Source organism: Microchirus variegatus, assembly GCF_963457635.1.
Source record: "Microchirus variegatus genome assembly, chromosome: 17".
Lineage (NCBI taxonomy): Eukaryota > Metazoa > Chordata > Actinopteri > Pleuronectiformes > Soleidae > Microchirus > Microchirus variegatus.
The window spans coordinates 12,303,492-12,419,109 of NC_139818.1; the positions used below are offsets into that span (position 1 = coordinate 12,303,492).

Below are 115,618 nucleotides of genomic sequence, written 5' to 3' on the forward strand. Positions count from 1 at the left end.
CCAGTTGCTGTGCTTCTGGTTGGAATGCCTTTTTAAGTGTATATTATCCTGTCCTTGACTGGGGAAGTGCTAGGAGAAATCATTAAAGCAAATTAGACTATTAACATCCTAAAGAGCATTTATCTTGTGGATCAATAGGCTCTCATCTTCTTTAGAGGACCCATCGGTGTCCTAAAGCCATTATGAGTCAGATTATGAGGATAGTCAATTCATTACATGCAGGTAGGCCCATAATTATTGACACCATGATAACAATAATCATTTGAAGTGCATATCTTTTGTAACTTTTAAATTATTTTTCAAGCTAAACAACAAGCAAACACATTACTTTAAATAAATGTCTTCAGCTGAATTCATTAAAGTTTTCACACAATCTCAGGAGAATCCAGCCGTTCACTGAAGAGGCTATTTAAAGCATCCTCTCAGAAAAAAAGAAAAAAACGTCTCTTGGCATTGATACACTTGTCGTAGATCAAGCAACACCTCACCATATGATTTTTCCTGCTTTGCTGACTGTGTGTGAAGATGCCATACACCTAGAATGGATTGGATCTGCAGTCTACCATCACAGGATCTGTGATGCTCCAATCAACACACAAGATGTTCAGACATTTATAATTGCATCATTTTGCAGCGCGCTGCATGTGACGTCACGGCTGCCTTGTTTGTTTGCACACGCTCACATTCGTGTCTCTCGGATTTGTCAGCAAGATAAATCGACATATACGTGATTTTTTTTTTTTTTTTCACTCGGATCATTCTTTCAGGTTTCCATTGTATGTCAAAATGTGCATTTAAAGAAGCAGAAAAGAATAGAATAATCAGATATTATGTGGCCCAGGAGTCAACGTACACAAATCAACAGAGCAGCAGCCTTTGACATGATGTTGATTTGATGAACATGATGTGATACTATTATCTCTCCCCGAGCCTCCGTCAGTGTGTTGACTAAGACGAGTATTGTCCTAAAAGCCATAAATCTCACCCCCTTATGTCGTGTCCATAATAGTCCTAAATAGGAATAAAATGACTTTCCCTTTTTTATCAGTTGTTATGCTAAAAACTATAACCTCAAAGTGACCGCTGCCACGCATAATATGCTGCGCCGTTTGTTGTGTGCTGAAAAGGCGAGCGGGAGTTCCTTCTGTTCCCCATATGGCCCTATTGTCTTGGTAATGCCGTGCAATGCTCCCCCCCTCCGGAGCATGCTCCCAGCCCCGCTGATAGAGAATAAACTGTTGGTTTCACAGAGGCGAGCAGGAGGCCTGTGGACACAGAAGTGTGTAAGATGTGGGGCTCCCAAGCGCGTGGCAGGTCGATTCCACCCCACGGCCAGAGACGAGCCAGCTGAAGAAATGGAAAGCGTTCCCTGAGCAGTAGAGGAGGAATTCTGCACCACAGCAGGATGTTTTTGAAAAGTTTGCGAGAGGTATTTTCTCAGATTAGAACAGAGCACTAGTTGTGAATATACATGTTTCTACTCGGCAAGGTATTGTAGCGTATTTCTGCTTTAGTAATAGCCACTCCCTCTATCTTCACTTTAGTTAGCTGCATCATTGTCTGACTGACTCACTGTCAAATCATATCCAGCTCCAAGTTTGAAATTTAACCCGTCAATAAATTGTGGCGGCGATGATTTTTCCTCTTTGGTAACGATGTAAATAATAAAATTGAGCACCGCGTCAACTGTATATTTAGATTAATTTAAAACATCATTTTTGACTTGTATGTTTCGACACACTCCATCAACAAATAATTACAGCAAACTCCATCAACAAATAATTGTAAATATTTTAATTTATTGATTCATTAGCTATTGGCACAGCAGTGGAGCATCACTGGAGCTGCATCCTTTGTGCAGGCTGTGTGAATATTTCCTCTGTCGCTTTCATTGTTTTGTCCCTTGTAGCACTGAAGCTAATCCAATCAGTCAAGGAGCTGCTGAGTAGGTTACAACAGATCAGACCATTTAAACACCAACGTGTCATGTTGTAGTTACGTTTTTTTCAGCATACAATTGTTAAAATGCATATATTTTTGTGTCAGACAGTTATTAGTTAATCATTTGGTCAAAGAAAATGTAAGCATGTGTCGCAGAGTAATAGAATAATTTTACTTAATTAATTGACCGATGCACATTACCTTACATGCATTTGTGTATGTAAGGTACTACTACTCAATTTTTTCACTATTATTTTTCTTTTTTTGACATCCTCCCTTCTTTGCCCCTTTAACAGTTGACCAGAACATTATTAAGAGCACAGTGGAGACATGACTGTGTGCACGGAGCTGGAGGCTTTGGGAATTTAGGGGTCACCTGCTCAATGAATATGAAGGCCCCTCTTATTATGACTTTGTCAATGACAAATAACAAACTGTTGGTATATGAAATGCTCCATTGTATCATTTTGTGGAAGACAAGAGACATTTTCAGCCTGGCTGCCTGTACACTAGCCTTTGAGCTGGCCCTGGAAAAGCTGTTTGTTTGACCCTAAGGAGTGAGAATTGACAAAGCAAGCCGGGAGCATTTGTTTCATCTGCTAAGCCATAGATTGAAAATGATTTCCCAGTGCCCCGTTTGAGATCCCGCTGAAGGGGGTCATCAATTATTTCCTGATACGTGACACAATATTGTACCTATTTTACTGACCACTGCTTTCTGGTTGGTCACATAGCATCTCTTTTATCAGCCTATTATTGATGGTGAATGGAAGCACAGTAAACAGACCTGTGGGTTTATTTCTACTTTCTCTCTGCCAGAGTGCTGCGGTGCTACAGGATGAGGAGTGTATTCCGAAACACAGAGGATGAGTCAGATACCAAAAATCATAGAACACATATTGTTAAACAGGTTAATTAGATTCCCCCGTGTCATAAAATATCCTGAGTTCTGTGAGAGAATACCTCCAAGTGTAGTAATAATGTAATAATGCCTGTTTATTCAACCAGTTTACACACACATACATCACTCAAAAAAAGAAAAAAAAACTACAACAATTGCAAGACATTCACATACAATAAAACTCTTTTAGACAATGCTGTTTAATCTTCATTTTGCTGGGAGAAGTGTGAGTCTGCTGAAAGCAGACTGTTTTTTTTTTTTTTGAGCAAATGGAGTTCTAAATTGCTTTTTTTAAGTACCATGCGCCAGGGTAATGTCTAGAGGTACCGACACAGCATTCCCGTGGCAATGATTTATGGTGTGGGGCAGCCACAAATTGACTTGTATGCAAGAAATGTAAATGGAAGTGGGACATTTGATGGAGAAGCTCATTTCCAGCCTTAAATGTTTTAAATTAACCACACAAACTCACAAGGCAAAATGTTAATGGGCATTTTTCACTTCCCTCCCTCCTTCATTCTTCTCCCCCTTAACTTAATCTACATTACAGGTCAATTTATTATACAAACAGTGATATTGCTCTAGATTTGCAAGGATCAATGCATTTGACAAAGGGGATTCATTTCAGGAAATAAACCTTTGAAATTAGCCAGGGAATGAGGTAAATCTGTGGAATGATATACTGTACAGTGTGTTTAGCACAGGACAGTGTCAGTTACATTAAGATGCAGCCAAAACAAAGGATGTCATGAAACATATCAACAAAGAAAGTAACTAAACTAAACTCATTTCCCATTTATTCTGTTACAGTATACACATAATCTGATTACAGTTTGTCATACTATAGCAAGGGTTCAGTGCAAAGAAAAGTTCTATTGTATTGATAATTACTTATCTGCCTGGAAAATTATTATTTTTTAATTAGTCATTAAAGCTAAAAATCACAACTTTTTAACTTCTAAAAATCATTTATTGATGTTTGGTGAGATTCTAGATGGATAACAGGGTGGAGGAGTGAAACGTGGGGTCGCTGTGCCCTCAGGCTGAAGAAGAAGCGGTGGCCTAGAGGGAGAAATTGTTTTCTAATAACAAGAGCTTCTGGTCCCCCGAGGGACAATTACAGCTTTAGCTCCCTTGTCAGAGTAAAAGCCGCTTTCAAGCTGCTCCTTTCATAATGCTATCATGTTTGCCCCTGAGATATGCCCATGGTCTTCGTGTCTCTCTGTCTTTATTTCTCTCTATCACTATTGATTGAGGGGCTATTTATATTCACAGCAGGGGGTCTTAATTATGAGTGTGAGTGAGGCCAGCCAAATAGGGCTAAGTGGTAACAGGGGGCCAATGCCTCTGCCACGGGGCTCTTTACCTATTTAACATTCTGCGCCTCACACCATAATCATTGGCAGTATACTTATAAAATCAACGCTGCTCAGTGGAATAATAACAGTTTTTGAAGTGGATTCAATTGGATTTGTTAGAACAACAAAAATTGCTATTTTATGTGGTAGTGCTTGACAACAGTATACCTGTTAAATAACATTTCGGTTTCATACATGGGGTTCATTTTAACATGTTCAAGAAAAAAATAGAATATTCTTTCACTGTTCTTTTTGTGTAGTGTAGTCATTATAATGGGCCTGCGCTGGATTATCTACTGCTAAGTGAAAGTATTACAGAATTCACATCCATTTACTCTTTTTCAATATGGCTTCCCTCATGAGAATAGCAGTGTTGAGACTTTGCCTCCTCTTTAATTTAAAATCCCCTTATGCAGTTTGGCAAACTGAGACCATCCAGCCAGTAAATGTTCTGCCTGAGTGTTAAGTCTCTACATTTCAGTCAGTCGTGGAAATGAGCTTAAGCGCAGCTCCTAGTGTTGTGGTGGCTTCAATCTACTGATCACACATACAAAATAAGCCCTTCATTTTACCTTTACAGACTCTTGTTCAAATTCCTCCTTAAATGACAACTGACGGGCAGAATGGCTGAATACTTCTTATTATAGTGTGCATGACATTTACTTGGTCAGTTCAACTGCTCCTGACTTTGATTAAGAAACGTTTTTTTAACTTGTAGCTCCAGTTTGAAATAACCAGACTCCCTCTTTTTGACATATGACCTCAGAGAAGGCAGAGTGCGTTTAGGTTCAAGGCCTCTCTCTGTGTGGTGGTTGTGCTCTGTGCTGTGACCACCATGGTTGAGGCAATGGTCGAAGGGTCACATGCCTGGTGCCTGGCTCATAGGCCTCTGTATCTGCAGTCGCTGACAGGAGGACATTGTGTTCCTCTTTTTTTTTTTTCCTTTTTTTTTTTGCTTTAACCAGTCAGCCATGGCTTATATAGTTTGTTGTGGCCCCAAGATCAGAGGGAGGAAGCTGAATAATGTCTTCCTATTCTTTAAGGGGAGGGCCACGGTTGGTTGATTATAGAATAGCTTTGACAGACCAGAGGAACTATGGCTTTTGTCCAATTCCCCACACAAAGAAAGGTAAGTTCAGAAAGAGCTTGGGTTGGCTTTTTTAAGCAGATGCTGGCTGGCCTTCCCCTCATCATGCCATCATAAACTTATAATACCTTCAGGGACTCCCACCTATGCAGGCTGTCAAAGGACAAGCAGAACCAGTCACACTCTTAAAATAAGCCATGAGTAATTTTAATCCAAGGCCAGCATGAAGTGACAGAACGAGTTTAGAGTTCAGACAAAGTCTTAATTAGATATTGCCTTACATTTACATGTGAAACTCAAACATAATTTTGTTTTAATTGTAACAATTATTTACATTATACAGTAATATAAAACTATCAACCATAAATTAAATAAGTAAATTCTATGACTTCTACATGTCTTTATGCACACATGCCATGTGTGACCACACACACTCACACAAAGACCCGCAATCCAGACAGTCTGTGAGAATTAGCATTTCATTCAATGTAACAAGACCAATATGTTTCCAGAAGTGCTGCCATACTGAAACAAGTCCTTTACAAAACAGAGCCTGAGGGCTTGGGGCCCACCCCTGGGACCCCGGCAGCCTCCACGGCCTATTTGTTCAGCAGAATCTGTTATTCTGTCACAGCAGGCCTGTCACAAGTGAAATCATTTAAATGTCCAATCCTGTATTTAAGCAGACTGTCTCACCACGAACAGATGAGCAGCACTCAGAATTTATAGCCAGACATATCAAAGGGTAAGCAGAGCAGTGTGCGACCTGGTGAAGCAGTTGTCCTGTGGGAGCTGATTTAGTGGCTCGCTCCTGTATGCAACAATAACAAACAGTGTCTCATAATGAATGTCATGGGTATTCCTCATTGTAAATTCAAATTCAGCACTTTTAACAGTATGTGCAGTGAAGTGTTATTAATACCACTCATTATTACATACTGAACAATTTTTTTTTCTTTTAAAGTTGCTCCTACTTCTAATCAGTGGCAGTCATTATTTCTTGTAACAACAAGGGATTAGAAATTCAAACTTCAGTGTTTGCTACAGACAAATTGTTCTGTGTAATATTTCAGCTTGCTTGTAATACTTCAAGTGGGACACAGTGGACAAAAGGGTTCAGGCCACTAAAAGCAGTTTGATGTTGGGGTGTAATGGACCTGTCAACTCTGATGGATTTTCAGCTCTGCCGTATTGTTTGTCCCACTACAGACAATAGAGAAAGCTAAGGAGATAGCCATGCAGGCCTGTCTCTCTATCTCTGTGTGTGCAGCACACACTGATCAATAGTATATTTTTGTCTGTAATCAGGCCTAAATATGTAATTGCATGAACCAAATAAGGGGCAAATATGATGCACACTGCTCTTGTGTGGTTTTCTCATAAACATAAAAGCTGTTTGGATGATTGTAATCAATGGTGCAATGCGATCCACCACGTTGATGATAGACTATCATTACAGATTGTTCCCTGTGAGTAATGGGACCCAAGCAAAAACAGATAATGTGATTCAATAATGTACTTAATTTGTGAAGAGAAAGAAATGGGAAAATCTCCAACTATCCCAGAGGTCTAAGGCCTTGATTAGAACTTGCTCGAGTCGTGACGTATGTCAGAGTCAGCCGTCGTCCATCTGCAGCATGTGAAGTTGTGCTAGATTTGAAACACAGGTGTCTTTCAGCAGCATATAATTTGGTGTAGACTAGGGCTGTCACTTTTTATAAAAATTGTAGGTTCCCACTGAGACATTATTCTATATATTATTACTCTTACCTCACGATGACGTGAAGTTGAACTCTGGTTGCGATACCTTGTCCACCACCTCATTGACGTGCCATTTCCAGCCAAGCCACATTTTTGTGTTTACTTTGCTATCTATGGTCAAGCTGCACTCACAGCACCCTCTGCTGGACCACATCGTAATTAATTCAAATGGTCTGATGTGCTTGTATACACTGCGTTTGGATAAATGTGACAGCCCTGGTATAGAATATTTTTTCTACTTGTTTATTTTAATACAGAATATAATGGCCTTGAAATATTAGCTGCCCCCCTAAACTCCTCTGATGTCTATGCTCTTTTTCTGAGTGTAAACAGACCAGAAAGAGAATTAAAAGAGCTTGTATGTGTGCCATACCACTGTGCAATTCCCGAGAGATGAACATTAAGCAAAACACAGAACGGCTGTGTGTTTTTTTTCCTCTCTTGCAGTCATCAAAACCCCACCCTCTGAGATTGTTATTTGCCAGGATCTCGGGGAATGTCATATTAACAATGAATGTCTGGTAGTGAAGGAGATTGTCCTAAGTATGAGCCCGGCAGGGAGCTCTCTTTAACTCTAATTCACACTGGAATCAGATCGCCCTGCTAAGATCTCATCAGAGTTATTACTCCTGTGCTCAGCCACTTCCTTCTCCACTGTCCATGTGTGTCCTGCTGCGCAATACAGGCGCCTGCATCAACTCATTCCTCAGTCATTACCACGTCTCTCTTTATATCATAGGACCTCAAATATTGTTGCTCTGTCTTATTTTGCTCTCTTCTATTACTTTTCTTTTTGATGTGTTTGATGTGTGTTGTCTGTGTGTTTGTTTTTTTAATTTGGAATAAGTATCCACCAAAATACTGTCACGTATTGAGGATTTAACTTTATAACCAAAAAAAAACTATAATGATTGCTTTGCTCCAAAATATAGACTTCGCAAATGAGGGTTTAAATAGCTATGCAAATAACAAAAATGATTGATTTGCTTTAAATCCATGCCATGGCGATGGTGATGGACACTCGCACTGAAGAATAGATAGTGCCCATGACACTCAAGAAATGTTGGAGCTTTGTGCAAGGAAATATTGTAACATTTTAAGAGATTGTAAGATTAAGATGTTAAGAGTGCCACCTGTAGGCACAATGTCATCATGTGAAACACAGTTTTGCATGAGAGGTCGCGCTAATTAACCCCCACCAACGGGGTACAGTATACAGTGTTTTCGCCGGAGTTTGTTTGTCTGTTAGTGACCAACATAACTCGAAAAGTCACAGACGGATTTGGATGAATTTTTCAGTTAATGTGCGCAATGGGACCAGAAACAAGTGATTTTATTTGGCTGTGATCCGTAGATGCTATCACTGGTTACAACAGGGTGTATTTTGTAGGCACTGAGCTGCATTGGCGGAGTTCTGCGCTCGCCAAGTGCTTTTCTAGTTAGTCCTGAAACAACTTACGGAGTCATTGTGCAAACAAAGAGGCCTAACATTTACTGGTTTCACGCTCTCAAATGTCAGAGTGCACGTGAGTGATGCATGTTAGGGCTGGGCAATATGGACCAAAAGTCAATCCCAATATATTTAGAATATCTATATACGATATATATCCCGCTATTTTTTTTCTGCAAAGTGAGAGCTGTGAAATAAAATATTCAGTCAAAGTCAAAGCCAAATATGACATGTCACAAGTGGTTTTATTGAAACTGGCTATTTCAGTGAACAGTTGGAAAATCAAGTGAATAAATAATAAACACAGGTTTCTTAACCTGGTTCATGAATAAATCCTCAGCTGTTCAAATAATAAAATGTAAACTGTATAACATCAATATTACTACCTGATGATCTAATTCCATATCCCAGTTCAAAAATATATTGATATATTTTTTATATCGATATATCGCCCAGCCCTAGTGCATGTTAAACTACTATAGAATGTGACAGGTATCCACTACTGTTTTGTGAGGTTGCAACACTGTATAGAAATGTCTTGTGTTCACTGTATGCAGTGCTGATATACATATGAAATGTGAATGTCATTCAACCTATATTTTTAATAGAATTTAATGTTTACAGCACTTTAATGGAAAGCTGCTGTATTGTGAACTGGAGACATTGTGGAGAGGCTTCACTGTAGAAACCGATAGTACCGTGGGCAGAGTGTAATGTGTTTGGTATTGGCTGAGAGACTGAGGAGGTCGAGGACTTCACTTGTTTTACTCAGATGAATTGGACAGGCTACTAGAGGCACCGAAGCTTCAGCATCTTGATAGCAAACTTGATAGAGCAATGGGCCGTGGTGGCACTGAACATAGGCTTACATCGATAAAATGCAGCGTACTGTGTATACAGTATATATCCAACGAGATGTGTATTCAGTTGAAACCATTAAAATGCTAAGAGAACCCTATAGCATAAATGAAATTGTTGTACATACTCACTGGGCCCTGACCAACAAAATGGAGTGCAAATGTTAAGTACTGTGAGATGTAAAGTACAAACACATTATGGGCAGGTATTAGCTTATAAAATACCACAAAGCCGAGAAGAATGTGAACCGTCCTTGCACTGCTTTACCTTTACCCAATTTAATAAAACAGAGCAAGGTTTGCTTTCTGACAAAAAGTAGAAAAAAAAAGTGTACAGTATGTCATGTCATGACATTTAAGAGTAAGCAGAGAGTTGTTTCATGCATTGGAAATACATCATCCTGTTTTGAAATGTACAGCATAATACAACCTTTTGAGCCTTGTTTTGTTCGCAAATTTTAGCTTTCAGGAAGACGTGGCAACATTTTGACTTTCACAGTCGGCGTATTGCGTGTGATGCAGTCATGTCATGTGCAGACCATTGAAAGAGAAACTTATACTGTATGTAACTAAGGAACTAACTGTAATATCGGTGATTAAGGACAGCAGCAGATTATAAATATGAGTGTGCCTGCTAGAGGCCTAGGTACTTGGGTAAAAAAAATCCTGTACCGGAATCGGAAGTAAACTGCATCAGAATCTGTGAATTACAACTGACAACATTAATGTTTAATGTGCAAAAAAACGTGCTTTTGTTCATGCCAGCAAAACAATTTTAATCTGACATTTCAACAATGAAAATCAAATTATTCCTGTTGAACACATTCAACATTGTTGCTGACTTTATTTCTCAGTTGCTGCTTGTTATTTACCAAATTCCAAAAATGGCATTAAATATGAGCACTCACTTGACATTTAGACATGAGGTTATTTTAATTTACGTGCAAGAAACGTCTTTTGCCTCAACAAATGCACTTACTGTCTGTGTGACAAGCTCCCTGGCATTAACGCCAAGTCACGTGGTGTCATTTAAAAATACACCCCAAACTTTGTCACACTCTTTACTCTTTAGTCTTGAAGGGGCAATGCTCACTGATTTGTTACCACTCAGCAGTACTTTTCTTCTTAATGAATTTTTAATATCCTTAATGACAGCAGAAGAATGATGTCATTAGGAGTGGATGTTCGGAAAAAATGCTGACTTGAACTCTTTTGGACTACCATTTTTATAATGATTTAATATAGATTAACGCCCCGGAGTAATGAGCAGTTTGACTGTGAGGGGGGCAACCATTTAAAGTAAGACTCTACCATTCATTTAGCCGTACACTTTGAAAACTTTTTTTTCATGATTGATTGCCCATTCACTTGTTTTTTTGTTGAGGGACAGTGCTGTGTCCTGCGAGATGAAATAACTGGTGGAATCTCCTGTGAAAGTAAAGACTGTATAACAGTTAATATTTAACATTAAAAAATAGTATTAAACCCCCCCCTTTTTCAGAAAAATCCAAGGCACGTATTGTCCTACTAGAGTCTACAATCACTAATGCTGTGATCATCCTCGGACAGAGCAGTAATGCCACGGAGGAAGAGAATTAAGATTGTGTCCTCCTGGTAATTTACTTACTGGACCTTGTGCGCTGGTGAAGTGTGAATCAATTTGTAAAGGATAGTTAAATTTCTATAACAACCTCCCCCTTCTTCACACTTGACTATCCCACATCAGCTATTAAAAATGAAAAGAAAAAAAATTCACATGGCGTCTTATGAAGATGATCAAGGGGAAGGCCACTCGCTGGGAATGATAAAACGACTGGCTGCACTTTCACCCCCCTTTTTCTCCTTTTCTTTCTTCCTTTTTTTTGGAGCCGAGTGGACTGAACTCTCCGTCTGTGTACTGAAGGTATGTATGACAAGCACATGCATTAGTCCAAAAGATAAATAAACAAGCCTAGCATTTAAAATGAATAAAACACGAAGGAAGAAGCTGGCTGGCTGGGACACTGATATCCCTTGGCAAAATGTTTTATCATATTCAGCAAAGGAAGAGCCTTTATTTTATTGATTTAAAAAAAAAATCCCACAGGCACTAAAAGGAACAGGCAATGATTAATGTCCCTCTCAGAAAAAGAAATTATATGGAATAAATTAAACTACTGCGGCAGCAAATTGAAAAATAAGGATGTAAATGAGGTTTGAATACTTAATATCTTATAAAGAAAAATAGTCAATGAGGCCCAAAAATTATGAGGGATTGCCAAAGAAACATAATATTAACTCTAATGACTGAGGCTAGATTTTCTGTACTGTCAGAATTTACCTGTCACAACTGATTGTCTGGCGCAGACATGAAAAATGAGCGACAGCGTTTGAAGCAATTGAAGCAAAGTGAACCTGCGCTCGGTGTGGAAATAAGAGCAGATCAGATGAAAATGGCATGGAGGATGTGAAACATTTCCTGCTTGTATTACACAATACATCCATCTGAATAGTCAAAAATACTTACAAAGCCCGGATGCTATAACTGTAGGCATCATGGTAATCACACATCAGCCCATTATGTTTGCATGCAGGTTTATATGTGCATCATTGGAGTGCATTATGTTCATATAAGGAGCTGGTGTTTATCACAGACTTCATCCTCAGGCTCCATCAAACCTGTGAGCACATCTTTATGTTAATGCAAATGATCTGCGCTTGATTTATCCTGCATTATGACGTTTATTTTTCTTGCGCTATCATTGGAAAAGGTCAAGCTGCTGAAACACGGCTCCTGCGATATTTGTCATTCGGACTCTTTAAGATCGTCCTCATCACATTCTAACGTGCTCTCAATTAAGTCACAGCCCAATCTGGAATTAGTCATTCCCCGAGCTATAATTCACATTACAGTACACGCACTGCACAATGGCAGCTAAATGAGAAGAAAGCCAAGAGCAAGAGGGAGAGAGATCTATCAGTCGCAGTGGTTGTAGAGTTGGCCCCGGGTCCTCCCTATCCATCAGAGGTGGGGTAAAGATGAGAGAGTGAGACGGGGCCTGGGGAGTGGCAGTCGGGTGCTTGCATTGCACCCCATTACTTCAGATGGATAGCAGAGGGGTGCTCCACATTAAACACTGTTCCCTCAGTCGGAACCTTTAATTATAACCCCTCAGTATCACTTACAGCAGCCCAGCGCAGATGTTAAAAACCTTTTGCGGCTTGGTTACCCTACCTTACTTAATCTTAAGGAGGGGTGAAGATACAGATGGCATATCAACAGTCTGAGGTTATGCTTGATCTCTGACAACAGAGGTGCTTTCCCTGTTGGGGAGGGTTGATGCTCTGTATTTGTGTGTGTGGGTGGGTGGGTGGTAGAAAAAAAAAATTGCATTTTCTGTGGTGAAATCATATTCAGTCAGAAGTTGAGAAGTTGCCATAAAACCTGGTGAGGGGTAAAATACATCAGGGCCCGTACTGTCACTAAAGCAGTGCAACCAATTCTACAGGGAGCAAGACTTTGTGCTCTTAACATAGGGAGGGACCACTGTAAATCAGTGTGCCTATGAGCTGCTTTGTTTACATATTACACTCTTTACCCGAGTCTGAAGGATTCAACAGCCCTTATATCACCTTGCATTTGTGTATGGCTCATAAAACTAAAGAAGGGATATAACGCTGGTGTGGTTTGCTGCTTCAACAGAGTGTTGTGGCATCACGAACATCAGAGAATATGTTGAATTACATCCCCGTGTAACATGGCAACAAACAAACAAGCGGAAAATAGTTTTGTGCCGCTGCAAATATAGGGCTGGATGTCAAACATGTAAGAATGAGTGTCATATACAAGGTATTCTTGGATGTTGTGTTTATGTTTCAGCATATTGCTACTTCTTCCCCCTGACTTGAAATGACCATTACATATATTACTACCAGCACAGGCAGCTTTGTTTGTGAAATGAAGCTTTGGACCATTTATTCCTCTCTGTCGTGACTCTTACTTGATGCCGGTTCCCAGCAGCACAGACATATTAGTTTGATGTCATTGTTTTTCAATGTGCAACTGTCAGGAAAAGGAATTGATAAGCTCTGAGGCATTTGATTCTGCGTGTTTGGACAATTTGTAGGTGGCTGGAAACGGACTTAAAGGTGGTCTGTGTAGTGTTCAGTTTAAAAAAACCCCCAAGAGACTAGAGGGGGAAAATCTAGAGAGGTTAATATACAGGATCCCTTTTTATTGAACTTTAGCATGTGCTATTGTGCACCAACACACTCATTAAATAGCTTCTACCGGAATTACTTTTCACAGTCACCTGTATTAAACCAAGCAGGTAAACTCATGTGTACGTCCTACCGCTGCTCTTAGATCACTGTGTTTGAATTACACTAGCTCTCTATCTCAATGGGTGACCATTTAAATGTTGTTACTGAGGTGAAATTTAAAGCCGTGCCTCGGTAAATTGCTGTGCTCAGCTGTGAGAACATACTGCTGAAAAATCTAAAATTAGGCTTTGTTTGCTGCCATTACCTCTCCGTCCCTTCATCAAGAGGTCACGCCACACTCGACCTCTTACATTTACGACGGTTTACTCATTTCAACGCGCAATAAATTACATCTGTGTAATCTTGTAAAACACTAATTATTGCTGTCACCTTCAAGTTTGCCTGTGCGAAAAAGTTTGTATTTAGCAATATATGCCCACCCGTTTCACAACACCCGAATCAAAACACTTTTTAAAGGTTTTACTTAATTGCGTGTCCATAATTAATTGTATTTACACTGGCAATGTGGAAGTATATTGGATCAGTATCAAGGTCATAAAACTTGGTTGTTAACTTGGACTTCCAGACGTGTTGCTCACGGCTCTCTCATCCAGCTGATTTTATTGCGCAGGATCTAATTAATTGACCTCTCTTATGCTCTTCTGTAGTCACGGGTCATCTGTGAAACATTGTCTGCTGAGGTTATTTTATATGGGCCAGAGAGTATTTGTGTCAACGTCAAGTCAGGCCAGGATACAAGGTGCCACACTCTAAAGGTTTGGTAAGTGTGATATCCTGACATGGAATCCATTTACCTGAATCTATAAGCTTTGCCTGAGTGAGTATGTATTGTGTGAACAGATAACTCCCGCTCCCCTCGCCCCCCCCCGCTCCCTCTCTTCTATACAAACATTCATTGCTGATGGTGCATGCATGGTACCTGAGCAAACACACCAACAATGTGTTCCAACAACTACATTTCAGTTTTGCCATGTTGCCGCTGTGATGCAGATGAACTGTCAAACTCGTTCACAATTTGGACTTTTACATTAAAGAACTGCGTTATCACTCATGTAAACCCGTACACTGTAGGGCCTCTTCGCCGAAAACTGCCAGTTCAGCATTGACATTTTTGCGTCGCCGCGCGGAAACGCAGTGAGAGAAGATAATAAAGGCGTGACGTTATAGTTATCAAAGTTATCGAAGGCGTGTCAGCGTAATGTGACTCCTCGTACTCTCTACCACAGACCAATGCAATGAAAAAGGCAGTTAAACCGTATCTTTTTGAATTAGTCTCCCCAGCCCTATTATCTCAAGAATCTAGTAAAATGGGATTTAAAATGCAACTGGAACATGTTCTTCTTGAGAATGGGTTGTAAAATAAATGAGGAAGGTAAATGGTCATTTGTATCATCTTGTCTTTCATATGTTTCGATTTAATTCTATGGTTTTGTGTAATTTTCTTTACGGTTGGAGCAATGGAGATGTTGTAAATGTAATATTTATACCCACCGTCACTGATAGAAGTATTTATATTTCCCTCCTGTAAAACAGCAAGTCGGCAAACAGCAGTTTAAAACAACGCAGTAGAAAATCCTGCATCCATAGAAGTTATATCAAATATCAAATTGTACCTTTTCATTATTGTGCACGCTATCAGAGCATTGATGCAATGCATAACTTTGTAAATTAGATTGTAATTTTTGTCAAGGGGAATTTATTTTATACCTGTCACATAGTCAACAATAATAAAACATCATATTAACAAATCAAATATATTAAATGTCCTAATATAAAGCCCATTATAAAGATTAACAATACAATGTCAAATAAAGTGGAATATTCATAAAGTATGTATTCTGAAATAAAAGAGCAGAAAATGGTGTAATTATGAACTGCAGAATAGCTATTTTCAAGGTTACTCTGTGAATCAATCCCCTTATTCATACAAAATATATTAATAATGAATATTAAGGTTATAATTAATATTTATTATTTAGTGATATGAGACAAAAACTATGTTTTTATCACGCTGGAAACAGCAATTTCTTGACACACAAAACATTTTTTTGAGCATAGTTAAAATGTTTATACACATAACTGGCCAACAAAATGACATTTTGATCGTTCTCGGTTCACAGTGACAGTCTACCTTGTGAATATATATATATATATATATATATACAACTTAAGAGAAAATACATGATATTTACAAGATAAAAACCGCCATAATGCAGATATTGAATTATGCATTCTTGTTGTGGTGTTGGTATTATTGTGCACTATAGAGGTGACTCTGCCGCACAGTACTGAAATAGAAAACTTAACTTAACAGACCTATGCATTAAACATATTGTAGAATACAGTGTAACATTCATCACTGTCAAGGAGAGAGTTTGTATAAATTTAAATGCACTGAAGCGTTCAGAGCATTTTTCCCCTCTTCCTTTGTCTGTGGGTGGGAGTAGATGTGTATCATTATCAAACTCCTCCATTTTTTTTTTTGTAACACCACAAGATTAAATATGAAGATTTAAAGAACATAATATTCTTGTTGTATGTAGGGCTCGCACACTTCAGATCTAAATTATTCACAATAAGATGAACTAATAGGGCTGTAACTCTTTGTCTCGATGTGACATAGAGTCAGTTCAGTAAGAGCCCAGCAGAAAAGAATTGCATTGAGATTTCTGGGAATAGCTTGTTCAGAGATGTAGCCTAGTTTAAAACCAATCATGGCCCCAAGTGCAGAATGTACTGGGAACCAAGACATGGCGGTGTAAGTGCTTGACAGTTTTAACATTAGAATAAATTGCCTAACCTTTTCAACATCCAGTGACAAAAACAGGAAAAATGAAAGATAATGGGTTATTATTCACTGAGAGATCCTATACATAATAATGACATCATCAATAATAGTACCCTGGGGATCTTGGCTCTTGTGGCTTAAAATAAATAAATAATGGAATTACTTATTTTGAGTCATTAGTCCGAGCTCAATCATTAGCTCTTCAAATAAAAAAATGGGGATGAATGAAGTGAGGGAGGAAAAATATTTGTCGGGATGAAAGAAAGAATGGAGACAGAAAGAGAAAGACATGACAAAAGAAAGACAAAGAGCAGGAGAATGTAACTGTTTTCAACCTTCAGCCATGAGTCAGTTTGCCAAATAACACAAGCGGAACCACACAAAAGAGGCACATCAGTACCAGCTTAAAGTACGTGGCAGTAAGTGGGCAATAGACTTACAAAGTATTGCAGCGCTCGCCTGACAAATGCAATAAACAGCATTATCCTTCAGAGGCGATGCTAGCGGCGGTGGTGGCGGCTGTGCGCCACGGGCCTGTGCCCACCTCCTCCTCACTGTGGAAGCAAGGGACAACACACAACACTTGGGAGAGCTGGGGGACGGTGGGGGGCAGCCGTGCGTGGGGTGGAAGTGAAGGCAGGGGGGGGGGGGGGTCTTATGGGTGGGGGGGGGCAGCTGGGTGTAGTGGGGTATATGAGTCGCAGGTAGACCGAGACTTTCACCGACATGTGGGGAGGTGTGTGTGAGGCAATCTACAGAACAAATGAGGGCACTATCGCCTGTCATATTTCACATTTTCTCCATTCTAAATAAGACAAAGACCATGTGAGCCGGGCGAGCAGAAAGCTCTTAGGAGGCATAAACAGCTGGAGAATGTTGCACCTCCACTGCACTGTGACCCACGCCGCAATAAATCTGTATAAAAAGTGATTATGATGAGGCAAAGTGATCAAGCAAATGAAATATCAGGGCCTTTAGCATATAACTCGGCGAGGTGGGCTTTATAGCCCTTGCTCGAGGTGAGCCGTACCTTGCATGTCCTGGGCAATTTGCTCCTCTTATTATTGCATGTTCTGTCTTTATTCTGAGAGGTTTTGGCAATGCGAGCGTTACATGTTTGAGAGCCCTGCGATGTTGTTTGGATGCTTAAATATGTTCAAAGTATAAACTGGTTGGATGCACTTATTTTTTATCTTCTGAGACAACTTTTATCACCTGAGTGACAAGTTAGTCGACTAGAAAACAGGAAGTTCATTTCCTCCTCGGTTGCGGCTTTTGCCCCTTTAGTCACCAACGAATGAAAACCCGCATTGACTTTTTTCTAATGGATTTTTGCTTTTGTGCCCTTACAGTGCATGACATTTTTAGAAGTATGGCTTAATAACTAGAATATGCAGGAATATGTTTAATTATGGCTTAACTGAATGCTGAAACAAATTATACTTGTATAATAAAAGTGTCAATAATTTACTTTGATAAGGAACATGGTGATTTGGGGTAAAGCTGAACTATTCAATTTAAAATTGTGGTTTAATTGTTTGATTGTTCTGTTTTAAGCTGGTTAAATGAAATACATAAATGTTAGAAACACTTGATATCTTTATATTTTCATCCCTGGATTTGATATTAATGGTATCTTGGGTATCTTGTTTTAAATGTATAGCATGGTAAAAAAAAATTAAAAACACTAAACTGTAGCTTGACCAAGAACATTCTATTGCAACTGGAATAAAAATGTCATAATTGCATACAGAATTGTTATATTTTACTCAAATGGTTCAGCCCTAGTTTAGAACAGCTTTTACAAAATTGGAAACATTATTACTAATAATATGATTTATGACGATCTATGATGATGATCAACAAACATATTTTAAGGGATTCTGTATCAATGAGGGAGAACTACAACTCAATATTGCAGTGCAATTGTATTTCTTTTATTCTTTTTTGATAGCAGGAGGGCTTAGGGGAGATAACAAGCCCCCCCCCCCCCCCCCCCCCCCCAAAAAAAAAAAAAAACTGGAGCCAGCCCTGGCTTGGATGCTGCTCATGTGTTTTGCTCGTGTTTGTCCAGACCACAGTGTAACAACTTGGATTTCTTCCTCTAGGCAGTCACTCAGTCACTGAGCTTGCCATCAGTTGGGCCAGTCGGCATCCCAGTGTCTCTCTGTGCTGCTGAGTCTATATAGTGATGATCTAGCAATGATAACTGGATCAATACCTCCAGCCATGTGGACAGCCGGCTGGGAGCTGCATCACTACTCTCACAGGCGACCGACTTGCAAACACTTCAAAACCTCCCCACCCCACACACCTGCCCCCCTCCCACCGAGTCGGAGCTTCACAACTCCTCTGATACACTTCATCTTATAATTTGATCAGGAAAAGTGTCACATTAAGCAGATCTCACGGTCATAAATGAGAAATATGTGGATTTTATGAAGTGTAAATGAGTGCCCCTTCATGGATGGTTATTTTAGTGTCAAAATACATTAAATAGATAGGAAGGAGAGGCTGCACCCTGTCACTGACTCCATACACCGCACTCTAGTTAGTTGTTTATCTTCTCACGGACTTATATGAAAGAAATTTCAATTCAAGTATACCCCGCCAAGAAACAATCAAATATACTTATTTTGAAAATAATTTTCTAACAGAATGTATAAGACCACAATGGAGATAAATGTGCGTGAGCTGCAGCCAATGAGATGTAACTTGTAGAGGAATGAAATTGGTTAATACAAAGGCATGTCAGTAATAACAATGTCCTTTCTCCGGTGACAAAGACAAAGTGCCTGCGTTTGGAGCGTACAAGCGCAAGAGACAAGTGATGGCTGAAGGTAGACTTTGGGAGAGCATTTGAATTTCATGTCCAAGAAGGAGGCAGCCCATCATTAAAAAACCCTAATTTCTGTGTCAGGTAGAGTTACAGGTAATCGATCATCTTGTCACACCGATTTTTTTTTTTCCCCTCTGCCCGTTCAAAGTGAATTCTAGTTCTTTCCAATTAAACTTGTTGCTGAAAAAGAAAATGCATCTGGCTATTAGGGCACATTTTGCCATGTTACGTCTTTTTTTTTTTTCCTTTAGAGGTAATCTGTGAACATTTGGAAGAAAGGAGCCCAGGGGAGTCTGTGGCTTCCAGGCAATTCTTCCATGTCGAGCTGATCTGAGAAAACCAGACTTTCTTTTTTTTGAGGTTAGAACTGCATATCCATTAATGAACAAAGGCGTGCTCATTTTTGTACATCTTTTTAAGCTAAAGATCAATAGCATATTCTATTGATTCATAATTAGAGCCGCAAGTTGTAATAATTACCCTTAAATGTCATCATCATCATAACTATTATGTAGTTGTAAAGGTTAAAATGTAAATGTCAATTCAGAATCTAGAGTAAAAACAAGTGCAGTGTTTTAATACTTTGTACTGAATGATACATAACAAGTGTGCAAATACATTTAATTTTATGATTTCAGTATATTTGTCCATATAGAAATATAGGCAACAGTGTGGTTTTACTAAAGGACTTAGAGATGCTTTCGGTCTTGTGAGAGTTTCCTCGTCTCTGTCAGAGTCACTCAACCTGACACTCTGACTCTGACAGTGTGCGCCACCAAGCCACTGGGATATGTCTGCATAAAAGCCATTTATTGGTACACATCTAAATGTTAACGCTTGTCAGGTTCAATTTCTTAAAAGACCCTTGGTTCACCTGGGGGAGGATAAAAATGCCTGCGTGCTTCTGATAGAATCCTCCTCTGTCCTCTGACAGACAGTGACACAAAAACACACCACAGCTTGTGGCCTCTGCCACCAGCGCTGAGGTTTCACATGGGAGCGAGGGCTTCTTTTGCCTGTGTCTAATTTATTTATGTGGCTAATCTTCAGGGGGTGGAGCGGCCGTGCTCAGAGGTGTGTCATTTTACAGGGGAGACCCGCCAGAAGGATCAGTGACCTTGTCGAGACATTGCCATAACTGACTGATTCTTTTCAATTAGCACACATGATTTGTCTGAGCTCGCGGTGACATGACCAGAAATATTTTAGGGACACCTCTTGTCCTAAAAAAAAGTATGTAAAAGTTGTACATGTGATGTTGTACATCACCTGTCACGCCTCATTCCTCCATTCATCATTTACAGTTGCCCTCATTGGATTCTCAGAAAGGAAGTAGGACATTTGATATGTAACTAAAGCCATTCAAGAAAGTGGCCTTGTCTTTTTTTTTTTCTGAAAGTTGAAGTCTGCTTTAACATGGCGTGAGAGCTGAATCACAAGCTCCTGTAAGATTCAGTGTCAGAGCCAAGAGTCCATTCATCCTTACCCAACAGCATTTATTTGGACAGAGGTGCAATGGCAGCAAAAAAAAAAAGAGTGGGGGGAGATGGAGGTTTGATTAGCAGCACCCTTCCCAGCATGCTCTACTATGACAAATGACTGACTTCGAACAATATCTAAGGCGATCAGGATAAAGTACCAACCATTTCAAGGCTCAGCAGAATTCTAATTCTAATTAGACTTTGCACCACACACCAAATAAAAATTGTTCCCTTGGCATTTTGGCCTATCAACTGTTTCTCCGATCGCTGAAACAAAACGAATAAAGAAAATGATTAAAGTGATAACAAAGGCATAAAATTTAAATTATTGAGGCACCACATCTGGGATCTGTACGTCTCTGCACTGCCATTTTTATCCTCTCGTTCAGCACTCCATTCTTTCTGCATGAGAGACACTGCAAAACAGAGGGAATAAAGGAAAAAAGAGAGGAAGACCGAGAAAAAAATGTAACATTAAAAGGTAGAAAGCGAGAACACAAATAGGCCTTCAGCTTTAGCGTTATTAATGACTCCTCAAAAATCTCCGACTTTTTCCAATCTCTCAGAGAAGCGCATGAAGGAGTCTGCAGATGAAGCTGACCTTCAAAATGTTCTTTGGTCTTTAGTTAAGAAATTCACTTGCCATTATGGCATCATTAAGGAAACAAGGATAAAATTACTCCATGGTTAATGGCCTATAGGATCCCCCACCAAAATTTGTTTCAGATCTAATAAAACTGTGCTTAACACACTCGAATGAATTATGAGGACTCCTATGCTGGATATTAAAATGTGGAAAATAGATTTTCAAGAGCTTGGAGGACTAGACTTTTCAAATCAGATAGCAGAATAGGATTTTCTGGAAAATAAAATCCAACATGTCTCAATTTAATTTAGTTTAAACCCCAATATATGATTGATGGTATGATTTTGATCATACTAAAAATACACTTGCTGCCGTCAACTTTGGAACAGCAAAAAAAACCAAAACATTTTTACTCATGAACACATTTGTAAAACAGCTCGTTTTCAGACAATGATTTGTCTAAAGAACTGCTTAAACAAATGCTGTGTAATTACCAAGACCCACTATGTGCGGTAATAACTTATTATCAAGACCTTACATTGAGGTTTGCATTTACATTGGCTTAACACGCTGCAGAGAAAGAGAGAGACAGAGAGAGAGGAGGATGCAGAGCTGGTCATTTGCATATCGCATCAGAAGGTGCAGAACGTAGGCAGGAAAGTGTTATGGAGAAAAATGAAGCTGCAGGCTATTGAGGCTTTTCATTGTCTCATCTACAATCGCACTGCAAACCTGCAGAACTCACTCATTTCCACCACTTATTACCTGCTATTGTAATTCAGACCCCGATGCCATCGTGAAATACAGACTTATTATAAAGAGGGGGAAAAGTTAGCCCAAGATGGTGCCACAGAGAGGTGGTTTGTGCGGTAATGGCATTTGCTCTCTTTAAACTTTAATCTTTCCTATTAATTCCCTGCAACTGGAGAATGTACGAAAGTTAATGTTCCATGAACGTGTTTCTCACTCCGCAATCTCTTCAAGCTAATTACCTTCAGGTGCTAAATGGTGGGAAATTGCCATCCATTTGGATGAGAAAAATTTCACCTCCTGCTCCCTAGTGAAACATTTTTTTGCCAGGCACATTAAGGAGAAAAAAAAAAAAGATGAAAAGAGGCAGGCCTCCACTAAGGTAAACAGTGGTCATAAAAATACCTCTTCCTGGTCTTTTCTGTCCTCCTGCCTGAAATAGGAAACCATAGTCCCCCTCTCCCTCCACACTGCTTACCGATGGAGGTCAGGTAGAGGTCAACAGGTGCTCCTCTTGACATGGGGAATGCTGAACAGATGTTTGATTGGCATGAATCATCTAAACTGCCCATTAGAAACTTATGATGTGAAAGGATAGGACTCCTGGTACTAGGACACTTTTAATTTGTCGTCTAAACAGAAAGGAGTTCTTGAAAAGGCTGCATTTTCAATTAGACTCCAGTGGTCGTACTCCACTGTCGCTGTAGCAGAATTTGACAGATTTGTTGACGTGTTTTTATTCCGTTTTAATTGAAGTTGCATACAATTGTAGTGATTTTCAAGTGAATAAATATTTTTCTTGAATTAATGAACTTCAATTGTTTTAGCATGTTTCTGTTTCACTGAATTTAGGATGAATCTTTTATTGTTATATGTCCCTTGTATTTAAACATTGGTGAACGAATGACTGCATTTGCTCTCATTTAGTTGGAGAAATTGGCCGACAGTTCAGCTGAAACTCAACATCACTTGTTCTAAACATCAGAAACTTTTAACATCTTCTTAATAAATATATATATATATTTTAATATTGTGAAATTAACTTGTAATCAGCATTATGTTGTTCTGTCCAGTGTGTCCACCCCTATGTCTGAACTTCTCTGCGACTGGACAGTCACTCTCTAACCTTTATGACATTTTCACCTGGCTAGGATATCGAGAGAAAACTAGTCTGGACATTTGTTGTATCCTACACTCTCAAGATGGTTGTTGAGGTTCATCAGAGGTCTGGTGGTTCCTTAGTCTGCATCTCCCTCATAGTCACAGCTCCTTGGAAGTGGAAGAAGACCTGCTCTGTCTGAGGAGGGTGGTCATCTGTAGAGTGAGAAATGTGTGTGGATGAGAGAAGAAGTCGTCACCACCGAGCACATCCATCCTCCTCAGGCTTTCAGGAGGAGGTCCAAGTAAAGATCCTCCTTCTTTCATTCTCTCAACTATCCACTGAGGAGGTGAATGGAGGAGTATCCATGTTGATGAGACCCTCCACATTCTCATCACCTGAGGCATTGCCTTAATGTAGTGACCAGTGTTTAGATGGTAAAATCAGGTATAGTTCATAGGTGGACATCCTTCTTTGAGTATTGTATAGTGTCATATTGAAGGTTTGACTGATACGTCATGGCTTTAAGCATGTCTTCCTCTGAAGCAGGTTAGCAGCGTTGACAAGTTTACTGAGTGACAAAGAGAGAGAAGAATCAATGAGACTAGAGGATCCCACCATAGCTGTGTCGGATCGATCTCTGTGGGAACAACCAGCCATGGACTTCCTGCTTCTTAAGTCTGTGCATGTGTGATCTGCAGGTGGCAGTCTGTGGCCTTGAAGTGTCTCCTATACCCAAATTTGTCTTTGAAGCTTGTTGAGGATGATATGCGGCCCATCAAAAGTGTGGTGCACTCTGTGGCCTAGTCCAGTTTGGAAGAAAACTTGAAAACCAGAGGCTAACTCCAGTGACTTTAAAATATAAAAACCTCCGTTTTAGTATGTGCTGAAAGACAGATGACAAAGAAATTAATAAATATGCCTTGTTCCTCTCTTTCCTTTCCTTCTTCTTCTCCTTCTCAATGACTGATGTCGTCTTCTGGTTCGTTGGTTATTACTGGTTTCTTCTGGCAGGTGGCACTAGCTTCATTTATAAGGGATTTGTCCTTGATGATGAAACAGAGGACAATCTGATCATGTGGCATTTTCATGTTGATAATCATTCGAAAATAACAATGAGATATCCATGGTACCACACTGACTACATTTTTTTAATGTTTAATAAATTTAGGGTGTGTTTATTTTTTCAAATTTTATCTCAGAGCATAGTTTTTGAACATGGAAATGTATGACTTAATGTCTAAAAGTTGAATTCTACCCCTCCCTGCCCTGTGGTATTTTTTTATGTCCCATCTTGTGCTATTTCTGCAAACCCAACCACACCAAACTGAGTGTTTATCACTTTATCAATGTTTTAACAGAGGGTGAAGGTCATTTTAGTTTACTTACTTTCTGATTTTTTCATATATATATCTCACTCTCATCCTCGCTGCTGGCAATCATTCTTAAACAGCTCCGACTTTTAATAAACATTATATGAATGCACATTAAATAACCACAAAAATACTAAATAATAACACACTCTCCAACATGACACATGCTGTCAGAAAGTTCTTATGACCTTCATTCATCAAAACTCTTCAGATAATTTACCCTCTGTGTTGAGGTAATCACTGATGTAGGAGATCAGGTTTAATGAGTCCACAACATTTCATAGCCTCACTTGACCTAGAAATGCTAGGATAGTGCCTCATGTGGCTGCCGGCATGTCTCAGCCTCCATCTCCATCTGCTTGAACTGCCTGTATTTGCTTGTCTGCTGTGAAGCTGCTTTACAGTATATTCTGGAAATACCCTGAATAATATACTTCTAAATACTCCTAAACTGAATGCCAGGACCCTTAAATATGAAGCACTGTATCTCATGGTCCTGCAATTAGGAAACCACAAATTTAGAGTGCTTTTACTTTGAAGCCGGAACAGGACGTGTTATGTTTGTGACTAATTTGACAGATATGGATGTTGAAGTACATATTTGCTCTCGTCATGGTTTATATTGTGAATTAGGTCACTCTGGGTTGTCTTCTTCACAATGTGGGCCCCCATATAAAAAGTTGGATTAGACTATTAAATTGTTTGTGTAGTGCTGCAGTTTTTCATTATTCTTCAATAACTTGGTTAGTAATCATAAAAACAATGAGCCTAACTATGACAGTAAGACACACGCTGTTAAATTTAAGTGGCCTCTTGTTAAGTTGTGTTTGTTTAAGTCGTTTCTGTGTTGCTCACGGAGAATCCGAGCACTTTGGAAGCCTTGAACACAGGAGTCTGTCCGACTGCTTTCTCAGCCCCCTGTGAACTCCATAGGAAATCCTCGTGCTGCAGTTCAGCGGCTTCTCAGAAAGAGTCAGGAAGATGCATCATATGAAGGGAGTAAAAAGGCCAGCTGGGATGGGTGGGCCACATTGTGATCACTCACCTTCATCCCTGATTTGTAGTCATTATCCCTACCAGCGTTTGAAGATCAAAAACAAGGACAGGGAGAGTGATGGGGGACAGAGAGAGGCAGCCAGAGACAGAGAATGGGGGAAATGAGTGAAGGAGAGGGGACAAAGAGATGGCTGCATGTGTGTGTGTATGTGTGTGTGTGTATGTGTGTGTCCTTCCCAGTCACTCCCATTTGCCCCTGTTTGGTGGATGTAGGAGTGTAGATGGCTGCGATGTTGGGGAGTGGGTGGGGTTGGGAGGAGGGTGGATAAGGGTGATAGCACCTTAAAACCAACCAAGCTGCAAAAGCAATGAATATTAAATTCATGCCTAAATAGCTGGGGTCTATGTGAAGCATTACTGTATTATAATTTTAGATTTGTCACTGATGGGATGCAGGTTTGAGTTGGAACAACGAGGCACGTCAGAGAAATCTTTACTCCTCTGATAACAGTGGAGCTGTAAATTGACAATCTTATCATGAGCTATTATGAATTTGGCATTTGGTGGTCTTGCAATCGGACAAATGCAAATAAAGTTTGTTTTATTTGTGCTGGTAAGTGTGATAAGGTAAAACTATAAAAATAGGAAGATGTAACAACTGGAGGGAAGCATCTCTTTACCCATCCATGTCCCAGGCAGAGTGTAAATGTTGAAGGACTCCCATCAGGCCTTTGTATAAATTAGCCAAACCCTTACTGTGCTGAAATCTATCCCCAACTGTTTGAGTGAGAAAGCAGAGATTTTTCCCTCCTTTTTTAGATTTAATTATCTTTTGTTGTTCTTTTTATCTACCTTCAAGGATTGTCCTCAGCGGGGGGTTAAAAGAATGGGAAGTGGAAAAGACGAGGGGGGTGTCTGATAGCAAGTGCTGGGTATGTAGGGCTAGTTTGTCCTCTGTTTGATCTGATTCCTTACAATGACACAGCGGGAAATTAAATATGAAACCGATCTTAAGCCTCTGCATAATGAACAACAGGGAAACAAAGTTGGCGGTGCTCCAAATTAAGTGGAGGTCTTTAACTTCTCCTGAGAGCATTATCTATTTAGTTCGGCTTAGTCTGAGGTAATTTTTGCTTCATTTAGACACAACATTTAGGGAAGTGTTTGATGATTTGTAATAAAATCGCAATTTAAATCCATTTATCTTGCAAATGCCTCCCAACAGCAGTGCACAGAACACAAGATCTGCACTGCGTTTTGATGGTTTGAAGCGTAAAATCGAGCAGGTTAATTACTCACTTGTGCTCTGTGTGATGTATTGGAGGTGAGTTATCCACAGTGGCAAGCCTTCCCACATATTGATTTAACAGACCTCCTGAAAGAGCTCAGCTTTTCTCTTTCGAGAGAAACAACACATGTAGAACATTAGCTGAATTGATGTTGTTAAATAATTTAGTATCAGCCAATACAGTATGTGCAGTCATTCAAGTGAAGGCTGGGGTAACAGTACAGAAATAAAACATTATTATTGGCTGTTCCAGTTGTTTCTATTCTCCGCTTCAGTGTTCTGTACTTCTGTGACTCCAAGCTTTAAATTGTGGCATTAACTACATTTTTATTATATTTTTTAACCGTGTTTCCTTACATTTTCAAAACATGTGAGCATGAGCGGAGTACACAAGTTAAAGGACAGATAAAATTACAATTATCGAGTGCTACAGTGCATTTTTGCTTTGAATCACCAGCGGCAGCATCCTTCTATCTGTAAAAACAGATCAACATATTGTTTTACTAGTGACAGGGGGGGATCATTTCAAAATGAAGGCATACAGAATGCAGCAAAACACTGTCAAATGATGCCTTTGGCAGTAGCTGCTACCCTGCCAAACTGTCACCATTTAGGCCCCGATAATGCAGGTAATTGCATTTCCAGAAGAGCAGGAGCAGATGAAACATGCTGTGGACAGATACTGCTGGCACACTGGCCCCCTTCTGTTGGAAAATTTCATTTTTCCACAAGGAAGCCACCAATGCTAAGGTTGAATCCAAATCCGTTTTTCCGCACTTTATCAGTGTGTGGCCCACCAAGTGGGTAGATGGAGGTAATTCATTCAGCTGAGACTCACCACCCTAATCCAATTTCCAGCCTCCCCCAGCAAGAGATAATTACAAGTATTAAAGCTGTTAGGACAGGGGGGAAAGGGCCCTCTCTCTGAAACTCTGCTGCAGGCCCTGGAAATATCGACTGAGCAGGGGGATTTCTGCTGGGAGAACTCAAGCTAAGGTATTGTTCAAAACTAAGAAAGTGTGTTAACTAATGAGGCAAAGGGAATCTCGAGGTATAAAAGGGCACCCATAGCCACATGTCATAACAGACCCCAGGACTTTTTCTTTTACCTCTTGTTCCTCGTGCATGACTTAAACCGGCTCTAACAATTGGTCATTTCATGTGTAAAGACAAGGAGGGCTTCCTACACAGTCAGTATGCATATAATAGTCCTTGAAATGTCCTAACCCCTTACACATCACTTAAATATCATTGCAGCACTTAATACAAAATATCAAATCATCACACACACCCTACGATGTGGTGGAAAATCTCACTTTTCACTGTTTGTCTTTGCCTCAGCTGCTTCATCACTGCAGCCACCTACACCCCAGCCCACTGGTAAACTATATCTTTTCATATCCTGGAGCCCAAAATGGAGGACTGGAGTTTTTTTTTCTCCCACTGCTTAAACTTAAACTCATCAAGAAACAGAAGCTGCAAAAAGCTCTAATTAACGGAAGTGGAGTCGCTCCTGCGCTCTTCCATTCAGTGCTCAACAATAGACAAACCTATGAAGCAGAACCGGGGATACAATATTGAAGGAATGAATGGAAACACACCCAAATAAGAGACCCAGCATCGGCCCCCGTCCACTCTTATTGGTTATCTTTGCCAAAGAGGGTCTGATACAGGAGTCCCTTTCTCTATCAATTACTGAGGATCAAAGAGGCAAAGAGAAGAGACGTGTTGATGTGAGATTTAAACTAAGTCCATGCAAAAAGCAATGTTGTAGCTGTATAAATGGTCAGCAAACTCAAAACTGTCAACTAAAATCAGCACCAGAGCTGTTCAATCCTCTCAATGTCATTTTAATATTTGACAATGCTTCAGATTTGTATTCTTCTATTTTGATCCCTGTATCTGCATGAAAACACAGTCTTTGAAAGGGTTAGTGGATGTTGCAGTGGGCATTGTACATAGAAGCTTTAGTATACAGGGCTTTCATTAATTAATGATATATGAAGTATATATACGTGTTTGCATTCAAACTTTAATTACTAGGCCAAACATATTAAGATGTATAGCATTTCTGGTGTTCCTCATGCATCCCCACACAGACCCTTTTAATTTCAACATAATGCTCTTATGCCAGCATCGGGTTTCAGTAACTGTGGATTTGACTTTCAGTAAACTTATTTAATAAGTTTACTCCAGCACCCTCCATTGGGATGGACTGGTCCAAAGTTAAAAGGTCACATATTGTCTTTCCCTCCAACTACTTAAGTGTTTCTGATGTAGAGTTTTTCTTCTAATGAAGTTAGTAGTTTATGTGCAACATAATGCCCATGTTTGTGTCCAATACTGTCACTTAAACTCTTTGCATGATGTGGTGTAAGCCAGTGCAATCGCTAGGAATGAAAGAAAAATCTGCATTGTTTTCCGTAACTCACACCGAGGAGACTTCCCACAGCTCCATGCATATTCATACCAGCCATTTTAGAGAAGTGCTAATCCAATTAATGAGGCTCAAACTGGTCTTTTTCCCATTACTACTTAGGTGTGTTCATGCTCCAAAATGAGTCCCTGTTTGAATGTTGTGGTAATAAAAGGGGAGAAAAAAAAGCTCCAAAATGCTTCTGCAACAGGCTCTGTCAAAATAGAAGAGAGTGGTAATGCAATGTTTTTCCCCACAACAATGTTCTAATTCTGCTGTGATGTGTTTTTAATGGAAGAAATCACCTTCTTCTGCAATTTAGAGTTTTTGGTCATTTATTCCTAATAGGTGTGATAAGTGATGAATACTAGTGAGTTGATGAGAAATGTTCCAAAAAGACAACAGCTTTTAATAAAATGGCATTTAAAAGTTTTATACATAAAACCAGAAAAAACAATGACTCTATAGTAAACAGTGCTTTGATTTATATAAATAGTTTCTTGCTCATTATCCCATTAAATATTAGTCTATAGTCCAAAAATGGAACATAGCATAAATGGCCTGGATTCTCATGTTATTATTTGAAACACTGACATTTCTATTCTTTACCCAGAATGTTTACTATTGTTTGCCCGCTTTATTTCCTTGAAATATTACACATCCTTGGTGCAGTGGGGGAAACTGCACGGGGGTCTTGTGTGAAGTTTTAATATGTCACAGGCATAGTGCTGTTTGGAAATGCAGTGTATTTTACTCAGCCCCCAATAATCTATTCTGTTCAGCCAGGCGCATACATTGACAAATGTTTCCAGCATTAGGTATTTACCTAGTGGAATGTAATGGATGTAAAGAGTTTGAAAATGCCTGCCGCACTAACAGCATGGGCAGTAGCAAGACTATCTAGACTGAGGAGGAAATACACCATTCAAAACAGAATCAATGGTTCTGAAGGATTGTGCTTGTGTGTGTGTGTTTTGTTCTTTCTGTGTGTTTGTGCTCCAAAGCGCTGACTGTAAACTCCCCATAAGTCACTGTAGACACCGTAATACTTTCACCACACTCCATGCTGTTCGGAAATTTCAAATATATTTTTTTTTCATGCAAATGAGTCTCGGAGACACTGTCACAAAGTGCTTTGTTTCTCAAACAACTAATGTGTAGGCGACTGTAAAGAGACAACACTGTTATTTTACTACTCGGATTACCCGGTAAATAACAGCACAGTACTTTGGATTATTGTGTATTTAATTGCTTAATTTCTTTATTAGCTTTATATACTGCAAATTTAATGCTATAGATCTAAGTTGCACATACAGAGATGGTCAGAATATTGTTTTCAAAGAACCATTGATTGATTTTTTATTTTATTTTTATGGCCTAAAGAAAGATGACGTGGTGTGTTTCTTCCAGTCGATCTCGTACAACTCTAAATATAATTCCTTAGTATCTGCTAAAAACGTTTTTAAAAAGGCAGTTTTAAGCCTGGAAGAATCATACTCAAAGTAGACTTTTTGCATGGACGTACTGTAAAGTTCTACGTCCTTGTTGGAGAGACGAGGGTCTCTGCTGGGATGAAGGTCATTTTTTTTCCGGACCCTTTAAAGAGGCTGATACCAGCTTCAGTTTGGATCGTCTTCGCCTCATCTGTTGACTGATCATTCTCTCTCTCGCTCTCTCTCCCGCTCTCTTTCCCCCTGAATCTACTTTTCAGATCTATAGAAGCCTATAGCAGCCGGCTCATTCATTACATGCACCATGCGTCCTGTCAGACGTACAGATGGGCAGGACACTTTCGCACAAAAGGGGGTAAGATAGTTTAAAGTACAACTTCTACTCCAAGTGTTTTACAGTGTTTAACCCTGTACTTGTGCAAACAGTAGCAATGTTAATGGCTTGCATTGTAAAAGTGGATTAAATGTGAATTGCATGTACAAATAACTTTTGTTGACTTTAGAGCAGTTTTGGGAGTAATGGGATTGTAAATGTCAATTAAAAAAACAAAAAAAAAATCAAGCACATGGTTTAGCTTTTAAAAAAACAAAAAAAAACGAACGACTGAGGCATCAAATGTCCCATATATCATTTAGAAATGGGATTTATAATCTAGCCCACAACATGAGTGCTGCTGTGATGTGCAGTCAATATATGGGTGGCACTCCCCATAAAGGCTTTGGCCTTCTTTCTGTGTTTGATTTATTGTCACTGTATCTTCGCTCAGATGGCACCATGAAGCCTTTGTCATGTCACTAATGACACTGTTTTTGTTATTTGAATCATCATTCTCATCTTCTTTTTGCCTAGTTACTGTCTTAACGTGTGTTTTTCCTATATTACGGCCCCCAAAGAAGTCCCTTTTCTCCTGTTGTATACAGTAAAATAATATCATAATTATAATACTATAAAATCAAGATAAAAGCATAAACATAAGCATGGTGCTTTTTAGTTACCGCTTTACCAGTTTTTCATTTTTATTCCAAGTGACTTATAACTGAGGACCTAAGCCTTTATTTCAGCAAGAAACCTTGAGGAAAGAAGAGCAGAGTATTAAATCTTTTCAAAAAGACAAAGTATAGGAGATCAGGTGAAGAAGGACACCACAACTACACAGTTAATGTGAGTAGGACAGATTAGAGCGCGCATGTAAATGTTTCATTTGTTGGATAAAAAATACTTTTTCTGTTGTTTGGGGGTCTGGGCTGTCATAGTTTCAGACAATTCTATTTTTATTTTAACAATAGAACATAAGCATGCAGTTTTACTTACTATCTCCCATGAGCAGACGTGCAGTACAAAGCACACTCCTCTTCTTTGCTTTGTATTTATAAATGACAAAGTTTTATTCCAGGAAAATAAGCCTGTTTGTCAAGTCAACATAGGAAACAAAATTGAGGTCATGTTCAATATGTTACATTCTTTCTTTTCATTATTCCTTTTCAATAATTATTCTCACTGGAGACTTGTGGGTAAGTTATGGAGTTTGGGTTGAATCGTCAAGACTGAATGAATTTCTCGGGGTCTCATGTTTTCAAAGATTTTTTCCAAGGTCTTTTAATCTTAAAGCCGATTCTATAAATATAATAGTATGTTTTTATTTTTTGTGACAAAAGTGGTCGCTGCATGAAACTGACCTTGACCAAAATCCCCGAGAATAAATTAATTTCAGGTTAATGATTAAGCTTTGAACCTATCAGACACTTGGTATGGGAAAGTTTTAGGGAGGAACGGCTTGGCCGGGTCAACTATCATTAAAACGTGTTGACAGCAACGAGAGAACAAGTTCCCACTTTGATCTGATGACAGATCTGAGTTCAGCCTCACGTCATCCTCCTACTCTGCTTCTGCTATCTCTTCTTTATTAAGTCGAAAGATTCGGGCAACGTTTGCTTCACCAAATCTGGCAAAAGCTCTGTTAAAAAATACTTAAATGGAGGGTATGATATCATTACAGGAGCAGAATCTGTCAGGAAAACACTTAACTTTCCAGTTTGAGTCACAGTTTTGCAACATCAAAGAACTATTACTATGATAATGTACAGGCAGTATTTAAATATTTTGCAGTTATATGTATTTAGAAATTACACATAAAAATTCTGCCTCTTTCTATGTGATGACTAACACCAATCGTTATCATTGTGCAGTATCACACTGATATCCTTTATTATGTGTCAGCTTTTTACAATTAAAAAAAATACAAATTCCGTGGATTCATTGACATTATTGTGCGTATAAACAGATTTTCTTTAGTTATCTACATGAAACAAGCTCTTTGATTTAAGACATGTTATTTCAAGCTTGCTGGTGATTCATCTGCTAAAGACAGAGGGAGAAACAGAAGTTTCTGTCGCTGACATCTTTGATTATTTGATTGCAGAAGCAAACTTTGGTCTGGGAGGATTTATTAGCAGAGTGAATCATGTCCCCTTGGCTTGAGTCTCAGCAGTGTGGGTGGCAGTGGTGTAAGTCAGTCATAAGCAGTCGCTCTGGTGTAGAAATGAAGGTCGTCTGCTGCCCCCCAGGGGTTTGTCGAGCAGATTGCACAAAGCTCTTTGCTTCATGTAGGACTCGTTTGATGTGGTACAGCTTTTGTCTGTCAGATCCTGCTGAGTAAACAGATCTAAGGTCAGCACTGTGACCGTTGTGTGTGCAGTTGTGTGAAAATATATTGTTTTATTATACTGCATTTTGTATTAAGTGTGGATATGTTTTATTTACATTTTATCCGTTTCTTTTTCTTTCTTTTTTTAAATGGAGAAAGCAGTAATTGATCAAATTGGTGTTTAATGCTAATTAGTCCAGAATGCTATTAAAAACAGTCATGGCCAATATGTATTTACTACAGAGGCAGACAACAACAACAAATGCCTTATTGAATTGCAGTGTGGAGCTTTAATTCACTGTAAAAAAAAAAGAAGAAGAAATGCACTTGTGCATTAGGACACACAAATGATTGTAACATCTGTTTCCTTTGTGTTACAGAGGATATCGCTTTGTAGCAAGCACTATGTGCCATCAGTGACTGGTGGAATAATATTTGTGTTCCCCCCCTCAAACAGACACACTGTCAAAGAAGCACTTGTCTACATTTTGTAGTTGCTCGAGGAAAATAATTGCCTTATCTGCAACTGTCAAAATGATGAATGCTCCGGAGAGCACCGAGAATTGACTGATGGAATTGGGGGAAAATCTAATCCCTGATCTGAACACTTTGTATAATACATTAACCCCTCTGGTACAATAGGCTGCACAGAAACAGATTTGTATAGACTTGTAGAAATAAATTCAACAAAGGCTGAAGGATCGATAAACATCAGAGTTATGGCCTCGTCTGTCACACGCGGGGGGGGGCTCTGTGAAAACATTAAACATATTGAAATAATATGCAGGAGTCTAAGGCAAAGAAAAGATGCCAGCAGAAATATGATATTATGCAAACACAAATCTGCATGATCTCATAGAACTATAATTGATGTGAATACATACATACAGTAAAAAGGTACAGGGATCGTTCATGAAGGCCAGATGTGGTTTTAGCTCACACATTACTATGTTCTTGTATTTTATGTACAAGTGAAATAGAATCAGAAAAAAAATAAATACATACAAAATATATAAATACATGTAAACTCAGATTAGCAATGGAAAACTGAGCTATTGTTTTAGGGTTGCTGTATTTTATTTTTTTTAGCTGATCTTGACTTATTTCATGTAATAATAAAGAAAATTAGCATTGCATACCTAATATGACTGACAGATCTACATGTATGGTTATATACAACATACGTAAGCCCACAATGTTTAAAATGAATATCTGTATTTCACACTGTAAATGAAAAATCAAATTTTTATCCAAATGATGGCAAAAGTGTTCCACTCGTTCACAGTACATTGGACAACAGAATTTCAAAATAAAAGAATATATGCAAATGGAGAAAAGACGAGCATCAACTTAATATTAAGACCAAAAGAAAGTTTTTGCTCTTTTTGTCACACTTGGGTGGAATACATTATCCCCACTATTAGGGAGAGAACATACCTGGCACAGGTTAATGACCTCACACTTTCCACACCATTTCACTTAGCGGGCCATAGCCAGGAAAAGCGAAACGCCTCACTCCCACTTCACTGAATTATGAATTAGCCAAAAGGTGAAGCGATTAAAGATTCAACAATTTTGCAGTGTGACCAATAGACGGTCTCCTTGCTGAGCTTGGGCGCGATCTCTGCTCCCATTAGCTGGAAACTGTCTTGATATCCATTTCAGACGGCATAAATATTGTAAGAGGGGGAACAAATAATTCAGAAATTACCAATCAAACCGTTTGCAACCTTAGAGAGAAATTACTTTGCCAAAATCAACGCCACAATCTTCAACTATATACATCAATAAATAAGTAACGCATTGGAAAGCATGGCGGTGTTAAATTATTTGTGTGGTTAAATTATGGAAATATTTCAACTACTAAGTACTTTGCCCAGTATAGAGCTTTTTTTTTTTTCTTTTTTTTACCAATAATTTATTTAAACCACCAATTTTTCTTAACACATCATCTTCAACTTGTTTTTTAACATTAGTGATATCAAGCCATCCGAGTGTCTACATTGGCCTGGACGTGTCAGATCTCCTCAGGCGTCTCCGCCGTGTAACGAGCGCTGACAGGTCACATGGCACAAACTGTGATGTCTGAATAATTTGAACAAATGCTAAATCATTGCAAAGCAGCCAGAGAGATCAGCGACGTGAAAGTGAAGTGTTTGCGCTTCCCCAAGGCTCAGTGGCATCTGTTCTACATGTGTGCAGCAACAACATGCATGCTTCACTATATTAATCCCAATTAATTGTGCTTGTATTGGTGTAAATATTTGACTTTGAAGCGCTAAAGCGTTAATTGGGGGAGGGGGGGATTCCCCCCTTCCTCCAAAGAAATCTATGCGTTAGTATTCCACAACCAAATGGATGTTATTTAATTGGGAATTGATTAAAAGGTCTACACAAACTTCCTCACAGCAGTGACGCCTATATATATATATAGATATATATATATATATATCTATCAGAAGCTCAGTTGTACTTTTTGTCAACAAGAAAAGCCTCAGACCTTTTCTTGTAAAAAAAATGTGTTTGTCTTGAGCACAAATCAGCAGAATAAGACAGGCTGATGTCTCCTTAATTCTGTAAATTGGTAGGTTGTGAGTCCAATTACGGTCTGTTGGTTCAGCCTGGGGCCAGCAGGGAGAGCTACGTCTGTTTCTCAGCGTCAGTGGAACAAACCACTTCAACAGCCTCAGCCCTGCCGTCAGGGAAGTTATCACTAATCACCACTGCACACGTTTTTATTGGCTGTGCAGAAAACAAACAGGCCCAGTAAAAAAAAAAAAAAAGTATATTTTAACACTTTGTTATTATTTGGCATCTTTAACTGTATACAAAAATACATTTTTGATTCTGTATAATATCTGCCACTACTTTGTTCCATTTTTTTCCCACACCTTGTATTCCTGCTTTTTCATATTGTGGAATTACAGTATGAATTAAATAAAACTAGATAAAAACTGTACATACAAAAAACAATAGATCTTTTAAAGATATATAGATATATTTTTTTCTTTTTTTTAAATACACAGTATTGCACTTTTATGTAGTCCTCAGTATCTTATAGTAATATGCTGTGTGGTTTTCATATAATTGTATGTTTCATACTTTTTTTTACTAGATTGTTTAATAGTATTTATTATTCATTCAGTAATCATCATTACAGCTGAAAGTAGTTTTGCTGATGCAGATATTTTTCTTCTTCTTTAATTTAGGCTACCGAATGCTTTTTTAACAAAAAAAAACACTTGGCAAAGGAATTATGGTCATGAGACTTGTGCAGAATGTGAGGTTGTTGGGGTCTGTTGCTTCTGCTGGCCATTAAGTGGGGATTAGTGCTGGTGGGGCGCACATGCCTTTGAAGGTATTCCTCACACTTCCTCGCCAAAGAAAATCAGGGACACAATCATAGAAGACACCATGCAGATTGCTCAGACAGACAGGGGTGAAGCCATGACTACTTTTTAGCAGTCACAATTAAGACTAGGAGTAGCTGCTGCCTTTGTGCAAATGTGGCATATTTGTAACCTATGACGATTAAAAGAAAATTCTTCTGACCCATCATACCACATAATTCCACCTCTAACTTACGAGGGGTCATGGTTTCTTTTTCCTTCGTTGTTTACAAGCTCGTGGGACATCATGATGTGACGGAGAAGTTAAGAATACAAGTTAGTGAGTGTTAAGTCTGCCTGTGAATCAGGGAGGATGACCAGTTTCAGCCAATACTTGTGTATGTTAGAGTACACTGACCTCTACAGGAGCAGCCTGGCCTTTTTCATTTCATACAGAGGAATATGCTGTGTTATCAATGCAAGCAATAACAGTTTTTTTGGAACAGATATGTCATGTCCACACCAGGAGCGGATTTTACACGTTTCACTTCACTTTCCTCTGGTGGTCTGCCTGGAAAAGTGTTAGCATGTTGTCAAAACCAACCCGACAGTGTTGTATATAGCAGTGAGGGAGTTTGTACCAGAGCTTTTCTGTATTTTTGTTTTGAAAAATCACTGACTCTCTAAAAACCAGAGACTGCTCGGTTTGACTTGTAAAGCTAAATTGAAGGTTGGAGATTTCCCCTTGTGTTTAAAGTTTGCACGTCAGCTGAGAGTTTTGAGGGTAGTTTTAAGGGCTGCAGTTGTGCTGCGGTTGTTTACGCTGCTTTTCTGATGGGCGAGTCAAAACATAAACATATGAATTATAATCTTATAATTCGGCCATAACAGAGTTCTCTTCACTTTCCCACAGTGATGTCTAGAAAGCCAAATGTATTATATACTCTTAACAATTTTTGTATTGATCATACCATTTTAAATATAAGTTAAAAAAAAAAAACATGCTCAGCTGCATATTGAACAGATTTACTAGCTTGCTTACAGAAACAACACACATTTTCTTTATATGTGTAAACATAAGTATACATTTCATGTATTATGTTATACCAGTATACAGTAAAAGCGATTTTTGGATCTATTTTTTGGTGTTGCTGCCACTTTCTTGCCCCTTCTTGATTATGGAGATATCATTTACATGAATGCTTCTGCTCAATCTCTTCTCTTTTGTTGGATGCCGTCTATCATGGGGGGGTAAGATTCATTCGTTGTAGGCTTCTCACACACCATTGCACCTTGTACTCTGGTCAGCTGGTCATCATTGTTTGTGTGAAGACATTTATTTACTAATCTATCCTAGGCTTGTTGTCCGCATATTTATCCTCCTACATGTTACGTTCTCAGGTCAGTCATAGCTTACGTTCCCAGGACTTCATGACTTTTAGCAGAAAGGCATTACACTGCCCCCTCAACCTGGAGCGAGCAGATTTTAGACTTGTTTTTGGAGTCACTGAAGAGGGCATCTTTTCTGTCTGTACCTCTGTGTTGTACCATTGTGATTCTCCTTGTCAGGTCTCTCTCGGAAGTTTAAATCAAAATTAGATTGATATGTATATATTATAGCTATTCTAGTGTAATACATAAGCCTGCAGTTTACACATTTATAGCCACATGTTTAAAATGATGACATGCATGTTCTCACATCTACAGTACTGGTGCAGTGCCCGTAGGAAGTATGTATTCTATAGTGGGAGCTGAAGAATATTTTTCAGTTATGGTAATGCATAATAAGGAACGTTTTGAACAGCTAGCTACGCTAATGCTGATCGAAAATGAAAACATTTGCATTGTGCCTAATGAGGTTGCACAGTGTTTATATTATGTTAGTCCTACGTTAATGCTAATCGTAGCCTCGCTAGCTTACCTTTGGAAACAGGTTCGCCAAGTTAGCCACAAAGTAGTAACATGCTAATGCAAAATAAATATGTGCTCCCGTATTGATGAATGGACACCTCGTCGTTTCAGTTTAACGCCATGTTCTGTGGTGAACCGTGTGAAAATGTCTCACCCACTGTGAGCACAGCCTCTTCACTCCCACCTCCCCGCTCCAGACATTGCAGCGGCTGCTGATGAGCTGCTGCCTGCCTGGTGTAGTGTGACATATCAGCGAAAATTAAAATTCCTCAAAAAAATTTGAACATCAAGGATGCACACAATCGGGCCATGCTCAACCCATATCCAAAGTCTTAGAGCGATCTGACTAACGGTCAGTGAGATATGCCTGTCACAGACACACAGACAGACAGACACAACTTGCTTTATAGATAGATGATGGCAGAGCTTACCATTCATCGTTGTTGCTTTCTCAAATGCAGCTCATTGAAGAGTTAAACTCATTCCAGTTTTTGAAGCTGAAAATTCCACGATTTTTCTCTAAAATGACCTGCAAAAATTAAAATAGAACCTCAGCAATTAGTTTGCGCCAGTCAGTAACAGATTTGTATGTTTCCTTACATCCATCCATCCATTATCTATAGAGCTGCCCTTTTCCTTTGACAGTTGTGCAGGGACCTGCAGCCAAGCTGACACTGAGTGAGAGGACAGGGTTCACTGCAGCTGTTGTGTGTTTACCTATAAATCATTCATCTTGCATCTTTCTAAGGGCCAAACTCCAGCTGCGGTGACCTCACAACTTCAGTATTTAATGTTTTAATTTGCTGCCGTCTCATTATCAGACACCGGGGTTTACACAGTCAGTTTGTCAGAGGTTTGATGAGCAGGGCAGGTCGAGGGCAACCGTGGGAACTGACGTGTCTACTGCTTAGCAACCTCACATTTTACAACCCGGGTGAGAGGATTGTATGACGAAAAATGTTATCATTTGTTGAATGAATTACATTTATTTATATATCAATTAGTATCGTATGAGAAAATCTGATGTTATGATGCACCCTGCTGTGCATTTTAAATTAATATTGATTCCATAAAACCTATGACATTAAATCAGCTTATTCTTCTTTTAACATTTAGATTTTGTCTTAGGTTCTTACAGTATCTTTGAAGTTCAGCTCCCGTCCTTGGAAAAGTGTTGAGGTGTGTCTTCCCCCTCTGAAGGGCCTCTTTCCTGCACAAGCTAACAAAGTACCAACATGGTTGAAGGTGGGTAAATAGGAGCTGGGGGGAGAGGCACTTAAACATTTTTTTGGCCAAGATAGGAATGAAGGGGAAGCTGTAGCTCTGGTTACACCTCCTGTCCATCGGTTAGAGAGGGTGGTGTCACAGAGATAAATGTAAATGTGAAATAAACTACTAATGCAATTCACACATTAAACAGTCCAGCCTGTTAGTTTTAACCAAGTATACATGATAAAGTGCTGGCTGTAAATGCTCACTTATCATCCTTAAACAGAACAACCATACATTGTTAGTCATATGAACGTTTGAATCCTGTGCTTATCTGTCATCAGGCTTTAATGAAGAGCTCTGGCCTTACCACCTGTTCTTCACATTCTGGTGCCACACAGATGTTTGTGTAGCTGCAGGCCATGCTGCTCTGTTGTCCTGTGTGGGATTTGTGGCTCCCATCCTGTTGTCCTGTCCCAAAGTTTCCATCCTGTCTGGCAAACTGCATCAAAGATTGTTTGTGATGACTTTATCACATGCCTTTTTCAGGTTTAATAGTTTCACATGAGCAAAATACAGTGCAATTTGTCTTTTCCTGTAGTGCAGTGACCTCTGTCAGTTTTATGAGGCTATCTGAGAGCTAAGCTAGTAATTAATTAATTTAATTTGAACATGTAAAATAGCACATACAGTCAAATAACACAATTATATATTGATTATTAACATGTTTGAAAAGAGAAGGAAGTACTTATTAGCTCCTACCCCCTCTTTCACTTAGCATATGAAAGTTACCCTATATCCATCCCCATACAAACATCAACAATTTCAATTAACACATTTCCTCGTCCATATACTGTTATGTCTTCAGATTTTTACATTTTACATTTTAACCACCTTTAGTTCTGTTCGTATCAAATGCGATGACTCGTTCTGTAAGTAATATAAACAGCTTGACCTATACAAGACTAAGGTGCTTCTCGAGATGGGAACAATCCAATCCAACTTTATTTATAAAGTTTATTTATAAAACAACAACAGCAGAAACAGAGCCTAATAGGCCTAAAAAGACAAAAAAATATACTGCAGAAAGTATAAAAACAACACAAACAAGTAAACAATTAAAAAGATAAAACGTTTCATACTGGGTCGAAAGCCAAAGAGTAAAAATGCAGTGGGAGATTGTTCCACAATCTCAGCGCAGCAAACAGAAATAGCTCTGTCTCCTCTGAGATTTGATGGGAACATTGTGCTTACATAATATTGCTTTTTGTCATTTCGACATCAGAAACTTGCAGTAAGAGTCTGTCAATAGTCGCTTTTTAGAGGCTTTGGCCTCTTGATGCACCTTATCTGCATCCTCTGACCATGTAAGACCGCAGACTTGTGCGCTAGAAATAGAGCAGCTCTGTGTGCGCAAAATGGCTGAGGCAAAGGTATGAAAATGTTCCCTTCCTGCTGCCTAAATCAGAGGGAACGAGTGGCTGCTGTGGAAAGAGCTGCCTTGTTTCCTGTGGTGTTTACTTCTCTCAAGGCTTTTCACAGTGTACTTTGAGAGGAGAAGAAAACCATTTAGGGATTTCATGCTCTGACAGATTTATTGTTAGCACAGATTTAGTTCACACTGTAGTCGGTGGTTTATTTATTTCCATCAAAACTTACAACTATATACAAGCGGCTGTTGGCAAAATTAAAGCTGTCTTTTCTGTTTTTTTGCTAGCCTGCTGTGGTGACGGAGGGTGAGTTCAGTTATTTGGCACAGTGGTCATTGGTCAGATGTGTACATAGGCATATCTTTCATACAGCACACAGCTCTATTCTTGTGACTGACCGATATAAAAATGATCTCTGTATAATAAATATATTAAAAAATATTCTCCACGTTTGCTATGGCAACTCCAAATTCAGAGTCCAACAACAGGACGCCACAGTCTATAATTACTGTTCGACTTGAACTCAAAATAAACCGTCTCCATTCCTCAGTCAGTGGTGCATGTTGTGCCTTGAGGAACACAAATGAGTCTTTGTTTCTGTAGCTTTAAGAAGAAACGAACGTCTAAGTGAGCAGAAAGGTGGGAATGAAAGCCGACAATTTTGACTCTTTGGATTGTTGCAGTTCTGTTTCCTGCTTTTGTAAAAAAAAAAAAATTCCAGTGGTCATTCTGGTCCACTGTACAGACCTTTCTCTGCACTTTTATTGGATCTTTCTATCAACAACAGCCACGCAACAGCATCACATGGTTGGTGCTCACATGGCATCTTTTATATCAAACAAGAAAAGGCCTGTCATTGCACTGTAGAAGTAGATTAATCTATAATGGGTAAATGCATAAGTGCCACATCTTATAGCAAATGAGGAGATTCTCTTCCAATGCTTGATGTTCCTCATTAGTCACCCCACTCCATCTGCTCCTGTTAGCCCTAAACTGTAATGTCTGTTTTATTGTGCCTTGTAGTGGCAGTAGAAGGCCACTTACTTGGAGTTTGGAGCAAAGCCATCAGAGTGGGACAAATGGAGCGACCCATTCAGTAGCTCTAAATTTTTTTAAGGACCTCTTCGCTCTAGCTTGGTGCTTGACACAAAAGGAGGTATTGATGTAAGGAAAGACTGAGGCTTTGTATTAGTATGCTCACCAGATCTAGCTGAGGAAACAGTTCTTTCAAAAACCTTTCATTCAACATGCAAATGGTGGCATATCTTGTACTGCAAACCTACAGTAGGCCCTTTGAGCTGTGCACTTTAGTTACACGCCAGACAGGAAATGATAGACATGGTCGTTTTCTGTACTATGGAAAATGGAGATAAGCTTGAATGACGAAAATACAAATCCTCCTTAGTGTATGTTAACGTCTGTGCCCTTACACACGACTTTTGTCTTGTGTTGTTTTTTTGGGGGTTTAATTTTCATACTTGAACAGGCCTAAAGCAGCAAGTCAAAAACAAATAAATCACAAAAATTTGCTTTTCATGGTTTTAAATTCCCTCACAAAGGAATGCAAGTCTGGGTTCAAACCTGCAAGATATGTATATTTCTACCTGTAGAACAAAAGCCAGAGACAGTCAGTAAATATGTGAATGACACCTATTCACGGAGTAGAACTTTGTCATCCAGTTGACTTTACACCCCCTGCTGACCTGACCTCTGCTATTTACTTAAACTCTTCCTTAACCCACAAAGCTACTGTTGTTGTTGCAGGGGGCTCAATGCTATAAACCCATGAGAAGTTGAAGTTATTCTTAGGGTTTAACGGTGGAAGTAGCACAATAGGTTTTCGAGATGGACTGAGTGGAGTGGCTTGGCAGTATACTCTGCATAAACACTGAGTTCATAATGAAAATGATAACGTACGGTCCAGTGAAAACAAAGGCAAATCAAGAGAAAACCAAGTGGGAGAGGACGTTTACTTTATTTGGGCAGAAAGGGCCATTTGATTATTATGTATAAAGAGCTTGCATTATTACTACCTATGGAGTTGTTGGCCAAACTTTAACCAAAGAAGGAACTGTAATGTTTGAATAACATCTCATATACTACACGCAAGAACACAAACTACAAGGAATGAAATTTGCTGAAGCCAATGCCAGTGTTTGTATTAGACAGAGAATTTAATCTGGACTGCAGAGAACAGATATAGATACTGACTCTCTGTTTTCATTATGCCCATGTCAACATTTGCCAAACTATTTAAAATAACTTTAAATAACACACTGACAGGAAAATAGAGCTCTTTGTATCAGGATAAAAGACCCAACATTTATTCACTGTTAAGTTTCAGTGTTGGTTTACAAGCATTCTGTATCTTTTCTGCAGCAAAGTTGTAGAAATATAACTAAAAATGCACTTTATACTTATCATTTAATGAGTGGACATTAGTGTTATTTTTAATAGTACGGTTTTCTGAACACCTCACAAAACATTTCGGATCAAAATCAGGATCTTGATGTGTCACTGTGTATTATCTTCCTGACATTACAAATACAATACATTTCAGTGGCTGCAGTGGTCAGACAGCTTAAACCTCTGTCCACATCTTGCCGTCACTTTTCATGTGTTAAGCTGAATCTAAATCCAGAGAAAAGAGGCGTCCATTTCCGCTCTGTCAAAAGCTTTTATGGGTTGGTCAACCACACTGAACCTCCATCCACAGAGCTCCCAAAAAAAAAGTGTCAGATGTCAGGTCACAAAGAAAATAAGCTCAGTATTAATGTCTTTATTACAATATTGCCCAACAATAACTTTGAGAATCTTCAGTTATTGAGTTACAAATAAATAATGGAGGATGAAAGGAGGTTACACGATGTGGTACATTGATAAGTTTGGGCTTTTATGTTGGTTTGTGTGAAAGACACACTGGTGTTTCTGTACTGCTTTGAGAAACTGTTGCCATGGCAGCGAAGCCAAACCACATTAGATGTTTGATGTCTGTCTATGGTTGCATGTGGTTACAAAAAAAAAACAACCAAAATTAACAGCAGTCATAAATCTCCAGGTTACCCCTTTTCTGTTCAAGCACTAAATCTGAAAAATGTCTGGCTTTAATAACGGCGAGAAACTTATTTGACACGTGATCTTGTGTCAATAAACGCTGACAAATCCCCAGTGTTTTATTTGAAACGGCATGATAGTGCTTCCTATGCAACGTTTTCAACTGAGCAACTTCTGCTGATGAATTTGAAGTTCGCTTCTATAGATATTATGCACAGTTCAAAGATGAGAGAGAGAGAGGATTGAATAACATGACATTTCCAGTATATTACTTTACATAGGAGGAAAAGTGTCTAATCTGTCTGCACGCCATTCATCAGTTGTACGCTAGTACGTTAGTTCTGTGCAATGAAAGTCTTTTCCCCCACACCATACACCCTCGCTCATTATCACATGCAACAACCTGATTTTATTGGATTCCTCTGTGTGAGATAATTTAGTGTGAATTTAGATTTATGTCTTCTCTGGAGCCATCATTACAGTCTACGAGAGCACAGTTTTATGTGCAGCCAGGCAATGAGTCTGAACCACATCAACGTTGTTGCCTGTTTGTCAGAGCTCTTACAGCATGGCATCATTCAGGTCTTAGGTTCAGGCTGTTTAACTTAATTCAAACCCCCGTTTGGTTGATGTGGCAGGGTACCATATAACAGAGCGGGAGGGTGGGGTTACCTAAATGCCCTCATTTCACTGCTGAGTGGGGGTGGTTGGAGGGGGTTGAGCAGGCTTTAATTCAGTGGAAAGTGGTTATTCTATATTTTGCTTAACCATACAGTGACTCCACCCTCCACACGTCCCACATAAAGCCATTCCAATATAAGAGTTTATGAACGCTGAACCTCTCCTCATTAGGTTTACGCTGAGATGCGGCAGACCTGGCAACACTTGTGACAAAAATAAAACAACCTGCTCAGACTGATCACATCATGATCTGTTGATTCAAGTGAATGCGCTTCAAGTGCACTGATGTACATTACCTGAGCAGTGTGTTAAAGTGAAGTCTCAACCAAAAAAGTGATTGTAAAAAGAGAACTGAGAGAGAGGGATAAAAGAAAGAGATTGTACAAACTGTATTTCTGTAAGTGGGTGGGGTCAGGTGGACCAAAATGACTTGGACCACATTATATGTAAAGCTGGGGTAATTACTAGGTTTAGAGACTTAAATAGCCAGGCCCACAGTGGTAAATACACTGGATGTCAAGGCTGCTGCCTCCACAGTATCCTTCCTTCTCACCACCTCAGAGACAAACCAGCCAGTGTGTAGAAACCCTAAGCATTTGGTTAAGATTCGGAACAGAAAAGCAAGAGGTGCACTGAAGGTGCTTGGAAATCGGTGTGGTTGTTTCACAACTGCAGCTATATGAAAGTATCTGTGGTGTATGTCTTTTATAGATTCCCTTTTACACAAAACACACAAAAAGGTCAACATTATCTGATTGGCAAATTAAATCTTACTTGATACTGAGCAGCAAACAAACAGGAAGACATTGAGGTCCCAGTATGCTTGTATCACAACTCATTTCTCATTCCCTCTGGACATTTAATAATTGCAAATGGTCTTATATCAATAAGATCACGTTGAACAACTGGTCCTTTGCTTTGGTCCAGGCTGAAATCCTTGTAAAACAGATGTGGTCTCTAGATCATGAATCCTATTGACTTTGTTACCACCTGTACTTACCTTTACCACCTCCATGAGGTCACATTTTTGTTTGAGTAAAACTTTTTTGACAACTGCTGTCTAAAAATGTGTTGCAGATATCCAGAGTGGCCAAAGGATAACATCTTTCTGACTTGGGTGATTCCTTGCATGTGTACAAGCTGTCCTTCAATCTGTTTTATTTCTGTGAGTATTCTAATCTATCTATTTAGTTAATTTTAGTGTGGTCAATGACAGAATGTAAGAACAGCCTTCACATTCTGGCTTTCCTAATCAAGATTTAAGTATCCACACCAGCACATCCGTGCTTACTCTCCAATTTCAGCCATCTCCACTGTAGATCCTGATGTTTTCTCTTCCTCTGGTCGAGACATTTGTCAGAGGGGTACTGAAGCCTTTTAGGTCTGATGTTGTTGATCGTTTCTGATGCTTAACATGTAGCTGCTCTCTGCTCAATCTGCTGGCAGATCATCAAACCAAAACATAAAGAGAGTTTGTGGCCCACAAATAAAACATTTATTTTGTGAAAATACAACCTGCACAATTGTTATCAGTGAAGCCAGTTTTCTTAATCCCGATGACATAGCACAGTCATTTTTATATCTTAATATATACATTTCTTACATAAAGCACCTTTAAGTTAGTTAAAGAAGTGTGTGTGACAAAAAAATGTGTCAAGGAAGATCTGGCAAGCCAGAATATCGGGGGGCCCCCTTTTTATCACCAGCCAAGAGACTTGTGTCAACAGACAGAAACCTGCTGACAAACCTCACACAATCCTGCAAACCAGCTGCAGTTGGAATGCATGCATACAGTAGCAGTGTAAACATCTGTTTTACAGAAAGGGCCCTTACAATCCAGAGGACAAATTCAAACAATTTTTTCGTCAGTCATATACTTGCATTTACAGTATATCCATAAGAAAAGTAAATCTACAGAGGAGGAAAAAAAACATCCTGTGGAGCACATTGAGATTTAGAGTCTTTATGACTTCTTGGCAAGATAAAACTAAATATACTGAGCATGGAACATTGTCTATGTTGAAATAACTTAGCAAAACATTTGTATTTCCTCATTCTGGTATGGCCATTGTATTACAAAGCATTTTTTATTAATTTCTGTATCGCAAGGCTTTCCAAGTCATTTCAAGTTTTTTTTTGGTGTATAAACAGCTTGCTTCACTACCTAAGGAATAAAAAATTGCTCAATTTGCTCAAGCCAACAACACTGTATGCGACAAAGCAATTCGGAGTACAAAGAACAGATATATACTCTGGTTCTGTTTTCATCATACACTTGTCAATATTTAACATTCTCGCTTTAATAGTTCAAAGAAACATTTTCTTTGACATTACTATTTACACCAGTGAAAAATCACTTTAAATAAAGCTCTTTGTATCAGGTTAAACTTACTTTAAGTAAGGGCAGCAACAAAAGATCGCCAGCTCATTCACTCTGGGGCAACCCTCTGGATACTATTCTAAGTATCGTTAAAGCACTCCAGTTCTTTCGCCGAAGTTTGTTGCCATGTATTCTTCGGTCGGCGTTGTTTCCTCTTCCCTTCTGGCGTCCAGTGTAGTGCTACTCTTGTTATGTCATTTGGATCATTTCTCAACACGTGCCCTATTCATTTCCATCTCCTTCCTTTACATTTGTTGTACAATTCCTCATTTGAAAGAGTCTTTGGCCAGAAGATGTGGAGAATTCTTCTTAAACTTTTGGTATGAAATATATTGTTTTTGCAGATCTTTCTTGGTCATAACTCAATATACAACATTCTGAATAATATATAACATGATGATAATATTCTGAATACAATAGGGTTGACAGGACACAACTTTGGTACAGTTTAAGTTTTGTTTTTGTAGAATACTGTTGTGACCTCCATATATTATTGAGTATATGAAATGCTATATGAAATTTCTTGCTTTGTTGAGACGGTTATTGATGTCTTTATCTGCACCTCCATCATAACTGACAGTACTACCCAGATATGTAAAGGTCTCAGTATGGGACAGATTTTCACCATTAGCTTGAATGTGGGAAGGATTTGGGATGTCATGACCTCAGTTTTCTTTTGGCTGATCTTCAATTGTTTGACCAAAGTCACTAAGACAGGATGTTTTCTCCTGCATGTGGCGATGGGTATGCGTAAACAAAGCAAGATAGTCTGCGTAATCCAAGTCTTCCAGAACTGAGAAGAGTGTCCATCTAATGACATCACACAACCTTGTCTAACACCTGATCTAACATGGAATTTTCGTGAACTATTTCCAACTCTGCATGTGAAGTTACTGTAAAAGCTTTTGATTACAATAACTATTAAATAGTTATTGTAATCAAAAGAAAGACATTTTCTTCTGGTATTCTGTACTGGGACAGTATTTTCCAGAGAAATTCACGATGGATGGAATCAAAGGTTTTTTCAGAGTCGACAAAGTTTACATACAGTTCCCTTTGCCACTCTTGTGCACTGCTCAATAATATTACTGGAGTGAAAATCTGGTCGAAACAACTTTTTCCCCTTCTGAAGCCAGCCTGTTCTTTCCGGAGTTGTTTGTCAAGAGCCTCTCTTATACGATTGACAGTTATCTTTGCTAGGATTTTTCTGGGGATTGACAAGAGTGTGATTCCTCTCCAATTATTACAGTTTCGTAAGGAACCACGCTTTGGGAGTTTGATGATTATTCCTTCAGACCAGTCACCAGTTATCTGATCCAGGAGCTTTCTTGTTCTTTAATGATTTAATAGTCATTATAATTTAACTCTTGGTTGGTGGTTCGGTTTTGATGTTCAGGGACGGGTTTACTTCTATCAGGTTAAAAGATCCTAATAAATATCAGTAATTCAAGACTTTTCAGAAATGTTGGTTTTCCTGCATCAGGAGTTCATGTTCGTTAGTCTATGAAAAGTTGAACACTTTGTCCTCAATCAAACTAATAGACTTATTTATCAGCATTTCTTCACTGTTCACAAATTTGTATCCAAAAAGTTTCAGTGTTGGTCCACAAGCATCCTGTACTACCTGGGCTATTTTGAAAGGTATATTAAACCTCCATTTCTCTACTTGTTCTGAAGACTTTTTATGTGTGGAGTAAAGGCCTCCTGCCTCTTTGGAAGCCTGAGTGTTCCTTAAGATCCAGTGTCTCACTTTCCGAGTGAACGGGATTCCAGTAAACCCAAACATCTCCGATGCCTTCCTCATGGGAAACCGAGCAATGTCCTCGTACCGCACTAGCATGTAACGTTGACGCAGCCATGGTGGCTGACTTAGGCCGATCTCTGCAGACATCCTGATGTTGTCACAGTTCCCTTTCAGCTTCCTCACCTTATCCTCGTCAATGGTTCCATCCCCATCTGTGGCCCACTGCTGCCAGTTCTTGTACATGTCAGCAAAGGCCACCATGCGCGAGGCCAGTACAGCCCGTGGATCCCGAACCAATTGAATGAACTTCACATCAAGTCGCGGGTCCTCAGTAAGAGGTCGGAGGGTATCCAGCTGACGCACCCTCACTGACTTGATGGCTACGTGTTCTTTCTGGAGGCAGGACTGAGACGCCATGGTGAGGTTAAGTGGCCCACATCTTCTGGTTCTGCAGTGATAGCTCTCAAAAACCCCTTTGACGAAGGGGCTGCAGACCGACTCGTCACACAAAGAGCTGCTGGACTCCCTGCGGAAGAGGGTGGTGGTAATATGCTCCACAGGGAGGGGTTCGATGAAACTCTCCAGGAAGGAGAAGTCGCACAGTAAGAGCTGATGGAGCACATCCCGGAAAGCCTTGGATGATGCTGTGGCGTTGGTACCTCCAGTGTCCAGTGTCAGCATCTTCTCCACGTGCCACAGTGGCTCAAACAAGTAAAACATGTTGTCGCCCTGCTGGTTGAAAAACTCACCTACAAAAGAAGAACCTGTCCTTGTGGCGGCTAACAAGAGGATGTGTTTCTTGCCTCTTGGGTTCACTTCCTGGTGCTCGCTGTAGTTCTCCAGACGCCGCATCATCCGGGCTGAGTCCATCTTGCTGAGTGAAGAAAAGGAAACGTCCTTTAGCACTATGCGGGAAAAGCCATTTTGCTGTAGAAGAGTCTGAGGTGTCTCCTTTAAGGTCAGCTTATCTGACACCCTGCAAGTGTTACATGGACACTTATTTAAAATCAACATAAATAAATTACTTTGTTATTTTACTCCACATCTGAGGCAATTTTATGTTTCCCAAGTAGCTTTTGTACTATATCTCTTTAAAGTTTGGGGAAAATAAACACACAATCCTACTGAAAAACATAAAACACGCTCTATTGATTCACTAAAATGGACTTACCTTGAGATAATGTTGTTTTCCTTCTCAATGATAACAAGTGCCACAAAAAAGACAATGGATATGGTGTATTTGATCCTCATTCTTGGAAGTAGCTGTGTCTCGATATGCTCTTACAGACTGCTTCTTAATAGGTTCTGCCAATCTCACAAGTCTCCAGTCGCCTTCTTAAAGAGCCTTCCAGTTATTTGTATTCCCCGCTGTAGGGGATGTTTCACCCTGTAAATGAAATGCACATCAACCTGTCAGTTACACATTTTGCACATTTGAGTATGACTGTGAATGTCTGCTTGGTTTCTTTCTGTCTAAACGCTGTTAGTGTTAGTTTCAACCGTTTGCTGGAAACAGGAAGTTGAAAGTCTATTGTTGCATGTGGTGAACTGCACTGTGATGCTGTGTCAAAGTTGAGGTTTTGGTGTGGTCTCTGTCTTCCTTACTTAGCCGTGCAAAATCCAAGACTTACCTTAAAAATATATCTACAGAAGATAAAAATAGAAAAGGTGGAACCTAAACCAGTCTATCCCACAAAGAAGTCCTTGTTATCTTTAAGAGCGTCGGTGCATTTTAGGAACATGCCCACCCACCACGCTAGACTGGGAAGTGATGCACTGAATGAGTCAGTCTTTGCAGAAGCGACTGCAGAAAAAACAGTAAGGCCACAAGTGTGTACAAGAAAACATGGTCATACAACTAGAGTAGTTTCCTGCTGAAAATGCAGTGCACAACTTTTTTTCTTTTGCTGGCGAGTTGTACAGATCAAATGTAAATGAGGAAGATGAGACGCAGCAGCTCTCTTCAGTCCTTCTAAATGGAGGAACAAACACTCAAATATTTCAAAAAATTATGAAAGTAGAAATAGCATTGCAGAAGAACAATATATTTGGTAAGTAAGAAGATTGAATGTATGTTTAGAAATGCTTCATGGTTCATACTCTGCCCATGTCACATCTGTTTTACCTTCAAAGAATGCTTGATAATAGTTGTTAAAGAATTTAAGAAAAAAAAAGGTAATTTTGTGAATTATCTGTTGCTGTGTAAGTGTTTGCTTAAAAAGGTTCAGAGGTGTCTGACACAGTGTTACAGTTATAGCGTTACCTCCCGCTGATAGGTAGCAGTGTGGTCTGTGGTCCAAACAGCTGCTCCTCTAAGTCAACACTGGGAGGAGATCTTTTCAACGTGCGCTCCTGGTACAGTAGACCAGCTGGTGATGGACTAATGACTTGCTGCTTCCCCATAATGTTCCTTTGTGCTTTTAACGTACAGACTGAGACTGAAGGCAACACATGTTCGAATGCAGAACAATGTAAAGCTGCATGGTGCTGTAACTGGAGTCATAAATTGTAGAGCAGTGAGCCTGGAGGATTTTCTGTACATTTATAAGTTTGCAGAGGGCAGACAGTGGGCAGTCTAATGAGGATGAAGGTGGCTTTCATTATGACTATTAGCAAATACTTTAAACATTCTCTTGAGGTTCGCTCAGATTTGGCTCTTTTATTGTGTACTTTATTTCCAGTGTTCCTGGGTCGTGAAACAAGAAAGAGAAAAGTGGAAATGTCACTATTCGGAATTCATATAAATAAGCATACAGGTCTATTGTCCAATCAAATGAACGACGACTGTACACAGATTTCGTTACTGTGTGCAAGAACAAAATGTTCTTTTACCATGTCTGACTGCAAATAAGTGAGTGATAGAGAGCTGAAATGTTTTTTTGTGGAAATCATATGACAACAGTGTTCATATTTTGGCAGTGCTTGCAAATAAATGAATGGCCACTGATTAGTCCTGGGCAGATGACGTCATCTCAGGAGACCAATTCTGTTGCATTCTGAGGGCAGATTGTCATGCAGCTCAGGAATGTGGCCTCATGTTTCTGTGATCAGATCTGGGGTCGCATTCAGGATGGATGGGGGTGTTCAGACCTGCGCTTAATTGAATCTGGAAGGACAGATGTCTGTACCAGCTTTGAAAGGGGGCAAACAGAATCCTGAGTGTGTCTGGATCACTGTTAAATAGTAGCAGACCTTGCCTCAGGCCTGATTCATTAGTAAAACTGCTGCTGCTAATAATCAGCAGACCAACCTTTAAAGTCACAACTGCAACATAGAACACGAAACAAGCAGCAGAAGTGAAAAGCCACATACATAACCATTATTTTCTGGATTGTGATAAGCGTGAATCTTTGTCTGTCTTTGTCACACATCTGGAGGCCCAGGTCCTGACATCCCAAAGCAGCTTTCTGTCCTGGGTGAGTTTTGAGCACAGAAGCAAGTCTGAGTGACTACAGTCTAAACATGGGGAATGGTTGGCTGCTGCCTGTGAAATTCTCTGGGAGGGAATGGTAAGTTTCGGGCTCCAATAGAGCACTGTTGACGTGGAACGGCTTGTAATGAAAAGGTGAGCAGCTGGTACGCTGGGACACGTTTTCACCGGGAGGAAAAATAAGCTCCATCTTGCACCACCCTGCCGCATGCCTCGACCACAAAAGGTCCCTTTACACAGGAGTGAGTCTAAACCCAGCTGTGCATTGAGATCACAGAACATAAACTCCCAGGTCATTCACACGTCACTTGGGTCAGTGACTAAGCCCCTGGATGTTACAAGTCATGTAGAACTGGAACTGGTCAGTCAGTCGGCTGCATCAGAGGAAGTTGCTCAGTTTCTTGTCATTTCACATTGTGTGAACACAATCACAGGTTATTTAGGTGAATGGACAGAGGATGTGAATAAAATAGCAGTTACTGTACTTCATAGTATTTCTGCAGTTTACTTTCTCCATTGACTGTCCATGGAGGGATGACATGAGGGACTGCTTACTAACAAACATCTTACATGTACAACACGATATTTGAAGCAGTTGTAGTTTTCTCTGAATATGATCTGAAATAAGAAAAATCTACATCAATTCATCAAGAAAATAAGTGGTCTGAGGTTTTGTCATTTATACGGTAAATTAGATGTCGACCAATTATCTTGGCTTATTACATCTGCTGTGTAAAGTAAAAAAAAAAGAAGAAAAAATACACACATGAGCTGACATTCTTGAATATTCACAAACCACTGAGGCATATGACACGTTTGATCATCAGCTCATAACAAAACCGCCACTGCACTATTTATCATCTTGTAACAAACGCTTTTAATAGCTGCCTTTTATTTAATGTACATCACATACGAAGGCAAATTAAACGGCACTCAGCCGAGCACATCCTACTTGGGACTGTGATGTGAATGTGCAGTGAATGTCTCTCAATGTCCCATCCCAACACCATGAAGGTTTTATTTTTCCTTACATTATTTCACATTAGGAGGGTGTTGGGTCACAATTTACTTTTGTGTGATTGGAATTTGTCAGATGTAAATATTATTTTCTTCTTATACAGTGGTGTCTATCTTCGTAATATTCCCGGTTGCATTAAGTTAATATCTATAATGTTGTACTCTGTATTTTATGCCATAAGAATACATGTGGTAGCTGTATATAGTGATTTTCCACGATAAGTCACCGACGTATTGGCCTCAAATAGGGTGCATTTCAAACTTAATCATTAAATATGATTATAACGTATCTTTATTGGTCCTATGAAATTGTTGGAATGAAAGCTAAAGTGTGTCTGGGTTGTTTAGGCCGGGAGGGGTGTGTCCGGGTCACAAAAACTGTTCTTTGTGTCTTTTGGTGGTTTTTAAAACAAATAAAATATTGGCTTATGTTATTATGTTTTGTGCACTCTCAAGTTAATCTAACAGAAAGCCTCCAATTGTGATATATGATACACAATGCACTAATCTATGAATGGGGTTCCACATATTAACTATACCGTGATAATAAAGCGTTATTGTCGATGTAAGGACAACTAAAAGTTTCTATTTTGAAAAACCACACAAAACACCAGTTTGTGTTTTTGTGAACAGTTCTCGGAGAAAAAGGCAGCTAGCCAAAGCTTTTTTTTGGTACAGTAAGTAAGTTTTTATTTGTTTTGAATGAATAAATGTTAACTTTCGTCTTAAGTTTGCCTTTGTGTGATCACATTATCTTATACAAACTGTATTGTTTTGATGCCATAATTTGCCTTAACACACTATGCATTGTATCAATTTTTGAATGGAGAATCGTATGAATCGAGAATCGATTTTTTAATCGATTTTGAATCGAATCGTCAGCCACCCAAAGATTCACATCCCTAAAGTTTTGTGTCCGCTTATTTACTAGGTCAGTTCCACATGTATTTATTTTTTTCATCCATATCTGATATCATCACATAGAGGGCTATGGTTACAAGCCCTTTCATGAAGTCACTCACAACTGTGTGGGATCAAATTATAATGCCATTTTACTAGAATATTTGGAGATATATTGAACTAGTTTGGTTAGTATAAAGTCAAAAACATGTGTATGCATAATGGTGCTGTAAATTAAGAGCAGCAAACTTGCCATTAAGTCATGTTTTAAGTTCAACAGAGGGTAAATGAGGAGCTTAAGTCATGCAGAAGTTAACAAAGTCACGCTTTCATAATAAGGAGATTCCTTAATGCAAATCATCTCCCTTAAGTGACTTATTTGTCAGAGAGTCCCACTCTACACTGACTTTGCAGGAGCCTCGTTATTTACGAATCTCCTTGAAATCTTGTAGGATTTAGTGACACATTAAAAAAAAAGTTTTATTCTAACTCGTTGTTTCATAATACAGACCATAACAATCAGCTGCCGCGTCCCGCTTTTGGTTCATCAGTGAAGCTGATCAGCCTTTCCTCCAGAAGCGACTCCGGACAGACGCGTATTCCATTTGTTCACCAAAGAGTAATCCAATGCAAAAAATAAGAATCAGAGCATTTAAACGTGTGTGTGGAACCTGTTGATCAGGTGGAATCATGTTTGAGGAGGCTGCGCGACACACTGAAGCTCCACGTTACGTCCAACACTAGGAATCACATGGGAAAAGTTTGGACAGGAGCGGAGTTTAAGACAGGACTGGAGGCGCGTCGCTTTATATGAACCCTCACACTCACACCCACACACCCGGCATATTTTGTAGTCTTTAATAACGCTCCACAAACACGCTACATCACTACGTGTAAGTAACGTCCCACTAAACAACAGGGTTTTGTCCTGAAACCGTAGTTATTTGGGCAAAGTTTATGTTTGTGTTGGAGTTGATGTTGAGGGGGAAAAAAGTGGCAGCACTCCACCTAGTGGTAAAAAACACTTAGTGCGTCCTGTGGGAGCAGGTGTGTGGTTTGTATGAAGTACCTTACAGGGATACTTGAGTAAAAGTATCTTACTAGAAAATGACTTTGGTAGAAATTGAAGTGACTTTTTTTTAACATTACTTTATATATTGTTTGTGACATTTACTGTATTTAAGTATCAAAAGTATTCATATTCTGAGGTTGTGGGTTAAATTCCTATCTATGCACGTCTATATATGTCCCTGAGCAAGACAATTGACATAATGGTGCAATTTAACGGTTTAAACCTGTGTAATAAAAACTAATATCAATGTGCTACTTTGACGTTTACTCATGACACGATCATGCTTTTACATTCAAGGTTTTTTAAACGCGGATTGACTTTGAAACGCTTCCAAATTCCAATTGTAAATGTAATGTAACCCCGTCGCTTTAAGATGACGTAGAGAGAATTTTCAGGAAGGTTGCAAAACAGTTGCGTCAGATTCTTGCGCACTTGCATTTAGGAAGGTGAACAACAAACGCTCCTCTTCGGGTAAGTGTGTTAAATTAACAACTACTTACATTGAGACTAATCATGGTCGAACATTGAATGTGTTGGTGATGTTTAGTTCGTTTATACTGTTTAATAAAAACCGCAATATCTGCCGTTTCCAAGGGACTTTATAGCCGTAAATGTGTCTGGACGTTGGCGCACCATGCTAGCTAACTGGTTAGCGGTTAGCTTACTTAACTGTTGTGTAATGTGATGATAAAAACCTAATTGTCTCCACGTGTTTGCCCGTGCTATTTTAATGTTATTTTAAACTTTGTAGCCCAGTTGTTTTTGTGACTGTCACGTGCTCAAACAGACAGCAATGTCTCATCATAACATTGAATTATACTGCGTTAGTGACGCGGTTTCAATCTCTCAGGTTAATCGACAGTAAACATGCTGGTGGCGAGGCTGACGTGCCTGAGGAGTCTCCCCATGGCCGGGCTCCATCCCGTGCTGAGGCAGGGCTCCTCTGCCCTGAGAACACCCATCCTGAAGACCTGTACACCTGGGATCAGGCCCCAGCAGGTACGGTAGAATTATGAATACCAACACACAAGGTTTTCTGAACATGTGTTCACCAAAAACTGCATTACCATTTACAAACCATAGATTTACATAAGAAACAAAGTTAACAATTTCACTAGAAGTATAGTAAATGTGAGGTAGTCTGTAAACAGGATATTATTCCCTGTTGCAAGTTTGAAGTCTCTAATTGAACATTAGCTTCAGCCAGGTTCAAGGGCTTTAGCAAATAAATGAATTGTCATCTTTACTAATATGATATATTGGCAGTGATATAAATGTTTTAATGACAAACTGGATTAACTGAGTAACTAGTGTATTTTGGTTTCATTTGATCTTCTCTCTTGATGAAATGTTGAAAAGTTGTCACTATACATTGACTTATTATGATTGTCATTCCTTGATTTTTATATGTTTTCCATTTAAAAAGTGTAAATATGGGGTGTTTAATAGAATTTGCTCTAAAGCTGTACGGCACAAATAGTAGTAGTAGTACACAGCCTAGTCAGTCAAAACATGGAAAATGTTTTGACTGACTAGGTCAATAAACGGTGTGGATATGGGACTTTTTATTTAAACATTTCTCTAAAACTGTACATTGAAAATGTCTGATTTGCAGTATGTGATCTGTCATTGTTGTTTTGTTAATGCATGTTCTCCTTGAACCAGGTTTTTTCATCGAAGGCCAGATTTGGTTTTCGTCGTGCGAAGACGACCAGAGACCAGATCAAAGAAGCTGCTTTTAAGCCAGCGACAGACACAGCCATTAGAAGTAAATACTGTGACATATACTCTTTCTCCATTAAATGACTTAAAATTATATTCAAAACTAGATCTCATTGACAGAAGCCTTCTTTGATACGAGTAAAATGACTTATTTGTGATGAAGCACAAATTAAACATTATCTATCACTGTCAATTAAGTATTTGAATTTGCAGTATAGTGCAATGTGAAAAGATAATGAAAAATGTATACAATTATTTTTGTTCTCTTCCTAGTTGACGGCATGGGAAGAATATTTCTGGCTGGAGGTGCAGCAGTTGGCCTTGGAGCTTTGTGCTACTATGGACTTGGCATGTCCAGTGAAGTCGGTGCCATTGAGAAAGCAATGTGAGTAATCTTTTTGGGCCAGGTTATTGGCTGTTTTTGGATTTTGACGCAAAGGTCAATTTTAATATGTCCACTATTAACCTTTGTTTGACTCCTCCTTTGTGCAGGATCTGGCCTCAGTATGTGAAGGACAGGATTCACTCCACCTACATGTACTTTGCAGGCAGCATTGGACTGACGGCTCTGTCAGCTGTAGCTGTGAGCAGGACCCCGGCAATTATGGGTCTGATGATGAGAGGATCCTGGATCGTAAGTTTAATAACACACAGATGAAGATTTGAATTCACTATTCAGTGTTACATTTTTGTTTTTACATCAGGTAGGAAGCTAATACACCAAATAACTTGTTATAATAACTAAAAGATATTCGACTTATTTACAATAATATTTAGGTTACTAATATTAATGGCTCCTTCCTCTGACATCAGGCAATTGGAGCGACTTTTGCAGCCATGATTGGTGCCGGCATGTTGGTCCGATCCATTTCATATGAGCATAGTCCTGTGCCCAAACATCTCGCCTGGATGCTGCATGCAGGTTTGTCACACAATGTCCTGTGGAGTAATATGAATGTGTAATGTTCTACTCAGTTTAATTCATCTTTGTAGTTGCCTCTTTTAAACACTAGATGGCAGTCACATATAACATCAGCTAGAAACAACTGCACGTGTATGTAAAACACCTACAAAGATCAAGGTGCATAGCACAGGTCTGTTTGTTTGTTTTTGAATGTGATTTTTAATTGTTTTGATCAGGTGTCATGGGTGCCGTCATTGCGCCTCTCACTCTCCTGGGAGGGCCTCTGATGATGAGGGCTGCTTGGTACACAGCAGGCATTGTGGGAGGTCTGTCTACTGTAGCCATGTGTGCCCCAAGCGAGAAGTTCCTCAATATGGGTGGCCCACTGGCTGTCGGCTTTGGAGTGGTCTTTGCTTCCTCTATTGGTGAGTATCTTTCAGTTTTACTTCTTAAAGTCTCACTCTGATGTGCTACAGTTAATAGTGAAAGTGCTCTGCTGTGCTACAAGCAGCGATCTGAATAAAGTCAATGAATGATAGGTTTTTAAAATGTTAATTTCCATGAAGAAACACTATAGCTCTATGCATTAGACTCAACATGTATACATAGTGGCAGTTACTGTGTTGACAAAAAATCTTGCAGCTATGACTAAGTGCTTTTTCTTGGATAGCTCAGTTTCTGAACACTGTAGGACAATTTGTGCAAAAATGCAAATTATAATGGTGTCAATTAAGTCGATGTAAAAACCTAAGGAGCTGATTATTTCACATCTTTTTTCCAGGATCAATGTTCTTGCCTCCCACCTCGGCCTTTGGAGCAGGACTGTACTCCATCGCCATCTACGGAGGCTTGGTCCTGTTCAGCATGTTCCTTCTCTACGATACACAGAAAGTCATCAAGAAGGCAGAAACATATCCACTTTATGCTGTACAGAAATTTGATCCCATCAACGCGTAAGTCTCTCCCAGCACATATAAACAATTGATCTTCTACTGTGGATTTCAGATATACCATATAAACCTTGTGAAAATGTGTATTCATGATCTTAGACTAAGTGTGCATGTTCATTTCTTCATCTTGCAGGTGTATGGGGATTTACATGGACACACTGAACATCTTCATGAGGCTGGTGATGATTCTGGCAAACGGTGGTGGCGGCAAAAGAAAGTGAATGACACAACTCTGACTTTAGCTTCAGTTTTACCCTACACATAACAGATCAAAGCCATGTTTTCTTACCAGCAGCATAAGCCAAATGTCATTTGAGAGGCAGTTAATATCAAACTAGTAAATAAACATGGCTGCTGTGCAATTGTGTGAAGATGAGGAATGGGTTCTGTGGGTCAGGTTACCAGTCCAAGTTGAGAAGAAATGTTGTACATTGGTAACACACAGTTTATGTGAGGGTTTACAGATGGATTTGATCTGTCTGCATGTATTAACCTGTCCTTTGTATTCCTCTATATGTTTTCTATTTATTTTCCTCAAGAATTCAAGAATCAGTCGTATGAAACAGAAAGTCACTAATGTTGACTATACTCGCAGTTAATGCCAGTGATATTGCACTTCTGTACTTCTGGGTTGGCTTAGTCCATGTATTTATCAGAAACTCATTCCAAACAACACCTTAGAATCAAAAGATAAATAAATGTACTTTCTAAATTACAACTCCTTTTATATTCTTCTGTTTGCAAAGTGGCAACGAACATATTAACAATTTTTGTAACCATCATTTCAACAATGTTATAATGGTGACAATTTACGATGGACCGCAAGAAACACCTTTTTGAGCTTTGATGCTAACTGAAGGCTAGCTATGTTATAGCTAGCTTCTAGCACTTGGAAGAAGACCAGTTATATCATGGGCTAGTCTATTAACTTCAACAAGCAGTGATATTTCAAATGTACTTGTGCAAAAGTAGCTTCCAGTACTCAAAACTTAAGCAGGAAGTATAATCAATAGTGAGCTGCGTCCAAAATGAGTGCAATAATGTTGGTGTTAATTTATTGCTGTTTTGTACATGCATACAAACAGTAGTTTCTGGAGCGACCATGACTGTTTGGGACCAGCGGGGAGTCCACCTTGTATTTACGCCTGCAAACAGTCAGTGTGTGGCAGCAGACGACAAAGGCTTAGCAGTAATCCTCTTGTCCACCATCTGCCTGCTCCTCTAGAATTAAACCTACAAGCCAGGGCACTTGCAGCAGATGCTAACATCTGTAAATATGCAGGTGCTTCATCAAAGCACATACACACGGATGGCAATCTCTTAGATCAGGTTTGTGTTTATGACGCTTGCGATTTATAGACACTGTGAATTGAAAATCCCATGCAGACGGGAGGGATAAACACAGCGATGAGTGAGATTGGATGAGATGGGAAATGCAATCTACTGCAGATAAAAGTCACATTCTGTGTGTCATTTTCAAATTGATGACCAAGGTATTCACTGCTAATTGAAAAGAAGTGTGTTATAGTTATACAATTTTACTATATTAACCCAAAAATTACCCAAAATAAAAGGATTTTCACAAGTACTTTCAAAACATTTCTGTGTTTACCATATACTTGCATACCTACAAGTCTAAATTTAAATTTGTTATATATTTAGCAGCTAATAATCAGCTGCATCCACTCGCAGTTTGCCATTGACTATCAAACCAACAGATACGCACACTATGATGATGGACATTTTTAAATAAGAGAACAAAATACTTTTCTTTAATCCTAATTTTACCAGACATTCCCTTGAGATTACAATCTCTTTCAAGGGACATCTGGCCAAAATAGCTCACCTCAACAAGAAACAATTGAACACAACAACTGTACCAAGACCAACTTAGGTATACTATTATTAAATAATTTAGTACATATTTGAGGCTCTCTGGATTTAATAAAAGCAGTTATTTACTGTCCAAAAAACATATAGAAACACCCACCAACTAAAATATATGAACAGAAACAGACAAACAGGCTCTGACGTACAAAACAAAATAGCAACAACATCATACTCCGTGTACAGTCAGTGTTTTAAATCAAAGAGGCTCTACTCATCATCCTCAAACAAACCCTCAACAAGGGGAAAAAATATGGCTTCCATAAAGTACAGACAACACAAAACATTATTTTTACCCATTTGATAATAAATCTGTCATCATAATATAATTGTAAAACATCAATAAAATAGTAAAATTGTATTACTCATCTCACTATAAAAGTGTGTACCATGCATGGATTCAGTATTTATTTTTGTGTACAGAGTAAATTTCTCATTGGCTGCCGATCAGTGACATGGGCGAGTGTGTCACCTGAACGTCACATGCTATTTTTGTACGTGTAAATGCAGGAAGGCACAAGTCAACACCTCAAAGTGAGTAAGTCAACACAGTGAGAAAATCACGCTCAACCAGCAGCCAAACATATACTCACATGATACCTGCCCATAGCTGAATGTGATTGATATTATTAATTAAACAAAGAAAAAACTCCTTTGAGGCCAAAGTGAAAATTGCATCGAAACCCCCCCCCCCCCACCATTTTGGGTCACATTATGTTGTGAGTGATTGACAGATCCCTGGGTCTCCCTGGAAAAGTAAGACTGCAAAAGCCAAAGCAAGCCTCTTGACGATGAGTGCATCAGAGATCCACAAAGACAGCTCAGACCTGTGGTGGTCATTGAGCTGCCGCTGTCAAAGAGATCAGCCATTTGAAGCTCATGCCAGTGGGACCTGCTCATGTGACCTCTAAAACGCCAGCATGAGGAAAACGATGGCCACAAGAAAGAAAGTTGGTCAGAATCGATCATCTGACCAGACTGTGCAATTCACACTGAATTAAAACAAAGCAGATTAGCTTTTTAAAAGTGTCGGGGAAAAAATGACAAATAAACTCCACCTATGGACCAATTGATAACCGTTAGATCTGTACTATTATCTAATAACATATATATATAAGCCACATATTATAGCAAAAAATTGTAAACCTAGTACTGGGTACAGCATTTAATTTTGTGAACATAGTAGATTTGTCATTGGCTGCAGAGTAGTGACGTGTACATGTGCGTCACCTGAACGTCACGTTGATGTTGCTAATGTGAAGGCGCTCAGACGAGTTCGCTCATTTACATAGGGTGCAAATTGCCAAAATGGATGCCAAAAATCAAAATGGCAGACTTCATGTTCCTTAGACTATTTAGTTTTTTCTTGGGCTATAACATCTTCCCACCAAGTTTCATGAAATTCGTGGGACTCAATTTTGGCTCTGTATTCACCTTAGGGGGGCGCTATAGAGCCCTTGATTAATGCATGGATTTGGGCACTGTAATAATGTTGTAATAGGAAGTAATAGCCTATATATATATATATCTATCTATATATATATATATAGATAGATATATATATATATCTGTATAGATAGATATATATATATATATATATCTATATATATATATATAATAATTACCTTGTAGTAGCTTGGTATTATCAATAGAATGTGCATGCATCATTTGCATTACAAAGCTGTAGAAATAGGGTGGTGTTGCCACAATATTACCTCACCGTATCAAAATGATTACCGTTGTGTTAGTATTCTCAAGCTAAATTGTTATTGCCTTCAGTTCTATTCTGAGTGAACATAGTCATGTGTGCAGAGAAGTGTTATTCACACCTCTTCACGGACTGTGTGAAAAACTTGAACTCTCCAGTTTTCCAGGAGAGATGAGAGTGGGAGCAGCGTCGTGGAAGATGCCTGAGGAACGGAGAAAGGGATGCGTCACTGGGATTAGTGCCTGAGAATCTCGTCCCAGCCTCTTCCTCCTGAGTGACTGAGACGCTCTCAGAAGGTGCTCGACGCTCACAGCTCGCTCTCCCTCCACCAGGCCTTCCACATGAGCCAGCCAAGCCTTACCTCCCCACCAGGATGAAGAAAGAAAAGAAAACGAATGCTTTACTGTTTCTCCTCCTGCTTCATTTCACCTTTGGTAGGTGCTGTTTTTCTTTTGCCTTTCGTCTTTGTGGTTAAGACTCCTTGCCTCGCTCTTATCTGGTTAATCCTCCTGCACACTCAGAGGGCATGTCCATCTTAGTGTGGACTGTTCTTGCTACTCGTGTGGTTCAATGTGTGTGTTTGTATTTTGATAGTAGAAATTGAAATATGTGTATGTATAACTCATGTCTACACTCCTCCTCCTCCCTGCCTTCGGTTCCTGCCCTTTTTAGCAAGTGAGTGCAACCTTTATCACTTCATTTATCCCCTAACCACATAGTATTTCCCTTACAAAGTGAACCATACATGATGTATGTGGTGCACACTATGTGCAGTACATTTGCTGCAAAGGTTGTATAATTTTCATTCTACTCAAATAACGCGGAGCATGTTTATTTGTTAAGGGCAATTGGACTATGCTCCGTACTTTTATGATAATGGACCCAGCAGCACCAGTGGGAATATGGCCTTTTTCAGCATCTCCGAGGACACACCAGTTGGTAAGTGTCACATGTATCTCTGATGATGCTTTTAAGAAGAAAAGGAGGTCCTGTTCATTTCACTGTGAGGTGATATTCAAGATATTTATCCTATAATGAAATGATGGCACTGGGTTGAGGCTCCTGCTAATCACTGTGACACCTTTTGGATTGTGACGTGCCTCGAGACTTAGGAGGAGAAAAACAATAAGGGTGGTGGCTCATCTGACTAGATTATCAAATGTGTCATTCACACCGAATGTGAACAGAGTTCTTTTATTAATTACAAATCAAAAAAAGTCCCTGTTTTTCACTAAATCTTGACTTTGTCACCTGTGTCCTCTTAGGCGCACACATATACGTCCTGAACGGTACAGATCCAGAGGGCGACTCGGTGCGATACGGGCTCACTTTTGAGTTGGGCTCCACAGAATATTTCAGGGTGGAACCCAAGTCTGGAAACGTGACTCTAATTCAGGAGCTCGACAGGGAGGTGAGACTGTTTAATGAGACCCTTGTGTTGAGCATCTGTCGTCGTCGGTGTGGCTCGACGTGACGCGCGTGTCCTTTTATTTGTAGAAACAAGATGAAATCGCAGTGCTCGTGAGCATAACAGATGGTCGAAATAAAGTAAGTTCTCACATTTTTATGTGACATTTTTTGGTCTATACCGACACAGCATTACATTTTCACAGTTTTTGGTATAACCCTAGGTGGTAATTGTAAAATCAAATATAAATAGACAGATTTGTGAAAGATACTCGTGTGATAATTACTCCAAGAAAGAAAATTAATGTATGTACACAGGCTTTATTTAGAGATATATTATTTGTCCTTTCAGGTTATTGAGACAGTGAGAGTGTTTGTCACTGACGCCAATGATGAAGCTCCTGAATTTCAAAACCCGCCTTTCTTCGTCGATGTCCCGGAGGTACAAAATGTTCTTATTATGATGTTTCTAATGTCTTTCTGAGTCAAGCAAATAATAAATGGTAGTTATTTTATTTTAAGGACAATAATAAAATATCTTGTTTCTTTACCAGGACACCACTCCAGGAAGTAGCATCTACAGAGTTCAAGCATTAGATAAGGATTTGGGCTCAGGAGGCAGTGTCTCGTATCATCTACAGGTAATTGATCTGCTTTATTGAATAGAAGTAGTCGAATACAAAGGTAAAAAAAAAGATATCTTATAATAAATATAAATATGAATATTACATGTCTATTTCCTTTGTATTCAATCAGAACAGACTATTTCCTGTTGTTTGTAAAACATAATTTATACCTTTTCACTCACTGCATATTTGCCGCTTTTACTCTTGCATTAATACACAAAACAATACAAAAAAGCAAACACATAAAAGGACATAAAAATGACCGAAAATAACAATTTCAGATGTGATTCTAAGATTTTTCTAAACACAAATGGACCTGTCATTATTTAGCCTCGGGCTGAATCGCCACACGTTTAATTTCTTTAGTCACCAACTGAGTGCCAATGAAACACATTAAAAATTACAAACATAAATGCAGGACAAGTAGTTTGACATTGCAAGACAAAGACATAAAATAAAACACAAGACAAACTGAAGCAAATGGAAAGAAAAGGAAATACTACTCAAATTGAACATTGAAGACATTTGTTTGTATTTTCCCCATTAATTTTTATTTATTTACATTTAAATTCATTTGTCATTTATCTACATCAGTTTTTATGTCATTAACTACCTGCTCACAACATGTTTATCACTTCTTAAACCCTTATTTAACTCATTACTATTTTCATCCATTCACTTACACTTTCTTTTTATGGCTACACTTTTAAAGTTTTTTTTCCTGTTTACACTTTGCAATTAATCTAAATTATTATTTATAATTTATTATTAATGTCACACTCGTATAGATTCTGTCAAATCGCTCCATCTGGCGCTCACGTGTGCGAGATCGAGCAGTCTGGAAATGGTGTTACCTTTTGTGGATTAAATTTCAATTACATTTAAGCAAGGCATTGAAGGCTCAAGAAGAGCTTACCGTAGGTTTGGTGCAGTCTGTTTATGTGAGACAAAACTCTCGTGGTGGAAATGTGTTTAAAAGTGAAGCACAAGTCAAAAATAAAACATGCATCTGTTGTTGTTGTTGTTGTCATAAACATCTCCTCAGACTTCCTCATTTGCCAAGTTCATCATCGATGGACACAGTGGGATCCTCAGAGTCAAACCGGGTGAGACTCTGGACTACGAGACCACGCCAACGCATTTTGTGACGGTGGTTGCAAAGGTGAGGTGCCGCATTTGTTTGTTTTTGTCACACACACACACACACATTCAACCAAGTGTTTGAGGCTTCAGATTTATCCTTTATTAATCAACTGGTGTTCATTACTGTATCTGAAGAATCTGTTGAGGAACAAAGGTCATGAGACACTTTACCTCAGTTCTTTGTATCTGTAGACGAATCAGATACTGGGAGATTGAAGCCAATAAAAGACACACATACATATACAATGTTGGTTTAATCATTGATATAAATAAGTTGGTTTATCTTATCTTATAAAACAGATGTCATGTGGTTGTTTTTGGTTTATTTTGTAAAGTCATGTCATGTATGAATGGCAGAACTATATTGTTACTATAGTGTAGCAGTATATCGTAAATCATGCAAAAAGAAGGATGCACTAAGCCTTACCTCATTGTTTTCCTCAGGATGGAGGAGGAAAATACAAAGGGAGGCATCAGGTGTTGACCTCCACCGCCACCATTACAGTCAATGTCATCGATGCCCAGGACATGCCTCCGTCCTTTATTGGAACCCCTTACTTTGGCTACGTCTATGAAGTTTCAGTCCCTGTAAGTCCTGTTTCTTTAACTCTGTACACGCTGCAGTTATGTTAGATCTGTGTAGGCTCTGACTTGATTTACATTCAGTCAATGTTGTTCATCTTCCAGGGTTCTGAGATATTTACTGTGTATGCTAAAGACGGAGATCAAGGCTGTCCTCGTCCCGTACACTATTCCATCATGAATGGTAAGAAACATACAATTTAAACATTGTGATCCGTCTCATGGACACACAAACAGTTCTTGTGTCATCGCCTTTCAGGCAGTGATGGCGTCTTTGACATCAATAGCACCAGCGGATGTATCACCCTGACAACTTATCCATCTCTTCTGAAGAATGAATTATATGAAATTAAAGTCAAGGTAAAGTTTATTTTTCTTAATCAATCACACTGTGATATCTGTTCATTTGCTTCTCTTACTGACTCAACGTCACATTTTCTCTTTCAGGCGTCGGAGGTCGGACCCAACGACCAGCTGTTGGACTTCGACATCACCACGATGACCGTCCGGGTGGTGGATCTCAATAACCACCCGCCAACCTTTTATGGAGAAAACGGACCACAGAGCAAATTTGAGGTGACCATGTACGAGCATCCGCCTGCTGGAGAAATACTCCGTGGCTTTAAGATCACTGTCAACGACTCCGATCAGGTAGATTTATTCCCACATTTCATTTGATTTATTTGTGTGCACACTTCTCCTAAACATTTCGAGATTAGATTTAAATGTACTCTTACTACCGGCAGTTTTTTTTTCTTTCACTCAAGACCTATCATGCCATCATGTTTCCCCTCTCCATCCTGCCTTTGTCTATCACACATCATAATCAAACATAATGTTTCTCAGCAGCTCCACTCATGTTTACTATAATGATTCACAGTTACCTACGTCCCGCTGTTCATTGTCTCTGCAGGGAGCTAATGCTAAATTTAAACTGAGACTTGTGGGACCGAGTCGAGTGCTGCGAGTGGTTCCCCAGACTGTCCTCAATGAAGCTCAGGTGACCATCATTGTGGAAGACACATCTGGCATCGACTATGAAAAAGGAACAACTCTGGCTTTTAAGGTGAGACTCACCTATATTTAATCTTTAAACAATTATTTACAATTACAATTATTAGCTTACAATAAATGTCTTTTTCCTGATATATTTTTTGATGTGTATGAATATTCAAAGGACTTTTCCTTTTTGTTGCAGTTTGACACAAGTGATTCATAATGGCTTGTATCAAAACGTTGATTAATTTAGTTTGTCCACGTCTTTCATATATGAACTGTATATTATCTGTTGTGTCGTTATATCCCTTGCACTTAAAGGTCTCATATTATGCAAAATCAACTTTTTAATTATTTAAATCCTTATATTTGGGACTCTGGAGGCCCTATCAGTCAGCAAAGTGTGAAAAAAGATGACTCTCTCATGTTTTTGTGGTCCTCCTCAGTCTGAGTACAGGAGATGAAACACGCGATGTTGACTTCCGCACTCATTGGGACGTCACAATGCGCTAAATTTCATGAATTAATGTCTCGCAGAGCTCCGCTCTGTCCGTAAAACACACAAGAGTGCTGCCAGAGGGCAGAAATGGAAGTCCACGAAAAGTTCTATTCTTGTCTCCACAGTGCAGCACAGAGTCCTACACAAACTTCCAGCGTCAGATGATTTATCTGTCCAGTGGATACATGTTATATATGACAGCAATGTGCCTGCTAGAGCCTGCAAATGATCACTTTTCCAAATGCAAACTGCTGTTAGCTCCCAGTAGCCTCTGTGGCTGATGTCATTTCCTGTTTCGTTTTACTTTTTTTTAAGGTGGACCTAAAGAGATACTACTAAACAGAGCGTTGTGAACAGGGCTGTTTTGGCAGGGTAATTGAACTGCTGTGGTGCTTCATCCTTATGGTATTTTGACCAAAGCATGTCACAGACATGTTCATTAGGACACCAGGGAACTAGGTTAACTTGGAGAAATAGGGTTTAATATGTCCCCTTTAAATGTAGTCATAATTATTCCAACACAACAACTCTTACAGTGATTTTGATGTGTGGCAGTGATTCTAAAATTAGCATTAAAGTCTTCATGTTGATCAGTTGATTGACCGCAGTGATTTAATCCCACTTTGCCTCTGTCTGTGTGCAGCTGCTGGCAGTGGAGATCGACACTCCGGAGCATTTCAGCGCGACGGCGGACATCCTGATCAACCTGCTGGACACGAACGACAACACGCCCAAATTCACGTCCGATTTTTACATGGCCAGAGTCCCTGAAAACTCCCCTGGAGGTTCCAGCGTTGTCTCTGTGACGGTACGTCAGTCACGATTAAACTCTGACCAAAGTGATTATATAATCCAGCAATCCTCCAATAAGTGTGTATTGCTCTGCACAGTTCATTAGGTGAAAGCAGGTGGTCGCTGCCCAGACCCATCCTCTCTCTCTGGCTTTGTTTGTGTGTTTCCTTCACGTCTCCATGTGACGAGTTGGCTTATGCTTTGTGTTCACGGAGCTCTCAGAGTATTAATAATAGCATTTACACGTTTTCTTTAATCTACTAATCTTATACTGTTTAAATCCTGCAGCAGACAATATAGCCAAGCTGTGCGGAGTAAAAAGCTTTGTTTTACCCCAAGGTTAATCATGCTGACCGACACCTCCATACAGGAAGAGACTTATAGCCTGTCCCATACATGAGATTAAAAAAAAAACATCCCTGTGTAATGTGTAATTATCTTTTCAGTGCTTCTAATTTAACCATTTCTACATTTTTTTGCCTCTAGGCTCATGATCCAGATTCAGGGTCTTGGGGTGAAGTCAAATACACAATTTATGGATCAGGATCAGATTTGTGAGTAAAACAAAAAAAAACTTTCACACCTTCCATTTTGTATTTACTTTGATCAGATCCTTTCACTTCCACATAACACCTCTTAAGCTATTTTTATGCTAAGTCTCATGACTGCTCCGAGATTCAGCGTGTTTATCAAACTCGAACGTAAGCAGGTAACCGGGTTCGATTGGCCCCACTGCTACACAAACACCTCACTCTAAAATGGCCGCGAGATACTGACTAATCTTCTAATTGGATTGGAGGGTTAAAAATAGTACGCCTGGCCCGTCTCATATAGGCAGAGCCAATTAGCATGCAGTGTGACAGCTGGAGCCACAGAAACAGCTTTGAAAAGCAAGGCAGCGTGCAATGAAGGAAAAGTGCGAATTTATGCCAGCTCTGCAGGCAGCGAGCTGAGTTAATTGTGCGAAAGTTATCAGGAGCCAGGCAACTTGTGAATTTTCACAGACAGAGAAAGACGGATGAATAAAACAGCAGTATGAGCACGACGTTGGAACAAGAGGCACGAAACCGAGCCTTTACATTTTGTTCATCAGTGCCCTCATGTGTAAAATAATATTTGATTATAATAACGTGTTTTAAATGGATTTAAAGACAAACACATTTTTTGTTCACTGAATGGGAAAATCTTGATGAACACTGGTGCGGTCTGTCATCTGAAATCTGAAAATCTCAAATTCTGTGCATGGAAAAAAAAAAATATGGAGACATTTTACGGATGAAAAAAGTAAAAATGACTTAAATAAATTAGCTGTCAGTGTACACCTGCCATTGTGTGTCTGACAATTTTAAGGTTGCATACCTTAAATGTTAGATTACAGCTCCAATAAAAACTTAACAAATGCAAAGCCCACATTAACCAGTTACTCTCCAGCATATTCCAGGTGTTTGTGAAGTGTTACTGTGGTCCCTGCTGCTGCTGTTGTGGTTATTTTAATTTATTATATTATTATTTTTAAAAATTAACAAGATGACTTATTCTTAGAGATCTTTTTTTAGTATCATTATTATTTTAGCATCAGTTTACACAGACAAACCATGTATTTTTGGCACGCTCAGTCATCTGACTTTACTTCTTCACACATCACTATATGTTGCAACTTGCTCCCAGAGTTAAAAATAAAAGAAAAAGGGAAGCTTTTTTACAATAAATCCATTAGGGAGTGACTCATGTTGAGATTCACAGGTTATGATGTAAATATCACTTGCACTGTGAATTAAAGATGCCCATCACAGAAACACCTGGAGGTGTGAGATGTTTAGAACTCATAATGCACACACACACACACAGCTGCGGTTGTGACTCATACGCTGTCGGAACTGCTGTGAACCTGCAGGTTTGCCATCAGCCCGTCGTCAGGCCTCATCTCCACGCAGCCGTGGACCAGCCTGGACGCCGAGGTCCGATCCAAATACAACTTTTACGTCAAGGCTGAGGATTCGGAGGGGAAGTACAGTCTGGCTGAAGTGTTCGTCACCGTCCTCGACATGAACGACCACCCTCCAGAGTTTGACAGCGAACTCCTGGAGAAGACGATGATCATTGGTGCGCCAGTCAGAGTGGAGGTATGTCACGCAATTATTTCAATAACGGTATACAGTATAACGTATAATATAACATCAATACAACAGGTTTGATGTACAGTATGTCATGTGTAGTGCACACATAATTGCAGTGAAATGTGAGACAGTTTCCAACAGTTTCTCTGTTTAAGTGTTTGTTGTTTTCCATGAAGTATTTTAAAACCATGACTGACTAGTTTCTTCATTATATGTACATGTGTATATATGTATATATGTATATGTATATATGTGTATATGTATGTATATATATATACATATATATGTATATGTGTATATACACATATATGTAAAAAAATAGCTCTAATGTTTGACAAGGCTCGTATACTTTTCTTACGATCATTTTAATCATACATTAATGACTTCATATGCAATGGTTTTTTTACGTATTACATTATAAATAACAACGTATAACAATTTGTTTGAATATGAGTCTGGCAAAAAATAAAATAAGTATAATTGATTATGTCAAAATTATAATCCTTCATTATTTTATATTTGAAAGCCTTTTTGAAACTCCACAGAGATGTACACAATTTCAGCTCACCAGTTCATAAATTCCCTCATCTACCCTCCAAAACTGAATGTATCTAATTTTATAACTTGAATAAATTACTGTTGTTGTTTTTTTTACAGGCAATGGATGACGATGCAGAGTCTCCCAACAACGTCATCGAGTACTACATCATGACGGCCGATCCTGACAACGCCTTTGACATCAACACCGACACCGGCGAGATCCAGCTGAAGCCGTACATCAAGTCCATGGAGATCGTGCAGAACATCACCAAGCTGAAGGACTGCAAGTGGTCTCTGGTGGTCCAGGCCCGCGACCGAGGTTCTCCGTCCTTCAGCACAACCGCCGTGGTCAACATCGACATCACTGAGGCGGTAAGACCTGCTCGCTCTGACTCTCCAGCATGCTTGCCTGAGCCATAGATTGAAGCAGTTTAATGATAAAACGCATTATTGTCACGCTACGCAGCTGCTAATTTAGCATCCTCACTTTTCTTTTGCCTCATGTTCTTTAAAGGATAATGTTGTCAACTTTCCCCATGAAGAGATGAAACCATATACCTAAAAATTTTAAAGGAGCTATTTAGTTATTTTTGAGAAGACATTTGCCAGTCTGTCTAAAATTTAATTTGAAAAAACAGATTTTCTGGAAACACCATAAAGTGCAATCTCGAATATATATGCTCTAATATTAGAGGACAAAACATTTTCCCTTAAGGGTTATTAACCCACTAAGAGTTCATAAATGGACATATTGGATGAACTTTTTTCAGCACTTACTCACTGAAACGTGTCTCTTGCTAATGACATTTATAAATGGTCAATAAAGCATTTATAAAGGATTTTTCAGCCATTGAAAAACACGAGTCGTGGCAACTTGGCGCTTGTTCAATTTGGTGCCTTTTTTCATTTTTCAGTGAACATTGGCAGACACTGGTTTCTGCAGTCACAGCTTTTCTGACTAGAAATGGTTGGGAAAAGCTTTAACATGACTTTCTTTTTTGGTTTATTTTTAGTCGGAACAGCTGAGTGTCAGTTCTTTGTTAAATCAAAAACACTGAAACTTCAGTTTTTCTTAAAAAAAAAAGGCAAGATGGGTGTATATATAAAAAATAAAAACTTGGATCCTGGAAGGATAAATGCTGATTTTGCTCATTTTGGTAGTTTTGACGTACAAATGCAAACAATGCAAAACAATATCCTTTAAAGTTGTCATTGACTCACATTACCCATTATTTTTGATTTACACACATTCTCCTAATTCTTCATGTGTTCATTGTGTGTTCATTCAGTCACTCCTCATGATGAGATAACTTTTGGTTCTGTTTCTGTGTTGTGTATCATGCTTTTCAGATCAAAGGTCGAATTATTTCATACATCATGGGCCTCAGCAAGCGTCCGCTGACTGTTTTTGGGATTTGTGTCAGCATTGTCACGTCCCTCATTTTACTAACAATCTGCATATCCACAATCCTGTACTGTAACGCCGTGAAAAAGTCCCGAATCAACCCGGAGAGTAACTATATTAAAGTGATCCGCAGAATCAAGTGAAAAACTGCTGATCCCTCTACCACTTTTTAAGATAGATTTATTTTTCTACTGGTTTTGTTTTGTCTGTTAAAACGTACTATTCTTCAAATATTCCATCTTTAATGATTTAAAACACCTTTTATCGAGTACGACTGAGACTGAGCCATTCCCTTCACTCTGTTTTGGTCTCATGAACTGTCATCATCCTCGTTTCTTCCTCACCGCTAACATGTCAACGAGAAGCTGTGACGCACCGCACTGTCAGACACATTCCCGACAAACTACCGTGGTGTTGCTCTGATTTGTTAGCTTTGCATCAGCAGTCCTTTGATGGTAGGACAGAGGAGACGGATGAGTGAGTGTGAGTGTTGGTAGACATGTTGTTTGGGCCTCCTCTGTCAGTGCTTTGCTCATCCATCTCTCACGCTTGCATGCTTCAAGGCAAATGCTGCAGTAACATCTGGAGTGCGAGTCGCTTGGACTTGATTTAAACTATTTCATGTTGTGCTTTTTCACAGACGCCTCTCAAGGGGCCTATGGCGGCCTTTTTAATGAAAAGTAGGGACAATCCGATGAAAGCTTTAGGCATGGTCACTGTTATCGTTAGCGTGTTGGTAGGGGTGACTGTCTTGATCTCTACGGCTATGTACATGCGCAACTCAAAGTCCAACAGGATCATGCCCGTGCGTCGCGTCATCAAGAGGCGACAGAGGGACCAGCAGCCCTGGACCTTCAAGATGCCTCTTATCAAGTTCTATAACCCTTCAGACAAGTTCCTCATCAGCGACCCAGAGAGTCCTCAGCGGGACGGCAGCAGCCCTCGGACAAAACCTTCGCCCCCCAGCGCTCCTTGTCTTCCCCCTCCACCGCCGTCGAACATGCGGGCCAGTGAGAGGCCCCGCGCGGTCCCAACAATATCTGGTGCACTGGGCTCCAAGAAAGCCAAATCAAACCGGCGAAAAGAGGGAAACATCAGCTCTGCTTTAGTGTCCGAGCTTAAAATGAAGCTGGAGCAGAAAATCATCGAGAGCAACCAAGGTTATTACTGTTAGACACATCTGGTTTAAGGTTGCAGTCCATTCTTTGACGACTCTTAACCTCATCTGTCGTTCCCGAGAGTTCGTACGGGACGCTCTGAGTGGACCTACCATTACATCACTCATGAGTAAATGCTAAAAAAAAAAGCAGGAAGGTTTACAAATATTTATGTCTTAAGGTGAGATATAAAACAAGGAAGGGTCCACTGCATTCTCAGCTGAACTGGCTCAGATAAAGAGAGGAGAGAGCTCTCAGAGTCTGCCGTTGGTGCAGTCCTAGATCATTCTCAACACTGCCATCTTGAGGAGGGATTACATCATCTTCGTGGTAAGAAGCACCTCTGTAAATTACCCAGGAAGAGGATTACAAAGACTGCACTGTCTACACAAGTTACATAACTCCCTGGAAAGCGTAAACACTTTTTCATCACAGAATAAGAGTTCCATTCGCTAAATCTACTCAAACTAAATATCGCCGGTGACAAACGCCGCTCGTTATCAAGTGCTAAAGGACCCGTGTGTTATATAATATTTTTACTGTGTTACTTCAGCCGCTCCAGAGCGGAGACGTTGCTCTTTTGTATGATTACAATTATGTGCCACTGTAGCTTTTCACAGTAACACAGTAAGCGGAGATGCTTCTGTTCGTCTGACTGCGTGTTTGTAGAGTTTAAATGCTTTTATATATTTTACACGCAAAGGTACAGCACTGTATTATTTTCATTATTGTGAATATGCATACAGTATATGAAAATACACATTTCCAATGTATCAAATTGGATATTAACGAAGTATATATGGGTTAGTGGTCATAAACCTTTTTATTTTCAAACTTGGATTGTAAATAACTTGCTTGGACATAATCTTTTAGAGATATTTAAATAATAGAGTCTGTGTTTAGGGTCCACCCACATTCTCCAATGCCTTCAAATGTAGGCACATTCAGTTTGATTAACTGTCATAGATATCATGTACAATTTAATCTCAACTCATTGACTGTCTTAGATAAGTTGAGACAAATGATATATCTTATGAACTCTAGTCATATATTTGTATCGTCTTTGTATCGTCTTGATTTTGAATAAATATTTGAAAAAGACATGTTCGTCATGTTCCCCTTTTTTCAGAGGCTACATTTTGAGTTTTTAAGTCTATTTTTGCAGTAAATTTTGTCTAGAGTTTGTTCTTCTGTGTTTTAAAGGGACTTGTTTTCTGAGTGCACTACCGTTCAAAAGTTTGGGGTCACCTATATAATTAGTTTGTGTTTTGCATTAAAAGTCACACTTTTATTCATCAAAAGAGTTGCAAAATGAATAGAAAATATAGTCAAGACATTGACAAAATTAGAAATAATGATTTTTATTCAAAATAATAATTTTGCCCTTTCGTCAAAGAACCAGCAAAACTGTTTTCAGCTGTGCTAACATCACTGCACAAGGGTTTTCTAATCGTCCAATAGCCTTCTAAAGTGATTAGCAAACACAATGTTAGAACACTGGAGAGAAATGGGCCTCTATACACCTATGTACATATTCCATTAAAAACCAGACGTTTGCAGCTAGAATAGTCGTTTACCACATTAACAATGTATAGAGTGTATTTCTGATTCATTTAATGTTAAATTCATTGAAAAAAAAGTGTTTTTCCTTCAAAAATAAGGAATAAAATAATCTCTATGTGACCCCAAACTTATACAACAACATACAGGGGATTTTGACAAAATCTAAAGTTCCACATGTGATAAATGATGCGGTGATTTCACTGTGGATATGGATTTGTATGTTGTGACAGAAACAAAGTAACGTGTTCCCACGTTCTCTCTCCACCGCAACGATGATGTGTCTGCACAACTGAGGTCCAGATGCTGTCATTAAATGGAAATATCATGTCCCACTGAGAAGGATTCAGCTCGAAAATCACTCTAATCTGCTTACGAGTGTACGTATAAATGCACGGGGGAAAACGCTGCTTATGTAACAAATCCTTTGAGTGATTGCACTTTAGAAACAAATCAGAATATGTCTCAGCATTTGTCTTTGGCTTTCCTTTAATCCACACCGAACATGATTTTTTTTGTTTTATGACTGCAAATCTTAAGACAGTGGAAATGAATTGAAATGTTTATCTTGAAATATTAATCCACTGAAACATAGACTTAATATCAAAGTAAGCAGCAATGACACTGTGCCGTGTTGATTATGCACATGTTTAATTTCAGCGTGCATGTCTCTGTATTCAGTCACAAGACACTGACAAAGTAAACTGAATATAGTATTTATGATATTATTATTCATATAAGCACAACATTTAAGCACATTAACACAGACAAAAACGAACTCCCTGTATAATGAGGGAGGAAGGCCTCTCCATTTTCAACCAATCATTGAAATTTGAAATATAGTTTGTGTCTGTTTTTGAAATGCATTCAAGTCACAGTGCTACACTATATTGGGGTTTAAAAAAAGAAAGAACCCCCACAAAATCTCAATTATTTTCCATGTTTTTGTGACTTCAACCAATTTAAAGAACTGGTATGGTAACATGAGAGGCACACACTGGGGCTACACTCAAATGTATACACGTACATTTCTTTAGTACAAGTGAACTTGACTCCCTCCTTTGCACCTTTCCTCAGACTTCTTCTTTGGTCTTTCTTCTGAGTCCCTGCACAGGCCTTCCTCACTGGTGGCCTGCAGGCTGTCAAAGGTTCCCTGCCTCTCCGCTCCCTGCAGGTTCTCTCCGCGCCGCCTGTGCTTCTTCCACAGATCCAGGCAGCGCTCCACGCAGCTGAACCTGCCCTCTGTGGTGCAGGCAAACATGCCGGCCGGCACTGCCAGCACCATGGCGCACACGATGACCACGATGTGGATGAGCCTCTCTCTTTGCTCCAGCTCGCTGATGTCGCTTCCTGTCACGAAGACGATGCACTGGCCTTCCCTCGGCGGGTGGTTCTTCAGGGACACGCAGACCTTGTATTTGGTGACAGGGAGCAGGTCGCTGACAGAGTAGCTGTTGATGCCTGGGCCGATGTAGATCATCTCTTTCTTAGGCAAATCATATTTGCCAAAGTGGATGGTGAACCAGGTCTCTGCAGGGTTGTCGGTCACTGCGTACCACTCCAGGGTGATGCCATACACGGTCTGCTTGGCGATGCGTATGTCTATGTAGGCGTTTTCGTCGGTTGACAACATGGGGACGGGGGGAGGGAGTGGAGCGGTGGTGTTGGAGGAGCTGATGTTGACCACGATGCTCACTGAGGAGTTGCCAATGAAGTTGTTGGCCGTGCAGGTGTAGATACCTCGGTCCACCAGGCGAAGAGAGGGAATCAGCAGCTGGGAAGTCACAGTGTCGGTGTCTATGTGAGTCTCGGTGGCTGAAAGGAGAAAATAAAGTGGTTTGTTGGCTGAGGGCAATACGGAAATGAGAATGTAGTGAATAGCCACCAGGGGGCAACATTTTCCTGAGGAGTTCATGTTCTCAATTGCTTATTTCAGGTTCAAGTTTTGTAACTTGTGTTTCCATTTAGAGGAAAAAAATAAAGCTTGTCACATCAAAACCTCTATATGGCTCTGGTCAAATTATGAATGTGGAGGCTTCAAAAACAGGAGATCACATTCAGCACCAGTTGCCACTTGGTTTACATCTTATAAAGAGATGGTAAGTTCATCGTAAAAAGTATATTGTTGCCACATCTTTACAGAGACAAGATGCAACCTGAAGATTTAAGAAATAGCTTCCTACATAAGTGCTGTCACAGCAGGTACATGACAGTTTAATGGATAGTGGGTTAAAAAAAAATCTTACCAGTAAATCCTCTTATAATCTTCTGGCTGTACATCCACTGAATGGTCGGGCTGGGTCGAGCCTTGACTAAGCATGTGAGAGTAGCGTTTGCTCCCAGAGGTAAAGTGATGTTATTCTCCGAGGCAGTCGCCTCCGGCTTCATGCAGGACTTTAACTGGATCTCGTGGAAAAACTTGCCGGCTTTGGAGGCTGGACCTGAGCACATCAAGTAAGAATTCATCAGAATGATGGGAGTGCTGATCATCCTGATAAACTCAACAAAGCCTTTGAGGCGACAGTCACACAACCAGGGGTTTTCATGCAGGGCCAAAACCACGTTGGACACCAGTCCTTCTTTCCCCCACTCTTTTTCTGCTCTTTGGTAAAGAGGCCAGTTGACAAAAACGTCTTTTGTGATGACGCCGAGCTGATTGAAGGATAAATCTAAATAGGTCAGGGCAGGTAGGTGTCTCAGAGCGTGTTCAGGCAGGACGTCGAGTTGATTGTTCTTCAGGTCCAAAATCTTGAGCTTGGGCACGTCCTGAAACGCCGTCCACGGCACTGAAGTCAGCTTGTTGCCTTGTAGCCGCAGCTCTGTCAGGCTGTCCAGCCCCTCCAGGCTTTTAATGTTCATGAGGGTGATCTCGTTGAAATTCAGCCAAAGAAACTCCAAGGCGCTAAGTTTAGAGAAAGGTTGCTGCGGTAACTCGGTCAGGTGGCAGTTTTCAATTCGTATTTTCGTGACATCATGTGGGATATCTTCTGGGATTTGTCCCATGGAGGTTTCCATACATAGTAAAGACCTAGGATGGTGAGATGGAACATATTTTTTTCAGTTTTCACACACATATTTGAGAGGTCACTGCTAAACTATTTTAAGAATTTACTCAGTTAAACCAATAGCTTACCTTCCCACGTTATCATCTGTGCAGGAGCAGCCAATCGGACAGGTCGTCGATCCAAGGACGATGAGATAAAATAACAAAGAGACATGCAATGTGACACGGAAGGCGTCCATATTCCTGGAGGAGCATGTGAAATAGGCCTGTGAGGGCGGCACATGCACATAGCCTGCATGGATGAAAGCCTATTACCTTAATCCTCCTTGACGTAACACTTAAGACACCAAATAACATTTGAAACACAAGGAAAGGTGTATTTATAGCGATGGACCATTTAGTCTAAAAGAAAAATCTGCTCAGAAGAAACAATATATCAGCTTGTGTTGTTCAATCCAGATTCAGTGAGCAATGTCGTCACTGCTTTGCTTTCAGGTATAAACCCGGAGAGGCTTATAGCATCAGTCTAATTTACTTTATTTGTCCCACCACAAAAGGTTGGAGCATTGACGTGACAGGAGACGTGTCTGTATAAACAGAGCTGGACACGTCAGGCTTAGCAGCACGGAGAGGGAGAGGGAGGCAGATGTCTGTAGACGACAGTAACCTGACCTCAATAATCTCAACACTGCTCGTCTCTCAGGTTGTTAAAGGCAGAATCAGCGTGTCATGCATAATAGTTATCAGGATGAAAATAACCAATAAAAAGCCTTTATAAGTGTTTATATTTATATATTTATATTTTATTAAAGTTCTCTACATCACACGTAGACAAGGACAGAACGATCTGTGCTCTGAGTGGATTTAGGTTTAATACATTTAGTTTGGTAAATAACACCTTTCTCTGCAAAAAAAATATATAATTCTGAGATGCAACCAAAAAAGAAGCCTGTAAACATTTATCAGTATAAAAATATTTATTTTCATGCAGTACATTCATACATATACATATATATATAGACTGTATATATTTCAGGTAACAAATATTGACACCATATCAAAATGTACAGTGGTTTAGGTTTTTAAACCTGGCACATTAACAAGATAGAAAAAAAAAAGACTAATAACTGTGGAATTATATTATAATTTCTCTAAATATTGTTTGAATAAAGTTTTAAACACAGTGCAGAGGTTACATATTGGAAAAATGATCTGGATTTTACAGCATAGGGCAACATGTCGAGACGATTCCCTTTGCAAAACATCGCCTTTAAAAGTGCATGATGGATTTACTACACATTAAAACTACATGTAAATACTGAAATCGTTTTCCCTTTGTTGCTGCCCATCAATAGATCGGTGGTTTTTACTCCCACAAGGCTGTAAAATAATAACACATATTATGATCAGAATAATCTGTGTCTCTGAGCATCATGACATCACAGGCTGTTAGAAAACAAAGTGCATCCTCTGGAGGTTGAGGCATACGTTGGGTTTTAGCAGAAGTACTCATTGGGAGGCCCTTCAGTCCTGGCTGTGGCCTCTGAGTCAACACTAGACCGCGCTGACAGCAGCCTGTTGGACTCATCGAGGTTTAACCTCGTCAGAAATTCACCCTCCATCCCTTTGGCTTTAGTCCCCGGGCCGAGGGTCTCAAATGTCACGTAAGAGTCCTGCATCTCTTTGGACTCCCGCCCCAGCAGCTTCTGGCAGCGCTTCTTCAGCGCCCCGCAGCACACGATCAGCGTCAAGGGCACGGCAATCACGCACGCCACCGTTATGACCACCACGTTAATAAGCTTCTGAGTGCCGCTTGCGCTGGCCGCCTCGTCGGTGGAGAAGATTACACACTGCTCCTTTTTCGGGATCAGGCCTTTGACGCAAACGCAAGCGATGTACTTTGTTTTGGGTACGAGGCCCTCGATCGTGATCCGATTTTTCCCCGCACCCACGCTGATGCGTCGCATGTCTCTCTCGCCAAACACAGCATACAGGACGTTGAATTCTGTGGTGTTTGTGGCAGCGGGGGCTCGCCAGTTCAGGGAGACGGTGTGGTCAGTGTCGCCAATCACCTTCACTGAGCGCACTATCCTTTTCTCTGGAGCTTGCTGTAAGGATGAGGCATTGGCTGCTAAGTTGCTCAAAGCCTCTTCCTCTTCTTGAGTTTGGGAATCTGAGTCTTTGTCCTTTTCCTCAGCAGCACTGTCAGAGACGCTGTAGCTCTCAATCTCGTACTTTCCGGTCACACCTTTGCCGTTGAGAGGTTCGATGATGGGCTGTCCGGCTGTGGAGGTCGGTGGAGGAATGTATCTGGCGATAAGTTTCTCCTGGTATGCTGCTTTTCCCATGCCACCAGATTTCTTCCCTCTGTTTCTCTTTGAAGAATCACCACCTGTCTCCTCTGACCGGAAAGTATCTGTGATCACCAAGGAAACCATGGCGTCTGCAGTGCCCACAAAATTAGTTGCTTTGCAAATGTATTTCCCAGAATCATGGTAGGAGACTGCCGGCACACTCAGGATCGACCAAATAATTCCCTCCTTTGAAATCTCCTCCTGAACTGTGAAATAAGAAAGGTGAAGTGAGTTAAGGAACATTGACACAATCTCATTAACACTTTGACTCGGACAGAAATAGAGTGTGTTCTAATCTGAGCACATCTGCAATTAGTTCAGTAGAACTCACTTGTGCCGTTCATTTTCTTGCCATCGGCTCGGCTCCAGGACAGCTCGGGGATGGGGACTCCGACTGTGCCACAGCGGAGCAGGACGTTGTTGCCCAGTGAGCTCCGAACACGAGCCACGGCTGTGTGCACCCGAGGGCCCTGGCACCTCTGCAGCTCCGCCTCAGTGAAAAGAACTCCTGATAGACTCTCTGGGTCGGCACACTTCAGCCGGGTGTCGATCAGAGCCACCGACGACGATGGGGACTTCTGGAACTGGACCAGATCGTAGAGCCGGCAGTCACAGAGCCACGGGTTGTCATGGAGCCCTGTAGAGGAAACAACTCATGAAACTAACATCCTGCTTATTGTAAAGAAATCCTACAGAGTCCTACATCCTGACAAACTGCACACAATAACTATAATTAGACTAATCCCTAACTGATGTCAAAGCAGTGGTCATCATGCAAGACAGCTTAAATCAGTATCTTAATATGTCACAGCTTGTTCCTCACCGAGAATAAGTTTGGAGGAATCGGTGTCCTGCGCTGGCTTCACACTCAGCCACATGACCAGGACGTCAGCAGGGACGGTCGTCAGGCTGTTGCTGGACAAGTCCAGATAGGTGACGTTCTTGATGTACGCGCTGGCTTCGGCGGGGATGGAGGAGATCCTGTTGTTGTGTAAGTCGAGGAGCCTGAGGTTTGGCACGTCACTCAGAGACTCCCAGGGGAAGGAGTCGAGCGAGTTCCCGTCCAGCCTGAGCTCATCCAGGTTGTAAAGACCTCGGAAACTGTCCACGCTAAGTGCGTTCAGGGAGTTGAAGGACATCCACAGGAACTCCAGGTTGTTGAGGTAGTGGAAGTTGTTGCCGGAGATCCTCGTGATCGCAGTCTTCTCAATGCGGAGCTTTGACGTGTCCGCGGGGAAATTTGGAGGGACCGCGGTGATTTCTGGATCGTTGCAAAGCACACTTCTGCGTGAAGACGACAAAGGATTTAAGATTTTGTTATTTGTCACACAAGATTGTACAGTTTCAGTGAAACACGCCCCTTTTGTGCTCAAAGAAGATAACAATTTGAGTAAATAAAGTCGATTAGAATATAAAGAAAACTGTACCCAAGAATAAACCCAAGTTTGCACTGTTATTGGAGTTGCTTTTAATCTCATTGTACATGTGTATAGTGAGAATAAAGGCATTCTATTCTAAAAAGACTAAATATGAATAAAAAATATAAACTTGTAGTGTTAAATTATCCAGCTACATATACATATATGTACACATACAGAAAATACAGCTACTGTGAAGATGTGTGCGTATAATAGTGAATTTAGCAACAGGCAAAATAGATTTTCTGACTTTTTAGTTCAGCGTTTAATTTAGAGGAACGTAGTGATCTATTGTTCTGTAACAAGCAAAGGAGATTAAAGAGCAACTCCAAGTTAATCCCTCCACTACACACCGCGATTAAAGTGAAGGAAGCTTTTAGAAAAACAAATATATAATAAATAAAAGCATTCTGTGGTTAATAAAATAAAATCAGAGTGTTTTGTTCTTACCTCGCTTTTGATCCATCGCTTAATTTGTGGTAAAAGCAGCTGCACTGTGCAGGACACGACGATCCCAGCACAGGGAGGAGAACTAAAGCCAGACAAAAAGCAGCACTGATGTGTCCACTCATGATGTTTCCTCTCCTGCAGATCACTGAATGCTATATGCAACTAAACTACAGTGTGTCTTAACAGGACACGGGGTGATGCATGGTGGTTTTGCTCGGCAGGTCTCACGGCTCCACACTGCTCTGCTCCGACCGCTCAGAATCCAGAGATAAAAAGGATAGGCAGGGATTAGTGGAGAGAGGACTTGGGGTTATTTTCATTCACACGATTAGACTGCTGCTTCCTAGAAGCTGATAGGCTGCACGGTTTTTTTCCCCTGAAATTGTCAGGGAATTACTTTCGAATAGTTGTCTGGGTGGTTAATTATGCACAGAACTGACGAACAGCACATAAATACAGGTTAAACATAAAGGTCAAAATCAGGCATTTTAAGGTTTAATGTTTCCTCATCATTTTAAACAAGGAAAACGGATAAATGTTGGGTTTATAGTTAGAAAAGTAATTTTACTGTACATGCAGAATTACTCATTCATTGATAATTAATAAGATCATTCATAATTACTCAGATCATTACTGTGGATTTCTCTCTTTTCTTTTGTCTCTTGTTTCTGAGATTCATGAAATGTTTACGCAGCAACTCACCACTAGATGGCAGTGAGTTTTAATCTGTAATTACACGTGAATTAGACCAGTTTAATTCAACTGATCCTCTTTGTGTTTGTTATTTTGCTGGTGTCAGTTTATTGTTTCTGAATATCTATGAACACGTGATTTTATTTCATGAAACGGTGTTTGAATGTGACACACTGACAATTATTTATTGTTTTCACAGGTGCAGAGGTTTAAAGCCGTGGTTGTCTGACAGGATTTCAAATCCTTTAATCCAGTCATCTCTCTGTGTCTCTCATTAATGGATTTTTTCCCTCGGGGATGACCAGCAAAAAAAAACCTTAAACCCTGTTTGACCTCCAGAGTGATGCATCTTTGACCGGAGGTTAATTTAAAAAAAAATCCTTCATAATAAAACAAAAATAAGATTCCGAGAGAAGAGAAAAAGGATCCCTGTAGTCTGTAACTGCGGTCAAACTATCTGAAACTGAAATATAACGCCCTCCTTTCAAATGATTTTATGGTAAAAACCCTGCGGATCAATGAGTCAGGCTGATTTGTAAGGATATCTATATACGGTTTAAAAAATAAAATTGATAAAGTTGTGCTCAGGACATATATGACAATCACCATACAGTAAATTTAAGAAATTTAAAATCCTATATTTGCGCTTTTTAATTGAACAATTTCACAACTATGAGATGTAATAATTTAAATTAATTAATTAATTAATTAATTAATTAATTAATTAATTAATTATAATAATAATGATAAATATCTATAAGATGTAGGTTTTTTTTTCCTAGGTTGTGTTCAGGACATCTATGACAACAACAATACTGCAAATCAGACATTTGTACTGTACAACTTTGGAGAAATTTCACGTTAAAAGTCCTATATTCACACTTTTAATCGGAAAATGATCAACTTTGAAACAACAAGTTGTGTTCAGGACATCTGTAACTACTAGTATACTGGAAATACTAGACCGTTTCACTGTAGTCTCAATGTTGACAATGTTTTTGATTAAAAAAGTATGGATGTGGGACTTTTTTTTGGGACCTATTTTTTCTAAAACTACACAGTTTCAAAGATGTGCTTTGAATCCCGCAATTCTCTCTGTGTTTTATTTTAAAAAACCGAATGTCGATATCCTTATAAATCAACTTGATTTGTTCTGTTCATAGGCTTCTTTTTCTTTTGTTTTTACCGTAAAAGCCTTTGACAGAGAGAGGGAAATATTTCTTTCTCGACAGAATCATTTTGTATGTGCAGTGGAGTAAAAATTCCCATAATGTCCCTCAAAAATAGTGTTTCCCCAAATAAGGCAATACCGGTGAAGGCAGATTGCTGCAAAACTTCACATATTATTTTAGAGAGAACGAGCAACATTTGTGTCACTTGTCTTTCTCCCATGTCTCAGTCTGTATGTGCAAATACAGTTTCATAAGTGAAACCTTTGTTTCATTGCAAAACCAGCAGATTATGACGATGCTATGGACCATACTCGCCAAAGCACAGTCACTACATGAGGTGTTAGTTCTTTGAAAGATGCTGGAATCAATGAACAGACTTCCTTAGGTTAACAGTTAATGATTTTCAGATGATCAATCCACTGCGTTCATGTTCTCCATTGTGCCGGATCAGTGTCGACACATTAGCTGCGATAGATTAACAGACGTTCGTGCTTTGTGAAAGCGTTTCCCTGCTGCTTTACAGACAGCGACACTGCCAGAGGCCTCGTGTTGGGACTGAAGACAGTTGACAGACGTGTTGATGAACAAATTATCAGTTTATTTGGAACCAAAAAAAAAAAAAACTACAAAACAACAACAGGGGGGACACTGGGGCACTGAGCTTTTAGTCAGGACAATATGTGCAGTTTCAGAAAAAGGGTATTATAAGTCTGTTGGGACACATCATTACTTCATCGTTAATGAGTTTGTGGTTAATCTGTGGACAGATTAGTGGTGCAATCAGACAAATGTTACATTTTAAAAGCTTGACGCTGCTGTTGCGAGCCAAAGGTCAATTTCCAGTGTCCTCTTTTTTCAATTATAGTTTGTTTTTTTAATAACATGTTGAGGCTTATTTGACCTTTATTACTGAATTGCAGTTACTTTATCCTTACATTTATAATGTCAGTAATGCTCAGTGAGAAGAGGACACAGGTCACACACCACAATATTAAAACTAGACTCCGGTCTTAATGTTCTGGCAAATCTGGGTAATTCTTTAACTAACTGAAGCAATTTAAGTTCCATAGAGTAACATTTAAGAGGCAGGCATTTAATTAACAATAATGTTGTGTATATAAGTATGTTTGCATGTATTGTAAGTGTTTAATCACTTAAAAATCAGAAGAATTGATCTTTCACACTCATTCACATGCTGCAACCTGGGGTTAAGTGTGGAGCCAGGAATTGAACCCACAACCTTCGAAGTTAGAAGGCAACTCACCCTACCACTGAGCCGGCATGGCTCAATCTTAGCTCCTCACTTTTTTAAATACTTTTACTTAAAGGTACAATATGTAGTATTTATGGGTTTATATAACCCAAAATCCACTTTGTTATACATATTATGTGCTCCTGCATTGTCTAGTCGTTGTATAATAGTTTTTGTTTCATTTTCGTAGTGTTTCAAAAAGTCATGTAAAATAACACGGTCGCGGGCCGTGGTTGCATAGCCACTGTTAGCAGCGAGACGCCATGTTTCTACCGGAGCCTGTAAGGACAAACGCGAGAGAACAAATCAAGCGTTTCTTTACTTAAAGTCCCGCCTCCTCTCTCTCCGCTTCGTCTGCTACGGCCGCGGTAGCTCGCCCTCTCCCTCGCCTCACGAACCTCATCTGCTGACACGGAGAAAGACGACGAGGCAACATTTGACCAGCTAGGGATACCGTAGCGCTCAGGGAAGGGAGGGGGTGAGCAGAGGAGCAGTTCTTTGTTGTTAATTTCAGCCTCTCCTCTAGATGTCACTATAAACTACTTACTTCACCTTTAAACAGAAGTTATATTATAAATAGTGACTTCAAATTCTACCAGTCATTTTCTAGTAAAATACTAGTAAAAGTACTTTTACTCTAGTATCCCCTTTAAGTTACTTTATACCGACTGCCGATTTATCATTACAGATCAGTGTGTGTCTGTGGTTATGGCAAGCCGTTTTTAACATTTAGACTGTATATGTATTACAGATATCTGTAATTCAATTCTTCCTATCCACAATGACATTCTTCCAAGGACAAATGACGTCACTTTTGCCATTCATGTGTATTGGGCTTTCAGTTTGTTATCCGCAACGACATTCTTCCTATCCACAATGCCTTTCTTCCTATCCGCAATGTCATTCTTCCTAAGACAAATTATGTCACTTTTGCCATTCATGTGTATTGGGCTTTCGATTTCAGATATCCACAATGTCATTCTTCCTAGGACAAAATGGGAGTTTCTCCTAGTAAGAATTTTATTGCAGATATCCAGAATGTTCATAGATATCCAGAATGTAATTGTGGATATCTGAAATCGAAAGCCCAATACACATTAATGGCAAAAGTGACGTCATTTGTCCTAGGAAGATATGACGTTGTGGATATCTGAAATGACAATTGGGGATAGGAAGAATGTCATTGTGGATATCTGAAATGTTATTTTTGACGAGGAAGAATTGAATTACAGATATCTGTAAAACATAATACATAATATCATAACATAACATAACATAATATCCAGTCTGGCTGTAAAATGTTAGAACTGCTTGCCATACTGTGGTCGTCTTGTCTCCACATGATCCCCAGATAAGGACCACATTTCCCATGTTTCCACTCTCTCTTTATGATCAACCACAGCTGCTGAATGACATGAGCGCTGTGGTGGGAAGTTGTTGTTGTTGTTGTGGTGCAGCAGCTTCATTCAAACTTTCTCGTTTATCTCAAAGCAAACAAAGAGTCAAGTCACAGACTGAACTACTAACCTCTTCTTCAAAGCTTTGCGCAGCAGCAAACGCAGAAACTTAAGAGTGAGTTTGTAAGGAGTGAGTTTGTAAAGGAGTGAGCTCGTTAGGACATTCCTGCGAGGATTGTCGAGGGGCTTTTTTTTTTTTTTAACCAAAGATTAGTCTCTTTATGCTTTTTCACGTGAAAGAGCCTTTATAAAGGCGTCAGTGTGACACACACACGGTGTGACCCGCGACACAACTGCGACAGGAAAAGAAAGTTGAAGTTGTTGCTTTTCACCATGGCGGCGTACACACTACCGGAGGGTTTCACGGAGTTTGATATGTTTACATTCGGCACAGCGCTTCTGGTCGGCGGTGAGTGGACACAAGACACAGGCAGACATGTTTGTACACGATTTAAAGGGACAGTTCACCTTAAAACCATTAAGTGTTTTTGTTGTTGTTGTTGTTTTTTGTGTTAAACTACAAGTGAACAAAACCCTCTTCTGTTCACAAAAAAAGCTGTTTCTGTTGTTTTGACCTATACTCCACGGGTCAGGGAGTGAAGTTCTGGACAACATGAGGTCACGTGACTGTGCTGATATGCTGAGTCAAAAGTCCAATGAATTTTTACTTAAAATTATAATAATGCATGTTATTTATATAGAAACTCAATAATAAAGTGCTGAATAAAATTCAAAATCACTCAAACAAATCAAATCAGCTTGAAACAGTGGGATCATAGTAGGATGTTAAAGTTTAAAGGTATTTTTGGTAGAAAATTTGCAGCTGTTTTCATCCAAATTCTGTTATTCTGTGTTCCAGATTAAATCCCCTATTATATTACTATTTTGGTGATGGATTAATTGATATGAGAATTGAAACAACTTGTTAAATGTGATTTTTTTTCTGAATTATTGTTATTTTTAGTTTATTTTTCTATCTTTTACTCCATACTACCAAGAAATAATAAAGATTGAGAGAGATATTTAACAACTTCATCATCATAAGGTTGGGGAAACATCAGTCAACATTTTCTGATTTTATGGACCAAAACAACTAATCTATTAATCGAGACAATAATCAACAGTTTCATTATTTATGAAAATAATCTTAAATTGCAGCTCTACTCCATTGTACATGAATTTAACTGTTGTTTTATATTCAGTATTGTTTGTGTTATTTATCATTTTGTCTGTATACACAAATATACACTATATGGACAAAAGTATTTGGGCACCTGACCATCACACCAACAGGGACTGTAATGATATATTCAAATACATCTACAGTACTTTAATATGGCGTTGGTTCCCCCTTGTGTTGCTATAACAGCCTCCACACTTCTTGGAAGACTTTCCTCAAGATTTTGAAGTGTTTGTATGCAAATTTGTGTCCATTTATGAGGTTAGACTCTGATGTTGGACGAGAAGGCCTGGCTCATAATCTCTGATCCATTTCATTTCAAAGGTGCTTGATGGGATTGAGGTCAGGGCTCTGAGCAAAGTGTCTTCCTCAAACTGTTATCGCAAAGTTGGAAGCATAGCATTGTCCAAAATGTCTTGATATGCTGAAGGATTGAGATTGTCCTTCAAATACTTTTGTCCATATAGTGTGTCTCAAGGGACCTGCTGTTAAATGAAGTTTAAATAAAGATAGAGTCACAGCCCTTTTTTATGGGCATTTTTTAAAAAGAGGACATTGACATTGATTGAGTGTCTGAATTTCCAGTAATGAAAATAAAATCTCTAAATCTCTCTCTCTCTCTCTTGCAGGTGTGCTCGGGTTCCTCCTCAACGCCGTCAGCATTGTGTCTTTCCTCTCAGTGAAGGAGATGAGGACTCCCAGTAACTTCTTTGTCTTTAATCTGGCTTTGGCCGACATCAGCCTGAACATTAACGGCCTCACAGCTGCTTATGCGAGTTACATCAGGTATCAACCGCGTCACCTCTACTGATTATGGGTAGTGCACTGGTTTTCATCCCAACAACCCCCTGAGAAAAGGCTTAGGGTTTGATACGAGCCACTGGTACCGCAAGCCAAATAAGCCCTTTACGTTTCACAATCCAGGCCACAATCCACATCATTCACTGTGTCATCTAATTTGCATTTTCAGCCTGCCATATTCACACAATAACAAGGCAACTCTACTTTGCGCTAATGTAGTGATTGTATTCTTTCTTGTCTCTAGATATTGGCCATTTGGACAAGACGGATGTTCCTACCATGGTTTCCAGGGCATGATAGCAGTTCTGGCCTCAATCAGTTTCATGGCTACCATTGCTTGGGACAGATACCACCAGTACTGCACCAGTAAGTATACAAGTTATCTATCTTAAAAAATAAACTTTTCGCATATTTATGTTTAACTTCCTGATGTTCAAGTTATAGTAAACACATTTCACTTATTACTTGCACAGAAAAGTAAAGTATTGGCCGTATAAGAATAGAATAAGATAGATCCAGATACATCAATTTGATGACGGTATATACAAAGTGCTTGGGCAATTCTATTAGTTTTCACAGTGGTTTATAAGTGAATGTATTATATTCTTTCATATCTGCTTTTGTTTCTGGTGTAAAGCATGTTTTTTTCTCCCCCCCCTCTGTTCTAATCACCATCATCACATGACCTCCTGTGTGATTTTATTCCGTAGGACAAAAGCTCTTCTGGAGCACGACGCTCACAATGAGCAGCATCATCTGGATTCTTTCCATCTTCTGGGCAGCTGTTCCTCTGATGGGATGGGGCGTTTATGACTTTGAGCCCATGAGGACTTGCTGCACGTTGGACTACACCAGAGGGGACAGGTAGACATAAGGACGTGTGGGCCAAAATGTCCACTTTGTTATCGTCACTTTTATTTCACATTTACAAGTTTGTGTTCATCAAAATTAGCACATGCTGTCAGAAACCGTGTTCTATGTTGTTTGTTATACTTTTCAACAGGGACTATGTGACGTACATGCTAACGCTGGTGCTGCTCTACCTCATGTTCCCCGCTTTCACCATGTGGTCATGCTACAGCGCCATCCACAAGCACTTCAAAAAAGTCCATCACCACAGGGTAAATGTCTCACTCAATGACACAGTCTGCTGTAACTGTTCTTTAATCTTCAGACACGTGTGTGAAAGAACAGTTGTCAGTGACGGTGTGTGTAAATAATGTTGTGTTATTGTGAACATGTTTACGTTAGTCCAATGCTGTACTTGTGACTGAACTGAACTTTGAACTGTGGGAAGTGCAGAATGGGTGTGTTTTGGAATGTTTTTGCCTCGTCCAAAGTCCTTCATATTGATCATCTTCTCTGGCTCCAGCTCTACTTTTAACATTCAGCTATGAAAGTGATATGAATATTTTCATCTCTTGGCAGTCAAGTGAAAAAAATATTGGAACTGTTTTATCCTGAATTAATAGTTGAAACATCATTGTTTTATGCTGCGAGCTTCACAAACCACGTTTTGTAAAGTATAAAGACAGAAGATGAGAACGTTTATCTGTGTCATGACTACAAAATGTGACTATAGAAGTACGAAACATGCACCTTCATTCATGTTATTTAACATATATACTATCTGAATTAACTTTAATTGTATATGTGTACTAATGTAACAGCCTTTGTTTTTTTTAGTTCAACACCAACATACCCTTGAGGGTGATGTTGATGTGCTGGGGCCCGTATGTCCTCATGTGTATCTACGCCTGCTTTGACAATGTGAAGGTTGTGTCTCCAAAGCTGCGAATGGTGAGAAGTCGTTTTGTTTTATCTGAGGGAAGGAATATCTCCATTTGCAAACTGAGATATTTCTTTTTATACCCTTATTGAAATTTAGATAATCTGGTGAAACTGTAGTTACTTTGCCGTAACCTATACAAACCTATAATGTAAATAATGTAAAAATGATGGAGGTCCTTGTTTCTTCTCTCAGGTGCTTCCTGTTGTGGCAAAGACAAATCCCATCTTCAACGCTCTCCTCTACACGTTTGGAAACGAGTTTTACCGAGGCGGCGTTTGGCATTTCCTCACTGGACAAAAGATTGTCGACCCGGCTATTAAGAAGTCAAAATAAAAGGAAAAGTCAACATCCTCCAAGACCAAATCATCATTTGCTCTTATGATAGAATGTTAATAATTTTGTTAGGTTAAGGAAACATCATTTGGATACCTGTACTGGAGTAATATTATTGTCTTGTATATGAAACAGTCAACATTTTACCTCTGTTCCCTCATTCCACATTGCACTTAACCTGCAAAATGTGTTTCATTACTTTCTGACGTCCTTTTTTTGTCTTTAACCTGCGCTACTCCTCCGTCCATGTTTAACCATTCACAATAATAAAAAAATCACTGTGCTGCCGCTCTTCTGCTTCAGACTTCATCTGTTTTCAGCTTGAAAAAACTGAAAACCAACATCCAGAGATGACCTTTAATGAGTCGGTTCTCATTTACTAAGATAATGAATGTGTTGTGTTTTTGTTGGGAAGACTGAGGAGATGAGATTTAAAGAATGTTGCAGCTGAATGTCCCTCACCTTATGCTTCTCTTCCAAGTGTGTTGGAGAAACTATGAAGCCTTCAGTTAGCTCCAAAACTCAAAAGATATTTAGTTTGTCCATTGTGTTCTACTGTTGAAAAAGGTGTCCTTCCTCTGTAGTGCTGACCTGGCTCCTGAGCCTTTCTAATTTAGAAAAAGACTGACCTCTCTTCATGCTTCTGAATAAAGAAGCCATTGTACATTATTAGCTTCTGAGGAAACTAGAGAGAGAAAAGTGGGAAGATCAATGTTGGAAAAACTGGCAAGTAAATGAGCATCGAAATGTGTTGCATTAAACTTGCTGTTCTTCATCCTTAAATTTATGTAAAATTTTTATTTTTTTATATTCTTTTAAACTAATTTATGTTTTTACTCTTGCCCTAATTCATCTGTTGTCCGACTGTTACGTAATTTAACCCACAAGATTGAAAAACGCATGCTTTTCAAAGTTGTCCTGGCAACACTGCCTTTTTTAATTTAGTTTCCCTCTTAGATTTTATCCTCCCAGTTGTCGTTCTGAAAACAATGTATTTATTTTACTAGTGCTGTGCCCGTAGGAAGTATGTATTCCTATAGTGGGCGCTGAAGAAGATTTTTCAGTTATGGGTAATGCATGATAAGGAACGTAAAGGCTAACATATTTGAAAGGCTAACCACTGCCGTGGCTGACAGTCACAACATCTAGCTACGCTAATGCTAATCGAAAATGAAAACATTTGCGTTGTGCTTAATGAGGTTGCACAGTGTTGTATTATGTTAGCCCTACGCTAATGCTAATCGTAGCCTCTCTAGCTTACCTTTGGGAACAGGTTCGCCAAGTTAGCTGCAAAACAGTAGCATGCTAATACAAAATAAATATGTGCTTGTGTATTAGTGAATGGACACCGACTTCGTAGTTTCAGTGTAACACCATGTTTTGTTTTGAACCGTGTAAAATGGCTCACCCACCGTGAGGACAGCCTCTTCACTCCCACCTCCCTGGTCTAGACAGCGCAGCTGCTGCTGATGAGCCGCTGCCTGGTGTAGCGATAAATCAGGTAAAATTAAAATTCCTCCAAAAAATTTGAAAATCAAGGATGCACATCATCAGGCTTTATAGATTTGGAAGTGATTTATGTTTTTCTTTGAATATTATTGGTGCTGTTTTAAACTGAATCAGATCTGGAAATTTTAGAGCTTGTTTTTGTAAGAATAGTTCATTTCTGTGGTCTCTATATCCTGTGTTATTTATTCATCTGCATTATATTGTGAGTTTTTCCCCACACCTCTACCTAGTGACTCAAATATGGTATGTCCACATTTCATTTTGTGTTTTTTTTCTAGATTCAGGCCACATTATCACACGTGTTGTAGAGACAGTGAGGCTGCAGTGAGTAGACGAGACTCCTGCACTCCTGCTGATCTCTGAACTGCTCAACACATGCACTCCAAAAATAAGACCCAGTGAGACCGAGTCACACTGACCTCACAGGTGACTGACGTTCATGCCAGGTAGTCGTCAGCAGGTCAAATCCTCTCACCGTCAGTCAACGCCTGTTTTAACCAGAGGAGGAGGAGTCGGCTCTAATGAAGCAGCACCTGAAATAGTCCCGCTGAGCCCTGGCGTTAGAACGACGACGCACTGTTTTCATGCCTTCACTGCAGAGTTATTATTAGTAGCTGCTCTGATGCTGTGCTTCATGACAGGTCATCAGTGTGTGATTATGTGCAGAAGGAGTATGAAAAGAAGGAAAAGTCAAGTTTGTGCCAGGTTAAGTCAAAAGTGTTGATTCAAACAGGTCAAATAATAGTGAAGCTGTATTATATTATATCTAAAAGGAAACCCATACAATATTAGTGTGTATATGTTTTTTTCAATCATCTTAGTCAAAGTTGCAAGTTACTCTTCAGTGATTCATGTCCTCAAAACACATAAACACAGGTCATTAGCAGGTGTTAGATGCTGAACATAATCACACACTTCCTCATCACCTCTGCTGCTCTATATTCACTTGAGATGAATATAGAGCAGGGTTTATTTATTTTTTTCCTGGGAAAGACTGGGGAATCCAGCAGATTAGCATCATTTTCTTGGAAGGAGCGTTCCCTCTGACTGACAGCTGATTACGAGGCAGTGTATTAGACCAGTGATCTAATTCAGTTAGAGCTGTAGATAGCAGCAGCAGCAGTAAATAGCATCAAGCCCACAGGAAGAAGAAATGAGAAGCCACGCAGAGCTTCTCAAACATGGTTACAATAACTACATCTGACTGCAACACTTTTTATTCAAGGACTGTATTCCTGGCTGTGCTTAAATAGTTATGTTACAATCATAGATTGTGTGTTATCAAAGAGAAACTCTTCTCTGTTCATATTCAGCTACAAAACGCACAGCTGCTCATGTCTAAAAATATTACGAAATAATACAACAGAATGGACGTAACTGAGTTGGAAAATCAATAATGTCAGCAGACTTCAGAGTTTCCATCAGGTGTTATATATCAATTTATTGGGTAAATTACACCACTATTAATGTGGAGGATTAAAGGGACTGGTTCTCTTTAAACAAAGGGTTTTCAGAAAGAAATCCATTCTCAACATGGTGGCCGAATTTACATAATGAAGTAGTAGTTCCTCGTTTTCTTTTACTAATCCATCTATTGAACTATTACTTCCCATAGTTAAATACTCTCATCACATTTGAAAATGTACAATTGATTAATACATAATCTTGATCTTTTACACCATGTCTGGTAGAGGCAGTTCATTCTGTCCCAGTGCTGGACATCACCACATCATTATAAAGATAACTATGGTTATCATCATCATTTTAGAGATTGTATTAAGTTTTGTATGTTACTGATATTCCCTGTTTTTATTTTGCCAGATTACTTTACTTTCACTTTTATTGGATTATTTCATGCAAGCCTCCTTTTATTTGTGCTGTTTAGTGGAATGGAAATAAGCATTATTTTTGTGCAGCAGCCAATGATGTCACAACTAAGAGTCAATGATGCAATAACTGGCTAAAAATATAATACAATGTTGAACCTTTTTTTTATACAATAATCAGGCTTCAGATTATTAGATCCTGAATATTTGGCATTGCAAGTGTTGTGCTGCCCCCTACTGGCAAATGATGATAGATGAAGTCCACGCACTATTATAATATGAAATGAAGTAATCTGTAACAATTTAGGTCACCTTATTTGGATTTATAGCTTAATTGTTGACAAATACACATAAAGAAAAAACCTATAGTGGAGGATTATTATTATGTTTAAATTAACACATTTTACTAACCCTAGATTGGAGATGATATAATAAGAACAATGCCATGCAAAACTTTTATAGGATATTTAAATAAAATGTACAATAGGTTAAACAATAATTAGTTATTAGCTAGTTTCAGTGACTGGGCGGTTTTCATTTGAGTTTGCTTGTACTTTCAGAATCCCACCACAAGGTGTCGCCTGTGTCTTGTGCCAAATTAATAAAGGAACTCTCCGCATGAGCTGCACTGTGCTCTTAGGACTGACGAGCTGCATGCACAGGTCTTATTCTGTAAAGGATAGTTTAATTTTTGTCGTTGTTGTGTTTTGTTGTTGTTTTTTGTTGTTGTTGTTGTTGTTTTGTTGTTGGAAAACACGTAAATGAAGTGGTGAAAAAGTCTCAGAAGTGTTGGTGGTCGAAGGAGCTGTCCACGGACTCGTGGTGCTGAAATCTCTTTTGCTCCTGCAGCAACTGGCAACTCATTAAATTTCTTGTTATATCGAACAACAAACTCTTCTTTAAGTTCAGTCAGTATATTCGAATGCCTTATCGATCCTCTGCATTTTGTCTTTGATAATTTACTTTTCTGTTTAGTTTGTGAGTTATATGTGATTTACTATCTGCCATTTAGTATTCCAAAGATTAGTGTTTACAAATATAGGGGATGTATTTGAATATGTTTTATATAAACTATTAGCATTGCATATATCCCCACTCCACGTTTATATACAGTATACGCCAATGCATGAATGTGAAATGTGACATTTACAACAAATCAGGAGTCACATAGTGGATATTAAGAATTGTTTTTTTCTTGTTGGGGGGCTGTGATGCACTCACTGGCTCTCATTGGTTGAAGTGATTGCTGCCATGGTTGGAAATTAACATAAATGAGGCAAGTGACGAAGGGATCAGCTGGCAATGCATGCGTCATAGCTCTTGTTGAAAAAGGGGCAGAGATAATAATGGTGTAACGTATAGCGGGTTAATGTGCACCAAAGACCACGAAGTCAGTGGTGGTCGAAGAGCTGAGCGCAAAAGTGCCACAGGTGATAGGAGACATGAGCACAGAGGTGAGAGTCTTGGAGCGTCGTATAGGTTCCTCAAATAAGTGAGAAAACCGCTCCAGACAAAAAACGTTGCCATGTGAGATTAGCGACCGAATCCTCATCTGCGCGGTGCAGAAAGTCTGCGAGCTCACCATCACGTCACTCCTCGGATGATCATGAAACAATACCGGACGGGGCTGAGGCGAGGACAAGTTGAGGCAGCGGCAGAAAGGCTTCTCCACTGATGAAGCAGCCAAGTTCCTGTGCGCCTCTTCCTTCTTTACGCACAGGCGAAGTGAGGACGGAGAGCATCACATCCATGTAGAGGGCGCACCAATGAGTCACCAGAGGCGCTGAGAGATCAGTGGCAGCGGACAGAAGAAGCACAAGAACTATTTTAAAACTTACATACAAACAAAGAACAACAACAAAAGCACACTATGGATGGACAAGGAGGAACCTCTGGTTTGGCTAAATCAGCCGCCGTAAAACTGTCCGAGATGGGCCAAAGGACCAAGCAATTAGGCACAGCGATGCGGGATCCTCACCGGCAGAGACGGATCATATTAGTGATTGTTTGCGTGGCTCTCCTGCTGGACAATATGCTCTACATGGTAATCGTGCCAATTATTCCAGACTATCTCGCTGACCTGGAGAGTGAGCAGTCGGAGCACGTCCACGTCGTCCTGCACCCCAACACTTCAGCAGCCAACAGCACAAGCCAAGACAAAAGCAACAAGAACAATTTAGATGTCCAGATAGGAGTGCTCTTTGCGTCCAAAGCCATTCTGCAGCTGATAGTCAACCCGCTGTCGGGAACTTTCATAGACAGGGTCGGATATGACATCCCGCTTTTAATTGGACTCACTGTCATGTTTGTATCCACCTGCATCTTCGCTTTCGCGGAGAACTACGCCACGCTCTTTGTGGCCAGAAGTTTACAGGGTCTGGGGTCTGCTTTCGCGGACACGTCCGGACTCGCGATGATTGCTGACAAGTACACGGAGGAGGCAGAGAGGACCAGGGCGCTCGGCATCGCCCTGGCGTTCATCTCTTTCGGGAGTCTGGTGGCGCCTCCCTTCGGGGGAATCCTGTATGAGTTTGTGGGCAAGAGAGTTCCCTTCATCGTGTTGGCATGCATTTGCCTGGCGGACGGCATTCTGGTGCTGACCGTCATTAAGCCGTTCTCCAACAGGACTAGAGAGAACATGCCGGTCGGCACGCCCATATACAAACTCATGATTGACCCGTACATAGCAGTGGTGGCCGGGGCGCTCACAGTGTGCAACATCCCGCTGGCCTTTCTCGAACCCACCATCGCCAACTGGATGGAGAGCACCATGCACTCCTCCCAGTGGGAGATGGGCCTCACCTGGCTCCCAGCCTTCTTCCCTCACGTCATCGGTGTGTACATTACAGTCAAACTGGCAGCGCAGCATCCACATTTACAGTGGTTCTACGGAGCTGTAGGTATGGTTATCATAGGCGCGAGCTCCTGCACAGTCCCCGCATGCAAAACTTTTGGGCAGCTCATTGCGCCGTTGTGCGGCATTTGTTTTGGCATTGCACTCGTAGACACTGCGCTGCTGCCCACGCTGGCGTTTCTTGTAGACATGCGTCATTCCTCCGTGTACGGTAGTATTTATGCTATAGCGGATATTTCATACTCTGTTGCATATGCTATGGGTCCTATAGTAGCCGGGCAGATAGTGCACAATCTCGGCTTCGTGCAGCTCAATCTGGGTATGGGTCTCGTCAATGTGCTTTACGCACCAGCTCTGCTGCTGCTGCGCAACGTGTGCCAAATGAAACCGTCCCACTCCGAGAGAGATAACCTGTTAGAGGAGGCTCCGCAGGGGCTGTACGATACTATCAAGATGGAGGAGAGGAGAGCTAAAAAGAAGGGCTACAGTTCTGCTGGAAACTGTCTGTCAGTAGATGAAAACGGGTTCGACCCATTCAAAGCACAGCGGTCATTGTCAGAAGAGTCGTCCGGTCAGGAGTTCACTTAGACCGGGTGTCACTCTTCACCGCCCGCCCCCGATTAACATTCCCCCTGAAAAGATTTGGCTATGAATCTAGTGATTTTAAACTTTTATGTCAGTACCGATGTGCAATATAAAACACCCGGTCGCCACAATCACGGTTGTGTGACGCGTTTCCCAAAGTTTATTTCTCTCACTGTGATTTCATTGTGTCCAACAAAGTCTCTGTATCGTTTGTCATGGACGTGGAGTTTTGTGAGAGGTTTCTGTGTCTCAGTATTGTAAAATAAATAAATGGATTCATGTACACGATTATATGGGACCAACTATAAAAAGCACACTTCCCCTCTTATACAAAAAATAGCCTCTATTTTTTAGTCTCAAGGCCTTTATTTCATTTTCTTTTTTAAAAAATGGGCCTGTATTTTATTTTATTTCATATTTTTTTTGTTGGTTGAAATTAAAATAAATGGATTTTGTACATATGCGGATAAAAATGCACAATGTAAATGTAAAAGAAAACTACGTGGACCTCTAAAACTGAGAGAATGTGCGTTTGTGCGCGCGCGCGTGTGTGTTTGTAAGTGATGTGTGAACATAATTTTTTTTTTGTCAAGACGTAGATATTGAAGTCAGTCTCCTTAAGATGAACATAAATGTAGGCTGTTCTGTCGTTTTAATAAATTTGTTTGGATCTGTGACAGTGGTGCTTTTCATTTTTAGTCCTTGATTAAAACAAACAACAAAAACATCCTTATTTCAAGCAAAAAAAAAAGAGAGGAAATTAATAGTTTGTGTTGTAATAAGCAATTAAATTAAGATTTCAACAAAAATATGTCTGGGAGGAATTTATATGAACGCTGGAAATAATACACAAAGTTAATTTGATCTCCACCAGTTTTGTTTTAACAAGAAAACACGCAAATAAAGAGAAAACCATGAGTTTAAAACTCCACATGAACCAATCAAAGTGTTTGTGCGCACCATGCTGACACGTGTCTTAAATAACTTTCAAAGTCATTTCTGCTGACCTGCACCAATGACGAAGCCAGAATCAGAAGCCTTTCTTGATGATCTCATGTGGGTGTGGGAGGGTGAGGATGAGGAGGGGGCAAGCTGTCAGATAATATGTTCCTCGAATAGGTGTCGATGGGAGGAGTCTCGTAGCTCGAGGGCGGGTAGGTGGACGCACCTTCAGCATATCTTTTTTTTTTTTTTTTTTTTCACTTTTCCACGGCGCGCTTTAATGTGGAGCCTCAGCCTTATGGCGAGGCGTGGGGACGTGGGAGCAGTCACAAGAGGAGCTCCATCACCCTAATATGGGATTTCACGGCGCGGACGTGGGAGGCAACTCGAACACACTTCATGAGTCCCACGCCGATAAGACATAAGGTAGGCGACTAACTTTTTTTTCTTTCTAAAGTCGATTTTGTATTAAAATAAATCTCCTTAAAGTCGAATTAGTTTTTCAAACATTCTTTAGTATACTTGATTTCCTATGTTTACAATTTCACATTTATTCTAACGTTATATATTTAGTTTATTTACTTTAAAATGAACCTGCGTTCTGAATAAAAACACATATTGTCCTGTCATTTACTAAAGAAAATATTTAACTTTTAATAATGAAATTGCACAAACATGTAAATATGTGTGCTGTGGTGAGCGAAGAGGCGCAGCGACAGAATCCAAGGTCAAGCAGTAAATTACATTATAGGCAGCAAAATGAGGAGGAATGGACGCCATGCTATGTCTGACAGCACCGCATATATATATATACGTCCATTTGTCACCAGATCTGCTTTTATTTACTGAGCTTTACTTTGTTGATCGTCTTTATCAAATGTTTCAACATTTTTTTTGGGCAGGGAATCCTGAATTCATTCCACTTCTAGAGTTTTCCACAGCACTTTGTCTTGAGTGGACTCGAACGCAAAAATGCCAGTCCTAGAGAGAGAGACGTCCAGAGACCGAGGCAGCCAAGTATGAACATAATATCTTCTTGTTTCTGTGGTGAAACTGTTGTTGTTGTTGTTGTTTTTCTGCATTCATTCACTCATTCAGCATCAAGTTGCCAGCTGTCGCTGTCCGAGGTGCTGAAATGCAGCACTGTGGGCTGCTGCAATGTCACTAATTTACCACTAGGGAATCAAAAATGACCAACCTGGATTTTCATGCCTCAGTGATGTGAAACATCATTTCAAACATCTTTTTTTTTTTTGCACAGTTAAGAATTCCTAGAACTCATAGCTCCAACTTAACTCCAGTGTGCTGGTCAGAGTTATCACATTAGGTCAGAAAATATCCAGTTTGCAAATGATCAAACTTCAAACATAATTAATTAGCATTATTCATCCTTTCAAAAAACAAGTTGTCTAGTCCCAGGTGGCCATGGAAATTATTCTCAAACATGCCCTGAAGCATTCAAGATCAATTATTAACTGTGTTTCTAATAATAAAAGTGTAAAGAAAAGACGTGAGGGAATCATCTTTTTAATGAAAGAGATGCAAATCAGCTCCTGTCCTCTCATTCATCTCTGTTTATTCCACCTCTGTTACGGCGGCGTCAGGTGTTGCCGAAGGTCCCGGTGCCTCCGCTGAAACAAACCCTGGACATGTACCTGAGGTGTGTCCAGCACCTGGTCACGGAGCAGCAGTTCGTCAAAACAAAAGCCATCGTGGAGAAGTTTGGAGCTCCTGGAGGAGTTGGAGAGGCTCTCCAGAAGAAGCTGTTGGAGAGACGGGACAAGACCACCAACTGGGTAAAATTCACATACAACAAGGTTCAAGAGAAGTGTTGCTTTTTGCCATATATGTATTTTAAGAATTGCTTTTATATATGTATACATATATAAGCAGTTCATAAAATAGTTGAAAAAAAGAGGAACAGCACACAATAGTGATTTATGATGCCTCTGCTCATCCTTTTGTTGTCTGTCCTCCTGCATCTGATCGGTCAGTCCACAACTCATCCAGCTCAGTGAAATCCATCACACTCCCACTCTCACACTGACACTCTCTCCCACTCGTTCTTTCATCTGGCAGTGATACACTGTAATGGGCTTCTTTTTTTTTTTTTACTCCATACTGCCCACAGGTCTCCACTTTGAAAGTAACCACTTGAGTCGAAAAACATTTACAAAACAACACAAATTGCATGTTTGGTGTGTGTGTGTGTGTGTTTTTTTTTTTTATTCAGGTCTATGATTACTGGCTTGAGGACATGTATTTGAACAACAGGTTGGCTCTGCCGGTCAACTCCAGTCCTGTCATGGTGTTTCCCAAACAGACTTTCAGAGATCACAAAGACGCCCTGAGGTAGGAGCTGAACAATAATAATAATAATAATCATCATAATTTGCACATAGTGAGTCAATTAACTTTGCAATTTACTGCATGTGATAGCATAATCTATCAAGTATATTATGAAAATGTAGTGTAAGACATGAAAAATGTATATCTGCAACAAAGGACAACAGACTAGGATACACAACAAATTCAGCATTTAGAAACAAATGCATTTAATCTTACTATTAATTTCTTGGTTAATTAATGGACTTAAGTAAAAAGTGAAGTAAAAATCATGTTACTTTGAGTGGAAAAATGTCTGGATTCAGATATCATAATAACATAATGTACCTGCCTGTCACAGATGGGTTGTAAACCTGGGAATCCCTCACCGGGCTTTGGACACACCTGGCATAAACCAATGATGTTGTGTTTACATTGACGTCTGGTGATGAAAATCTGGCAACTTAATTCTCAATTTTTTTGTTTAAAAAAAGCATTTAATAGAAGTTAAATCCAAATCCTTAGTGGTTGTTTCTTAACCTAAATGGAGGCAGATACATGCACCTCATGTCAGATTTGTTGATGTGATGCTCAGTAAAATGTCTTCTACAGTTGCATTCACTTTGTGTCTCCTCAGTCCTTTAAGCCACTGTGGAAAAAAAAAAATAAAAACACCAGATAGTAATTTTCAACTACTGATTCCTGCACATCATCACTAACGATATAAAACATACACGTGGTCCAGCTCTGTAGCTCTGCTGACAGGGTTTATGATTTCCTCCGCAGACACACACTCAACATCTGCATTACAGACTCAGACAGAATCACTGGCACCATGTCTCGGGCCAAATCTCTGCCTGTTATTAAATGAGCCGTGGTCAAAGCAGAGATTACACCAGTCCGTCCAGCCCTATAACTCACCATTAACTTTTGTCAGCTCCGTGGGGCACTTAGTGAATATTTCCAGAGCACCCTGAGCAGCTGGTTATTTACTGACACGGTCACTTATTAGATTGGGAGTGACAGGGCCAAGCTCTCCACTGAGACTCTGCTAGTCAGGCCTTCGTCTTGGGGTGTGGTGCACTGCTACTGCTGCTGCTGCTGCTGCTGCTCCTTTTTGTATTGATCCAGCTTTGAGCGTAATAACAACAAGACAAATGACACACAACATGAGCTCTGACACTGGCTCTGTGTTTCCCTATTTGCCCACAGCGCCCACTCACACACAGAGACATGCTTCATTCTCACAAACACAGAAAAAAACCCACAGCTGTAATCCACTCATTTACCATAATGTGATTACCGTACGCCCTTTGAGAGATAAGACGACGCTGTCTCTGATTATAATCACCGGCTGGTTACAGTAACTCTGCGTCTTCTTGTCTTTTCTTGTAAGATTTGCAGCTCGTCTCATCAAAGGACTGCTGGAGTATAAAAGACTCATTGACGAGTAAGTTACCACAATCTCCAGAGGGGAGTTAGTAAATGGAGGGTGAAAATGAAATGAAGAGTAACGATGAGACCTCAGAGAGCTAATGTGAAATTGTGTGATTGTGTCTGTCAGGCGAGCGCTGCCTGCGGATGTTGGTCGTGGCCAGTTAGCGGGAACCCCTCTGTGCATGGAGCAGTACTACCGCCTCTTCACCTCCTACCGCTACCCGGGGTTGAAGACGGACGCGCTGAAGGTGCAGATGAAGGCAGCCTCGTCAGCAGAGGAGCACATCGTCGTGGCCTGCAGGTCTCAGGTCAGAACACCGTCCATCACCCTCAGACTGGAGAGACGTTTGAAGCTCAGTCACATTTCAAAACTGAGTCTGAGGGAAAACATTTTAATATGATATTCAGTTTGTCAGTACATGTCAAAAGCAGAGGTGGTCATGACTTCAAACAATTAAATAGGATTTTTTTTTTTCTTTTGATATTTTACTTGACAATACAACACTGGTTTGTGCTGCAGAATATAACATTTCCCTTGGACCTAAATGCAATGCAAAGATCATGAGGAAAATCTGACATTTGTTTTTGGTAAAAACTTGATGCACATTTTGCATTACCGCAAATACGCAACACTTTGTGCTATCGGAAAAATTTGTGGCTATTATGGTCATTTTCAGTGTCGAATCAGCGCCTTTGTCACCAGGAGAGGAGAGAATTGGAAAAACACCTGTGCAAAGTTTAAATGTTTTTTGGTCATTTAAACAAAGACTTAAATACTTATAATTAATATTTAAATCTGTTTTATACTGTTCAACTTTCAAAATCTGGTGTTCATGTACAACTACATTGTTTTCTCTTTTTCGAAATTTCTAAACAAACTTTTGGTTTTTCTTCATTTTAAATTGTTAATGCACTATGTTAATATGCAGTAAATTGTAAATAACTGCCAGATATTGAAAGTTATTCTGGAAAAATGGACACAAACACTTTCAAAAACATTTTCTGACCCTTTTAGGGGTAAACTAAGCCAAAAAAAAAAAAACACGTCCAGATGGACATTTTGAGGCTATAAACATACTATAAACATGTTTTGAAGGGACTTTTAACAAAGTCTCTAAACTCTCTAAAAAGGGCAAGTAAATCATTAAACAAGTCCTGTTTTACTGACCTCTGTTACTGGTTGCAGGAAACCAATTGACTGATATTATCAGTGGCTGATAATATGGGATAAGACAGGCAGGTCTGAGCATGTGTGTCTGTGACACAAGACTTATTGGGTTTTAGGTAAATGGTCATGGATGCAAAATCAACATTTCGTGTATCTCACTTCAACACAAAATGTCCCATGGTGCATATGAATGACCACATAACAAGGCATAGTTAGTGGGCAGTCTTACAGTGAAATGCTTCTGGGAACTATCAATCTTTGGCACGTAAGAGGCCGTCCCTATGGAGATACAAGCGTTAAATTGAATTACTGTTGACTGACTGTGCCACTTCTGCGGGAGCTCTGACCAATCGCAGCAACAAAGCCCAGTGATCATTTTTGTTTCTAATATCTCACATGTATCTTGGCGACACAAACATTGCACCATAATCACGATATTTGGATGCAACATGATGATGTATATTGTGTATATTTTCTCTCTCTAGTTTTTCGTGTTGGATGTCGTCGCATGTGGAAAGCAGCTCAATGAGACAGAGATCTTATCCCAGCTGGAGAAGATCTGGAAAATGACGGAAAATCCCAAGGAGAGATTTCCTCCTTTTGGTATTTTGACGTCTGATGGGAGAACAGAATGGGCACAAGCCAGGGATGTGCTCACTAAAGGTCTCAGTTTTAACATGTTGGATGATGTCAATGATTACTCGATGGAAAATTTAGAGAATACAGTATTTTATCTTCTTCCATGCAGATCAAACCAACAGAGACTCTCTGGCTCAGATTGAGAGCTGTCTGTGCGTGGTTTGTCTGGATGAACCAAGCGGCCTCGTGCCCAGTGACACCAACAGGGCCCTGCTGATGCTGCACGGCGGCGGCCATGAGAAAAACGGCTCAAACCGTTGGTACGACAAGTCCATGCAGGTATCAGACCACGTTCAAGGCGATTTACCTCTCAACAAAAAAATAGCTTACTCCAGATTTGTTAATCCAGATTGTCTCAGTTTGCCATAGGAATGGACGGGATATGCGGAGTGGTGTGCGAGCATTCGCCTTTCGAGGGGATAGTTCTGGTGCAGTGCTCTGAATACCTGATGAAATATATGTAAGTAAGGCAAGAATAGGACTGCGTATTGATTTAAAATGTTCAATACAGTATTGATGTGCACTGATTGATAAGAGCCTGACTGTAACGACACAACATGGAAAAACATGTTAATCCCCATCTTCATCCTCTTCTTTATTAGCTTTGTCTCTAGTTTAAACTTCCTGGATGACAGCCAATCATGAGCTCTTGTTCAAACAGCACTCATTGATGCTGATGAGATTAACTCCATACTAATATTTGATAGCCAACATGACATCGAGTGGACGTTCAACATCCATACCACAAAAGTGTTTAAGTTCAATACCCTGCCAGAGGCAACATGTAACTGCAGAGTGAATAAAATGTTGAAGACTTACTGTAAGTGTAAGGGTTTTTTTCCACACAGAACAGGGAGTCCCTCCAGGATGGCGAGTGCTTCCAGCGTCAGAGAACTCCCTCCTCCAAAGAGGCTGTTGTGGAAATCCAGCCCACACATCCAGGGCCTCTTAGCAGCGTCTGGAGAAAGACTCCAGAGGCAAGAAGGACAAATGTCAACATTTCATTCAAAGTCTTTTCCAAGACGTGAGGTCTCATCATTTGTCTTCTCTTCTTCAGGCTGGTGAATGATCTGGACATGGATGTTCTCACGTTCAAAGCTTATGGAAAAGAGTTCATCAAAAAGCAGAGGATGAGTCCGGACGCATTTATACAAGTTGCCTTACAGCTTGCATTTTTCAAGTAAAATAAATAAATATGCTGTGCTTCAATTGTATTAAAGTTAATTCCAGTATCCTTTCAAATGTGCTGATATCGCCATGACCACGTCAATGATGTTCTCAGATGCAGAGGAAGACTCGTGCCCACCTACGAGAGTGCGTCCACGCGGCGTTTCCAGCAAGGTCGAGTAGACAACATCCGCTCTGCGACTCTCCAGGCCCTGGCCTTTGTGAAGTCCATGACAGACGACAGGGTCACTTTCACCGTAAGTCATTTTTCTCACTTTGACCCCAATTACTGAGCGACTCCCATATTACTGCTCATCACACCTCCTTAAAACAGGTGCGCCTGGCAACACCAAAGCCCCAGTGTCCTCATTCAAACAGATGATCTCCCTGCAGATTTATTGGATCAATGAAAAAAAAAACGTGTTTTCTGGTTTCATTCTCCAACAGGATTCAGAGAAAATGAAACGACTGCAGGATGCAGTTAAAGCCCAGACAGATTATACAATTGCAGTAAGTATTTGAAACCAGTTTTTAGATAGCAAGAAGTCCTCATGTTGGGAAATGTAAAGAGTAACTGCAAACTGTAAAGCCTTGCTTTTTGATACCGGGGCTCCAAAAGATTGTATTAGCACTGACTAAAAAGCAAACATGTCTTTCAGGCTGTTACAGGAATGGCAATAGACAATCATCTCCTCGGGCTTCTGAGGATCTCAAAGGAGCTCAAAATGGAGAAGCCAGAAATCTTCTGCGATGAGACGTATGTGGCCAGTAACCGATTCATTCTCTCCACCAGTCAGGTAACAAGTAACTCTGCTATACTCATCTCTTCAATCTGAGAATTCATTCTTCTAAATGTGTCCCAAGCATCAGAGTTAGATGATACATGATATACATGCATGTTAAGATTAATACCTCAGCCTGATAAAGCTTTGAGGAAAGATTTTGAATTCTTTTGTTCCTTAAACACTTAAAGGTACAGTGTGTAACATTTGGATTTCCATTTGGCAGAAATTGAATATAAATGACACTGATGTTTTGGGAATGTATGAAGTTGTTTTCATTACCACAGAATGAGCCCTTTTTTATTTACATCAGGTCTTCTCTGTGGTGGTCGTACCAAGTTGACGCAGTTATTTGCACACACTGTACCTTTAAATGACCATCTTCAGTTTCTCTTGAGTAAACCAGCCACTTTTAAAGTTTACACCAACCTTAAAATGATGCTTATTCTACTTTTTCAGAAAGATAACTTCACTATCCACAGCACGTTACCTGCCAACTGAAGTCAAGCCTGTGACTGTCCATCATCCATCTTCCATCCATCTCATCCTTTGATTATGAGAATAACTGCACTGTCTGTGTTTTGGTATACAATGGCTTTTGTTTTGTTTTTAATTTAATTTTAATTCAATGTTGTTATAATGATGTATTATTATTATGTACTGTGTAATTGTATGCATTTGCTGCAGCTCATGGGGATCCAAATAAATGAAACTCAACTTTGAGGGTTGCTTGGGGAAGAGTCTATGATCAGTAAAAGTGTTTAACATTTTTATTGGTCTTTCTCTTGGCTAACTGAGCTGTGTCCTCTTGTCCCTAAGGTTCCGACCACTGTGGAGATGTTCTGTTGCTACGGCCCCGTGGTGCCCAACGGCTACGGCGCATGTTACGACCCACAGTCAAACCACATCCTCTTCTGCGTGTCCAGTTTCTGGGAGAACACGGAGACGAGCTCGGCCGTTTTTGTCAAAGCCCTAAACGAGGCCCTGCTGGAGATCAGGGACCTGTGCAATAGATGCTGCAGCTCTGCAGCTACCAAACTGGCTGATAGCAGCCAGGGAGGCGGCCAGCCTCGTAAATCAGGGAAGTAGAAGCCATACTGAGGGAGCATAATCTACGCAGCTGCTCCTCGCTGTACTTAGATTTTAGCTTTAGACTCAGTCATTGAGATGCCTTTGTGTGTATTTGTTGTTATTTGTGCAATAGTTTTACCTTCACAACAAAATACAAAGCCTTAATACAAAAACGTTATTTTGGGTCATCAGAAAACACGAGAGGTAGAAATTGACCCTTCGTTACCTCAGCAGACTAAAAAAATGGACTAGTCTGCTGCCTTTAGGAATCTGAAGCCATCTCTGCTTTGTAGCACTGATGTGAGGAGAGATTCCTCAGTCAGAGAGTGAATAAACTGTGTGACCCTCAGTATATACAGACGGGTGACAAATGAGAAGAGTTACAGGTTAACGACACCTGACATCCACAGGACACGAAGGGTCAATGAGCAGTTTGAAGAGAATACCTTTTGACACATTGGTATTCCTCCACATTAATCTAAGATTCATGACACATAGTGACCCAACATCCCGCTATTTTTTTTTTTGTCACCCCTGGTTTTGAGCCTTGGAATAGTTAAGAGAGACCCGCCCGCCGATCTAAGGCTGCGAACAGGCTCGTATGGAGTCAGCATGTCTGTGATGTATTCAGAGGCTAGACCTTGACGAGCCTTAAAAGTGATCACTAAGGCTGAGGTTCTACCTGGAACAATTTGGTTCTGAAAAACCCTTTGCTGAAGAAAGGGTTATTGGTAACACTAATGGTTCCAGTAAGAACCATTTTGATCCAGAGAACCCTTTAAAACCCCTTTCCCGAATAAAGGATTTTAAAAGGGTTCTTGGTGGAACCTTTATAAAAAGGTTCTACCTGGAGCCAAAAAGGGTTCTCCTATGAGGACAAGCCGAAGAACCTTATATGGTTCAACTAAGCACTTTTATTTCCAGGTTCTGTTAAAAAGCAACCAAGTCCTGTGCCCCTGATACCAAAACAGGATTTAAGACGGTCGATTAAAAAGTGGTGATCTATGGTATCAAACGTGGCACTTAAGTCTCACAGAATTAAAATAGTGCTCGCTCTATGTAGAGGGTAGTACTATGGAAAACTCTAAAACCTGATTTCTTTGTCACCTGTCTGTATCTCACACATACACACCTGTAGAGTAGTAACGTCATAGACGCAATAGATTTGTATGTCAAAAGTGTACTTTAGTAAGTGTAGTCTATCAGGACGTCCTATAAATGTGATCCTGTTGATGTGTTCCACTTTGTGTGCTGCTGCTGCTGCTGCTGCTGTGTTCACAACAAACTGGATCAGTGTTGCTCTTAGATCCATTTTAAAGTTGTTTTTTACATTGTCGTGTAAAATCCTCCACCGACATTAGTGAGTTGCCAAAGACGCTGTGCATAATGTGAAGTCCGTGTGAGGAGGCACTTTATTGAAAGCGATGAATGAAAAACATAGATATAATGTGTGCGTGCGTAGAGAGAAAATGTGATATGGTTTCAGTGGCACAGTCGAAGTCGTCTCGTTGCTCCGTGTGTGTGTGTGTGTGTGTGTGTGTGTGTGTGTGTGTTAGAAATTACAGCAATAGTTGGTCACGTGTAGAATCTAACGGCCAGTGCTTCTTTATTAACAAGATACAGTCCAGTGGTGACTATAGGTGAGGCAAACCACTGTGTTCATGTGTACAGAAGTGCTTTTTATCTGCACTTAAATGTGAAAACGAGGGTCGTGATGTGTCGTCGTCCAGTAGGAATTGTGTGCAATAAAATAACTGTAAGTGCAGTGAGGGTTATATATGTATATGTGCAATTTACTAGATCACTTCATAAGATGCATGGAGCTTACTATGTGTGAAATTAGCCACGGTTCCTTTTCAGAAACCTTGGAGAGACATTATTGCATGCTGTTAGTCGAACACGTCTGTTGTCTTCAAATGTCTGTGGTGTGTTGCAACAAATCAAATCAGTGTTTTATTTTCCTCTAAAGTGAATGTGCGCACCATCAGAGAAACACGCATGTTTATTCTTACATATTAGATGTATTTTTATATGTCACGCCAAGAGCTTAAATATTCACATAGTAGAATATATTTAGAAGATAGGACAATAATGCCTTAAAAGTCATGCAAAGTGTTGATAAGATGTAATATTCTAGAATTGTTTCATGTTTTACTTATAATGTGAGTCTGATTGGTGTGATACATACAAAAGAATGCAATACTTGTGGATTATCTCTTTGTCTTGTTCAGAAAAACGTGAGCGAATTAGGTCTTTGTATCTATTGTACCACAGTGTTAATGTTGGCAGATAAAATAATATTATTCGTAATCCAACATTTATGTGAAAAGGCAACACACCGTGTCATGTTCTGTTCATTGAATGTTGAAATCTTGAATTTATTTTTTTAGCTTACAATGAGATATTATAATATTTTGTGGATACATTCACTCTATTTGCTTAAAAGAGTAATGACTTTTCAGTCTGTTGTGAAGCTAAAAACTGATCATTCTGAAAATAAAATCAACTTCTGTGAACTACTCTGTGGTCATTTTAGTTTTCAAAAGAAGATAAACGCATATCCAGACCAGGTCCTTTCATAAGATAAGACAGTAAAGATAAATCATAATAAATAATAAACATGCATTTCCACATATGTGAAAGTACAATATATAAATATATTAACAATACAACTATACAAGGGTAAAATAGAATGTACATTATAGACACTTAACAGCATGGGCTTGGTATTATATATTGGTATTATATATTTTATATGTATATTGCACTTATGTAAAGTATATATATTGCACGTGGGATGAGTTGTTTATAGCCATGATGGTATATTATGACATATTCTATTATAGTTTGCTTTTTTCACATTGCATGAAAACAACCAGACAATAAAACATAGTGAAACGTAAATAACACACTAACAACAACATATTTAACAACGCACGCATCTGAAGGCAAAAAATAATCCAGTCCCTCCAGCCTCATTTAAATATATAAGGAAAGGACATATGACAAGTTTTAATTGAGTCTGTGGCGTTTACATCATTTGGTCACACACACATCTTCAGCTTCAAACTGAAGGTGTGTGATCTAGTAAATTGACTAAAGCTCGAAACAAATCCACTAAACAACTCCCATGCATTACAACAACAACAACGTCACTTTTATTCCTGTAATGTAAAAAGAGAAACACTTATTCAAGTTGATGTAAGATTCCAAACATCAGTGGTAGTAAGTCTCTAATAAGTCAAACAACTCTTTTTTTGCACAGTAGAGCCACTTCACTGAAACATTCCCAACACATGTCCAAATTCAATTCTCCATTGGTTAAAGCATCGAAGCAGGTCGACCAAGTGCCCGAAAAACATTTGACATTTAGTCAAACTTCCTTTGAGTGCAGCTTAAATTACAAACTGGGAGTTTAAACCACTGTTACATAGACCTGCTTTGGTTTGGAAGTTGAGTGAAATGTTGAAATCACATATTAATGTCACTTTTTTCATCTGTTACAGTTACAGGTACAGATAACCTTATTTATGCCCTTAATTTTCCACAGTTTCACCACTCCACACACGACCTGATGTGCATGAGGAAACTTTACGTGGCATGTGGGAAAGAACGTTGAAAGCCAGATATTAAAAACGGAATGCAAGGTGCAATAGAGCAGAGCAGGACTTGCCTAAAAATAAATAAACAATATAATGAATACCCTTAACCCTGAACCACAACCCGTTAAGTCAAGTTGGCAATGCATTAACGTGACAACAAAGGGATTAATGACAGCCTCTCTGTTACCTAAAACAATGACCTTTGATATCCACTGCATTCACTATTGCTATCTAGGCAAAGCTGAAAGGGAGGGATATAGTTTATTTTATTTTCCTTTCTTTAAAATACAGTATGTGGATGCATTTATTTGCATTTCTATACTGACAGGTAATTGTTGTCCCCTTGTTTTGCGAAAACATGGTTGTGTCAGTATGAATTGTTTTCTTATTAAAACATTTGATGAAAAGTAAATACATTTTGGATAAGTATTGCTGAAATCCAGTGTCGGAAAGATGCGAGGAACTATACACTATGCACTCCCATATGATTATATTTATACAAAACCAAAACCCCAAGCTTTGTCGTCTTCAGTGCTTCACTTTGTTTGTCCTGCTGAATTTCTGTATCACAACCGCCATGATAAAAACACCACGCACCGCTGTGCGAGTCACCTCACAGGTCTAATGCTGGCTGCCCAGCCGTGAGTCTATTGACAGAACATTAAGCTGCGGACATCTAAAGCCAGTGCCAGTGCTGGAGGCGACCACAGCTTTCACTGCGTGAGGACAAACTATAGTGACAAGCTTTGGCCTTGAGATCAATGGCGGAAGCCCACCAGGAGATGGATGATGGGAGAATATTAGCACTAACAAGTGGCTGCCACGCTGCAGACGGCGGCAGCATCTCACCTGCTGGCTGCTATCGACTGGAGAGGCGAGCAGAGCTGTCCGTCTATGTTCTCTCCTCTCTGCTCAGGGGTCTGATCGAGTCCAAGAGAAATGAAAAACCACTGAGGCTACAGTTTCTACCTCAGCTGAAAATGGCAACAGCAAAGTAAGGGGCAGTTTCCATGCTGGTTAACTACCACGCATTAGACTGTCGCCTGAGTCAGCTGGGTGCCTATAGGTGTGGTTAGTCACAGATGGATCCACCAAGATCTAAGATGATCTTAGAAAAGAATTAGAAGCCTGGAGGATGTGATTTAAAGCTGCAGTATATCTTGTAGTGATTTTTTCCCGTCGTTGTTGTTGATTATGTTTTTATTGTGCCTCTGTTTGGTCTTTATGAACACAATTGACGAAGTAACATTATTTTCTACGCTGTAATGGCAAATTTAATTTCTTTATCTCAGCGCAACAGCTGCCCAACACCCCTTTCCTAACACAGGATATGACTAGACTCAACTTGCACCTAACTAAAACATCCACCGGATACCTCTGTGGGAGTCGGCCCCCGATACCTGCCGTAGACAAAGGGGTGTGAAAGCACGGCCTGGAGGGGCAGATCCCTTCCCAGACAAAGGGATCTGAAAGGGGTGTCCCTCAGGTTAGGTCTCGCCATGCTCTGGGTCTTGTGTGTAGATTGACCTTCTTCGCAAAGAAAATAAAACCTTGTCAGCCGGAGGAAGTCTCTATTTCATTCTTCACCAGCAGCAGAGAGAACAACATTGTTCCATCTGAAAGCAGGATTTGTCAAGCAATACTATCAGAACTGACTGAGGGAGCATTTGTGTGTATACAGAAGCAGTGCAGGCACAAGCAGGGGCAAGAAGTGTTTATTCCATGAAGCTGCTGAACTATTGGGTGTTTTTGTGCAGCAGAATCTGCATTTCTTTGTGTTTTTAGTCATACTTTTTGAAGCCGTCCCTCATTGTTTGCAAGTGCAATTTAATAGCAGAAATTATGAAATGATTTAGCTCTATATTTAGTCCTAATTTTGTTTTTCTTCACAATATTTGTGTTTTAACACATCGTGTCCCTTCCTCTGTCTTCCAGCACCCTATGGACCCAGGTATTTAATGAGGAAGCGACACTGAAACCAACTGGAAGGAAACTTTTACCATTATGGAAGCTCCACCATTCAAACTGATGGCATGTGGCTTCCTTCACTTTTAAGGCGTACACTGCAAGGACAGCTCAAATTTGGCAAAAAACCATTCCCATCTGCTCCATCTAAATAATTCTGCTTCAGAATGCATCCATCATGACAGACGTTTCTCTTCACCCAACCAAAATTTCCCTCCACACGAGCCAAAACAAGGAATTATGCCTTGAAAAGTTAGCGTTCGGTCGTTGCGTAAGACAAGTGGACTCGCGTGAGCGCGTCAGCTCCCACAAATCATGCGCTGTACTCACTAATCATGTTGTCCTAATGAGCCTCTGTAATTGAACATGTGCACATGAATCAAGAATAACAGCGAAGAGATTACACTCTGATTCCATTAAACAGCCTGTTAGTTAGACTGAACCTGTCATCCAAATGTGTCCCCCCCCCCACACACACACACACACACACCACTGGGTAATTTAGCAGCAACAAGCAATGATGCGGCCATCTTTGAAAGTGAAACTGAAGTTGACGTGGCATTTAAGAATAAATCCAAAGGTACTTCTGCTGCCATTCTTACAATCTTTCAATTAAGGTTTGGGAGTCTGTTATAGCTGTCTGCTTTCACTCACAACGGAATTCTGATAATGGCCATTCTGGCATTTATGGGGGGAACTGCTCCCAGTGCAGGCGCTACATTTACACACCATCTTGGAGCCTAATTGGGCAAGAAGTGAAGCCCCATTAAATGATACGCCACAATATAGTATATGACAAGAGCTGGAAGGAGGGAGCTCGGAGCCATTTAAGTTACATGTCGATAAAAGCCAATGATGTATTTGAGGAAGTGCACGGTTTCTGTCATTGTCATAAGAAGGAAAACATTTTTAAATGAAATGCTGTTTAAATATTATTTTATACAGTAAAAGAGGAATAGCATGAATATGTGAATATTTCCCTAAGGACTGCAGCGCAAGGCACAGAAATGAATCTTGAAAGAAAACATTAAAATTAATGAAGTCATAATCATTGGTGCATATCACACTAGTAGGATAGGCAACTTCAGGCTTCTTACTCCAGCGACTGTCAACAGTTTCTTCACTTGTTTTGATATGTTATAATGAGGCTCTGCTGGATGACGTGTCGGCAATTTATCTCAAGCCAGATTGCTTCAAATTCCTTTTTTTTTTTTTTCTTATTTACTACGTGTTCACTGCAGGTGCTTGTTTTCTCGTGGTTTCTAAACAATAATCCATCCCCGGGCTGCATATCAGCCACAGCACAAGCCATGCTACTGTAAATGTAGTACCTAAACAGTGTTGGCAACGTATGATTCATTTTGTGATTGGAAGATCAATAACCAATTTGAAGATGACCTGGTGGAGAGGATCCAGATTGCAGGGCTCTGCTTCGATGTGCAGCGTAAATCTCAGGTGCTGGATGTGCATCGAGGCCTGCCACTGCTCCTGCTCTGGGGAATGATTTATGCCTCAGTGCTGCGAAACTGTCCTGTAGCGGTTGGGCTCTCATCGAACGGCCGGGGCTAATTTGAGTGGCCTCAGTGAAAGAGGTAGCGGAGTGAACGGTGGGGATGGTAAGTGAAAGGGTCAGGGTGTTGGAAAGTGCAGAAAGTCGTAATTGGGGGATGATGAAAATGAGCTCAAGGCACATGAATCATTAGCTTTATTATCATATTCATTATCAGAAGCACGATGTGACGCTCACTGAGACATAAATGATGCTGTCGAGTACACACATGCAAAAAAAAAAAAAATGTTTTTAAATGAGATGGAGAGAGAGGTCCATGTGACTGTGGAAGGTAAATGGTTGTACAAGGCCATCATCTTCAACAAGAATCAATCATCTATGAAAGAGCTGCAAAGACACAATTGCTTAAATGCTCTCCTCACATTGGAGTAACAACCTCCCAGTTCAGCGTGAACGCCGCTTGCATAAGAGCCAAATGTGAATGGATCCAAGACGACAGGAAGGAGAAAGTTAGATGGAAGGAACTCATTAGGAGCGCTACACTCTCCTCATAAACAAATTTGTGAACTGGCCTTGAGTTCTGAAGGATATTTCCCCCTGCTTGACAAGGGAAAACCGCCACCAGGCAGCTAATAGCTATACTGTCATGAAGGCAAATAAAAAGGCATGAGTTTGCATTGTGAGTGTGAGCTTTGTGGCTCTGGTAATGCGAGACACACAGTTTACAAAAAAAAAAGGCAGTTCTCTCTCTCCCAAGTTCCTCAACAGATCTGCTCTGCTGCCAGGCCAGATGTGGGATGTGCATTAGGAAAAGGGGTTGACTGAGGAGAAGAGGAATAAAAAACAAA

At 39.8% G+C, this 115,618-nt stretch overlaps 8 protein-coding genes across 8 annotated transcripts; 5 read left to right on the forward strand and 3 right to left on the reverse strand.

Annotated features, from left to right (window-relative positions):
• Positions 1-48,703: 48,703 nt before the first annotated feature.
• Positions 48,704-50,319, reverse strand: chst3b (carbohydrate (chondroitin 6) sulfotransferase 3b; the record flags this gene model as incomplete). Its single annotated transcript, XM_083904129.1, has 2 exons — positions 48,704-50,044; positions 50,240-50,319. 2 exons carry the CDS (start codon positions 50,317-50,319, stop codon positions 48,826-48,828), a joined length of 1,299 nt encoding a protein of 432 aa, XP_083760255.1. The 3' UTR covers positions 48,704-48,825.
• A 5,572-nt stretch (positions 50,320-55,891) lies between these two features.
• Positions 55,892-60,595, forward strand: ghitm (growth hormone inducible transmembrane protein). The gene is made up of 9 exons (XM_083904095.1): positions 55,892-55,958; positions 56,338-56,486; positions 57,153-57,255; positions 57,483-57,594; positions 57,702-57,843; positions 58,023-58,131; positions 58,350-58,538; positions 58,895-59,066; positions 59,197-60,595. The coding sequence occupies exons 2-9, from the start codon at positions 56,355-56,357 to the stop codon at positions 59,282-59,284; spliced, it is 1,047 nt and encodes a 348-aa protein (XP_083760221.1). The 5' UTR covers positions 55,892-55,958; positions 56,338-56,354; the 3' UTR covers positions 59,285-60,595.
• Positions 60,596-63,031: 2,436 nt separating this feature from the next.
• On the forward strand, positions 63,032-73,939 carry LOC310939465 (cadherin-related family member 1a; the record flags this gene model as incomplete). The annotated part of the gene is made up of 17 exons (XM_083904231.1): positions 63,032-63,092; positions 63,502-63,597; positions 63,924-64,069; positions 64,156-64,206; positions 64,418-64,507; positions 64,620-64,706; positions 65,737-65,853; positions 66,279-66,422; positions 66,522-66,600; positions 66,676-66,776; positions 66,864-67,067; positions 67,330-67,482; positions 68,555-68,719; positions 69,190-69,257; positions 70,598-70,826; positions 71,478-71,732; positions 73,406-73,939. 17 exons carry the CDS (start codon positions 63,032-63,034, stop codon positions 73,937-73,939), a joined length of 2,580 nt encoding a protein of 859 aa, XP_083760357.1.
• Positions 73,940-76,515: 2,576 nt separating this feature from the next.
• LOC310938786 (leucine-rich repeat, immunoglobulin-like domain and transmembrane domain-containing protein 2) lies at positions 76,516-78,725 on the reverse strand (the record flags this gene model as incomplete). Its single annotated transcript, XM_083903405.1, has 3 exons — positions 76,516-77,297; positions 77,729-78,510; positions 78,616-78,725. The coding sequence occupies 3 exons, from the start codon at positions 78,723-78,725 to the stop codon at positions 76,516-76,518; spliced, it is 1,674 nt and encodes a 557-aa protein (XP_083759531.1).
• Positions 78,726-79,982: 1,257 nt separating this feature from the next.
• On the reverse strand, positions 79,983-82,830 carry lrit1b (leucine-rich repeat, immunoglobulin-like and transmembrane domains 1b; the record flags this gene model as incomplete). The annotated part of the gene is made up of 4 exons (XM_083903831.1): positions 79,983-81,046; positions 81,172-81,477; positions 81,664-82,124; positions 82,709-82,830. The coding sequence occupies 4 exons, from the start codon at positions 82,828-82,830 to the stop codon at positions 79,983-79,985; spliced, it is 1,953 nt and encodes a 650-aa protein (XP_083759957.1).
• A 4,785-nt stretch (positions 82,831-87,615) lies between these two features.
• On the forward strand, positions 87,616-91,388 carry rgrb (retinal G protein coupled receptor b; the record flags this gene model as incomplete). The annotated part of the gene is made up of 7 exons (XM_083903854.1): positions 87,616-87,691; positions 89,092-89,248; positions 89,508-89,629; positions 89,974-90,127; positions 90,267-90,384; positions 90,950-91,063; positions 91,248-91,388. The coding sequence occupies 7 exons, from the start codon at positions 87,616-87,618 to the stop codon at positions 91,386-91,388; spliced, it is 882 nt and encodes a 293-aa protein (XP_083759980.1).
• Positions 91,389-96,597: 5,209 nt separating this feature from the next.
• slc18a3b (solute carrier family 18 member 3b) lies at positions 96,598-98,165 on the forward strand (the record flags this gene model as incomplete). The annotated part of the gene is given in 2 exon segments (XM_083903348.1): positions 96,598-96,613; positions 96,616-98,165. Coding segments are annotated over 2 exon segments (1,566 nt in total).
• Positions 98,166-100,076: 1,911 nt separating this feature from the next.
• chatb (choline O-acetyltransferase b) lies at positions 100,077-107,711 on the forward strand (the record flags this gene model as incomplete). Its single annotated transcript, XM_083904086.1, has 14 exons — positions 100,077-100,121; positions 100,709-100,900; positions 101,338-101,456; positions 102,826-102,879; positions 102,994-103,174; positions 104,520-104,697; positions 104,783-104,952; positions 105,033-105,133; positions 105,522-105,650; positions 105,731-105,853; positions 105,956-106,097; positions 106,288-106,350; positions 106,500-106,637; positions 107,442-107,711. The coding sequence occupies 14 exons, from the start codon at positions 100,077-100,079 to the stop codon at positions 107,709-107,711; spliced, it is 1,905 nt and encodes a 634-aa protein (XP_083760212.1).
• Between the last annotated feature and the right edge of the window lie 7,907 nt (positions 107,712-115,618).

Excerpts from the sequence above, each read along its gene's own strand:
- ghitm (XM_083904095.1), top strand. The coding sequence starts at position 56,355 with ATGCTGGTGGCGAGGCTGACGTGCCTGAGGAGTCTCCCCATGGCCGGG. Across the intron at positions 56,487-57,152 it reads CTGGGATCAGGCCCCAGCAG|GTTTTTTCATCGAAGGCCAG; the intron begins GTACGGTAGAAT and ends TCCTTGAACCAG. Across the intron at positions 57,844-58,022 it reads TGATGAGAGGATCCTGGATC|GCAATTGGAGCGACTTTTGC; the intron begins GTAAGTTTAATA and ends CTCTGACATCAG.